Below are 144,179 nucleotides of genomic sequence, written 5' to 3' on the forward strand. Positions count from 1 at the left end.
ATTGATTTGTCCGGTTTGTGCTAACAGAGAATAATTACATAATTTAAAAACAAAAAGAACAACAAGAAAAACATCCTTTATGTCACAGTTGACAACAAAATTAAGACAATGTCTTAAGTGAGGGAAAAAAATCACACTTTCCAGCATTTCAATGATACAGAGATAACCTAATAGAGGTGGGCAGGCTCTAAAGGGGTTTAAATACATTAACACCCAGTTTGAGATTTCAGGATGCAGAAGTGTGATGACGAACAGCACATTCACAGCAGCAAAATGCATGCATTCTGTTTTCCTGAATATTGCATTTAATGCCCCAGTGTCACTCAGCAAATTGTCTGGATGACAAAATGAAGAAACAAAATGTGCTGACATAAACAGACACATTGTTTCACCAGGATTTTTGAAAACTTGCTAGACTTAACGAGCAAGAGAAACGGGGATTAAAACATCAACAAAATGTATCTATATATGAAAAAAAAGCTGAAATTGTTCAACATTTAAACAAATATTGCTAGTTTTCAAATTAGTTTACTAAAATTCTTACAAATTTACAAAACATTTCAGCTTATTTAATAATTGTCACAGCCAAAGCTCCTGTTCCCTGATATAATTGAATTCGCTTCAGATCAATGAATAAATGATTTTATTATACTAGCTGGATTTATGATGCCAAAATGCTGGCAAGCTGGAGACAGTTTTATTGATTTCAGAGAGCACTTTTCTCCAATAAAAAAGCTACTACAAAGAATAGAAAGCACTATCATGTATGGATAATAATACAGCATTTGTAATGGTACCGCCGAGTCTCTTAAAGAAGAATATGCTAAATGAATGTAGCAACAAAGAAAAAGATATGCTGAAAGCATAATCTATACAGGAAACATGGGTCGGCACTTCAGTTGAAATTACATTAATTATAACTCATATGTTTTATGACGCGCATAGACAAAGTGTTTATGTTCCTATCTTGTTCTCTACTGTCCATGTTTTATTTCGTTCCTGTATGTTTTTTTGAAATACAATTATTTGTGAAAAAATGTGAGTGAGGAGAGGAAATGGAACATTTTTGAGTAAACAGTCTACAGCTACTTCAAAATAAGAGCATGAACATAAACGTCTAACTACTTGAAGAATTCTTTACAATCGACAACCAAAACTTCATCACAGACGCCAAACTTTATTCAGAGCAAAGTTTGAGATACAGCTAACAAAATTTGTGTTTTAGAACTTATCTGGAAAAATTAAATTGCAACAAGTGACTTCTGGATGGTAACGGAACTCTGTTGGGGTTGCTAGGCAACGGGCATGGTTTGGCTGGGATTGCTAGGCGACGGGTAGTAGCTGTTGATTTGTGGCTTTACATTCAGAAAGTTTTTTGAAACAGTCCATTTTCCAGACAAAAGAATAAAAAATAACAGCTCTGTTTTTTTCGGAACCAAATGGAAGCACAAAAACATGCAAAATGTGAACTTTGTATACTACATGCCCTTTAATAATAATTTATTATTCCAAGAAGAACTAAACTGATAGGCATGAAAATAAAAATAATCTCTGACCTGGAAAAGGTTCAGTAGAAATAAAACGCATTGTCAGGAGGTTACTCAGATATCATCACACAGTCCTTATTTAATTTTGGAGAGTAACCCTGTTATACTTTCTAATGAGGGAACAGTACCCATAACACATGGTGATGGCGAGGCCTGTCTGGCACCTTGTGTTCCTGACATTTCTGTCCAACCTCGGGCTTCAAGGAGAGGGACAAGGACTGCAGAGGAGGGCAGTGGAAAGAGAAAACATGCAGGGGAAATCTCACCTGATCCACCTTCCTGCTCTGCTTGTTTCCCGCTGGAGAAACAGCCGACTGAGAGAACGAGCAGGCTGCTAATGAGGGCAAAGCTGGCCTGGCATGATGCTTTTATTCACTCCAGCCGCTGCTGTCATTACCAAAATAAGTGAAAAAATCTGCTTTAAATGAAAGAAAACTTCTCAGACTCAAAAGTGCAATTGTGAAACTACATATTTTCCAAACATGTATCTCTCTAATTCACTTGGGATAATGCTTTTTACAAGTATCCAAATCATCACATGGTTTCATGACTCAGCCTTCTCCATTTATAAGGTATTTACTCTGTAGTGGTTGAAGAGTTTTCCATTATATGTATGAGATAAAAGGTAACAAGGTTCCACCAGCAGTGAGTAAGCACTTTTCTGGACCATTTCATTGTGCTTCAGTGTATGAAAGAGTTGAATGGCTTGTTTTGTCCTTCTGTCTAATGTATGCCATTAAAGCTGAGCTGAAGAGTCGAAGAGACTAGACTGAATAAAACATTAAAATAAGAAAACCGAAAAACTCAGAAAAAGAAAGAAAAGGACTGGAGAGATTTTAAGTCTTGTGTGCAACAGAAGGAGATATTGAAAATACAACAGAAACATGAACAAATATTGTAATACACAGGATGGATGGATGGATGGATGGATGGATGGATGGATGGATGGATGGATGGATGGATGGATGGATGGATGGATGGATGGATGGATGGATGGATGGATGGATGGATGGATGGAAACATCATCATCATCATCATCATCATCATCATCATCATCATCATCATCATCATCATCATCATCATCATCATCATCATCATCATCATCATCATCATCATCATCATCACACATCCAAAAAGACGTTAGACTTTCAAAATGATGTAAAATAACATAAAATAAATTCAAAATGGAGCCTTATTACCTGGTTGAAATCTTCTTGCTGTGAGTAAAAAGTCTTTTGCTGCATAATTAGAATTAAGAAAATAAATTTGCTTCATGGAAACATGGCAATTAAACAAACAAAAAAACACCTTGTAATCCTTGTGCAAAACAAAGTGATTTTTTTCCTCAGTGTCAAAATTTGTGTATTTCGCAAAACTGCATTGGAAAAGATTTTTTCGCATCACGAGTCATGTGATCAACAACCAGGTGTTACTACTGGCTCAAACGACAAAGACAACGACAAGAAGTGGTAGAAGGATGATTTTAATTGTATTTCTTATTAGATGGAAACACTGCTATTGCAAAATTGTATTTTTTTTAATAAGCAATTGATAATATGGACAATAATGACATGTTATATTCAAATAGTTTAACAAACTAAATACTAAACTATTTAGTCTTTTCTCCCACAACTTGAGCCTAAAGAAAGTTAATGCTTTAGGTTCATTCCAAGTTCACTGAGATACTTTCTGACATTCTTGTTGATGTTTCAAACATCTTCTGAAGGAAATACTGGAGGGAGTTAAGCTCAAACTGACAGAACACAGGGAATAAAAAATAAAATATTAATAATGACTTTAAAAAAATGTGAAAACACTTAAATGTAAAAATTTGAGGGAAAATGTGCAGATTATGTTATGAAAACTGGATATCTGTGGTTCAGATTGGTGGTAATTAAATGACAGACGAAGGTTATTTTACTTAAATTTACGGCTTCATCCCACTTTATGTTCTTCAGATGCCATGACTGGGATAAACTGCTACTGCTGGGAGGTAAATGTGAACATTTACAATCAATTAAGTTCATTTAAATTAAAATAATAAACTTTATGTATATCAATATGGTTTTATATGTAAAAGTACAAAATAATATATATTTTTTCTTGTAGGCTAACTTTTACTGTGCCAAAAAGAAGAGAGTTTTTCTGGTGGCTCTCCTGAAGCAGACTGTTGATTTTAAAAATGCAAAAAGGCAATCAGCCCTGGGATCAAAGCTCTGAGGAGGTTTCATGTTCTGGGTTTTATTTTTTGACTTCTTGATTGCTGGAATCCCCACAAAACGTCTAAAGTGGTCCAGTGTGTAACCAAAGAGGCTGTCACTGCGCTGCAGTTGGTCTCAGTGGGATGTGAGGCCACTGATGGTAAAAATAAATTGTTCAAGCAGAGCTGACGCATTCTGGCTGATTCCCAGAAGACAGCAGAATTAGTCCTGGCATGCATGAAAAAGGAAGCAAACAAATAAACAATGAACATAAAAGCAGGGATTTAGAAGGAAATAGAATTAAAGATGCAAAAAGACAGACTTTACACAGTTCCATCTATACTTTAATCCTGGTAAAACTGGATAAAAGTCATCTTTAGTTATTGTAAATCTTTAAATTAAAAAATTGTGTCAGTTCTTGAAACATCTTCCCTTATTACTTTGTACAACATCTTTTTGGCAGAGATCTTTCACAGATTCTCTATTTTTTTGTCTTAAAGAAACCTGGTTCATATTTTCCTCTCGTCTCAGTATTTTTGCAACACAAATTTAAATATTAAATCAGATGTTTTGAACAGTTACTCAGTACTTAAGTAGCCTCCAAATCAGATACTTTTTTACTCTTGCTTGAGTAATCAATTATAAATATGCACAACTACAGGGTTTACAGGCTTCTAGAGGAAAAGAGAAGCTGCTACGAAGTTTGAGGGATAAAATCTGGAGAATGCTCTTAAAGAGAAAGATGAATTCGAATGGCTTATTGTTCCAGAGTTGAGGGGAAGAGGAGATTCTGGGTTGTGGAGAGTGAGGTTGGCATCCAGTCAGAAAGGAGCAGATGGATTATAAGATCCAGGTCTTGAACAGAGTGTGTTGGAGGTGAAAACAGAGCTGCAGTGGAGGAGATCCAGAGATCTGTTACCGAGAGGTTTAGAGGAAGGCTGGGTTGAAACCAAAACATGACTTCAACTTGGAAGGAACAGAGAACATAAAGAGTGATCTTAAACTTAGTAGGTACGTTGGGAAACATAAATAAACTTTACACAAAGGAGGGAAAATACCAATAGTCTGGTAGACTTGGTTCGATTGAGGGTCAAAACTGGAAAAGAAATCTTTTCAGTTTTCTGCTCCATCTTCATGGAGCAAAGGATTCTGTTGTCATTAATGGATTTAAGGGGGGGGCAGGGGTATAGTTTTTTGTTTTATTTTTCTTTTCCTTTCACCTGTCTTGACAGCAGTAAAAATTATTGACAATAAGAACTGACACCAGAAGGTTCATCTCTGTTCTTCATTTACATGGACTTGAGACTCTTATGAAGCTCCTGGTGGCAAAAGTTACTCTTTAAGTTTTTCTCTCTTTTCTTAAGAGAGAAAAACTTATCCTTTTCCCCTATAGGTAATTGTGTTTTTTTCTTTGAATTATCCTGTGGTACACTGAGCACTCCATAAAGCAGTTCCATGTCTGAGAATATTGAGTGAATTGAATAGATTAGGTTTCTACTACAAATTATATTAAGATTATAATTTCTGTTGCAACAGAACAGAAAGGAAATTTGCTCTTATTTAAAAGGCTAAAGGGAGATTAATGACAACATTGTGGAAAACAAATTTATTTTTGTTCTCAATAACATGTAATTATGTTTTTAAGGTTAGATTTGACTGCTGTCAGGTAGCTCCAAGTATCCAAGTTACCTTTTCAATACTGATTTATAATTATAAATTCATTCTGTGCCGCCCAATGGATCTGCAGAAATCACATGTGTTTCCAAGGAAACCAAATATATGCAGCTGAATTTTAGAGAATATGAATACATTTCTATCCTATGCTTGTCTGTTTTGTGTTGTGAGAAAAAATACTATGCAGAAACTAAAGAAAACATCTGTCACTCTCAATAAAACACGCACAATAAATGTATATCTGGAAAAGGTTAATAGCAGTATCTTCAACTGTGATTAAAAAAGAGCAAAACAGATAAATAAACCCCTTAGAAATAATCTTCCTTATAGATCTAATTAGGCCTACTGCATTATTCTAATTTACATCAAGTTTAGCGGAATAAATTCAGGATTAGATATTCCTATAAAGACCTAACATTAAAATAAATATTAAGTATCAAAACAAGCTCCTATGTTGTGCTGAAAGATTGCAAGTTAGTTTTGTCTTATTTCAAGTATAGTAACGTATTTGCACTATAAAATAGACCAAAAATATTTGGTAATATTTTGTGTTTTTGCAGTGTTTTGATATGGGCTTTTTATTCATTTACAGTTCCTACCTGAAGAAAAAGTTTCTTGTTTTTCCACTACTTTACATTTTGAATTAGTAAAATCTTGAAATGCATTCAAATACTCAACATGTTAGGAGCATCTTGAAATAATTTTTATACCAATAAAAAATAAGAGAAGAACATATTACTGCAATATATGAGTGTTCATACTACTATGTATGAGTATATGAGTGTATTACTCTGTTAGGAGTGCAATAAAAAATGTCAAAGCCAGAGGGTGAATCTGGTATCTAACATGTCATGAAAGTCTGTGACAATGAGTGTTTGTTTCAGCTCTTTCATTCTGTTCTCACAACCTCAACACACTTAGCAAAAGATGAGGTCCTGGTATTGTTGCTGCTTTAACAACTGGAGTTTCCACAGTTATTATTGTAGGTCAGTTTTGAGGTGCAAGTGTGAACTAATGACAGAACTTGGACAGATGAGTCACTTCATCTTAAAACATTTGCAAGAAACTGCAAAGAAAGTATTGCTCTTTGTGACCAGAGGTAGAATTTAGACAAGAAATATATCAAGAAACCTCATATTAGAATAAATATTTTTAAAAATGTTTTATATAGTGGGTGATTACGGAAGAGCATGGAAGAGGATGAGACAATGACATGTCAATATTAAACTATTTGAATCAATAAATTCAAAAGAAAATGCTTTTCAGCTTCTTACTCAGAAGTTAACATGATTCCAAATTCACCCTGTCTGTATTTAGATAATAAACTTCTTCTGTCTTCCCATGATAATCTTCGTCTTTGTTCCTCAGGTGAACTGGGTGAGTCTTGGGATTGTGAGCACCTGGGCCAGTGTTCCCATTCTATTTATACCTGGTTGTTTTCCTCACACCAGTGGCTGCTGGTTCTTTACCCAGAAAACAGTTCTAGTATTTTTGTCTGGTTTGTTGTTTTGTTATGTTCAGCTGGTTTTGCTTTCTTTGAATTTGTTTGGCGTTCTGTTGGTTTTCTTTTGGCTAGTTTTGGTTTGATGTCCTGCCTAATGCTAAATCAGTTTGTTTTTTTTCTTTTTTAAAACTTATGCTAATTTCATTTTATAGAAGCAAAAACATAAATTTGCCTTAAAATTGGCAAGTCTCTCATTTTTGTCACAGTCTCATATTTGAAGCCTTATGTTTAAAGGGGCAGTCTTATGAAAAACTGACTATTTTTTTTAACTTTATGCCATGTTACAATACTCCCTCATCAAACACTTACATGTTGGACAAATTATTTAATCTCCATAGCAACCACTCATCTGTGCAAACCATCTGGTTGGACTTAATGCCACCATCGAGACACACCTCCCCCTCAGAGCTGCTTTTTCTAACTTTCCAAGCTTCTGACTCCCAGTGCAGCCCTCCCAAAACTTGCTCCTTTAGACTAGCCAACAATAATTAGCCAACATCTGCTGAGCTACTTTTCAGTGCTGAAATCTTTTTAAAGGAGTAATAGAGGAGCGTCATTGTGATGACTTCCTGAAGGTGGAGTTTCAGGAAGATGAGGGTCTTTTTCAAGTGATAGGGGGCCAATTTAAAGGCCTTAAATTACAAAGTCAGATTTATTTTAAAAGTAACATAGTTATGTGATTTTTCAATAAAATTTCATAACACATAATTCTGACTGTGAATTACAGAAAAGTAATTGAAGTTGTATGCCACATACTGGAAAGAAACAATAATAATGGTGTCCTTGCCGATGAAGTGTGCATTTAAAAATAGGAATGGAAGAAATGCATCTTGTTGGGCCTTGGTTAGCTCTAATGTAGGACCTATAAAAGGTTGACCTAAGACTGGGGTCACCTCTCCAGAAAACATTAGAGACCCGACTTATTTAGAGTATTTTTTCTTATATCCCTACATGCTTGTTTTTAGCTGTGACTATACTCATGTACAAAGTACAGAGGCTTATCTAGATATAATGGTGTTTGAATAATGAGGCCTAAATGATGACTTCTTTATTAGTGGTTAATGTTTAAAATCCAAGTCCTCCTTGTTCCTTTTTGTGTCAGAGGGTTGGAGTCCTGAATGCCTCTTTTAGGTGAATCTGAAAAGGTTCCTTTTTTCCAGTCTTGCCCGAGTATGGCACCATGGGATGTAATCTGAATTTAACACCGAATGGTATAAAACAGCACCAACACAGCAGATCTCTTCATTGCAACATTAAAGACACCCAACTGGAACATTGTGTATTTTTTCTTTAGCAGCTCCAGCTGGGAGCGAAACGAATAGACGCACTGAAAAAGCAAGAGACGCCAACATGTTCTCCCACAGTCTGCATTTTAAAGGTGGCCTATAAACCGATTTCATCTTCTCGGTGCAGAAATGAAGCAGGCAGCCTGCCTCCGGGCTGAATAATTGATCTCTCTGTGTCGGTCAGGAGGACGATGGTGGGACGCTTCTCTCTGCATGTGATACGGTCCCATCACGGTGTAAACGGCTGCAAACCACCACCCCCTCCACTCCACTTCACTTCTTCCTCCTCCTCTCCTCTCTCTCTTCCTACGTGTGTTTTTGTGAGTGTGTGTGCAGACGAATCGGAGAGCAGGAGGAAGCACCAAGGACGTCCTTTTTTCTTTTTTTCTTTTTTTTTTTTTTCCCTGAGCCCCTGGAGCCGGAGATGCGAGGGACGAGCAGTCATTAGCCCGCGCCGCTGCCGCCTGCTGCAGGAGAACTTCGCTGGTGTTGCAGCCTGATCCCCGCTCTGTGATCCCCGCTCGCTGAGGTGGACCGTAACCTGCCGGACGGAGGTAAACCGATGTTTGATCCGGCTGCTTCAGCGCTGATAGGCGGCTTTGCATGTGGAGCTATCCGGGTAGCGCTGGTGCTGAAACCACTCTGATCGTACAAGGAAGTGCATGTGTGCTTTTACGCCATCTGTGTGTCTTGCAATGTTGATTTTGTGAGCAAATTTGCAGGATATTTTCTGAATGAATGCATGCACCAGGTAGGATTTTTTAAAAATATATATTTTGCCTGATTAACGTGGTTTAGGAGCAGCTTTTCTTCCCGGAGTGGGATGGCTGTGTCCAGGGTCCCTCCAATGGAAGATGGAAAGTTTTACCACATGATCTTGATAAATACACAGGAGTGGTTTAGTCCACATGCGTGACAACGAACCGTCCTGTGGAGCCTCATTAAAACTCGATTAATTGGGAGTGATAACCCGAACGAAACTTCAACTACATTTTAAATAAGATTAACAATTAGGCCACGATAAGAGCTGATTCAGGATGTTGTTGAATAATTGACCTTTGTGTCCTTCATTTTGCGCAACGAACCAACGCTCACGAAAGCCCAGTTACAATTTTGTTTTTCACTATCCGAGGTCAGAAATATCAATTATGTATTTTTGAAAGGAAAAAAAGTTTCCATCAACTGATAATAAGCATAATTGTTATTTTGTTGTTGCTTTTAGATCTGAAAACACAGGATTCTACTTTTGTGCAACAATTGAATGTAACATCGATCGGACAAGGAAGGCAAGGAAACCAAAGCCATCATCATGAATTTCGTTATGAAACAAGCGTTGGGAGGTAAGTTACAACCTTCTCAAAAGGCATTCATTTCATACATATATGTTGTTTTTGTATATATATATATTATTTTGCCAGTTCTGCTTGATGCATAAGACATTTTTGGCCCCTGAGGCCCCTGAGCTTTCTCCATTGTGCTTGCCGATCCGTTGTGGCCATTCTGTGTTTCATGAAGCAGCTTTATACAGTCGCATCATTACTGCTGTGTGGCGCGTCTGGACTGGACGCCGCAGTGACTCTCGTCCCTCTATGCTGAGTGAACACTTTCCCTCTGAAGGAGGAGGAGGAGACGGGGGGCGTTAATCGAGACAGAATCTAATCTTCAATAATTTCATTCCAGCATTCAGGAATGTGAATGAGTTCCTAATTGCTTGTGCTGCAGCGAGTCCCCGGACGCGAGATTCTCATAACAGATTAATGGATTTTGAAGGAATATAAGCCGCCTGTCCTGTGTGAATATGCGGATGACGCAGTGGAAAGTGAACGGACTTTAAGTGGTTTTCACAAAGGAGCAAAAGTCTCAGCAGGGTGACTGTTTGTTTGGAGAAAATGCAACCCACTTGTCTTCTGAGAAGCCAATCTTCTTTGCTGTTTACCAGGAGTTTAGGCAAAAAAGACTGTAGAAACCTGTTTTTGTTGCATATTACTAATACAAATATTCATACCAAACACGTCAATGTGGTTTGAGCTTTTGTGACAGAACAACAGAAAATGATGCATAAGTTGATTTAAGTAATAAATCTGACAGGGTTGATACTTTTCAGTGAGTGTTTTTGTGGTATGCCCCTGCCAGCTTTTTGCATTTAGAACATTTTATCCATTTTTTTCTGTGACAAATAACTAAAGTTCAGTCAAATTGGATGAAGAGTGTCTGTGAAGATCAATTTTCAAGTCTGTCCACAAGAGTCTTAATTGGCTTTAGGTCAAGACATTGACTGAGTCATTCTAATGAAAATGCTCTTGGATGTAAATCCTATTGTAGCTCTTTCTGTGTTCAAGTTGTATTTCTGCAGAAAGCAAAACATCTCTACCAGGATTGCCTGTATTTCACTCAATTGATACGACCTAGTTCAAGTTCAAGTTTGTTTTTTGCTTTTTAATGGGACAATATGAATGCATGAGAATATAGCTAAGTAGCTAATTTTCACCTCTAGACCCAGTGTCCATCTTCCCGGTCCCTGTTGAAGTAAAGCAGCCCCACAGCATTATACTGCCACTACCATGAAGCACAAAAGCACAATATGATGTGCTTTTTTCCTTTTCTGTAGTGTCTGTAGTGTCTTTTCTGTAGACCAAAAGCTTTTCGTTTCATCTCACAAAAAATAATCTTTGACATGCTTGTGGTAATGTAACAAACTGCACTCAGTGATTTTTATGGTTTTCTTTCATCATTGTCTTTCTTTTTGCTACTTCCCCATAAAACCCAGATTTGTGGAGTTCACAGCTATATGTAGGCATGTCGACAGGTTCACATACCTGAGCTTTAGATCTTTACATCTCCTCCAGAGTTGCTCCTGCTGCTACACACCTGGATTGAATCTATGAGTGATTAACAGGCTTCTGCAGTACTTGATGCCTGCAGAACAGGTAACATTTGGATCAGCTGCTCTGAAATAGGGGCACATCTAAAACATGCAGAGCAGGGGGGCCTGAGGACTGGAATTGAGAAGCACTGGGTTAATCCATCACATAAAATCCCAATGAAATGGGATACAGTTTGTGAAAAATTGGAAAAACAATGAATGTCCTAGAATACTTTTGCAAGGCACTGCAACTGCACCATATTCCAAACTGAAGCCCTTTTCTGTTATTACTCAAAAATAGCTCAAATAACTTGAAATTTTTCTTGTCATGAAAAATTCAGAAAGGGTAAAGCAGCTGTTTTTTGAAACCACAGTTTGATATGGCTTATACACAGGGGCATTTGACGGAGTTTCCCACTGGGCTCTGGAACAGCTAAGAAGCTCCTCAGACTTCTTCTCTGCAGATATGTATTAAATCACAAAAAAATTCACTTCCTTTAGAGCTTAAAAGCTGGTCGTGTATCATACTGGATTAGAAAGAAACTGCATGCACTTGTAATGTCCATACTTTCAACAAGATGCTAAAATAAATCTGGTATTGAAAAGAAATAGCAGTTTTATCCTGTTGTTTGCTTTCAAAAAGATATAACAACCTAATTTTCACAATTACATGACAATTTGAAAAGCCTTTTTTACTGAAATATCTCCTGAATGTTAAGGTTTTCCTTCCTGTTTTCCATTAGTGAATGGTATGCTATTCTCTTGCTTATCTCCAAGGGTTTACACAGCTGTTGTTGACAGGTTTGTGTTAGTGACTCGCAGATAATTATAAAAAAAAAATGTTGTCACCGGCTACAGTGAAAGGAGCTGAAGCTCAATTCAGCTAAGTTGAAGTTGCTGCTGTCTTTGCTTGGCATGCATCATGTTGTTTAACTGCTTGTTGGTTCCTTAGTGGGTTTCCCAGCAGCAGCAGGTGCCCCCCACCAGCCAGATTTCCATCATTAAAGACGAGTCAAAGTCGCTGACTTGTGCACAAAAGAAATTTCACACGTGGGGAAAATCATGCAGCTTTTGTCGAGGTCTTCACCTTCAGAACGATAATTCTTTCCAACCTGGGAAGCAAGTTTTTATGCTACCTTCTTAAGCAGTAATGAGTTTTCGGTGTGTAGTGGATTAGCTGTGGGCTATCATCTAAATTCTTTCTCTCTGTGCACGGCGAGGAGATACTCACACTCCATCTGCTCCAATTTAGACATCTAAATTTTTTTTCTGCATTTTTCATTCAGTGATGATGAGAAAGGTCGACTCAGTACGCATCAAAGAAGCACTCATCTGTTGCCATGACCCCTTCACCTTTGTAGACCAGATGTTTTTGGGCTGTTTACGCTGCATATTTTGCACAAACTTTGTTAGTTAGAGTAAGTTAACTATTTACCATGAAAATCACATCTTTTTCAATTTGGTGCTGCAATCAAGGTGAATGTATCTTCTAATGCATTGGTTCAGTACCTATTATGTTAAAGGCTATGTCTATAATATGAGTCTGGCTATGTTAAAGAATGGTGGTGTTTCTGTTCTTGAGGATTTACATCCTGCAAAACACTTTAAAGATACTTGGACCCTAATTTTACTGTGAATTTAGTTTTACTACAGTAGAGTGATCGGGCCATACTATAATAATAATAATAATAATAATAATAATAATAATAATAATAATAATAATAATAATAATAATAATAATAATAATAACATTTTATTATAGTCATAAAATTACTAGAATAAAGTTGTATGAAAATAAAATCATATTACAAGAAAAAAGTCAGTGTTACAAGAATTAAATTATAACATCAGTCTAATTTTACTGTGATGTTTTTTCCTTTACAACAAATTAACAGAGCTTACTACCATGGAGCATTAGGGCCACACAAAAATGTAAAAAAAAATCACAAATTTACAGGAATAAAGTTAGAAAATTAATAAAGTTATATGAGAATAAAGTCATGTTGCTAGAAAAAAGTCATAATATGAAAAAAATCATAATATTGCAACTGTATTTTCATAATATTATGACTAATATCACATTTTTATTACTTTTTTCTTGAATTATTGCAACTTTATTCTTGTAATTTTGTGACTTTTTTTTGTTAATCAGTATTGTCGTAACACGGTGTCATAAGTTTACACAGTTTGCTGCACCTAAATAAAAATCACAACTATGTTAATGTGAAATAACTGCAGATGCATGACTAAAAATGAGAAGACCTTATTGGCTGCATCGCTCGTGTTAGGAGTTGCTCTTAATGATTGCATCTTGATAAGGAAGGTGCAGTGAAAGGACAGCGGTGTAACTATCAGGGATAATTCCTGCCAGTCAAAGTCATTGAAGTAGTCAGTCTGGTCCAGCTGTCACAGGAGAAAGTAATCTCATTATTAAAAACTCACAGACCCATGATTAATGTAGTTCCTTGTCAGGTTTAATGAATCTTTTCCTCGGTAAAACCTGGGTACAATCTGATCTCGATAAACATCTCAAGCACTTAAACATTACCGGTTTGCACCTGTTTCAAACGAGCAAATCTTGTTTCACTATGAGTAAGTCAATTATTTCTGCTCCAGTTTTTGTCAGAATAAAAACAATCATTAGAAATGTTGTTTTCATAGGAACAACTTTGCAGAGATCCACTGCCTCAAATTCAAACACTTTGCAGTCCTGATCCACCCAGATATTGTTCCCACTTAAGCTCTGGTTTGCTTGAAAACCTTTTATGTGCCAGGAGTTAAAAAAAAGCATTGAATAAAAATGTAAAAAAATTCTATTTAATGTTGTAAATCTATTTATAGCTGAGGCATCTCACCAAAAACATGCAGCAGCATTGTAGAGAAGCTTCAATAATTATTGATTAAGGAGGAATCAATACAATTTCACACTATACTAGCTGTAAAAGTCATCATTTTGCTTCCACTTTAGAAATGTAATGCTTTGTAATGTAACGTTTTGGCTTTGTATGAAAAAAACTGTGAAAAAGTACAACTGATGCGACCCCAAAAGTAGAAAAATTAGATTATTATCTTGAGCAACTACGGCTTTAGGGCAGAAGAAAACTGATATAGAGCCTTTCGTAAATTGGTTTAGGACTTCCTGGACTTTGATCGTAGCTCATCAGTGACATTTAGGGGAATTGCCTCCATGACTACAAACTTAGAAAGGATTATTTATCGATGCAGAGTATGTCTGTGTTTGTTTGAGGACTTCAGAGAATGAGAAAGAAATGGTCGCGCATTAGATTTACAACAAATGACTTCATCCAAAATGATGGTAAATAGTGAGCCACCATCCAGTCCTGTCTTCCCTGTAGTGGAGGACGGAGGAAAATGAGGTGTAGGAGGAGATGAAAAGTGACAAATTGATCTTTAAAATGGGTGTTATATCATCAGCGGTTGAATGCTGAGGTTGTAAAGTCTGGACCAGCAGAGGCTGTAATCGCATTTTAATGGGAGATATTTTCTTTGAGTTTCTCCTTTTCTAACACTCTTTCCACCAAACTCTCTGCCGTTTTTTTCCTCACCTTTCCTCTCCCCTGGGTTGCCACCTCTGTCACTCTTCCTCCTTCCCTCTTACCACACTTCCTTAACTCTGTCTTCTTTCACTTCATCATTCTCCCTCTCTTCCCCTTTGTTTTTCTATCCTTCAGTTTAGCTTTCATTCCCTTTCTTCCCTACCTTGCTCGTTCTACTATTACAGTAAATTTAAAGGTTGAGGCGAGAAGACCTCAATCAGGCAGCCACAGGGGAGGATGCAGTTGTGCGTGCGGTTGTGATTTGGTGTCTGCTTGTGTGTGACAAGAGAAGGATGGAGAGTTGGAAAGAGAGCTGTGTGACAGGATGAGGGACTGCATGGACCTTAGTAGTTGAGTTTACCTGGCATTAGATGATTAATTGTTAGGGTGTGTGTGTGTTGTTTGAGTGATGCAAACACAAATACAGCAAAGCACATATCTCTGGCAGGCTACACACACACACACACACACACAAACTCACAGTACAAAGGCATAAAATTTCAAACTTTCTGACATACAGATAAACAAACCCAAACACACAGACACACGCTGGGAATCACAATCAGTAGGATGCGACAGACCTCCTGCCCAGCTGAAAAGCATCACAACAGTGCAGATATAGCAGCCTGCAGCTGAGCCATGTACACACAACCACTGGGCAAACATATAAACAATCCCTGAAGGAAAGACACTTCACTCTGGGAAATACAAAACACTATTTACTGTAGAAAATATCCAATATCCAAGTTAGGAAAGATGTGAACATACACACTTTCTTTATATGTGAACAAAAAAACTGTTTATTGGGGCTGCATTTAACATTTTATGGATTGTACTACAAGGATCCAGACTTTTTTAGACATATTTACAGTCTTTAAAGCCTAGAATGTTTTATTTCAAGCAATTGTGATTGCAGTCTGAAGAAGCAGGAAATAAAGCTTCTGAGTTTGCATCTGTGACCAAAAAAACAAAGAACCAAATGGAGCAAAGATGGAGAACCATACACTGCAAAAACACAAAACATTACCAAGTATGTTTGTCTAGTTTGTAGTACATATATCTTAGTACACTTGAAATAAGACAAAACTAGCTGACAAGTAACTTTTCAGCAAGAAATATGAGCTTGTTTTAAATCAATAATTTATTAGTATTGTTGGAAAAGTACTAGTTTCACACTTATAATATGGGGAAAATGTTTTGTTCCACTGGCAGATTACTTTGGTTATGATTAGTATTTATTCATATTAGGGAATTACTGAAAAAAATAGGAAAAAACAAGTGTTGCTTGAGTTAAGATGTAATGACTTGTGTGCTTTGATCATTTTCACCTTAATGTATCTTCTGAGCTCATAAGCTAGGAAAATTTAAAACTAATATCATAGTGAATAATTTACAGTTAATTGAAAGACAAATAAATTCATTGTGATTTACTGTGTAACTGAACAGAAATCATAAAAACTGGGGCCCAAGTGACCTTTTGTTTAGATTACAATTTTGACCCAACTGCTTAGAAAGCACAGAGGTGTGATCCACTAGAGTCGAATGTTTGTTTAACTGTGGTGGTGAATGTTTGGCCTGAATTGGGATTTTGATGTCTCTTTTAGAAACAACAAATATTATCTATACCCCAGAATCCATTACTTTCCTCTGATGGATTTCCTGTGAATGGAAAACATGTAGACCATCCAATATCTTGCTGGCCCAGCATGTATTTAGCATTGATTTGTACTCCAGCAATAACCATGCAATCAACAGAAACAGATATTAAACTTTAAGTGGTGTAGGTGCCTGTAAAGGTCACAGAAATCAATCCATATCCATCTCCTATCGGCTCTGCAGTGCAGGGCTCGTTGTTGTATCTTCAGAAAAAATTGAATTCATTAGTTTATACTAACAGCTTTTCAGGCATGAGCTCTAAACCAACTTCAATAAATTTGATTTTGAAACTAAACTAGACCCACAACATATTTGCAATATTTACAACTAATTGCTTCCATCCAAAATGTCTCAGGTCATTAATAAAAAGAATGACTTCTAATTTTAAAACCGTCCATTCTGCAGGAAAATAATCACACTGGAGGACTTTACGACAAGATTTGCTGCTCAACAGCAAAACCGTCTCTTCTGATGAAAAGTTTTTGCATGTTTAATTTTGTTGTAATGTCTGTTTATGAACAAGCCCGGTGGCTTCTGCGAAGGGATTCACGAGCTCATTTGGTGACAAAATGGAGCCTGTCGAACATAAAAGGCCTGGTAGCAGTTTCAGTAGCTGCTGGCACAATTAGTCACACAAATACACATTTGTTAAAGCGCTGTGGGTGTAATGGGTCATGTTTGTGTGTAATAACAAGAGACAGTGTGATGTTAGATCCATGCATTAATTGTGAAGTGCCATGACTAATATTGATAGTGTAACCGTGAAAAAGCAGAGCAGAACTCCCTGTGCTGTGGTTGTGTGGTCACTTAGGAGATAGCACATTATTATCCTCAAGGATTAATTAGGATTAGCTGAAGAACCCTGGAGGATACGTGGCTATATGGAGAGACACAACTCTTGTTTGACCTTTCTAGCAGCCCTGGTGAATGGGGTTGTTTACTTCCTCATTACCAGAATATACAGCTTTTTTATCCATCAAAATCTTGAGCTACTCTTCCAATTTTTTAAATACATTTACGATATGTAAAGAGTAAAACAGAACTGAAAACAAAAAGAATTCTGACTTTATTCTGAAGATTCTGAGTTCAGAAAGTCATAATTTGTTTGTTTATTGCTTCAGTTCATTGTTCTTTGGCTGTTTGCTCACCTGCACTCCGGCAAATCAATATAAAATCAAGACTTAACTCAAATCCCAACCAGTTATGTCTTCAGAATATGTTTTTTGGAGCAGAATTTATGCAAAGGTTTTTCTGCTGCTATCTGCACATGTTGCAAGTAGACCAGCAACATGTGGCAAATCTTATGAGCTTTTACTGTTTAACCAGAAGTTTACATAAAAACAAACTGTAATTTCAGCCTAACAGACGACTCCTGCTGGATTTCATATTAAACTTTTGCACATGACTGAGTAGACAGTGAGCAATTCTGATTGGTTTCTTCACACTTAACTGGCTTGCAACTGAGTTGAAAGAAAATCATAATATTTCACGGAGAATATCATCCCACTTTGAGCCATTTTGAATAAGTGAGCCAAAGAAGAGAAAGCAATGTAATTCTGATAAACTGAGGTGCAGTGATGCCAAGCTCTCTGATTTCTTCTCATTTATTCTGGAGGAACAGATTAAGCTCATGTTGGCTCCAACTATGGCACATCATAGTTTTCACATCTTAACCATCTTTGTATGATATGTTGATCTCTTGAGAGTTTGGCTGATCTGCTACAACCTTTAGAAAGTCTGATTGTGATAAATCTGTTTTCTGACATGCAATATATTTTCAGCTAAGTGACTTAGGAAATCTGATCCATCATATTTTTATGTTTTTCTTGTTTGTGACTTCAGTTTTTAGCTGAGATTGTTAATCTTTAAGTCACGTGACCTAAATTTTAAAATAATGATTGTATTTAAAACATGGGGCATCAAGTTAATGTGTCAACTTTAAGATGAGTCCAGATGTGTCACCACAGTGCCTCCAGTGGAAGAACATAGTATTACATAAATAAAAAGAGAAACATTTGCCTCTGTGGGCAAAAAGATTTCAGACTAAATAAAAAATATATGTTTAAGATTTAAAAATTATAATGAAGCTCATGAAAAAACTGTGACTTTATTTAAAACATTCTTACAATCCCATACTGCATTCAGTCACAGAAACAATTGAGAACAGAACAGGAAGAGAAAAAATTAATCTTCAGCTCCACCTCTCACTTTGAAGACCATTTTCTCTCTTGTTTAAGATTGTATTCAAAAAGTAAAATGTCTTTTTACTTTTTTGACTATTACCCAAAAACATAAAATATAAAACTAATTCTTTTTTATCCTTATAAACAAATTGCCAAATTACACAAATCCTTTGCACAACTTTCATCTAAACTGGTTACAATTCTTTATGAGAGTAATATTTTTTAACAGATGAATACATCACTGCGTCCTCTTCAACTTCCCCTCAGACAGAAAACATCAGTAGTCATTTGGTTCTTGTCTCTTTAACGCAAAGCAGAATGGGTTGGATAAAGACACTAAATTATTCACATTTTTATAAGCTACTTTCAGATTGTGCCAACATTCATAAGATTCATATTCCTCATTTTTATAATAAGTCAATCAGATCTGAAGCTTCATGATTTTCTAATAAGATTTAGACTTGATCTATGAATAGAAGACCAGGCTCATTTTTTATCTAATTTAAATATGTACAGTGGTTTGATGGTGCAAAGCTTGATATAAACCTTAAAAGCCTTCAAATCTTCCAATACAACAAAAGTAATGATCTTAATTAGACTTTTAATAAAATAATTGGTAAAAAAAAATAAAAAAAAATGGAGTGGATGCTAAAGAGCCAACTCTTTCTCCCCTCATTCCTTTGGGAGTACTGATATTGCAGACTAAGTGTTTTAATCAATTTGGGATTCTGATAAATTGGATGAACTGAGTCACACTTTTGCTCTCAACGTTTCCCTCTGATGGTCCATCACGCCTGAATTTGACTAGAAAAGGACACATTTCAGTATTAAAACACTGATGACTTGCCAGAATTTGCAGGGAAGTGTTCTGGCATTGAAGTGATCCATCATTTTCCATTTTATTACAGTTTTAAGGACTCACAATATGAAAAAGACAAATTAAATTTGATAAAAGACAGAAGCTATGAAGTCAGATGAGATTACTGCATACATTTTCTTTAATATCTACTAAGTTATTTTAATTAAGTTAATATAAAAACACTTGAGACTGGGGTGGAGGTTCAGAACAACAACCTTAAAACCTTCAGTCAGAGCTACTATTAGATTGTTTAATTGGTCTAGTCAAAGTCTACACCTAAATCCAGCCTATGGCAAGACTTGAAAATGGCTTTTTGCATGTTTTTCATACAGACTGAGCTTGAGCTGCTTTACAAAGTAGAAAGAACAACAATTTCAGTCTGCAGCGAACAGAAGATGCATGTTTGCATCGTCATGCCTTTTAGATTTTTAATTGTAAGAAAACAAAAACTGTATGTCATTTTGCGTTCTTTTGAAGCTTTTCTTTATGCAGTTTACATAAAAATACAATTTATGTAAAACTTTTGTGCTATGATAAATAAAAGTTCAAAGGATGTGATGATTTTCACTAAGAACTATAACCAACTGCAAAATATATTTATTTTTGCTTCACTTTTGATGTTCTATTTTTGGTATTAACAAACTAATTAACAGAACATTTCATTCAGCTTCAACTAACTAAAAATGTTGCATTAAAAACCATTTAAAAAAAGAGGAATAAAGCATTGTTTTAATTTAGTAACTGTATCTCATCAGAACTGAAAAATCTAACATGGGAAATAAATTTCCCCTCTGCAGTATTTTTATGAACGAAACACGAGGATGTGAGACAGGGTTAGGAGAAAAGCTGTTGAAATGTTTCAGTTTTCAGTGAGAAGATAAACTCCATCTGTTATGCAGCATCAGCCAACTATAACATTACGACCAGAAGCCTCAATCTCACTGAAACCATTACAGACATAGAATGGCAACATTAGCAAAAACTGGTTCGAATGATACATCACTGTGGTGTGTATGTCTGTGTGTTTGAGTTGGTTTCCATGGATACCCTCAGATTTGGGTTGGTATTTGTAGAGCTCTGAGGCTTTATGGCAGAAGTGTCCAAAGGTCATTGGTGGCCCCATAAATTTGTATCATTTGTTTGCATCTTAAACAAATGATGGAACTTTGTTTATTAAACATTTTATTTCTAATCAGGGTGAAATTTTTACTTATAACTGAAATTACAACACAATATATTAATCTTTTTAAAACCAAGCTTTTATAAGTAGAACCATGTGACTTTTACTGAAAAATTAACTTTGCTGATTTTGCTTGGCTGAAGCTGATTTGCTGCACCCAATCAGCTTTTATTTACTTTGTTAAATTGTAAAGTGATATTAATTTAATGTATTTCATTAACTTGTTTAACTATTTAGCCCATGACTACTTTTGACTCAACAATTTTGGCCCACATAACAAAACTTTTGGAAACCAAACATCAGACAACAGAAAAGATGCAATAGAATATACTTTATTGTCTCTTAGGGGAAATAAAAGTATATAATAAAATATCAAATAATAAAATATTAAAGCTCTTTATAAGTACTTTCTGGCAAAAATGTTTAAGGTAGCGGCAAAATGTCAACTTTCAGGTTTTTCTTGTAATTTGTCAAAAGGAGTTGAGGAGGTTTCTCCCTTTACCTGTCGATGTTTGAAATGTTTCAACATATATTGTGTGATTGTCTATGACACTCCAATCATATTTTAAACAACATATTTTAACTCCATTACTTACTTTTTCTTTAAAAGCTACAGAAGAGAGAAGTTCAAAGCGGTTCAAATGACTCTTTGAAGACAGCTGAGGCTGATGTTTTTACTTGCCACCACAGTCCAGTAACTCAGCCCTGAAGGTCTTCAAGTCACACTCATGGTGTCATCTGTGTGGTGATCAGGTAGCAAATGACAGGGACCGACCCGGAGGATTTTGGAAAACTTAAGTTACGGTCCACAGACACAGCTTTTATAATGAAACAAGACTCAAGTCTCAACAATAAAGGTATTTTTTGCAGTAATACACTCAGCTCGCTGACTTCACATGAACAAGGCAAGACTACAGTGACATTTTCAACAAACTCAAAATCTTTTTTTTCACAGCTAGACTAAATGTTTCCTGACTGAATTTAAATAGTTTTGTAATTTTGTGGGTTATTTCAATTTATGTTTGACAAAATCCCCAAAAATAGCAATGAAAATACCCTTTGTTGTGTTTTCACACATGTATAATAAAACACTCTCTGTAATGACTTAAATAATGTGAAGAAAAGTGATGTTTTCATTTGCATATTTGATGCAAATCATTCTGCAGGTCTCTGGATTGTTAGCTGCTGTTTCTAAGAAAATAATTTTTATTGCCTCTTCCTTCATTATTGAATAAAATACTTTATAAATCTTCTTTGCATAAACTGAAATTAGATAAAGAATCTTAGATATCACTAATTTTGATTTAAGTTTATGTTATTCATTAGTTGTTTGTCTTGCAGTCGTAACAGCATCTCAACTTTTGGTTAAATTATAAATTTCGCACTTCAGATTACAGTTGAAAATGAAGCGTGAAACTACTATATACACCCTTTTAAAATGAGTTATGTACTTTGGAAATTTTTAAAAACATTTGGGGATGCAGTATGGAACAGATCTACTATATTAAAAGAGAAGGTTTAGGCAAGTAAAACACAAAATAGACTTATTAAAAAATGTCAGTAGTTGCTTGAAATCTTGTTGAAATTCACAAGTTTTGTCAAGTTATTTTCAACACCAATTTCTGAATCAACCTCTACACTCTTTTTGTGCTGTAAAGCTAAATCTTATAATGACAATAAATTGACATTTTCCTGTCTGTGGGGGTTTTTTGCCCTTCAACAGCATGCCGCAGGCAAACAGTCCAACTGCTGCCGAGGTAATCCCCATGTGGCAGAGGTGCCTGTCGATCAAATCTTTTCACCAAATGTCCCTGAGGTATTCACTGTGCAGAAGCGTTTTTGAACTGACTTGAAAGGAATGTGCAAAATAAGGTGGGACACACACCTGCTCTGGACAAAGCAAAAGCCCAAACGCTCTCTCTTTGACTGACAACTTGCTTTTGTAGTTCAGTGGTTTCCATCAGTGAGCAGACTGATTTCATAAAATGTTAAATGTTCCTGTGCTTTTTAGCATCAACCAGGTTTTCTTGTGTGATTGATGGGCAAGTCTAGTGAAGCTGATCTAAAGTTTAAACACAAGAAGCTGTAAGAGAAAAAAAGTCGAAGGTCGGCGGACCAGAAAAGCCACAACAAAGTTTAACTTTTGTGGCAATAAAGCAACTTCCAGAAGTCCACAACTCTTTGAATGTGTTCAGCACAAAGGCTGGCAATGGGTTGGAATTAAACTAAAAAAAGGCAAAACCGCTTTTTAGTTTTTGCATGAACACAAAAATATGGATTTAGTGGATGCATAGAGGACAGCCCCAAGCAAAACTGTATGCAAAGAGCAAAAACATGTTTTTTTTGTGTGTTTATTTTGTATTAATTATGACTCTAATATGTCTTGGTTTTAACATCATCACATCATAACCAGAGTGTATTAGTGATTGATGGGCCAATTTCTTTATTTTTGGATATTGGATATTGAAACTAAACAAGTGAATGAGTAAATAAGTAAATAAAAGTGCAATCAGCACCACTCAAAAGAGAACCAATTATGAAACATTTTGGATGTTTTTAAACTTCCATTTTTGTCTCAACTGCAGTTAAAAATAGCCTAAGAACTTAAAAAAATAAAAATATGTTGTGTGAACTGGTAAAATAAGAACTGATAAAAAATTAAATAAAATGTTCTTAAAGTGGAATATTTTCCCTCTGAGTTTGCTGTCAGCATGACAAATTAACATATGCAAACGTATATAAACCCACAAGCAACAAGTGAATAATAATAATAATAAATCACATTTTTATAGCACTTTTGTCAAGAGAACAAATCACCCTCTCATCCCTGCAGACAAATAAGTCTCTCTGAAGTTAAACCTGCATGCACCTTGATTTTTTTACTTCATTGTGCTAATTACTTCTCTTAATCTGCTGCCGGGACGGAGTTTGGGATTTGGAAACACCTGCATTGTCAAGAGACTCTTTCTGCATGACAGTCACTGAGGCTTACTATGATTCAGCATTTGACCTACAAAGTGGTTAATGGTTTACACTCTGGCTGCATGATGCCTTAACCACACGCTGCTGTGAGGAGGATGGCCAGAGAGCATATTAGAGCCCATTTTGATAGGGAGTTGCATGTGCAGCTCTGTTATGTGAATCACCATAATTCAAATGTCACCTGGATTTTTTTCCTTAGATGGGTTTCTTTTGAGTAAATACGCTCCCTGGCAGAGTTTGAAGTAAATTTTTTAAAGCTGGAATCGTTAGAGCATGATTTTTTTGCATTAATTCAAATGTCTTTGTTCGTTCAGTTAATTTTTTTGATGGATGGTATTGTAGTTTTGTAGTCTTGTAGTTTGCTGGCTGGCTTTAGAGAGATCAATATCAGGAATCTAACAATACCAGATGGCATGCTGCCAGGCTGCTCCGGGCAGCTGGGTGGGTGGGATTAGAGAGAACAGTGTCCATGTTAAAAAATTATTGTGTTAAAGCAATCTCATTTTTCAGATAATAGCTGAGATTTGAGCACAAAAGAACAAGAAAGATGGTGTATCTAGAATGTTAACTCCAAAATTACATGATAACAAAGAGTTTTGCTTAAAAAACACTGACTCAGTGCACAAATATTACTTTAATTTAGTGTGTGGCTGCTTTTCCTCAAGCTATTATAGTGTTCTACATAAAAAAGATTAGATTGTATTTTAAAAAAGATATTTATTATGCAGTATTTGAAGTTCAGAAGTAAATCAATGCTGGAGTGGCCCTCGCAGACCATTAGCGCTTCTCACAAAACCTTGGATAATTAATGAGATTAAAAAAGCAAGCATGCATCCCCCATTATTAGTGACCCAAGAGAAGCTAATGGATGTCATGGTTGTGGAGCCATTTGCTTTCAGGTGACATGAGTCACCATCCCAGACAAATAAAAGATGATGCTGAATTTAATGTTGCATCCTTATCTGATGTTTGGCCACTGCAAATCATGATCCCTTCAGAGTGAAAGTTCAGAGAAGAAACATCCTAATGGCATGAATATTTTAAACTTTTTAGTGTTGTCTTTTTTCACATCATCTGTAAAGAACACTGTTTTTATACATCTCAGCTTTAACACATCTGATTTAAACACCTGTTGTCTTTTTTATTCGGTACCATTCTCGTACCCCTAAAAGTTGCTGCTGTTCTTGTAGTAAAAGGTAGTTCTACAAATATTCACCAAAACTTTATGAATATGTACATGATTCCTTTATCTTCATACTGATGTATTACAAAGAGATATTCTGATAAAATACATTTTGAAGCTGTAAGTTTAAACATATGAAAAGGTTTTAGGGATATGAATCATTTTGCAAAGACAGCAATAGCTGAGTGAAGCAGTCTTGCATTGAAAAATATTGTAAATGTAGCATGCATATGGATACATCAGCCTTCTACTATTAACACAGCATGTGGTTTGCATTTGAACATTTTCAGAAAGCTCTGACTTTGCATGTAGATGAAAAGCAGGGAGACATTCTGTCAGGCAGCCCAGCAGCATGCAGGACTTTATGCAGAGGTCAGCAGCTGTTTACTTGGCAAACCCACCTGAGCTGGCAGTCACTGCGTTCTGAACAGAGGGCAGAAGGAATCAAAGGATTCAGTGATGTGTCCTGATGAGATTCCCAAAGGATCATGATGCAACCAACCTCAAACCTACTTAAAATTCATTGACTTGGTTTATAAGTTGAGTTTGTGTTAGGAACCTGAACAGTTGAAATCATGCCTATCATAACAAAATGTGTGTGTGTGTGTGTGAACTTTGACCCAGTTTCAATTTTAGAAAAAGCAAAATAATTCAAACTTGTTCACCAAATTCATGGAAGTTGTGTGCTATAAATTATTCCACCTTGTAAAATGATTGCATGCATCATTGAAACCATGAAATTACCAGGAAATGTAGACCTATGATGACGGTATGTAAACTTCTGATGAGCACTGATGCATACATAAACTAAAACTGAAAACACAAATTAGTCTAAAACACGTATGTGTACAGAGACTCAGAGAGCAGCACATTAGTGACACAAATACACCCCCCAGATGGGCTCCCTCTCCACCTCTGCAGTAACTGCGATCAGAGGAAATGAGTCATCTGTGTGGCCTGAATGTTTTCACCTACATTATGCAATATCTCTGTGCCGACTTCCACGGTCCATTTATTACCGATTTAACATCAAACGGCAATATTTAGCTTGGGTCAGAAGAATTGAGGAGAGAGAAAATGGAGCACATCTGCCATGAAATCAGAGCTCAATGAGAACACAAAGATCTAAAACACAAGTGGTAATCTGTTGAACTATTTCCAAAAGGCTCTTGTTCACTAAACAGTGTTTACAGAACAAGAGTATATTAAGTTACGCTTAGATATTAGTTTGGATTCATTTTTGTTTGGGAGATGTGTCTTTATGAGCATCACACAGATACTGTGCATATCCCTGTGCAAAGAATTTACTGTTAACCCAATCCAAAAGGCATTAAATAAATAAATAAATAAATAAATAAATAAATAAATAAATAAATAAATAAATAAATAAATAAATAAATAAATAAATAAATAAATAAATAAATGCAGTTAACCAAGCAAATGTGTCTCTGACCAAAAGCAATTTAATAAATGTATTTTTGTTTCTTTAAATTAAAATGAAAGAATTTAAAGGCAGTTGATTAATTGAGAATGAGAATCCTCCAACTCACAAAATGCATTATCAAAGATAATTTTCTTAAACAGCACAAAGTAAACTACAAAAGGACAACCTAAATCAATCGTATAAGATCATTTAAGAACAGTATAATAATTAGGTGACAGATTATTTTTAACTATAGAAAACACTTTATGTGAGACTTTTGCAAAAAGTTGTCTTTTAGGCACAAATTTTATTAAATGTACACCCAGCCCTGAACTAAAAAAAAGATATAAATGAATAAAAAATAAGCTATACACTGCAAAAACAAAATTTTACCAGAGATTTTTCTTTTTATTATCTGGTTTCTGGTTCAAATGTTTTAGTCCACTTGAAATAAGACTGAGATAATTAACAACTAACTAACTAAGAGCTTGTTTTAATTCAACAATTCCTTGAATATTGATGAAAACCTACTTGTTGCATCGGCAGATCTAAGACATTTTTTCCATGTTATAAGTTAAATATTCTGTCATTGGAACAAAAACTTTTTCATCCATATTAAGAAATTATTTACTTAAAACAAGCTCCTGTATCTTGCTGAAAAGTTTCTTGCAAGTTAGTTTTGTCTTATTTCAAATGTACTAAGATATTTGCACCAGAAACTAGATTAGAAATACTTGGTAAGAGCTTTAGTGTTTTTGAAGTGTGCTGAAAGCAAATCTTTTGTCTTGAATTATCAAATATCAATAAACAATGTACAGCTACAATCTAATATGAATATAGATAAACCTGTGCCTGTAAAAATTTTTTTCTTTCTTAATACTTTTTAATCTTATTAGGTGATTTTATAAATCTAAGTTCACTTCTGTATTTTAGCTTTTCTAATGCTGCGAATTTCATGCAAATATTGTTGCTGATTATGTAAAGGAACTTCTGTTGCCCAAAATAACCACTGTGACGTGATCTGATCTTAGATTATCACTAATCATTTTCCACTTGGCTAACCAGTCCGGCATGCTGTGTTTTCGCTGCCCAGTGAGAACAATGTGTCGCTCTCTGGCGACGACGAAAAGTAACAGCTGACCTTCACTGCACCCTCTTGAGGAGAGTCCAAACTGGCCGCCCTCTTCCGTATGTTATCTTGGCATTACATCTCTATCCGAGGCTGTCGCTATTCAATCATGAGTAAACTCATAGAAGAATATGAGTGAGTTTCCTTGAGTTCTGCTGTGAATTTATCAACATGCACACACAGAGGAACCCATGAGAAATAAACAAACAGGCCTGTCATTTATCTATGCTGCAAACTGAGCTGCTGTAGGTCCATTAAACTTTATCACCCCATTTTTTTTTTTTGAGGTCTCATAAATCCAAGCACCTCTTGGAAGAGCACAAAAAAATAGTCCCTGCAGATTTGGGTATCTTCACCTGGCATATGGGAATTTATTGGGAGATGCTTAGTGGTGCTGATGTGTATCTGAACGCGACAGAGCGCTGACTCTGTTTGATAAACAGCACAAGGTTCAGCTGAGAGCCTGCGGATCAAAGAGACACCGCCGAACGCCCACCGAGGTTTCAGTCAAGGCTGCTGCTTTCATCCGAGAAGCTGTGGTCAGATTTTCAACCTGAAAGCAGAGTTGTTATGAAGCTACTTATCTCAAGTCTCCTGATGGAACAAAATATCAATGTCAAAAAAATACTCATCAAGCTGAAAATAATGACCACATTTCAGCCACAGCAAGAGAAATCTACAGAAAAAGAGGTTTACACAAAAACAAAATCTTACCAAGCATTTTGAGCTTGTGTCTTATGCAAATGTCTTAGTACACTTAAAATAAGACAAAACTAGCTTATAGGTAATTTTTCAGCAAAATATAGGAGCTTGCTTTGAGTCAATAAATTTAAAATTGATTTTTTTACAAAGTACTAGTGCAACTATCAGATTATTACTGGAAAAACATTCTTGCTATAAGTAATTTTTTTTCAATATTAAGTAATTGTTTTACTTAATATTTGATAATTGATAAATTATTCCAAACATGAAATCCTTTTTTAAGACCATACATAAGAGTGACAATTAAATCAATAATCTTTACTTCAGGTTGAAGTTCTAAAAATCTATTCAATTATATTAGTTGTCACTTTTTTGCCATCATGTTTTTGAGTAGACAATTTTCATTTTTCTGAGTGTATACATACACTCCAGTAGATCTTTTTTTTCATCTGGTATATTTTTCTTTCTCTTACGGAGCCCCCTAGGGGACATGGAGATTTTTTTTTTTTTTGCGTTCCCTCGCAATACTTTTGCGTTACCTCGCAATACTTTTGCGTTACCTCGCAAAACTTTTGCGTTCCCTCGCAAAAACTTTTGCGTTACCTCGCAAAAGTTTTTGCGTTCCCTCATAAAAAGGCGTTCCGGAAGCAGACGACAATGGAGCAGACAGTACACTCGTGTGTGAGTTTTGTCGATTTTTATTTTGAAATTGGCCTTCAATATAAGGAAATTCAGTCTCTGCTTGCCAAAAAGCACGGGTGTCACATCAGTGTGCGACATTTAAAAAGAATACTTAGTGCAAGAGGGCACACTCGTCGCAACTATTATGCCGACTTGGCAAGTCTGGTGGAATTCGTCAGGAGAGAACTTCAGTCCTCTGGTCAGCTTCACGGATATCGTTGGATGTATGCTAAATGCAGGCAACATGGACTTCGTGTAAGAAAGGAGGATGTTCGTCTGATCATGAGGGAATTAGATCCAGCCGGAGTGTCCTCAAGGCAAGCCAGACGCCTTCAAAGAAGAAATTACTTCTCAAAAGGTCCGAACTTCATTTGGCACATTGACTCTTATGATAAACTGAAGCCATTTGGCTTTTGTATTAACGGAAGCATAGATGGATTTTCACGAAAGATTATCTGGCTCAATGCATACACCACAAATAGTGATCCCAAGTTGATAGGAGGATATTACTCTGAAGCAGTAAAGCGTTTGGGAGGGTGTCCGAGAGTTGTTAGAGGGGATCTAGGTACAGAAAATGTTTATGTCAGAGACTTCCAGAGATTCCTCATTCCCACTCAGCCCAACGACCTTCTTGAAAGTTACCTCGAAGGAGCAAGCACTGCAAATCAAAGGATTGAATATTGGTGGCGCTTTCTGCGTACGGAGTGTATGGAGTTCTGGCTGTCCTTGTTTGCTGACATCAGAGACAATGGATTCTTCGATGGGGAATTTCTGGACAAAAGCATTCTACAGTTTTGCTGCATGGGACTCATACAGGTGAGTTAATTGAATCAAATGTAATATTTATATGATGGATAAGAGATGACGTAGGGAAGGAAGTCAGAAAGGCATGAACATTAAAATCAGCATTAATGGTATCTGGGCAAGGTGCCACTGGTTATTTGTGGCATTCACTGTCTAGTATTCTGTTCGTACAAAACTTGAATGTCAGGCGCACGCTCAATTTCGTCACCTAGGTGCATACTTTCATCACATCATTAACTTTCTACTGAAAATGGAAACAATGCACGACGAGCGCACACCCATAAACAAAAGCGATCTTTTTTCTACAAAGAGGAGTAAATGTCTCTGAGTTTATCTGTAGTAAATTATGATATGAAATAAAGCGGTTCTCTAGCTGTTCTATCGTGGTCGCTGTTCACGCATCTGTGGTGCTGAAAATGCACTGGTTACTTTTTCTACCTTAATGTCATAACATGAAAGAGCAGGTAGAACCGTGAGATTTTACACTATAACTGCAACAAAGAATCATTTTGACAGTTGCTTTTAAACCTCTAATATAATTAAGATACAATAAATTGGCTATTTTTTTTAAACCAAAAGTGAACTATTTTTGACTCAGTAGTAGGCGTTTAAATAGGCATCAAGTTTCTAACTGTATCAAGTCAAACTATAAGATGCCAAAGTCATTTTTACAATTAATACGTCTAAAAAACGTATCTCTATAACAACCAACTGTATGAATGACAGTTCTAAACAGAAAGTCTGAAATTACGCAAATAAACATTAAATAGCAATTATGATGTATATATATATAAAAAAAAGTCAGTAATATTTGCAATGTTTATAAGAAAATTTCTAATTTGTGGCCAACACAGTTCACCTCTCTTCTCCTGGTGCAAGTCCTGCACAAAGCTTTGAGGACAGGGTAGCTGTCTCATTGAGAGATTGTGAGCCTTCACCATAAATCAAATTACTTAAAATATTGCTCCAATTACAATTAAATTTACCTCCAAAATGCAATAATCTTCCTCCACATTACTTCATTGCTACATTAACAAAAAATACACCAAATAAGGACCAACTATTAAGGACAATGACTATGCCAAATCCTTTTTTCCAGCTTAGGTTACCAAAAGTGAACTCAATTTTTCTGTTTTATTTGTTGCAGGATGAGCTGGATGACACAGCACAAGTATGGAACACACACGGCATCAGGCCATCCAAAAACTTGCAGGTTCCCAGCGGTCGGCCCAATGTTATGTAAGCTCTACCTGAACTGTACAGTACTATAGACTTCCTCACTCCTGTTCAAGTTGAACATATTCAACTGTGTAGAGATGCATGCACCTTTCGGCAGACCATACCATGTGATTCATCTGTGTATGACATTTGCAATATTTTAATGGCAGAGTATGGTCTGATGACACCATCAGATCCATATGATTCTGTGAAACTGTACATGTTACTGAGAGATGCCATTAGAGCATTACTATGAGTATTAACTGGAAAGAGCCTGCTATGTTAATAGGGTTCCAAATGTCTTAAAGTAAGCTGGTTGTGTTCCATCATCAGATATCAACATGCATTCTAATTGTTAAACTTAAAAATCAGACACTTTTGTCTTTCTAATTTATTGAAGCAGAAAACTAAATTGTCCTGAGAACATTTCTCCATTTAAGAAGTCCTGATGTGTTGGATTTGTTTTGCAAAATACAGAAGTAACAGTTAAATTACGTTTCACAGCTGTGGATAAATCAAATTACTAAGTCTTGAAAATACAGTTCATAATTTACATAAAGCACTGGAAACAAATTGCATCATTGTGTAAACATTTATTGTCAACATTCACTGGAAATTCAAACATGTAAAAAAAATAAAAACTTTGCAAGACAAATGTTACAAATATTTCTTCATTTGTAAGAACAGCTTAACATTTTGGCCCTTCCAATAGAGCAAAAAACAGGAAAAAAAAATCCACAGAAAGGTCACTAGAAAATCGAAGTTGGCTGATGTTACAAACCTTCTGAATTTTGTTGTGTTTTAAGTATTATTCTTTTTACTTCATTGCATTATCCAACCATCTAAATAAACTTTCTGAATTTCTAAACCTACTTCAATAAAGAGAAAAATACAGCAACTGTACTGCTCAAGTATTAGCAGGAACCTTTAGATAAAATTGTCAAAATTACAAGAAAACTGAAAATGGTTTGTTCTTCAATTTAATTCCTGAACATTGGATCTTTAACATTGGATTGCTTTAGAACATTTTAAAAGCAACACATCTTTTTAACCATTGTTAGCATCTTATGTCGTCAACATTGTGCATACCAACAGAAAAGAAAGGGTAAAGAATGAATTTATCAAACTCTGAATTTGGTTGTATTGCAACCATTTTTCTGTAAACACCTGGCCTATTAAAACATTTAAAAATTTAAGTTGAGTGTCAGAACTTTATTAAAACAAATGTGAAAGCCAACTACTGGTCTATTTGCAACAGGAGGTTATTACAATTCTGGAAATTATACAAAATTGGAAATTTACCCTTTGGTTTTCCATGCCAACAAACCTTTTGACATTGTAGAGCTTTTAAGCCTTGAAAGTAGAATACCACTAACAATCACACAGCTTCATGAACATGGTGTATGACAATACAGAATGATGGTGTTTATTTTAGCAAAGATGTCAAGTACCTTTTAAAGCTTAAATAATATCCATCAACATGAAATTGCTTGCCAAGATACTGTCAAACTCTGCTCTAAATTCCAGATAGGAACTGTAAGTGTAAGGCACATCAATGATTGCTCCACATGTGTGTGCAACAGGTCTTCTCCCAAAACCCGTTTCAGCATTAAATGTCACCTTAATTTCTTCTGTGCATAAAACAGAGGACCCTGTGCAAAATCGCAAGAATTTCTCTAGTTTGCGCTGATCTGCATTCCTAATGTACCTTTGCAGGTAAGTGAATGTTGTCTGCTCTTTCTGTGATAGGGACAAAGCCTCTGTTTGCAGCATGTCAACTACTTTTTTGTTTGTTGCTTTTTTGGACTTGTATAAATGAAGGACATCAGCTGGATGAGACAGATTTAATGCAATGTCTTTGAAAATTTCATTAAAGCAATCTATGATATACTTTGGTTCTTGTAATATGACTTTATGAGCCATGACTTGTATTGCTTGATATTTTCCGACATGGAATGCTGTGAGCCCCATCTGTGAAAAAGATCCAACAAATTGTCCTCCTCATCCTCTTCCAGTACACCATTGAGAGCATTCTCAATGGTACTTCGCTCGCTCTCCGACAAATACTTAGAAAAGGAGGACATCAAAACTTCTTCTTCTACTGCTTGAAGACCAAGTACAGAGGCAATGAATGCCTTGGACAACCTGACTGGAAATACACCATGATCAATGAGTCCTTTTGCCCAAATTGCCTAGTGCATACCACCTCTCTTTCGAAAAGTCTGGTCTGAGTTTTGGCACCCTCTCCTCCTCCCCTTCACAGAGCTCCAAGAACTGCTCCCAGAAAGCTGTATACACATCTCTTGACACTCCACTGTTGTCCACAGCCATTTCATTATTAAATTCCATTTTCAATTCTAATTCCATTACGCTTTTGTCCATGAACAAATTAAGAAGGTCATCTATGACCATGGCACGCCGGACATGTGCATACCTTGGTTCTTTGGGATGTACTACACCTCCAGTAGAAGACGGTAATGCATCATTTTCTGTTGAAGGGATCATGTGTAATACAGCTGTTTGTGGAGCCTGGAACATAACATGAACAACAGTACATTTTAGTTGTCATATTCTTCATAACATAACCAAGAGTTCTAAAAGAAATAGGATATTATAATTTTAAAAAAAATCTTTTGTTTCATTACACAAAGAACTCTAAATTTTATGGAAGGTTGTCAAAACAAAATGAAAAGCCTTATAAAACTAATTTAGGAACTTCGTGACATTACATAAGTGTAATCTTATTTTTATTAAAGCAAACAAATCATATACAGAAGCAAATGAAACCTTAACACAAAACACTTACTTCTGAAAAGTTTCCAGCTTCCATCTCAGGATGACCGTCTATCATGGGAAGCGTAGAAGCAAGCTCACCATCATCATCATCTGACCTTGACCCTATTTGAACTACTCCAGAATCCTCCGTCTCATCCAGACCATTAATGCTGTTGAAGTTAGCTATCACTGTTTCGGTTTCTTGCATTACCACTGGGTTTTCCATATTATCAATTCCATAGAAATACTCAGTTTCCTGGTTTGAAGGACCAGGTGTTGAATGCAAGGCAGGATGTAAAAGTTCCACATCGTCATCAATGACATACACAGGATCATGACCTTCAGTTCCATCTGGTAAAGCTCTGTGTTGTGGACTCAGCGATGCTTCATCTGTGATAAGGTACTGGCTTGAGTGCCCCGCTTCCCCTGATGTATAGCCTTGCAAAGACTTCATTGAAGTTAATGGCTCAGCAGAAGGGGCAGAAGTTGAGTGTTGAGCAACTCTTCCAACATTGGGAGGCTATAAGGAAAAAAAGAAGGAAAAAAAAAAAAAAAAATCAGACATAGACATCCATAAGCTTGTGATGTCAAATAATACTACATCCAGATATATACTCTACAGTCCTCAAGGGCCGCTGTCCTGCAGTTTTTAGATGCGTCACAGGTACAAAACACTGGAATGAAATGGCTTAATTACCTCCACCTTGTGTAGATCAGTTCTCCAGAGCCTTAATTATTCTATTCAGCTGTGGTGCAGCAGAGGTACATCTAGAAGATGCAGGACTGCTGGAGTTTGATACCTGTGCTCTACACCTTTTAACAGTTTTGCTTAGATATTACCTGTTCAAAGAGATCATTTTGGTCCTCAGATGAATGCTCCAAGTCCTTTGTGCACAAATAAAGCCGTACCATTTTCAATTTAAATTGTTCATATAGTTCAGAAAGAGTACTGTCTAGAGGTACAGCTTGTCTTTTAAAGTCACACATGCTAAGTGTGAAGTCCATAATGGATCCCTTTGATGATAGTCCACCAGGAAAAAACAACTCTTTTGCAGTGGTCATGACTTCTGACACAGTGGTGGTTTTCTCCATTTCAAGGTGTCTGGTTCCACCTCCACATTTAGCCCTAACTTGGTGAAAATCCCCACTTTGAAAGTGCAGCCATCCCACTTCAATTCTGCGTTTTGATTTCACCGCGTTGCTGTTTTTAGGCCTTGCCATCAAGCCAGAATTTCTTACAGATGTTTGCTGGGGTACTTCGACATGTCTTTTGCTCCTCATCCGCCTTGTTTCAATTGTTTGTCTAATTCTGTGTAAGACACCTTCCTTATCAAAATTAGCTTCCATTCGTCGACAAAATGATGCAATAGCCAATCGGTCGCCATATGAAGGGATGTATCTTGAAAATTCTTCGTCCGTCATCACACAAATGACACCTCTGTCAATCTGCAATTAGATGTGAAAATGTACAGATTACAAGTACTTTTTATACTTCATACAGTAAACTTTTAAGTAAATACTGTGCAATACTTTTATATCACATCATATACGATTGTATAATGTTTTGCAACATGCTGTATTGCAGGGGTGGGCAATCTTGATCCTCGAGGACTGGTGTCCTGCAGCTCTTAGCCGTCTCCCTGGTCCAAAACACTTCATTGAAACAGCTGAATCACTTCCCAAGTGCAGTCAGGTTCTCCATAGTCCTGCTAATGACCTCATTATTTGACTCAGGTGTGTTGAGGTAGAGATGCAGCTAAAAGTTGCAGGACATCGCCCCTCAATGTCTGGAGTATTATATAATCATTATATTTGGAAATTGGAGTAGTGGTCAGTGGAAAAGAATTTTCCTTTCAGGACAACAATCTTAAAGTTAACTTAAATTACTACCTAATGACAGAACATAGTTTTTGTACAAAAGTATCTAGACTTATAATTAAACAAGGTGTAGTCTTACTATAAACTTTAACTGAATGTGTCATCACCTTATCCACTTTCATCCGATTTATGTCATCTTCTGCAACATGTCTTGAACGAAGGAAGGCTTCAAGATCCTCCTCCATGCCTATATACAATAATTTGGAAAATGTAGGACAAGTCCATAAGTACATATTTTCAAAACAAAGCTTTCAAAATACATAACATACACAACTAATAAAACTACAAGAGTTTAAACTCATAAGTATTACACTATTTCAATGTCACTTTTCTGCCGGGCACCATAAATTACATAAGCTGCAGCGTGCGTGCGTGTGTGTGTAAGCAGCTAAAAGAGGCTAAAAGAGATAGAGAAAAAGACAGAATCTACAACAGAAAGAAACTAAAAAAATAAAATAAGCTCACCAGAGCAGCCCAGCCATCCTAGTAAAGCAGTGCCTCTCAATTCCAGTCCTCAGTCCTATTCTGCATGTTTTAGATGTGCCTCTATTCCAGAACAGCTGATCCAAATGATTGCATGACCATCAAGAAGCCTGTTAATCAACCTCAGATTCAATCCAGGTGTGTGGCAGAAGGGACACACCTAAAACATGCAGGGCAGGGGGGCCTGAGGACTGGAATTGTAGTAAAGGGGGAAACAGGAAGTGGTTAAGGGGTCCTCAGACTGTCTGGTGCCCCTAAATAATGCCTGATTTTTTTTTCATTCCTTTTACTGTCTGATGGTGTTGACAAAAACTTTGAACGCTATTTCAATTGAGTTGAAAAATATATAAAAATGATTTTTAATTCAACTTCCTGAACTTATAATTGTTTATTTGGATACTTATACTTAATTGTCATAATATATTATTTTAGTATTCCTTTAATTACTTTAGACCAGGGGTGTTCAAGTCCATTTCTTGAGAACTATCATCCTGCAACTTTTAGAAGCACCCTAACTCCAACAGACCAGGGTCAGCTCTAAACGGGCCTGGTAAGGAGCCACTCATCTGATTTAGGTATGTTGGAGCAGGGATGCATCGGAAAATTGCAGGATGGTAGATCTCAAGGACTGGACTTCAGCACCCCTGCTTTAGACTATTATAATGTACTGAGTTCTACTCCAGGTCAAGGGCTTTTACAGACACCTACTACATAGTTTAAAATAAAAAGTATTCAGCAAACACCATGAAAACATATATTGTTGTGCTGACATTGCCCAGGTTAGTTTTAGTATTTGAAGAAATTATATTTTGTCTATATTTTATTGAAATTCTGTGCTTTATCCAGAGGACATGTTTTGTCTCTCTTCTCAAGAATCACTGATATCCATCTATCCATCTATAGACCTATATATAGATATATAGATCGTGTGGTGCCGAAAAGGTAGGGTGTGTATATATACATTAATCTTCCTTGTGATTGTATCTGGTATCATATTTCCCTGGTGGCTGTAATCATATATGTCATGAATGTGCAGTTTATCAGTTGTTGTCTAAGCAACCGTGACATAACCGTGACCTGAAGGCATAACCAGTCCGTAGCAGGTCCCGCCACGAAAGTTTTGCTGGCTTTGATAATTCTCATGTTTCAGCATCATTTAACTGCCAAATAAAGAACGATTCTGTATTTTTAAAGATGGTGTCAGTCCTAGCCCTGCCATAAATCCCCGTACGTTCTATATATAACAGTGACACCGCTAAACTAGTGGCGTAGCGGAATGAAGTAAACTTTAGCTTGATTAAGTTGTATAGTCTAGTTATTGTCATTTAATAAATGGTCAGAAAATTAAAATTAACCTTGCATCCCCCGCCTCTTCACTCTTTCTTTAAGCAAGCGAACGGATGTCTGAGCTACCTTTTCTTCCAACGGACACGATTCATATTTGACATACTTATCATAAATGAAGCTAAAGATATATACATATTACCAAGCATACAGTATTTATGGTGAATTAAGATTATTTACCTGTTTCGTGGGAGTGTCGACTGCTGCTCCAAAATGAATCGCTGTCCCAATGTGAGGGAGGGAATGTAAAGGCGCGGGAATCCAAAAACTTTTTGAGTAGCAAAAACTTTTATGAGGAACGCAAAAGTTTTTTAGGAACATAAAAACTTTTTTGAGGTATAAAAGTTTTTGCGAGGGATAAAAGTTTTATGCAGGTAACGCAAAAGTATTGCGAGGTAACGCAAAAGTATTGCGAGGGAACGCAAAAAAAAAAAAATCTCCATGTCCCCTAGGGGGCTCCGTATTCTCTAAATGAATCAGCTGGGCATTATTTTTAATATGAATGTGTTATTTTTTTACTAACTAGACAGACTTGTTTTTCTTACTTTGTAAGTTTGTCCTACTATACAATCTCTTGGGCTTACATCTTTTTTCCTCTCTTCATGTGAATATTTACCTTAAATTACTGATGAGACAAATACATTTTCCCATTTTGGGACAAAAAGAAAAATTTCTAAAATTCTTTTCTAAACTATAAACAGTTTTATTGCAGAAAATTGGGACATTTTGGCAAAAGAATCCTCTTTTCATCTCCCCTTCTCAGGAACTTATGATCAGTGCTACTCATTTGATAAAACTTACAATTATAGATTTTTACAACGCTCTAGTCTAGTGCTTTAACAGTCTCAGATTATCACTTCTTTATTAGTCTGATTTCTGTTTCCTTGCCTGCAGGGTGCAAGGTCTCCTCAGCTAAATGGAGCCAGATGAATGATATAGACTAAATAAACATTGACAGGTACACTTTTTGGACTGTACAACTGGAACTTAATCAGGCTGAACTCATAAAGTCAAAGTACTAATTTACTCGGCAAATGCACAGAAAAAAAAAGATCAATGTTATCAAGTTCCAGGGCATAGATGTTCAGGGTAATGCACTTTATGAATCATAGATCAAATGTTCTCAGTCATTTTGTTGTCTTTTCCACTGCAAGGTACACATTTGCTGGTGTGATTGTTTTTATTGTAATTAAAAGGTGTTAACAGCATGACAAGGCTTCCCAAGTGTACTTCAGTCACTGATTAGCTGGCAGCAGTAAGAGCCAACAAAATCATAGGAAGTAAAGAGAAATCTTTGTGTATAGCTTTAATTTACGGTTCACGTAAAATAAAGTAAGCAAGTTTTGATATATTTATTATACTAATTGAGTGCTTCTGTTTGATTTACTTACAAATCCTTCTGGGTTTTTTAAGTTAGTTGGTTTGATCTGTACTGGACAAGCTTTTTATCCTACTGGCTGCCATATGTCAATAGCCTTAAAAACCCTCACTCTCAAAAAACCTGCCAATATTTCTGTGGTTTTGCTCCTACTGGGCCAAGCCATGCAGAAAATGTATGCACTCGCAGTTTTTTATGGTACTGTGGCGTAAAAGCTGCTGGTGGTGGTTGATCCCGTGGCTGTAAAGGGTTGGACAAGGACAGCATGGTCGAGGCAGGGATGGTGAGCACACAACACTGCCGCAGCTCTGCTGATAAGATGGAGTACACGTCATCCGCCATCTGTTGCTGGGAAATTCCTCCTCACTATAGAAACAGAATATAAGAGACAAAATGCAGCGGCAGATGTGCCTACAAGGCAAGCACTCACAGCTAAACACACATAGACAGGTTACCAAATTTCTCACTGTTATGGAGCGATTTTCAAGTTTTAATTAGATTTTAGTCTTAAAATCAAATACTTGATATTTAAATATCATAAATCTTAGTCCATATAGATTTTTCAATCAGATTTGCTGTGTGGTTTGCATGAAGAAAAATACTTCAAAGTCTGGTGGATACAGCAACAAATACTGGTGGTATTTGTTGCTGTTGGTTTTTTAGTAGGACATCCAGTTAATTTATAGTTGTCTCTTCTGAGTTGGGGGTTTGTTGCTGTTCACGATTTGTAAAACATGTATTTAAGTAAAAAACTGTTTGGTAAGATTTTAGTAAAACTAAAAGAATAAAGGACAACATAGATAAAGAAACCAGTTTAGTCCTGGTGTGGTGTATCTGGTGCAGTTCGATTTCACACTGCACTGAGTCAAATGAACCGAAACCTTTTGAAAACCTGTTCCTCTCTTCTCCTGTGGTGGCGCTGCCCCAAGAGCGACTGAAAATAATGACACAAAAGCCTCTGAAGAAGAGTGCAAAGTTCTTGTGATTGCTAAAATGTTTATTAAGCTTCATGAAGAGTTACACCTAAAGAGCAGCAGCAGGGATTTCTGAAACCAGACTGCACTTACCTGCACAGCTGGCTCCCAGGTTAAACTGACTTGGAGTCCATGTTTTCACAGCAGTGCTACTGATATTTTCTTTCTTCTATTCATTCCAACATAAAAATTGCTCTAATGAAGATTGCAAAAGAAGAATCTGAGATAGCTATAACAATATTCTCAGTTTTATGCATGCTGTGCCACTTTGTAGCATTTTCTCAGTAAAGAAGATGCTCTGACAGTGTGAAAGGCTGTAACAAACAGGAATGCTGATTCAGTGACCGCCTGTTTATAGAGCAAAGTAAATGTTTCCTTTGTAGGATCTCAGGCCAGTAAAAAAAGATGGTGCCATGAAAAACTAATTAGTTTGCAGACCTCAATTTTAGGGACAGTTAAATGTGTCGCTTGCAGGATGGAAGAAATTTGTGATATTAGTCTGCTTAGCTCATTTCGCTCTGAGCTCATTTAATAAATCAGTCGAACATCTGTGTTCATTATTGTTTGGATGTGAGCAGGAAACCCAGTTAGGTTGTTTTATTTTTTTTTTTAAAAAGGACTGATGAAGAGCAATAGTCAAGAGGACTTTTTAAATGATTGACTTCAGTGATGTCAGCAGCTGCTTTGATATAACTACTCTGATTTGGTTTTATTATTCTTGTTAAGGCTTCCTACCTTCATGGTAATTTTATGTTTGTGTGTTTTGTTTTATTCTCCATTCCTTGTCTTGTTGGACGCTTTCTGAAAGTTAGCTGCTGTGCTATCTCTGGCATATTTCCATTGATGCTTACTGCTGATATGTTGATTAACATTCCTAATTCAACCTTATTGAACTATACTGTGGCCGCACACCCCAACTCAACATTTATACTCGTATGTGAAAATGGCTGCCAACAGATACTCAATTATACAACTGTACATCTTTAAAAGTCATGCAGCGGTTTGGGCTGGAACTCTAGCAGCCCAAGCAGAGCTCCACACGTCCTGGAACTCCTCTTGGGTTGCTAGGTAACGGGGCTGGGCTTTGGTGGGGTTGCTAGGCAATGGCCTTAATTTAGCTGGGGTTACTAGGTGAGGGGTCAGTGCCTGTTGATTTATGATGTTACATTCAGAAGATTTTTGAAATAAATATTTTTCCAGATATCAAAAGAACATTAACTTATTGCCCAAAAAACTGCTAGATGTTTCTTTTTAAGTACTTGGGTTGTTTTTAGAAGCAGCAGAACTCTGAATGGAAGTTAAAAAAAAAACAAAAAAATGTACAGTTTTCGTAATTGTATGAGTTCAATCAGATTATTTGCATATTTAATAAATCCAAATGTAATGTAATGTAAAGACATGGAGGTTTTTCTGTCAGTGTATCATGCGCAATGACAGAAAACTCTGGTAATGCTTGGCCACTGGTCCAATAAGTGACTTTAGTTCCTACATGCAGCAAGTTCAAGTGAACACACCAACCCATCAGTCTCTGCAAAAAAATAGTGCAGACAAAACTTCCTCTAAAAAATGAGTCCTTCCATAGAAAAACTGTGGCTCGATATTAGCTAACAGCCTCCACAGCGTTGCTGAAATCCCGTCACCCTGCTGACTCCACAAAGGTACAAAAAGACAACATAACCTGAGTGTCATGCTGTTAGGGGGAGAATTGCTCTTTCTATTGCCAGAGTCATTATGGGAGTGAATTGGCAGCTCTGTTATCGGGGCAACGGGCAGTCCAGACATCAATGCCAATTTTTGCCCTCCGAGACAGTACAATACTATTCAATCCATATCTACTGCAGCTACAAAGGGGTTTGTCCTAACGGCAAAAAGAGCAGCATCAAAGCACAGACTGAAGCATGCTGATGGGAAACTATTGATAGAGATGGCTGTTGCTGAGAATATATCAATTCCATCATCCAATATGTTCAAAAGAACTTTTGACTTTGACAATTAATTATTTTAAAGCCCCCATTTTGTAAAGATAGAATTTCAGTTTGACAGAAAGCAGCTTTTAGTAAAAATATTGTCACTGGCAATCTCATGCTTGACTTTCAGACTGATGCAAGAGGCAGACTCCGTTTTACTCAGATGTTCCTCAAATAATGTTTAAATAAATTAAATCGAGGTTCTGACTTGCACTATGTGACATAAGTCATTCAGAGGAATAACTTTTGTTTAGGAAGTTAAGATACTTATAATAAGATTTTTTTTCTACTCAGCAAAAATATAAAATACTACCAAGTACTTCTGTTCAGTTTCATGTGCAAATGATTTAGTAAATCTAAAATAAGACAAAACTAATTTAAAGTTAACATTTCAACAAGATACGGATTTTTTCTTCAATAATCCTTGAAGATTTTAAAAACAAGACACTTTTCCTGTCGTTAGTGGAGAAATCTACCAGAATTTTTTTTTAAATCTTCCATAAATATTAAGAATTGGCATTTATCTTTCCAAAATTGCACTTTTAACTTATTTTTGTCCCATTTCAAATGAGATAGAAAAAACACCAAAAATTTGGTGTTTTTGTGATGTAAATTTGCCTGCATCCCGAGCTTTAGTCTGCATTTGTTTTTGAATGTTTATTCCTCAAATCTTATCATCTGTTGCCTTTGTTCTGTATGTTTTGAATTCGTCCCTGCATCGACGAACCTGATTCAAACTGTTTAATTTCTGCTACAGCACTAAAACGAGGAAACAGAATTTTCAACCCTTGAAACATTATTTTTGTTTTGATTGATATTGTTTCTGGGATTCTGAATCTGACTTGCACACCTTACAAAAAAGCAATTCTTTCACACATTTCTGTGCGAACAGGTTTAAAGTGTGTGACTGGTGCGTTTCCCTTTGTGCCTGTCAAACTCAGCTCAAGGCTGAGAAAGACAGAAAAAACTAATGAGAGTGTGAAGACGTGATGAGCAGCATGCAAATGAGAGAGACCAATTTTCAATGCTCTGCTGATGGTATGCAAATGGTGAGGCTGCTAATTATTGGGGATTCTAGTTGGAAGGAAAATGGAGATGATATCAAGTCATTTGACATACGAAGTTTTGATTGGCCTATTTTTCTTCTTTTTAAAGGGAAAGACTGCAAAGTTCTGATGCTTCTTCGCTTAAGAAAGACTTCAGTGTGTGTCAAAAGGTTCAAAAATATTCCTTAAACAAAAAGCTGTGGTCCTCAGCAATGGTTTGGTATTACTGTATTAAAATTAACTTCGTAGCATCACTGGGATAAATTGTTTTATGCATTTGAACCATTCTTTTTTACACTGGAGAAATTCTATAATGAATAGTTTCATTGAAATATAAAAATAGCTCATTGTGCACAAATTTGAGTTCATCATGACTTTTCTAAAATCCACACCAAAACCAAATATTTCAAGCTCAAATATTTGATTAAATATCCCATAACAACTTGACAACACATTTTTGTAGCAACATGTGGCTTATTATTTGACTTCTGTTTTCACAGAGCATTTTTCAGAATACATTTTTTGTAACTCCAAACATTTTCATAAATTTGGTCAGCATCCGGTATTACTTTCTTTTAAAATGTCTGACATTTAGCAAGTACAAATATTTTGGATATTGTAGCTAAACTGAAACAAGAAAGGTTTGGTCTGATTTCAGATAGTTAAACATGAAAATGTTTCCACTTTATGCTTAACTTTAGAAATAATATGTCAGTATGCTCAGAAAGCAATAAAGTCTTTCAGTCAGAGGCTTCCCTTAAATCCCTGAAATACAGACTGCTACAGGAGAATAACTTTCTTAAGAATTTGAATTAATATGATTTACAACATTTAATTTTACTTTGGGATCAATAAAGTATTTAGATGACCTCTTTTTGCATCTTGAGAAAGATAAATAAATTTTGTAACAAGTCTTTTTTTTACCAACTTAAACCATATTTTTTATTGAATATAGTTCTATTGGAGCTGATGTACAGCAGCCAGCTGCTCCTGTTTTGACATCATGGTGTCAGCAGGATTTAATAGTCAGCCATAAGAGTGATCTAAGCTTCTCTGACATCTGTTTATTCTCCATCTTCTGGACCTGCACCTTCCGGGTCCACTTAGCCTCCTAAACCCAGCGCACATGAGCTTCTCCTCCCAGGCTTTAACACAGTCTGCCAGCCACCAGCTCTCGGCGTTCAGCCCTGGGGAATAAAGGTTAATTTTCCGAGTGAGCTGCTCCCGTCTCTGGTCTAAACGTGCTGACTCATAAACAGCGTTACAGCTGTGCGTGGGCCCCTGCGTGACTGCAGGCGGAGAGTTTATGTGGTCATGACTCGTGCATGATTCAGGGTGACTCCCAGACATAGAGCCTGTCAGAAGAGTTCACTGAGCTCTGGTTTAGCTGCTGCTAACCAACGCTGAATGAGGGAGCGGAGAGATTGCATAGGAAAGAGGGAAGGTTGGTTTCTGCACTACAGTGTCAAAACAACACTGCCTTTAAGGACCGTAATGAAAAAAATTGGAAAATGTTCTCTCTCATCTGCCTGTTCTTTGCAGACAGAGTAATTAGAGACACATTTTTTTAACTGCTATACTGTGATTATCAGTAATGTTTCAAAGACCACCTGGTTATGATGCTTCAGTTCAATTCAAACACTCCTCTTCTCTGTACAATTTACTACATGTGTTGCTTCTGTTAATGGTTAGTTTTGTACTTTGTCCAACCACTAAAGAATCAGAATCAGAATCAGCCTTTATTGTCATCACTATGTTTCAGAACAGCCCATTCGGAGAAAATAAACAAACAACATGAGACATGGGTAGACGGGTGTCTGAGGTTGCAGCATTAGGAGGCGTTGCCTCTTCATTAGATGAGAACAACATCTAATACTGATGAAGGGGTAGATGAAGGGAAAATATCTTTTGTGGCTGCAAAAAACCCTCTGCACATGAAAAACAATATTTTGACAACATAAAACTGTTACATAACTGATCAGTAAGAAAAAGAGTGAAATAAAATTTCTGTAATTGTGTTAATATAGGCATTCTCATTTATTGATACCTCTATTAGAGATTAGTGAAACGTATTTAAACAAATCATTTATTTGAGTAGAATTATCCAACCTGTAAGACGAGGTAAGTTATTTTTTTATGGAACATTTCAGCAACCGGCAATTCAAGTTGCTCAACATGATGAAAATATAATTGTTGTGCTGTGAAACACCCTGCCTCTTTATGTGAGGGATGTACAGATTTTGTATATTTTATGCTAGTGATGCATGCAGGTCAGACTTCCAAAGTGCAACTTCTGTTTTATTTGTGTAACTATTCCCTAATCGACTTCAGCTCAGTAGTTCCCAATGAAAGGCCAAGTCATGGTTTACAAGATGCTGCTCTCCAGGTGCATTTTCAGGGTATAAATCATTAAAATTGTTTCACTGCTATCATCAAACTGGTTGGCTTTTTTAAATCTAATAAACTCAAGAGAGCAGAAGCAAAAACTTGACCTTCTTAATACTAGACATCAGAAAAATATCAGCAGGACTTCAAGCAAAGCAGCAACTCACCAATTTGCGTCAAGCTAAAAGTGGAGGGCAATTTTGGGACTCGCTCCCTTTATGCTCCTAATCAGACTGAAGTGTGTTTTATTTCTAAAGGTAACATCAACCAGCTGCTCATAGAAATGAACAAAAGCCATTTTAGGTCAAGCCGAAGGCAAAACTGGAATAATAACCGATCCATTTTGTGCCATTTGTGTAGACAAAGTTTTAGAAATTTGCATTGTTGTCTGTCATTTAGAATACTGCTGATCTGATCTGTCTTCTGAAATTTCTTTCAAAAACATTTTTGACCAATGCTTGGCAGAAAAGATAAGGAAATTTATGTTGAATAAACATTAATTTCATGTTCATGTTTGGTATCAGCAGAATGTGGAAACATTTAGGAGGAAATGACCTCTTAAATCTTTATTAAGAGACCAGAAAAAAACTGACAAAACACATTTTATTTCTTTTTTCACCTTCTTTGATGGTTACAATGTTTTATTGGTACATTGGCAATAGTATTTATTGGTTCTAAAGGGAAGAGCTACACTGTTTTCTTTCCTGCACCAAAGCACAAACTCTAGTAGTAGTATATCTAGCTAGATAAACTGGTTAGTATTTTAAAGATACTCTATAAACACTGGGATAGTGAGACATAAAATTTGTAACCTTTTACAGGATTTCACAAGAAACAGAAAAGTCAAGAAGTAAAAACATAGAGGACATAGAAAATGTCTTTAAACGTCTTTATGGGTCCATAAAAGAGGTCAATTCTAGAGGTCCATTCAAAAGGGTCATAAAAATATTAAACAAAGGACACACAACTTAAAAACACACCTGCTGAAAAACAGAGGAAGCTAACTTATATTATGATCTGGTCAAAACCTTTACACAAAAAATAGGGAAAATAAAGATATTTCTCAAATTTGACAGAAATGTGTCAGCCAAAAGAAGCAGTTTTCAATATTTTCATGTCTGAATGATGTGATGGAGTTTACAAAGAACTGAATGGATCCACTTTCATGCAACGGGGTCCTTACCTTAACATTTTATTCATACATAACGGAAAAGCAAATTGGTGCACAGAGAATAATATTTAAATTTGTTGATTTCATTTATTTATTTTTAATTTAGCTTTTACTTTACATGCACAATTTCCATAAAACTTTATTACTGCCTTTTTTTCTTACTGCTCTGTTTATTTAATTCACCAAAGTCCTTGTGAGCCACAGCCAGACTTGTCAAACACTGTTAAGAACTTGTAAAACTTGGCCCGGCTCGCTTCGCTCTACATGAGTGGAGAAAACATTGATATTCCTTTCTGTCCTCCTTCCTCTGCCAGCCAAGGTCAGCAATACAAATGAGTCAGCAGCACAAAGCCCGCCGTCATACTCTACTTCCTTGTCTTCCTCCATCACAATTACCTCCCAGCCTCTTTTCTCCACAATTTTCCACTGTTCCCCATTCGTTTCTCTTTCCGTGCAATGCTTCAGTCACTCTCACCATCTTTGATTTTCAGCATCTGATTTTTTTTTTACTCCTGTTATATGCTCTTTCCTCTCACGTGGTTGTTAAAATTCCTGAAATTCAGAGGAAAACTGCAGAAGCAGATCAGGAAGCGCCTCACCACAAATAAGACTTGCAGGGAATCTGAAGCTGACCTATATTTGCCGCTTACTTCTTACTCTTTGGGGTTTTTTCCTCTTTGCTCAAGAATTTCAAAGAGATGTTGGAAAGTCGGGTCTCCTGGTGAACATTAGAGGACATGCAGGAGTGCCCAAACCTGCTTTGAAATACAAAGTCAGACTTGAATTTTCTTCTGCAGTCAATTTTCATAAATAACCCATCATTTCATAAATAACGGTCAGACAGCAGTGAAACTAATGAAAGTCGAGGTCAAGAAGAGATTTAGAGGGAAAAAAGTATTTAATGTGAAAAAGCTACCATACCTTTGATTTCTGGTATTTGCAGCTTCATGCCTTTCTTATCATAAATAATGCAGTGACGTCTGAGAAGTGAAATCAAAGAGTGTGTGGGGAGGAAAGCTCATGATTCTGCTTCTTTTCATCTGGCTTTTTCTCAACTACACCCACTTATCGCTTACATGGATAGAGAAGAGGGAGTTGCTTTTATGGAGAGAGGTTGGAGTCAAAAAGGTTGTTTTAATCTGGAAAGTTCCTCACCACTACTTATTTTCACATTTATAACTTCAACTACATTATGCACTGTGCATTTCTGTTACTCCCTACATTCATTATAATAATAATAAAGGTTAGACAACCATAAAACTGTCCATCTTTCTAAGGTCAGTTTGCTTATGCAAAGTGCTTTCTAAATGCTTATTTCTTCACCTAAAAGTTGAAAAAGCTTAATTAAATTAAAGATTTAATTTAAAAAAAATTATACAATGTTTAGCAAAGAGTTTTTGTCAACATCCATTGAATGTGGTTTGAGAATTTTCTCTTGAGAAGACTCCAGATGGTCTGAGAAAAAAAACTCTTAGCTGTTTAGTTAAACAGTTTACTGAAAGAAAACAGATAAACTTCACTAAATAAGATCTGATTTCATCTGATTTTGTGTTTCTTTTATTGTTTCAAAATGCTGGGATGGAATTATTCCAGACTGTTGCCTTTTAACAAATATTTATTTTTATACACTTCATATGGTGTTTTCCTGTCACACCATAACATATTTCTATAGATTACATACAGACTTGCTTAAACTTCAGATTGAATCATTTAAAAGTAACTAGTGTCTAATCACAAAATTTTTATTTCAATTGCTGTTTATTCTTGTTCATGTGTTCAAAATAAATTTAGCAAGTTGCTAACAATGCTTCAGTATTACTAAAATAATAATCTGCTATTTTTCTAAGTGTATTGTAATATTTCAGTGTTTCATGCAGCTGAAGAGTCTGAGTAAGACTGAATTTATTATCTTTCTCTGTTATTAAGCTCAGTTGTGTTTTATTACCAGCTGTCACATTATTTCATGATGAGATAAAAGTGAGTTAATCAACAACATGAAAGTTTGCTGGATATTCTGCAATAATCACTGAAAGTCATTTTGCACCTTTGATTTGAAACTTTTAAAGTGTGAGTCACTTTTATTTCTCTCCCTGATCGCTTCGGGCTTTCATTAATTTAATGAAAGGCGTTTGTGATTTTTTTAAATTATTATTCAGAACACAGTAATCTGGGGTGTGCAGAGCCCTCCAGTTTTTTGCTATATGTCATATTTCCTCTGCATGGCCACTCATGTTGCAAGAAGGATTGGTATGAATTGCATTTTCATATTTCGCAGAGCTGCAGAGCGAGTGTGGCAGCATGGCAGTCAGCATGATCCCATGTTTGAATGATGGAGTTAGTTATCACTGATATCAGATCTCCCCTGTGTGATCGATGAGTAGACTCAGAGTAGCAGGGGAGGATGAGGAGGCCAGAGTGATTATGCATCGCGGGAAGCTTCAAACCCGTCAAGCTAATTTACACGCCAGGGCTCTCCGAAGTCATCAGGAGGCAAAGAAGAGCAAATCATGTCTCCTGGTATTATCACAGAGCCAGGAGGTGAAATTAGAGCTAAAAGGCATAACTTTGGGTTGAGAAGGAAGCCTTGCTCTGGGTCTTGGGAATCGATCGTTGTGCATAATGCTGCCGATGCACAGAAAACAAATCTTAGTTCCATGGAGTGAAGAAAAGCATCACAGCTCATTCTAGGGCTGGGAAATAGAACATTAACAATATAAATCACGACAAGAGATCAATACAATGTTCAATAATTTAACTGAACTCTGCTCCATGACCGCACAGCATTCTGGGGAATGTAGGCAGAGGATAGACTTTAGCAGCTCAGTTTCTTACAGTTAGACCAGTGGAATCAACTAACTAACTCACTCTTTTGTTACCTAGCAACTCACTCACTCTTTGGTTACCGAGCAACAACTGTTGAGTGACTGGTGGAGCAGCACTTTAAGGTTTCACCACTGTGCCTCATAAAAATGTTACGAGGTAACATTACAAACCAGAAATAAAACATGCAACTGTGGAGTGAAAACTATGGATAAGAAAGGAAAGGTCACAAAAACATTAAAAATGATCTATTTTTGACTGATTAGAAACTCTTATATAGTGATAGATTTTTCAGCCATATCACTGCAGTATGTAACTTTTACAAAGCTGATTTTTTACATATTTATTAATGGCATGAGACATAGTCTGTGAATAAACTAAATTCCTCCAACTCCTTCCTGTGATACTACTGGCATCCAACAAAATGAACCGCTCCCGGTCAAAAACAACCAATCAGAGCCAACGGGTGTTAGCGCTGTCTGTTAACTTTGCCTATAGCTGCTAAATATGGAGAAACAAATTACTCCATCCATCCATCCATTTTATTACACTCTAGTGGGGTCGGGAGGTGCTGGTGCCTTCCTCCAGCTAACGTTCTGGGCGAGAGGCAGAAACAATTTACTATTCCAGGAAAAATGTTTATCTGCTGTAATCTGTGACCATGCTAACTAGCTTTAGCATGCATGGCATGCTATGTTCCAGTCAGCAAGCAGAGAATGTGAACGGCAAGTACATGAGGGTGATTGACAGCACTAAGACCCTCCTCCTGGCTCTGTTTGGTTGTTTCTGATGGGGAAGTGTATTTCTAAAGTTAGCACTAGAAGTCACTGGGAGAAGGCAGGGGAGCTAAATTTTTTCAAATTATCCGTTTTATACTGTCACAACATAATAATTTTGACAAATATATTAAAAATATATATTTTTATAAAAGTTACATAGTATATGGGATACAATTGTGACTGTGTGTACATCTCAGATAAAATTTTTATAATTCAACTGAAGTTTGCTCTTTATTGAAGGTCTTACAATAGATAAAGAGATTTTCATGGCGTCCCAGTTCTTCACCCGAAAAAGTAAACAAGCCTGAAACAAAAAAGAGAGAAAAAAGAAAAAAGTTGTTGACCCACTTCAAGAACTTTTTGAGTGAATAACATCTTTTTTAGGTTTATTTTTCCTATCTTTCTACAGCTTGGCAGCACTATACTGCTTAAGGCTTATGTTCTGAAACACTTGTCTCATATTTTCTGTGCCGTATATGGCCGCATTTTAAATGAATGCCTAATCTAAAGCATTCCTCCCAGCCTTCACATGAAGCTGTCTGTTAATGTGATTGGATCATTGTTCTCTAGGAGCGTTGTTGGATTTAAGAGCCTTTCAGCTGAATAGCTGGTGGTGAATTTTATTGCAGTGCTGTATTGGTAATTTAGGAAAAACTTTAAGAAAAATGCAAATGTAGGACAAATACATTCTCTGAAACAGCTCCGACTGCAAAATTAAAGAGTAAATGCATTTATTGTTTTTCTCAAACATTAAAATTTATGTTTTAAATGGGATTTTCTGTAATAACTCCACAACAAAAGCATATAAAGTAGATCACAGCTATTCACGGGTCAGGAGTCATGAATTCACTTATTTGGGGATTTTCCTGAGGATCATCACACCAACTTACTTACTAAAATTTTGCATAGTTACATACTTTTTTTTTCTTTCTTTTTTTTTTTAGAATCTAAAACATTCGAAAGAAATGCAGCTTGGAAAATCTTGACACTCTATTGCACTAAAAAATGGAGTTCCAACTTTTTAAAATAATTATTTTTCTAGACTTAATAGAATCAAGTTTGTCAAACTTAACTAAGTTTTATGTTTGTTTCAACATGAAAACTTAATAAGCTTAATTTTGATACTTGTAACAAATTAACACTTTTTTTAAGTTGGATCACCTGTTTTCTTTTTTCAGTGTAGCTGACTTTACAAAGCAGCCAATCAAGAAGCGCCGTTAATTTTCCATTATGCAGATTGGCTGCCAGACAGTAAATGAAAACTGAAGATGTTAGCTTTTGTGGTAGTGCTGAAATGGTTTTCACTTCATTTCATTCACTCAACAATACATATTGTAATACATCATGTAATAAATAAAAGAAACCAGAAAGAAGTATAAGCTTATAATATCTACCCCCATTCACATAAAAAGAAGAAAAATTAGCTTATCAGCTCAGAAGACTATTACAGAAGTATTTCAAATACACAAAATATACACGCAGTATTCATGCATATTGATATGCATGAATACTATACTTATGGGTTTGATTCCAAATGCATTACATTAAATATTATTTGAAACAACTGGTTCTAAGTATAATTTTAAGAAGCAAAAAATGCACTTTGGTTTGAAACAGAACACAGATTTGTTATTCACAACTTTAATTGAAGGATTGGTTGATCAGTTTTGTGCTCATCTGCTTACAAAGAATAGAGAGGAATCTGTTAATTAGTTAACCTGTTAATTAGAATTCAAACGTGTCAAAAGTCACATCTCAGATATGTTGAATGTGTGAACAGGATATAAAAATAACCCAACATAAAATAACTTGCAGACACGCCAAAGCTCTCCTAATGTCAGCAGCTGGATTCAATTCAGACGTTGCACGTTATTGAATGATTCGCCACGATCAATTATGCAGTTCTGTAAATGGTTAAACCATTTTTGGTGACATCTGACATGAACATAATTGCTTGTAGGACTCCTACCTGACAGGACAAAACAAACAGCAGCAGTGCACAACAAACCAGAAATAATTAGGTTTTGAATTGGCCTAATTACTGAGAGAATGAGCCACCATGACCACCAGTGACTGACAGGTAAAGTTACACAAAGCTTCAATTAAATAACCACAGAACAGGTTTCATTAAAACATTTCTTCCCTACAGATTTTTTATGGTTAAAGGAAGCATTGTACTTAACAACAGTTTCCTTTGTCTGTCATACAACATACACTGTAAGAAAATCTTGCATTTAAGAAAAGAAAAGATGTCTGTAAATTTTACAAATGTTTCCGTCAACTCAAAAAACACATTTTTATTTCTATTTTAACGGTTTATCATGTTTAGTCCATCCAAAAGTAAATTCTTTAATGTTTTTACAGTGTAGAAATTAGCACATTGACAAACATTTCTGTTGTTTAAAAACAGAAATCTTTTGAATTTTTAAAATGTGTCTCACAAACATTGACAGGCAAAAGAATTTTTAAAGTTCTATTGGAAAGTTAATTTACACTTCCAGGGTACATTTGCATTTTTTGTGTTTGTTTTTTGCAGCGTAAACATTTCCTGTGGATGCAGAAAGCTTAGACATCCTTAAACGTCAAATGTTATCAAAACTCAGTTATCAGACAAAAGTAACTTGGGTAGCTTTAAAAAGCTGTTTTCAAATCATTTAAATGTAATTATTGGGAAAAACAAAGCTAAGCAAAAAATCTAAAAACAACCTGCCTGTTTGAAGGTATGCTTTGTCTCCTTTTACATTTTAAGTTAGCTTTAAATTGGGCTTTATATTACAAGTTATTGTGATCAGAGTCTGAAAGAGCAGTTGCTTCTTAAAGAGACAGGAGGCAATTTCAAAGCATTAAATTAGGAAGCCAAATTTCTTTTCAATCATTTTGGGTGAATAACATAGTTACTTGATTATTCTATAAAATGACTATGATCTGTAGAATGAATAAATAACTAACAGAACGTGTTATTTAAGGCTAAAGGATCTGAGGAACAGGAGGAAATAAAGAGGCTGCAGTAGAACATGCATCTATTACAGGAACAGTTTCACAGTCTTGGCTGCATCTCTCTTAATTTGAATTATTTTGGTGTGATTGATGTGACTTGTCACTGTGTCAATGCTCATCCAGGTGGCTGAGCGACCTGGACGGCTAACAGCACCTGTTTGTGTTGCATATTGAACAGACGCTATTTCAGGCTGTGCTTCACAGGCATTTATCGCCTTAAAATATCTAGTGAATAATTAAAGTCCCAATGAAACAGCATGATGTAAAATTAAGATTAAAACACACATATGATCACATTAAAAATGTTACTAAACCCTGGAATAAAATAATTAACAATTAAATAGAGGATGGGGTAACATTTTATGTTTCTTCAGAATGATGCCAAATAATTTTTAATCTTGCTCTTCTTCATATTTAACTTTTTCTGCAGAACTGGATTTTTTTTCTGCTAAAGAATCATAATTCAGAGATTTGGGCTTCATTTTTAACCAGCAACATAATGTTTAATGAGAAATATAGTTATTGTTTTACATAAACACTATAGTTTTAAATTAAATAAAGCATACAGAAAAAATATGATTCAAACTCTAAGCTCTAAGGTGATTTAGTTGTAAATCAGGGTAGAAATGATGAAATTTGCAATTCTACTTATTCTACTATTTTTTTTTGTTTTTGACAACTAGTGTAGTGTTTTTGTATTTCCTAATGAGCTGAGTTTTTAATTAAACTAAATAATGCAGCCCAACCTCTGATGACCCTTGTGTTGGATGACTGTATGTGAACGGAGAAGCTGGAGAAGAAAGAAAAGTCTTTGAATTTGTAATTATGTGAGTAATAATTAATCCAAGTATAAAAGGTCCCCTTACTAATTGCTCCTAAATTAAATACAATCAGTGATGCTTAATTGTCCCTTACTGGTTGCCTGGAGAAGAAAAGGTTATACTTTGTATAAATCGCATTCAGTGATCATCTTCTTGTTTGAAGATGATCTGCAGCTAAGAGTTAAAGGGTTTTTGGTGTAATGCTAAATCCTCATGTCAGCTGCATAAGATTACTTGGTCTTAGACTGCAGAAAAAAAAGTCTAGTACTTATTACAAACCAGAAATAAAACATGCAACTGTGAAGTTTATCTATTATACTGTCCTTTAAGTGAAAATGTAGGACACCCTACACAAAATTGTAGAATTTTTATATCATATTCAGGAATGTGGATATCAAATAGAGGATTTTTTTTGATAGCAACAAAAATTAAGATCAACATAATATAAGGAACCGCATACAGAAAACCAATCCATACAACAATCAGGAGTCGTTTACATCTAATGAAGTTTAAACGGGGGTACAAATTATGTTTTGGATGGACAGTAATTTGTTCCCTGTTTTCAGTACTTTTTGCAGAATCACTTTTTTTTTTTTTCCAAGGAGAAATAAAAAAAGAAAAGGATACCTAAACCAAAATGCCCATTTTACCATCTTTTCCAGATTTCTTTCCATTTGTAATGCTGAAGTCTCATTGAGAAAGTGATTCTTTTCATCACAAATATATTATAGATCATATCCAAATGTAAAGTACCCCTAAATGCATCCAAATCCAGTTATAAATTAGTAGGGATAGCTTGTCTTTTACAATAATGAAGGAGAAGAAGCTAAAAAAAAATTATTTCACATTATTGCTGCATGAAAATTAAGAGTTTTTGAAATGTGTAAACTGGTGAAATATCTTTTTTAACGCTTCTCTAAAGCCTGCAAAGATTTTCCTGACAGTATTTGCTCAACTTGTTGTAAATGTAAAGAAACACTTGAGGAGTGACACTGTTTGTTTCTGTGGATGAATGGCTGAGCCTGTCCTTGGTGGTGACCTCAGACCTGATGAATGTGATAAATGAGGTCAGACTCTGAGCTTCTCCTCCTTTGATAAAGGTGATATACACCAAACAAAAGACGAGTCTAACAACCTGTTCCCACGTGTCACAGAGATATGCTGAACTCTGCAGCATGGAGGCGTTGTAAACTGTTTTTAAAACTAATTAAATCTGTATAGTTTACATGTGATGAATAAAGAAATCATCTCACTGTTTCTGAATTTGTGTAATTAAGCTATTGATTATTTTTTTAATCTCTGCAGTCTGATCATGCTGAGTAGTATTTTACCAAATATATTTACTTTTTAAATATCTTATGCCATGTATTGATGCATGCACAAATGTTAGCCACGCAAAGTGATGAAAATACGTTTGCACTTGCATGTGTATGTCAGAGTTTCTGCAGTAATCTACTCTACAGCATAAATAACATTTCTCAGAGATATCATGCATGCATTCAGGGGGAAATATGACAATATCTATCTATCAATCTATCTATCTATCTATCAATCTATCTATCTATCTATCTATCTATCTATCTATCTATCTATCTATCTATCTATCTATCTATCTATCTATCTATCTATCTATCTATCTATCTATCTATCTATCTATCTATCTATCTATCTATCTATCTATCTATCTATCTATCTATCTATCTATCTATCTATCTATCTATCTATCTATCTATCTATCTATCTATCTATATATATATATATATATATATATATATATATATATATATATATTTATATATATATATATATATTTATTTGTATTTTTTTTTTTATTTTTTTTTTTTTTATAAATCAGCCAAATGGCTAAATATATATATATATATATATATATATATATATATATATATATATATATATGTATATCACTTACTGATTCAGAAACAACATTTTGAACAACATTCTTGTTTCTCTAAGCTTCCTGTGAGTAATTATTTTTCTCCATCTGTTTGAACATTTCTGTCCCTGCTGTGTTTGTGGCTAAAGTGGCAAAAGTATGGATATATTATCTGCTGGACTTCATGCATGGTTTGAATCTGCATGTAGAGTTATTAGTGCAAAATGAAAGCAAATAGACAATGCAAAATTTGCAAAAGTGGAGCAAAATGCATTGCTGCTTGAATATCGCCGTCAATATACAACTATTGAGTTTGCTCTTCATTCTCTATTATTGTACAGTTTATATGAATTCAAATTAAATAAAAAGCTGGTTGTTTTAATGCAAGTTCTTGTCTATAGGTTAATACATAGATAAAAAGTAACATGTCTTACATAATGGCTCACTGGAGATTTACCTGAGTAAACATCTATAAAAACTAATCCTTTCATGATCAAACGCTGTCTCTTGAGCTCTCTAAGGATAGCTGAGTTCCAGAAACCCGACCAGTAAATAGTCAGGGTGAGCATGAACAGCTCAGTGTGAAGAGTGAGTCAGTGCTGCTTCAACAAAAGATCTTTTTAAGGTGTGCCACTGAGGAAACCTCGTGTAGGAGTTAAAAACATGCACAATTCTTTCAAGACATCACATTGTGTGCAAGACTTCTTCTCCAACTTTAATAAGTTGTCAAGGTTTTTGTGGTTTTCACTTTATCAACTCCTACATTTGAGCAAACCTCAGCACAATATACACATTTTGAAACAAACATGAGGTGATAAAGTTCAGGGGGAAATACAGGAACTCTTGTGGACTGACACCGATTTTTCTTTTCCACCAGTGAAAAGCAGAAAATATTTATAGATAAGCATTGTGTTGATAAGGTGGGTAAGAGCAGCACCATTCATTATTTGCAGAAACATATTTATTATTGTGTTATTAGGAGAAATGGGTAGATTAGTCAAATGCTGCACTCAAGTAAAAGTAGCTCTACTGCCACATATTTTTACTCAAGGAAGAATATAAAAGTATTTGGTAAAAATGGTACCGATCATAACATCTGATTTAATGTTTTAAAATATCATCAAACAGACAAAATATGAAGTTATGTGCAAATTCTGGCACTTTAAGAGCTAAAAACAATATTACAAATAAATCTAAAATAATATTTGGGCAGAAGAAACATTTTCAAATCTTTTTTTTTCTCCCAATATTTAACTTTACATAGAAATAATACTTAAGGCAGATAATGTGTACATATAATCCCTGGGTAATGTACTTCAAGAGGCAATATGTATTCTAAAAAGAAGCCCAAATTCTGAGATTAATGTCAGAATTCTGAGGAAAATGGTGTGAAAACATAAACATTCTGAGATTACAGTCCAAATTCCAGAATTCTGGGATATGAAGTCGGAATTCTGACATCATAATTCTGAAATAAAAGTCCAAATTCTGAAATAAAAGTTTTTTTATTTTTTTTTATTTTGTGGATTTAGTTTCCTTCTGTATGATTTAGAGAACATTTATGACAGTAAAAGATGTGACGTTTAATTTGTGGGAAGCAGTAAAACGAGCTTCAGCTCCTGCTGAGTGGAGCAGCGCCGCCTGCCTGGTTCCTTCGGCGGTCTCTCCATCAGGGTTCAGTCCACCTTTCTGCCGGGCCTGGAGCAGGAGGTCACTGTTGATGGCTGCTGTGGGCATGAGGGCCTGAAGCCGGGGCCCGCCGCTCTGCAGTCGTGTTCCTGCCGAGAACTGGTGACAGATGGGAGAGCAGGAACACAGAGTCATTGAGCTGATCCCGTTGTTTCCTGTCTCTTACTATCACTTGTTTTATTTTTTCTGCTCTGTCTTCTGCTACCTCTCGTATTTAATGGCTGCCTTTTCTTCTTCTCTTCCTTCTTTTTTGTTGTTTTGGTCTCTTGATTTGCTTCCTTCCTCACTTTCTCAGGCAGAATTGTTCAATTTTTTGTTAATTTACTGGGTTTCTGATTCTGTTTATTTCCGCATTTCAATTTTCAGAGGCATTTTTGTTTTTTATTTGCATTTTTTCATCAGTTTTTCACTCTTTCCCTCTGCTCATCCTCACTGCAAAAACACAAAATATGTTTCATTTAGTTTCTAGCACAAATATTTTAGTACACTTGCATTAAGACAAAACTAACTTACAAATAACTTCTCAGCAAGACATGCAATGTGAAAATTAATTTGATTTGACGATGATTTATTTCAGACAGACATTTTACCAACAAAACATAATAATAATAATAATAATAATAATAATAATAATAATAATAATAATAATAATAATAATAATAATAATAATAATAATAATAATAATATTTCCTGAACCAGACGAAAGTATTACATATACCTATATTTATGCATACGTATCTAGCCACATATATACATAAATAATATTTACCTAATTTACACAACCACATATATTTGCACACATACACAAACCTGCACCCAGTTGCCCAAGTCATCCACAGTGCTGTAATTCCCAGCCAAATTCATCAGCCCAGTTCATCCTCACACTTTTGAATAGAAACCATTTTGAGTCTTTTTGGACTTTGCTTCAGCTCTTTAGTGAGTTTGTTCCAGATCTTCACTTCAGTGACAGAAATGCACATTCTCTTCATTGTTGTTTGAACATTCGCATTTACATAAAAACTATGTAAAATCACAGTAGAAAAATTATGCAAACTGGAAAGCATAAAATGTTTTAATTCACAGCTATTTTATATAATAATATGTGAGTATAATCAAATGTATTTGTTAAAACTACCCATGATGGTTTAAAAAAAAACAACAACACATATATAACAAAACAATTCAGTTAACATTCAAATACTGGAAAAACTATAGTTTTTGAAAATACAAAACATATAATATGATCTCATGCTGTACGTTTTACATGATTGACGGAAGAATTGAAATTTTTTTTAGAATAAATTTTGATCAGTAATATTGCATTGTGAATCTGGGATGCTGTATTTATTTATGTAAAAATATAAAATCATAAAAACATTTATGCATTAGATTTACAATGTTAAACTTAGCATTGAAGCTTTTTCAAAACAGTAATTCCTTAATATTGAAGAGGAAATATTTGTTTTATTGACAGATTAAAACAAATATTTTAATATTTGTTTTGCTTGAAGCAGAACACTTTTCACAACTTGTAAGTGAAATAAACTCCCAATGAAACTAATACTTTCTCATCAATATTGTGGAATTATTGACTTAAAATAAGTTCATATTTCTTACTAGTCCTATTTGAAGCATACTAAAATATTTGCAATAGAAACTTGATCAAAAATATTTGGTAATGTTTTTGTATTTTTGCTGATGTCTGTGTGGTTTCAGCCTTAAAGTTTGCACCTATATATGCCATATAAATGGAAACACAGATATCCACATGCAGCACCAGCTGCACCTGGAGCTCCTGGAGGAGCTGGTGCTGCTCTTGGAGGAAATTCACTCAATCATGCATTAATAGCAGAGGAACAAGATGGTAGCAAAGCCATCCATGCACAGAAGCATGCAGGGATTTAGCAGCTTGTTCTCGTTTCTGCTCTGGCTTATTCACACACATTTAATGCTATCTTTTCATGTTTTTCCATGCTCTCTAAATTAAAACCCAGCCTTTATGTAAATGCTCACACTCTAATCCACTTCTTGATCCAACCATCCATAACTTCTGAGAGTGTTTCTTTTAGTTTCTACACTTCTTACAGCTAAGCCTCTTCCAACTTTAAAATTAGTCCCGAGGCCTCCGCTGACCTAGAAAGCTGCTTCAAAGCTGAAGTGAGTTATTGCTAGTTCAGTGTGTATGCTGCTTTGACATTGAAATAGGTTTGATACAGTGATCCAAGCCAGTAAAAAGACTTTCATTTTTAGACCAAACCCCTTTCAAAAAAACACAACAATACTGCTGACATTTTTGGTGTTTATTTAGAAACTGTCTTGGAATGAACTCGGATCTCTAGAAGTCATTTAGATTAGCAACATACAAATATTTTTTAAACACTTCAGTTTGAGATCTAAATTAATTAAGAGTTAGACGTTTTTTTCAGTGCTCCATCTGCCAACCCAATGAGCAATTTTTGTTTCTTAAACAATAAATAAACCCAAATCAATGTATTTTTTATGCAGATAAACTGTCTAACGTAATACTCTAGAGGGTGTCTCCATGTTTCTTAGTAGATTTTGACTGTTTTTGTGTACAATTTGTTTAACCTACTATATTTTTGCCTAAGGTTGTCTTAGTGCTGCCCTCTGTGGGTGGAATAGGGGTTACTGCAGGCAGATTTTCCTATTGGTTACAGCAGTACAGCTCGGTTGATGTCTTAAGCAGACACATGACCCCCGTGGTGAAACGAGTATTAATTGTTGGCATTTTTCAGGTTTGCATGTGTGATTTATTTGCAATGTGGAGAGGAAGTGGAAAGTGACTCCTCTCCTCTTTCTGCTCTGGCTGCTGGCATTTTGTTCCAAGACGACCTTATGATTCTGACTGCAGGGTTTATGAAGTACTGTGTCAAATTACATGGAAAGTTCAGTGGAAGAAAAGTGTGGCCCAAGGCTTCACCTCGAATATTTTATGAAAATAAACTCTTGAGATCTATATGTTGCGTCAGCTTTATATCTTGAGCTACAATACGGAAATAAATTAACTCTATGATGACGTTCTGATTTATTAAGTTGCACTTGTGTGAAATTTATCTTTGCATCCAAGTCATACTGAATAACAAAGAAAGATGGTAATCATCTGCTCCATCAGCAATTGTATGTCTGATCTTCTTGAGAACAAACAGAAGTCAATTTATACATATTCATATGTAAGTATAATAAATCACCTTGTTTTAGATTTTAAAATATAGTCGTAAATTACTGTGACCACAAGAAGAACAAAATGTCACTTGTTGGTACTTTTGTTATGTTCAGATTTTCTTTCTGTGTCCCATTTTCATCTTATTTTTTGAAGACTACCATGCTTTTTGCGAGTTTGGCTTTTGCTTTGCTTCATTTTGGTATTTTATGTGCATTTATATTCTGTTCTCTTGTTTGGTGTGATTTTTATCAACCATCTCTCCAATTTCATTAGTCCAGCTTCAATTATAGCTGTGCCCTGTTTCTAATCAACCACTGGCTCCTTATTCAAAACTCACCTCTCTATCTTAAATATGTGTCATTTTAGATGCCATTCTGTTATTCCTATCAGCATTTTTTTTACGAAAAATTGTTTCCTTGGGCCTTTCTCTTTACCATTACATGACAGTAACTCTCTTTTCTGCTATTTGAATTTCTGATTTAGAGGATAAGGTTTTGTAGTTTTTATCAGGAAAATATTTTAATCAATTTTGAGGAATAATTTCCAACTTCCACATGCATGTTAGCTCTTGCATTTCAGATTAATAGTGCCCAATTATATTAGACCATTACTTAGCCATCTATTACCATTTAAAGGAAAGACGGCAATTCACAATAAAACACAGAGTTGCTCATTATCTCCTCTAATTAAGCCCCTTAAATCCTGTTTCTTTGGGGGGTATTTTGTTCTTGCTGAAGCCGACGCTCTCATCTCTTACTCTGGAGCTCTCCCAACATACAGACTCCACCACAGGAAGCTTCTGATGACTCCAAGGCTTTTGGGAATGACGCCTGTCACAGATTTCCACACAGCAAGTTTGTCGCAATCAGACGAGCTAATTAGCCTTGAGTTTCAAGACTGCACATGTGGAGGTTTGAGAGAAAAGTTAAAATAAACATCAACATATGGGACAGACAGGGGAAAAAATAAAAGGAGCAATAACCAACAAGTACATTCATAAGCAGAAACAACATATAGAGGTTTTACATCTAAAATATATATTTATGAATGCCCCAACTTTAGCTAAAACTTTTTTAACCTCATGATTTGTCTTTAAGTCGGCGATGATTTTATTTCGCCTTCATGTTCTTGTCTATATTAGGGAGAGAAAATACTACACAATATCTGCAGTGTAATCCAATTTAAATTCCTGTGTGTAATATAAATTCAGCATCATGCTTATTGGAAGGACAGAAAAGATATGAGCTCCAATAATGTCATTTTGTGTGTCACGCCTTATTTTAAAGTGTTGGTGCAGAGAAGACTAGTTTTCATTTGAAAACTTTCTGTCATACCTGAGGTCATGCAAAATATTATCCCTCAGTCTTTTGCTTTGTGAAGCTTGCTACTCATGCAATATTTGGTAAATCTTCTCAAGCTGCAAGGAACAAAGACAGAAAAAGTTTAACTTTCCTTTGTCTTCCAGCAAAGCACAGAGCAGCAGAATGTTTAAGAATAAACTCCTGTGGGTGTTATCTCCAAGCTGAGAGTCACTGTTGTTTTTGTGATTGCTCAGAAACACGTTAATAATGTAACTTGGTGTTTGCATGCAAAGTGTGTGATTAACCAGAATAATGAGATTGAGACAACGGCAGAAAACGAAGACAGAATCTACTGAGTTTAACAAAACAACAGGAGCAACTTTACCACACATTTCTAGAAACTAAGTAATTAAATGGCAGTTTCTGACAGAAATGAATCCTTTCAGTGGCTCAAGTAACGTTTTTTTTATCATCCATTGTTTCATCATGTTTATCATTTTAGCTAAAAATATAGGAAGTTTTGTTCTAATGGCTTAACCCAATTCTGCTGCTGTTCATGTTTGACTTACTTTTATTTATTTTAGAGCAGCTATTGAAGGTTTTATATAAACTATGTATTGATTCATTTTACATATATGTGATTTTTCTCTTATGAAATAATAAACAGGAACTCTTAAAGTCATCCTCAACATTTTTGAAGATTTTTGTGATCAACATTTATTAGGAATGCCTGCTAAGTCTAAGATAAAGGCAAATAAGTACATTAATATAATGTTGGAAAGTGATTGAAATATCCTATTATTAAAACTGAAGAATGTAACTTTTATTTTAAAAAAAGTTGCTTATTTATTAAAGTTGTCATTATGTTGTGACAGTATAATAAAAAAATATATATAATCTGTGAAAAGACTAATCTCCTCCACCTCCTCCCTGAGCTGGTATTGCCACGCCCAGTCAAAACCAACCAATCAGAGCCAGGAGGAGGGTCTTAGCGTAGTCAATCAACTTGTGAACCTGCTGCAAAATGTGCTAATGGCAGAGAAACGACTCATCATCATAAAAATACTGTTTATCCACTGGACATGCTAACTTGCCTCAGCATTTACACCGTGATCTGCCAACCACAGGAACCTGCAAGGACACAGGCATGATTGACAGCACTGAGATTCGTCTCCTGGCTCTGGTTGGTTGATACTAGTTAGCAGAGGGGCTCAATTGTTTCACAAATTATCTGTCTCATATTGAAAAAGTGCTAATTTCAAAATATATCTTTTTTTATATAATGCTGCTTTAATAGCAGATAGGATTTTATGTGTCATATCTGTGAAACCTAGAACTGAAAACCTCCATTTAAAATCCATTTTTCACTGTTTTAAACTCTTCAAATTGTTCCATGGTATACATTATTATCAGGCTATGATATGCTGGTTCAGACTCATGGAAGAATATATTTTTTATATAAAAATTAATTAGCAGTCCCCTCATGAATGACTGGGGCTTGTCCTGGTACAATATGGCAAGCTCAAGACGTCAGCAGGGAACCTCAAGGTTAGAACTCATCAATTTTCATGCATAGCCAGATGGCCCTGCCTTTGAGTTCTTCCTCCAGAGACTTTACAAGTCTCTACACCAGAGACATGCAGAGACCAAGGAGAAGACACAATCCCTATTTAAGACAAGAAGAGTGCCGAACTGAGGTCATTACGGGAGTGGGATGGATTTCAAATTTGCCCAGCATACTCAAGCCCAGGCCCAGTTTTCATTATAATCTCTTTTTTTTCTGAGTTGGAATTGTTCAGGATTCGTCTGACCACTCTTAAAGCACTGCCTTGTTTCCAGCCATTGAGCCGGAAAGAAGAGCCAATATCTCAAGAGTAAGAGCGCACAGACGGAGTCCCAAGAGAAGGCAGTGAGCTCAGCCGGCAGACTGACTCTTCAAATAAGTCTATGTAGCTGTCGGACTGGATACTTCCAGTTTAAAACTTTGCCAGTCGACCCAGTGAGACCACAGAACCAAAAATAACAAACTCAGAAAAAGTAATAACATATTATTTTTCCGATTTTACTTTACCGCAAGCTTGATAAGAGCTTAACATAAAATATTAATTATATTTGATGTTAAAAATGAAATATTTGATATATATACAGCTCTGGCAAAAATGTAAGAGACCACCTTAAATGATTTCTTTCTCTGATTTAAATTTTTATAGGTATATTTTTGAGTAAAATGAGAATTATTATTTTATTCTATGAACTGCAAACAACATGCCTCCGAAATTGGAAGCAAAGTTTTTATTTGCAGAAAATGAGAAATGGTCAAAATAACAAAAAAGATGCAGCACTTTCAGACCTTCTTACTGTGATACCTCTGGCAAAGCAGAAGAAAACAAGTTCATAGTCATTTAGAAACGACACTAATGTTATAACCCAGGAAGAGTTCAGAAATCAATATTTGGTGGAATATGTATATATATGTATATATATATAGAACTTTTATTTTGTGCTCTTCAAATAAATTTGATTGTTGATCAAAAAGTGAGAGATATTTAAGATGTTCCCATAAAACATATATATATTGTTTCTTGACATCTACATAAGAGATATGGCTTCTTCTTGTAAGTGTAAATAAATAATATTCTTACTGTGATACCTCTGGCAGGGCACCAAAGCCAAATATTTTTCTGTATTTCATAAAAATTCAAATGTCCTCTTATCACAAACAATCTTGTGCTCCCATCTTCACATCTCATCTTTACATAAAAAACATAAAAATTTATTTTCATCGATCAAGCATGAAAATAATCCATAAAAAATACACACAGATCAGATGTGTCAGCTGGTGCCTGTAGCAAACAGAAGACGTTTTCTTAGTGAGGATAGATTGGTTCATGGCACAGCTTTAAAACTGCCTGTGGATGTTTTTGCAAGCCTAAACTCACTGAGTAATGACTTCATTTGCTCAGCTCTCTGGTATCTCTTTAATCTGAGAAATGATTGCATCGTCAACCATAAACTTGGATTGATGTGACAAGATAGCACTTCATTAAAAAATATCCTAATGATTTCAAGACAGCTGAAACACTTCCTTGCAAAAGTATTTAGAAGATTTTTAATATTTTATCATATTACAACAACAAACTTGATGTTAGCACATACTTTAGTGTGTATTATATTCATGAATTAGCAACAAGTTGAGTTGCAATGGGCCCTTGTTATTGTGTTTCAACAGTCTTTTGTTCAGGCCTTGATCCAAGGTCAAAGTGTACACTTTGCATGAGAATATAAATTTCTGTTGGAGATGACAAAGGACAACAGAGCAATCAAGAGAATTGTTAGTGAAATTACAGCGTCTCTTATCTCTGGGTCGTGATTGTGGCACGTGTTCCAACTATTGCTGCAGCTTTCTGTCAAAGGGAGGTAGTGCTGCTGTTTTACCGGCTTGAAATTTGAAATGCAAAATAATTTCTATTCAATTATCCAACTATTAAATGTACCACTGCTCCTATAAGTTGTGCAGCAACAAAAATAAGAATTGTTTATGTCTTTCATTGAAGTAACCGTCTCTTTTCTGCTACTTCTGTCAACAGGGGCCACTAAAGACATGGGCAAAATGCTTGGTGGAGAGGAGGAGAAGGACCCTGATGCTCAGAAGAAAGAGGAGGAGAGGCAAGAAGCACTAAGGCAACAAGAAGAGGAGAGGAAGGCGAAATATGCAAGAATGGAGGCAGAGAGAGAAAACCTCCGACAGGGCATCAGGGACAAGGTCAGGAATTTAGATCAAAGAATATTCAAATGTCCAGTAGAAAAATTGCAAAAAGAATTGAAAACTGAAATTTATTCTTTCTTTTTCCATCCAGTAATATTGAGCCTTTTTTATTTTATTTTTGCAAAGAATGAAAAGCAAATATTTTCTCATTTAAAATCTAAATTAATTTAATTTAATTTTATTTTTTTATTCAATTCACTCAATAGAAATAGTTGATGTCACAACTAAAAAAAGTAGTGAATGAAAAGGAGCAGAAAGAAGAATACACTTACATCTCCTAATCATGTAAAAACAAAATTAGCTGATTAGCATAGGACACATTTCGAATACACAAAAATTAAACAAGAAATACACAACAAAACATCGGCTTATTCAACTCCATCAAAATTTCCAATTTTTTTTTTTTTTTTATTCAAATTTTTCTTGAAAGAAACTGCTTCGTAGCAAGATTATTTGTTCAAATTTTCTTATCTATTCATAAAACCGAAGTTAGAACCTTAAAGGCTTTAAAAACCCCTAAAATGATTTGTTTACTGATATTTCAAACTGCAAAGATTTATGATTAATATTTAATTACGCTCTACAGGTGTTTCACGCTTCTGGTAAAATATTACTCTTAACACTGCTAATAACGAATTAAATGTTTGACAGAAAGACTCTTTGAAGAGTTGGAGAATCTCCTCTCAACTCCACAGCGTAGACAGGGGGAAACAAGATGAGAGATAAAGAGTGGTTTGACAGCGAGTCTTCGGGAAGTGTTTGACTTTATTCTGTGGAGAGGAGCTGACTAAGCGTGACGGTCTTCACTTTTAACTGATGCAAGCCTTTTGTTGCTTTGGAATAAGCCTCAGAGCGAGAGACGAACAAGACAGATTGGAGGAGGGCGAGTTAAAGCAGCATGAGGGAGAAGTAAAGAGAAGATCTCCAGCAAATATATCAATAAACAATTGCTTCAGTGGCCTTTTGCTGTTAGAACCACTTCCCAAGTTATATGTTGAATCTCGTTCTCAAAACTTTTTTGGTCAAAGCACTTGGGCAGAAGGAATGACTACCATTAGTTTTAGCTGTCATGTTGTCAACATAATATAAGTCTTAAATGTACGTGTGCTATATCAAAGAAAAAGGGAAGCAGTACTTTGCTACACTACAACTATAACAAGGTCAGGAAAAGCTTTTAGAAACAGAAAAAATAGTGAGGAAGAGGGTATGTTATGCTTGCATGACTTTAACCACCACCGTAACACGTACCAACGCTGACATCGTCAGTAGAGCACCTGTTTAAATGAGCTAATCAACCACCGCAGTGTTAGCTTAGCTACTAGCTGCGGTAGCTCATCTACCAAAACGAGCACTTATTAATAATCGCAAAATAGATATTAAGCCTAAAAACATAAAAGTTTAACGGAGTGAATGTTCTGTTCTTTGTGTGGGAAATGTTTGAATTAATTTTTGGTGTTGAATCGTGAAACATAAAGTGGCGTTGTTGTCAGTTGCTACGGCAACGAGTTTGCTAGTGCAGCCGAAACAGAGAGCAAGAAAAAAGAGTTGGTTTTTAACTGTTTTTCTGCGCTATTGTTACCTCTGCTGTGCCGCAATGTTCTGAATCAACAAAACGTACATCTACAGGTTTCATTTAGTTAACGTCATTGTTCTCCCGGGGCAGCGCGGCTATGGAGGACCTGGAGAATAGCCCTCCAGCTTTGTGCGCATGCGCAAAATTTCCGGATGTAAACAATAGCGTGCAAAGGGTTCATAGCCTCCATGTGTTAACTTTAAATGTTGCTGCTACTGACTGCTAAGTACAGATTTATTTTCCTCAATCCTATATCCACAGCTCATGATTTGGTTATTTATATTATACCTAACATTTTATCTTTAATTAGGCATATTTAAAAGAAAATAAAGAGTTAAAAAGTTAAAAACAAAGTCTGCTGGAAGTAACCATCGGAAAACAAATATACTAGTTGGAAACAGTATCTAGACTCTAGGGCAGGGGTTTTCAAAGTATGAAAGGGTGAGCCCCCCTCCAAGGAGCACAATGCCTGCCGCGCCTCCCCCCCCCTTTGAAAAAGTAACTTTAATCGGACTACTGATTACTCCTTGAAAAAGTAACTTAGTTAGATTACTGACTACTTGACTTGCAAGTAACTAAGTTACATTAAAAGTAAGCTTTTAGTTACTTTCAGCAGCTGCTAACAACAACAACGCTCCACCTCCTGTGAAAATCACATTGAGCTTTGTCAATACTTAATTATCAGCTATTTTATAATGGTAACATCAACAATGTGTCTCCACTGATAAGGTTGAACTGAAGAGGAGATTGTACAAAAAACAAAAAACGTGAGTAATTTGTGTGGTCTACTGTTGTCTGGAAAACTCTAAGTAGGATTTTAAAGCCCCCCCTCCCCCCAGCCTCCAGATTCTGCGTTACGGCCCTGAGTTTGATGTCGCAGCGCACAGAGCTCCTCCTGCAGCTCCACAGCTCAGATGGTTGCACATATTTGTGACACTTACAGTAATATTAATAATTATAGTGGCGTTAAGTTGACATTATAATTATTGCCAACTCCGGACACGTTTATTCGTGGCTGTTTTCACGTTTATTGCGCTGTTCATATTGGTCTCGATGTTTGCAGTTTTCTGGAGCGCAACGCGAAGCTCGACGTCATTCAGAGGTAATACATTAACTTGACATTAACAAAGACACAGCGGGACGGATCATCCGGGAAATGATGAACAGGGAGAGACGGAGTAAGACTACGTTAATGACGGACAAATTCTGGGATTTATTATGAGTCTCTGTTTATTTCCAAGCCCAAATGAGTAACTTCGCGTTCAAAAACGAGCCCAAAAAGGCGCAACCAGCAACTCATTAAATCTGCAAGCGACTTTAAAAAAATGAAGCCCAAAGCCGCTTATAATAATCGGACTTGTCGACAGAAACTCAAAATAGTTCCAGTTTTTCCACCGACAAAATGCGCATCTCCCTCCATTGTTTACATTTCTGTCGCATAGAGACGTCGGTCACTCGACAAGACGAGTAGAGGAAATAAGATTCAATAACAAAAGAAGATAGTAACGCAGTAACGCAAAAATGATTTTGATAAGTAACTGTAGTCTGACTACTGGATTTGAAATAGCAACGCGTTAGATTACTGGTTACTGAAAAAAGTGGTCTGACGTCAGTAACGTTACTGACATCACTGGCCAAAACATCCTCTAAGGGGGGAAACATTTCCACTGATCCCCGCTCCACACGCGCACCCCACAGTACCAAATTTTCCTAAATCCACAGAGTTGATCGTGTGCGTGAAAGACGTTTCTCTCACATCAGTAGACAGCAAGCAGATAGCTTTTCCGGTTTATTTTTTCCCTCGCACCGCGCCTCCCCTAAAGTGCTCTGGCGCCCCCCAGGGGAGGCGCGCCTCACACTTTGAAAACCGCCGCTCTAGGGCATTAAATGAGCCTAACAAAGAGTAGATGGAATGACAAAAACTACTTCAGTTATTCAATACCACATAGGCTCCAACTGGACATAGCTGATAGTTGTTTTTGTTTGTTTGAGTAATGGTTATAATCCCTGATATTTTCATAAACTGTCTAGCAAATAAAAATCACAATGGAAACAAGGTGTAAAAATGCCATTTTCAGACAATAAAAAACATAGATAAATCAATATGTGACATTCAACCTCTTTCATGAGTATTCTTTAAAATATGTAGCAATGCAAAGTGGTTAACTACACATTTTCAATTACATGGGTTTCATAGAAACCAAAAGATATGAACAAAAGTCAGTTCTTTGAAGACAAATGGCAAAATGTTATTAAAATCTGGCCTGCTGTGTCATTTTTCCTTTTTTGTTTCTGCAGTATGGCATCAAGAAGAAGGAGGAGAAGGAAGCTGAGGCGGCCGCTGCCATGGAGCAGGCCTCAGAGGGCAGCCTTACCCGCCCTAAAAAGGCCGTCCCCACTGGCTGCGGCGATGAGGAGGAAGAGGAGAGCATCGTGGATACTGTCATGAAATTCATCCCAGCCCCTCTGATGGATATGTTCAATAAAAAGTAACAGGGTTTTGCTTGGAAATATGGTTAACTTCTTACAAAATCCTTCTAATTAATGCTGTACCCGCCTGTCCCACTCCAACCTGCCGTCACACTATTCTTCACACTTGTCCAATCCCATCAAACCAAATACTAAGTGTCCTGGAATTACGCAGTGTGCCATGATTTTGTTTCTGAGCTGAACTAGCCAATCTCAAACAGTGATTCATACTTTTAATATCATGACAAGAGAATCAGTTATCCTGTTTAAAGATTACAAAAACACCTACATATATCGCTTTATTTACCAACTTTTCAATCCATTTCTCAGAATAAGTCTAAACATTGCCGACAGCCACTTTTTTGTTTGTAAATAGCCTAAATAATATAAGAGTACTATATGAGTGAAATATGATATATAACAAGATTACTAAGAGTATAAGCCATATTTTTAACTTTTAGGGAATTATCCAAATCATATAAAATTTAATTAAAATTTTCATTTTCCTTTTACCTTCCTGCTAATTTTTGATACATAGTGTACAGAGATACATGCATTTTTTTATTGGTTCTTCGTTGTGGCCATTCATCCTTAAATTGATCATTACGTGAATGTGAAATATGAACATGACATGTTAAATGTGCAAAAACAAAGTCAAGTAAGTTTGTGAAGTGAAGGAATTTATTTCTACTGAGAGAAATTTGTTTATTTTGTATGCATGCATTTAATACCTACGAGGCGATGTGCATATACTGATTTCATTTGTAGTCATTAAAGAGAAGATGTTGGTATTTCAGGCAATAAATTATTTAATTAAAACATTTCATTCAACTTCACTGTACATTAGGAGATAACTGATTGTTCAAAAGGTTCTTCCATGGAGAAACATTTTCTCTATAAGTAAAACTTGTTTTAAAACAGGAGGGTAAAATTATATAAATTCAAAAAGTTCACTGGTTATATTATATTTGATTGTGGCTTAGAAAACTCTGTTTTGCCAGTGTTATTTAGTCTTCTTTTGAAACAAGATGTGTAAAAATTTTACCTGGCTGGTTAATTTGAAGCTACTTGTAATATCTTTGTGTTTTCTTATTTTATTATAATGTAAAAACAAAAAAAAGAATAGAAACTTCATAAACACAACTATGTTGTGTACACACTATATGTGAACAGACAGTGACAATAGTGCAATATATTGTTCAAAATGAAGTTGTCCTGTGTTGGTTTAACAAACGGGAGTGAAGTCCCAAATCAGCAATAATGGACAATCTTCATTGTTTTGTGTTTCAAAGTTACTCCTAAATGTGTTAGTCGATGTTAACGGCACAGACGTGTCAACGTACTGTAACAGTGAAAGTTTTGTAGGTCAGACACATTTATCTTAAGAGGGAAGGTGGGACAATTTGCTTCATGTCATAAAAGTGTTTTAATCACATGAGCGTTCATCAACTGGAATTCACAAACCGTTCACTGTAATGAGGAAGGCTAACACAATGAGAAATGATTCACAAAACTTCATGGCCGAACAAGGCAAAATATTTAACATTATGACAGTTACTGGTCTGTTGTGCTAGGAAATAGCTGCACAAATTCAAATACCTGTACAAATTATTTTCTATGTCTTTGTTTTTAATTTTACTTAATTCCAGAGTGTCTTGTCGAACATTCCAGATATTTCTGACATTCCACCAGATTTATGCTGGTAATCCACCTACTTAATTACAGATAATTGCAGTAGGCCTCAGTCAACTCCTTCTTTGCCTTTCAGACTACTACATCACAATGTAAACCTTAAACTATTTGTGCTTTTATAAGTCAAAAATTGAGGATTGACTCCAATCTACAGTTAAACAGATGAGATGTGTGCCAATGCCATTTGAAGGGTAATTTTAGCTGCCATGTACAGAAAAGTCCAAAATCAAATCTCTGTAATCATCAATGTGCTTTTGAAAACAGTAACTTAGATATTGTGGTAGATTTTTTTACTGAATGTTTTGTGATCCACTTGGGCACAGTAGGTGTAGTTGTAGCTGAGGTTTTAAAAACCACACATTTTGCCTCGATGTTGCAGAACCTGTGTATTCCTGTTTCTTCTATAAGGGATTTAGTTTTTGTTTTGTGTTTTATAAACTGTGTAATTATTTAAAATTTAGTAGAACACACAGTACTGGTGCAACGCCACCCACAGAGCAAATTTCTTTAAAGTCTTGTGAGTTCACTGCATTTGTAAACTGCCAGCCGCTGTGGCAACATTACGTTAGCAGTCAACCATTTGATAGTTGTTGCCATGTTAGGGAGCAGTTATTTAATTATACCAAAGAATAGTGATGTTGATAGCAGATTTAGTAAAAGAGCTTTCATTTTTGTTTTAGTAAATTCTCAGGTATTATAGCTTGATGTTTGGTTAGTAGGCGTTAACTACAGCTGTTGTTGAATTACCGTCAATATAAAGACATATTAGTTTCATTGCTAACAACTTAGCTTGTCAACAGCTACTATTAGTTTTGAATACATTCAGCTAAATAGAAGTTGGGCTACCTAAAATACTACTAAGCAGAGACATAAAAGTTAACAAATGGAAGTCATATTTAATATGTTTGTGTTTAAACCTGATGGATTTTAATGGCATAAACTCCAGTTTCACGGCTAGCTAGAAACTAGGTTTAGCTAGCTAGACAGCTTGTTAAGCGAGCTAGGTTTTGCTAGTTGGTCAAACCTAGGTTTAGCTAAGCTTATCTAAATTGGGTCTAGCTAGTTTAGCTAGCAAAACCTAGCTTTATTTAAAGTAAGCAAGTTGCTCTATTATAACATTTGATATCTAAAAAAAATGTTTTAAAAGCTACAATTCCTGCCTTGAATAAGTTCCCAAGCAACAAAACTTAAACTGCTGAGCTAGCAACCTAGCTTTGTTGTTCACAACAAAACTTTTTGTTTTGTTGTGAATAAGTTTTTATTGTTGGTCTACTGGTATTTTTATTAACATAAATTCATGTCTTTACTAGGGTAGTTTCATTTCTGGCATCCTACTTTATTGATGGCAAGCCAGTGAGCGCATAGTATTTAATAAAATCCTTAGCCTGGGAATATCTTAGAAATTTTATTTACTCCCTTAAATCAAGCAGTCCTATCGCTTGTAACATTTTGATTGATGGAAAGTAAGTACATAGGCAGTAAACTATGATTTTTGAATCTTTAGCACAGCTAGATAGCTACAAATTCTGCCCTTGATAAAGCCCTTGCTAATAGTGAGAAACTGTCTGGTCTATAAAAGAAAGTTACAAGTATTGTCTTTAAGTTCTTTGTTAGCTAGTTTAGCTAGATGCTACATCAGCATCTAATTGAACTAGTAAAGATATGTTGTCATATCTTCTAAAAGGTCAGAAAATATACTAACTTTTATTTTAGAATATCTTCAATCCCAGATTTGTTAGAAACTTCAATTACTGCCTTAAAATAAAAAGTCTGATCGCTAGTGAGCTGGTTTTCTTACTGCTAGGAATTTAGGCCACGGTGACATTTAATTTGATCATGTTTGGTCTTAAAATATTTTTGAAAGCTACAATTACTGCCCTTGTGAATGATGCCAAGCAACAACATCTTAGCAAAAATCATGTGTATTCAAAAGTATTTTTTCAAATTAATAAAACCCAATCACTGTCTGCATCTAATATTCCACCAAATACAGTCACAAACATTTTTATTATTATCTTTTAAATAGAAAACTGATTGTTCTCCTGCTGCCCAAACAAACTGCCCAAGCCCTGGAGGAACTCAGTATGTTGCCATTTTGTAAATGTTGAGTCAAAGCCCACACCAGTTGAAAGTCACCTATTTATGTCACTCATACACTCATTAGCAGGTTTTAAAAACTGCCTGAATATGAATAACATGGCTTCTAGAAGAATAATCCTTTGATGTGACTTGAATGTAACTGTCTGACGTTTCTCTCTTCTTGCATCTGTCTTTTCTCTGTTCTGTATGTGCTGAGGAGATGCTATTTCTGGTGCCGTTTTTTCTCCCTGTCCGTTGTCAGTCCTGTTTTCTGTCCTCTGGTGGCTGGTATTCTGAGTAAAAGAAAAAATAAGAAATATGTTTATTTGCTGCATTATTTTGTACTGCAAAAATCTCCCCACCTTTCTCCCAGCCCCTTCCTCTCTGTATCCTCCTTATGTGTTGACAAAAGTGTATGCATGCTTTTGGTGTGCGATGTAGGCAAGGTTGTGGATATAAACGTTTCGTGTCCTCTGTGTTTCAAAGCTCCACCTGTTAGCCTCACTGCATGCTATTTTAGGCAAATATTTCAATATGTAACTTTCCTGCAAAAGTGGAATCACCGCACACTGAGAATAAAGTGATTTCATATAATTTTTTTTAGTCTTGTGTTTCTGCATTCAAACTGTTAAAAAGCACACTGCAAAAACACAAAATCTTACCACATAATTTTGGTCTACAAATATTTTTGTATACTTGAAATAAGAGAAAACTAAGCAATTTTTCAGCAAAATATGAGAGGTTGTTTTAGGTGAATAATTTCTTAATATTGATGAAAATGCATTAGTTCTATTGGTAGACATTTTCCCCATAATTTTCCAATAGAACAAATACTTTTTCAGTATTAAGGAGTTATGGACTTTGAGGAAAAGTACATTTTCTCTTATTTCAACTCAACCAAAATTTGTCAGTAAGACGTTGTGATTTTGCAGTTTATGTGTTTGGTTTTGGAACCACTGGTATTTCTGCTTTCTGGTCAAAATCACTCTATATTTCTGAGACTAGGACTTAGCCTTACAGTTGTGGTCCATCCCATTGCATGACGATCAGTACAACCTTTAGTGTAAACCACATGTAAATGTGTCTGTCAGTAAATACTGTTTTTCATTCTCGGCATGGCTTTCTTTTAACTGGGATTTTAACATCAATAAAAGTGAAAAGGGCTGTAAACAGAATGCAATGTGTCGTTCAAATCATGGCTGAAGAGAGACCTGACTTGTGATTGTCTCACGGTGACTACACGGACATCAAACAGATAAAATTAGCATCTCTGCCATATAAGCTTTTTGTTCTAAGTGGGTCTTTGATATGAGAATATCCAAAATTCAAATGCCAGGCAAGGATTATGGATTACTCTTTAAATATGGTTTATTTCTGCTCAGAAAATTAATCGATTGTTATGCCAGTGGTTGGGTAATCAGGTTTAATTTTTAAATTATTTTTTTATTATTTGTGAGATTTTTGTTATTTCTAAGATCCCTTAAATTGTTCATAAAATTGCAATTTTAGCCCAGATTGGAAGTTATTTATTTCTACCATGAAAATTGCCTTTCAATCTTGTGTTGCAAACAAGTCAACCCAGTAAATCATATAAACAGTAGAATTAAAAGCACTTTCTCATGCATGATGAATTAGGCTCCACATGTTGTTCCTTGAACTGGATTAAACTAAATATTTCTTACTGTCTGATGCAACAGATGTTGAAAAATTATACAGCTCCCCATATGCAAAATAGATTTGTCAAATGGGAAGGTTGTTATTTGCACTTATGCAAAATTAAACCGAAATATGTCTGTCAAATTAATATGAGTTTTAATATTTGTGAAAATAAACCATGAGAAGTTTTAATTTGAGGTATAACCTTGCAAATTATTCTTCTTTATCTTATTAATCAAGCTATTTTTAGAGGTGTTATGCTAACTCTATTCATCTTATCAACTTAAAATGAAAATTACTGAACCATTATAGACCACAGATTGTAAGTAACTGTTTAATTGACTGTTTAGTTCGGTTACATTTTCTTGTTATTAATCAAAAAATAAGGATGGAAATTAGCTACTTTGCTATAATGTCATGTATTTGTAGGTAAACATTAATATGTATCTAATTTCAAACAATGAACAAAGGTTTTTAATAATGGTTGTGAAACAACAAAAAGAGCATTTTTGTCATCTTCTGACAGATAAAACATTAAACTATGATCTGATTTGCAACCAGTTTTCTCTCATACATTTTACATTTTGACACCAGTCGACGCAGCAATATTTCCTGTTCAACAATTCTCCATCTGATTGCCCTGACTTTCACCTAATCCAGCTCCACTGAACACTGTTAATGGCTCAGGAACTGGCTGCTCGTTCTGCAGTAGGACTGCGAAATATCTGGTGGTTTTACTGTGCCGCTGCCTTTCCACCACTTCAGGCTGTTGAACACACACGAGAGCGCCGCCTCCTCAAGTCTCCCAGCAGGAAATGGAGGTATAAATCAATTCCATTAGTATTCATGCTTTGAGGTAGCCTTTTCAGACCAAGCTGCCTTTGTGCTCTCTGAACAGCACTCTGGCTGCAGGAAAGTCACAGCTCTATTGCTGTCCTGTAGACATGAAACAGTCACTGTCAATTAATCACTCTCCACTGGGCACTGGCTCCCAGTCATATACCCCAGCTGGTATGAAACATCCAGACATTAATTTATCTTTAGAGCTGAGAAAGTTGATTACTATCACAATCGTTAATTTAGACTTTTCTGTTAATATCTTAATTTGCTCTTTATGTGTTGATATAACAGGATTTGGTGATCAGATTTTGGCAGTAAAATCTTACTTATTAGATTTTGATCACTTTGAAGCCTCAGTTTTGGGTTTTCGCTTTAAATAGTCACAATGTCTTCAGCCAGAACTATCCGTTCAAGGAACTGAGGCAATAACCCTAAATAGAGCTTGCGTGTTAGCTGCCTTTTCCATTGACTACTGGTGGAAACGACAAAGAAGACAACAGGATGTAGAGGACGATGGCTCAGCATGTTTTTTTAATGACTTGTAGCATGATTAAACTTATTTAGATGTGATTTTAGTCCAGTGTCTTACTCAATGAAAACATAGCAATTAAGAAATGTTGTTTTTCGACATTAGTGACAAAAGTTTTTGCACATTTGTAATGGATACATCTCAGTCTGGAGACCTGAATCCTACTAAAAATCAGAAGAGTAAGCCGAAGCTTTGATAGGTCCAAAAGCAAAACAGAAATATTTGTATGTTTATGAAATGTTACAAGTAACAAGTAAATCTTTTTTGCAATATTTATGTAGTCTTTTTTATCTTTTTAATTTTTGGTTCAAGATTCATGGGCAAAATCACACAAAAAAAAACAAAACAAAAAAAACGATGTGCATAATAACTCCACCAGTGCTGCCATATATCTTTATTAGAAAATTGATACACAAATGCTAACGCCACAATATGTAATAACATAGTAGAATCAGCCTTCAAAATGTAATAAACCATTAATGTCACATTATGTAATGATGAAAAATGCAATAAAATCCTTGAACATATTTTGCAATAGTTTCTGCCGAATATGTAATAACATTATTAAATTTAGCACTGATTATTTTGACGTTCTAGAAATGATAATTTAATAATGTGGAGATAAACAATGACTAACTTTACATGTTCATCCTAATTATTATATTTCTAATAAAGATAATGTTGTAGATAACATTTTGGTCATTAAATGACAAACTTTTAGTCCTTTAGTTTCTTTTTCAGACAATGCAAAATGATTCAAAATGTGTTCAAGTATTTTATTTTTAAAGCCAGTTTTATTGCATTATTACATATTGCTGCATTACATGTGCTTTTCTATGAATGCTGATTCTGCTCTTATTTGCATATGTTGTTATTCAAATGAAGTTTTGTGAGATATTCTGAGTCACGTCAACTCCATCAGACAGCTGCTTGACTGCTGTGACTCTTGAAATGCTTCTTCCTCCGCCCTCCAGCTCCGAATCTATGGGACCTGAATAGCTATCGCCGCATCCCAGAGAGACTCTGATTGACAAGTCCATTGCCTTGAAATCTCAGCAGCCGCAGCAGCTCAGATGAAGCTATTATAGGTCTATTTAATGAATAAAGTAGCGCTGAGACGTTCCTCACCCACATCAGCAATTGGCATGGGAGCTGTTTCTCCATCCACCTTGGTGACAAGAGGTTTGACGTAATGTACTAAAGGCATTTAATTTAAACACAGCTCTCCAAGGGGACAGTCCTCCATTTCGCCGTGTTAGAAAGTGCAGACAAAATGAGCTGAAAACAGATTTTAAATGTCCGGTAAGGAAAACTCCTGACCTCAATTAGTGAGCATTCCTCCCCTGGGTCTTAGCTGCTAGCTGCTGCATGATGATGCCAAGAATTTGACTTTATCTGTCTGCAAGTGAATCCTCACAGACTGAAGGTATGAATATTGTAAGTGAAGCTCATGAAGATGTAAACAGAACGTTCTGTTCAGTCTATAAATACTTATCTGCGTTTAACACTCTTTGTTGTGTGAAGCTGTCAGCCATGCACTGCTATGCTTGTCACCTGGAAACTAGGTGTAAAGTAGATCTGAATAAAAAGCATTAAAACAGTTGAAACTGTTGTTTTTCATATTTATGCTGAGAAATAATAGGAAATACCTCAACACTGTGACAGCTCATCATGTTTTAGGCATCAAATGATTAAATAATGTGTGCAGAAAAAAATTATGCACAAGTCATCTCCAAACCATAAACTACTTTATTGAACAGTTCTTTGAAAAATTATTTGTGCTTGTTGGATTTTTGACATTTTGTCACAGTGAAACAACAGTGTTTGATCAGTCCCTCCAGGATTTTGTGATTGTTTCTGTGATTTGTTGCGATCAAAAATCATCAGTTGTGGAGCAACGGTAGAAATATTTGAAAGGAGGTTTTCCTTTCTCTTCTCTTCCTTCTTGTAAAATGTGCAAAATAATTTCCCAGACTCTCATGAAGAACAGTGAGTTCACGTTTGCTCTGTCCTGTCATGTATGAAAGTGACTTTTCGATACTCAACATTTCGATAACAAATCATAGCAAATCAAGTGAGGCAGAGGCAGCAGTGAAGCAGAAGTTAGAAATACTGCCACTTTCTGGTCAGAGTTAGCAGTCATTTAAACCTAACGGTTTGGGCTACTTTTGCAGAAACTCAGTAATAAACTCACAATTATGCATTACCGTAAAAACCTTAACTTTAGTATTGGTTGACTGCCTTAGTATTGGTCGACTGCCTTTCCGAAAACTTTTGCTCGGTGTTGTATGTTTAACAAACGCTCCTGGTTTGACGTTACAGATTTGTTTTTCCCCCTTCAAACATGATATGTTGCATGTAAAAGGAGTTCATTCAGCTTAATCTAAGTTCTACTTCCCTAGAAGGTGCTCCTTCTGCATTAAGCTCTGCTGAGCTGCAAAATTGAACTGGCACCAAATTTGATATAACAGACAGTAGCGCTCCAAGCCTGATGTCTGAATTTTGATTCTGAAGCTGCTTTGGCACTGAGTGGTATAAACTAAATCAACTTATGGATGAAAAGGTTTACAATGCAGCAAAAGCAGGCTCGAAAAATGTAATAAAACATGTTATTAAAATTGCACTGGCTCTTATTGAGCCTGTAGGCTGAAACATATGGGACTCCTTAGCCCATCTCTGCAGCTGCAGCCCTTAATCCACCCACATGCCCTTTTATCCTGGCTTGAGATTTAGTTTTTGGATCCATTTGAAAAACAATTGTGTGACTTTCATGATGTGTAATCCCAATACAGTGGTGAATATTTGATGATATAGTGATTACATTTCTTTAAAAAATGCAAACATACATTTAGAAAAACAGGTATTTACGTAAATTTATATATTGACAAAATACGTCTATTTTCACTGTCCAGGATTAAACCTGTTCTGGTTTCCAGCCAGTAAGAATTACAAATCTTTTTATATTGCTTAGACGCCAAAAACAAAGAAGAAGTGATTATTTTAGATGTATTTAAAAGTTCCTTCTTATTCAGACATTTGCAAGCATTAATAATGATATGCTTTGTGGCTTTAACCATGGTGATCACCATCATCACAATCATTACCCAGATGGTGATGACGATGATGTGATTTTCAGAACCTGCTCATATCTTAATTTGCGTGGGGAAAAACAAAATCAGTGCAGAGTTCAAAGCTTTGGATGTTGCTTTATAAATCAACAATGCTTTAAACATTTTTCACAACTTTAAATTATCTCAGTTTTGTTACGATTCATAATATATCTGTTGACTGTGTCCCTAAAACAATGCTGGAGGTAAGGAATTTAACTTCTAAATCATCAATATAGACTTGAATTTGTTACCAAATTAAGTGTAAAGAAATCAGAAGGTAAATGTGAAGTTTTTGAATTTTAATGTTTCTATGCTGTGTTTATCTCAGTCAAAAGGTAATTGTAAGCATTTGAGTGAATTTTGTCTTAAATCTTTCACACAGATTATGACCAATAGCAAATGGCAGAACTACTTATACACCAGTAGATTGTATTTTTGTGCACGTTGTTTCGTTTTGTAGCAAACCCCTAACATTCCTGAGGCCAGCTGTTATTTTCAGTAAGTTTTAGTGTCACTCTGGCACAAAGCCTAAAGTGGCTGCACATCCATATTTAAGGTCATAAGGGGAACTGTAGTGAAGGTTTAAATTGCTCTCCGCTCACAACAACAGACCATATAAAACAGAAACACTCTTAGTCCATAGCATCTCTCTGTTACACTTACCTTTTTCCTGCTCCCTCCAGAGAAAGAAAACAGCCAAATATGACCTGAGAAAAACAAACTAAGCACATAAACAAAGAGTCTTTGTACCGAGGGAGAGATCCATATTTCCTCCACACAAAAGAGACTCCTGGCTTTGATAATAGCAGCTGCAAATGGCCCTTATTTCCCCTGGTGCCACAGTGAGAAAACACGATATAGTTTTTATTGTACCGAGAAGGTGTAGCATAGGATATTTCCATCTCTCGTTAGTCTCTTTAGTGGCTGCGCTTAATTGGATTTCTTCTAAAGTTCAGATTAAACTCTAGAGGTCTCAGGCTCTGGTTGTGACCCAGCGTCTAGCTTCCTATCTGTGAAGCTGATTAAATTGCATCTTGTTTCTGGGAGCTGCTGGTCGTCATGTCTAGACCTGCGCTGATTGATTCCAGTTTTGCAAACAAGTGTTGTGAAGTCACAAGGGATTTGGCAAAGAATCTGGAAATTAAAGGACTTCTTTGTTTGATGATACCAAAACAGAGACATTTGTTGTTTTAGGCCCTTTAATTTCATTATAGTGGAAACTAAAAGTAAATAATGTAATGGCAGTGAAGCAGATCTCTCAGCACAGCATAAATACTTTGAGAAAAAAGATTTTTTCAGTTCTTGGGGCATTTCTTGCCCTCATGCAGAAGTTCTCATATATTTAATTAGTGTGCTCATTTAAATTTCATTTGGTACTTGCATAATTTCATATTACCTGTCCTTGGGCTTCATAAATATTCAGTTTATTCTTCATTATCCTGATTAATCTTGAGCGTTTACACATCAGCCGTAATTAAATGACAGGAGAGTCGTCAAATCTTTTCTGTTTTAATACAGTTCAGAAAGTTATCAACAAATGTTACCAACTTGAAGTACAATAGTTTAATGAGTGTTAAATGTCATACATTTTTAATCCATCCATCCAGCCATCCATCCATTCATTTTCTGTTCACCCTTGTCCCTAATGGGGTCGGGAGGGTTGCTGGTTCCTCTCCGGCTACGTTCCGGGCGAGAGGCGGGTTCACCCTGGACAGGTCGCCAGTCTGTCGCAGGGCAACACAGAGACAGACAGGACACACAACCATTCACACACACACTCACACCTAGGGAGAATTTAGAGAGACCAGTTAACCTGACAGTCATGTTTTTGGACTGTGGGAGGAAGCCGGAGAACCTGGAAAGAACCCACCATGCACAGGGAGAACATGCAAACTCCATGCAGAAAGACCCCAAGCCGGGAATCGAACCCAAGGCATCAGCTCTACCAACTGCGCCACTGTGCAGCCTACATCTTTAATAATAATTATTATTATATTTATGAAAATGCTTGTCATATTTTTGATAATATACTGAAGAGAAGAAAATAAGACACTTTAATCCTGTTAAAGACGATTTCATCCATCTTTTTAGTGCCAGGTTTTTCTCTAGAAGAATACATAGCCATGCCAATGTTTTTTTTTTTTTTTCTTATTTTTAATTAACTGATATGCAGAACAAGGGTATAAAAATACAGTTAGTATAGATCCATGTTCACTTGGTTAGTTGAGCTGGTCTGCAATAAATCATTCCATTGAAATAGATTAAAGTTTGTGGATGGACAGATTTATAGTTCTGCACTCAGGGAAATAACAAAAAATGTCCCAAAAACTGACATAGAAGCTCAACTTTTAACACTTTCCTGGGCTCTCTTTTTGCTGAAATTAGGACCTTAGATAATGAATATCCATCTTTATGTTTTGTTTTCCTTCATTAATTCATGAGTTCATTGCTAAAAGACCATTTGTAGTACAAATCAGTTTACAGAAAACCACATTTAGTTCACCTCCAGAGCTGTTGATCTGTTTGCTGGCGGCCTGAAGCGAAATCAGAAGTGCTCTGGTCTCTGTGGGGAGCAGCGCAGTGAACAGATCCTGAAACATTGATGCAGAAGGCATCCGCGTTCTCGTCCCTTAGCTGGAAAGGCAGGCACCTCCAGCAAAGACTTTCATGGTGGAGTTCACTGCAGGGAGGATCTGTCATGCTGAATAAGACTGAGCTTTTTATGATTCACTATCACTCCTCATAGGACAACAGTGAAATATTTGGATTATTACAGTTTTTGCAAGAGTTTTGCTTGAATTCCTCTCTATTAAACAAAGCATATGGTTAATCTCAGTAGCGTGGTGTGCCATAGTTATCCACAAATGCACAAATAACTTTTATGGAGTCGGATCCCCAGTGAGAGCACTGAAGCAGTCCGAGTCCAGCTGTGACAAAACTGGAAAGATCTCATTAATTTTTCTAACACGGACCCTTAAGATCTTTCTGTTCTCTGTCCCTGATGATGTGCAAAAGCTGCTAAATATATTTGATTCTGTCACACAGATTGAATAATAATCAAACCATAACAGAGAAGACACGTTGTGTCATTAAGTGTGAGGCTGTCACAGAAGCATGGAGGAAAAAGACAAAATTTAAACCACATTGTTGCAACTTAAAAATGTAATATAAAACAGAAAACATACAGAAACACAAAGGAAGCTTAACTAGATAAAAAAATAATAATCAATCTACCTTAATGTAGGAGAAAAAACCAAAACAGAACACAATAAATAATCTCAACACAAGGAATCAGCTGAATATGGCAAGACATTACTAACATATATATAAACTCAGAAACATTCAGTAAACAAACGCAATCACCCGTGGATTATGATATACAAACTATTTTCATAATATCGTCTTAGACAAGCAGGAAAATAACAGTTTAAGTTAATTTACGGCATAATTATCAAAATCTGATATTTTCTTGATTCAGCACAACAAAACAAAGTTTATTTAGCTGCTTTCCAAATAATTCTTATTAATGCTTCATAATACTTATTGGCTAAAATTTCAAACACAAATTAAATTAATTTTATGACAAGTTTTTATAATAAGCAGAACCACATTTATCCAGACACTTTTCCTGTAAAACTAAATCTAGTTTTAACAAAAATGTTAAAACTATATGCCTTTACTAAAGCAAATGTCAAAATACCTTTTACATTTTTAATCTATGATGAATAATGTCACTTTCCAACAAAAAAACCCCCCAAAAAAAACCAATGTTAAATAAACAGATAAATAGATCCGACTACTTGACATGTTTGGTTTTTATTTTTCTTTGCTCACCAAAGCTTTTGACTTGAATCGTTTGGCGTATATGATGAAGTTTGGACACTAATCTCAACCTATACATTTCTACAGTCAGAGCAATTATTTTTAAGGATTATGATCTTGCTACTAGCTGGGCTTTATTAAGGAGGTAAAACATTTTTCAAAGCTAACTAATGGAAAACAGCAACATGTTTTTGGATCTTGGTGTCACCAAGTCTCATCAACATCAGGTACGGAACCAAAACAAATAGATAAACATTCACCCTTTTTGTTATCGTTAAAGCTTGTGAGGTTTATGCACTTCATTACCACAGTGAAACACAGGGACGGTTCTCTTGATGCTGGCAGACATGTTGACCTACATATAGCTGCGCTCTCACAGGAAAGACGGTAAATAAATTATTTACAAGACCAGTGGAGTGGTACTAAGAATGCCCCTTGCTGTCTGTGAAGTAAAAATCCATGCATTTTACTCTGAATCAAACATCCTGAGAGCCTTGTGACCATGTTAGCATCGGTTGTGTCAATATGCAGTGGGTGTGGTAAAGACTGGAAACCTAAATTGATGGAGTGAAGCAGTGAAGCTTGCTACTTCCTCCCTGATGAACGCCCTCTGCTTTTTTCTTTGCAGATATGCCGCACACCAGATCATTGAAAACAACTGAACCAGCTCCAGAAAAGATGAAAACATTTTGGTTTTTTTGCTTATATTATGACCAGTCCTCATAAATAATCACATAATTACATTCATGTAAACAAGCATAGCAATAACCGAGATTTGTGTGTACACAACTTAATCAATTACTAAACTATTTGAAATTATCCAGCCTGCTTATGTTGCTGGTTTGTGATAGAGATGATTTCTAAATCCAACTTTCTTTTGAGTATTTTTATTATAGCAGGTAAAGTAAAAGGGCTGACAGTGTGTGTATAGAAGCATTTTTGGTTCAAGTTACACTATAGACCTTTCAATTATTCATTTGAATCATAACAAGCTAATGAAGAGCAGAGGAATTAATGACAAGGACCACCTTTAGCTCAGAGTATCAATTTGTTCCCATGCATAATTTAATCGATTCCCCGTGAAGCACAGTCGCTCCAAACACACACACTGAGATGTGATTGAAAATGGGAAATTAATGTCGCAGGTCTCTTAAAATGCATCTTTCATTGTTGTAGTGTCCCCCAGGCTGCTGGGTGAGGTTTTATCCCTCTAACAAAAAGAAAAAAGAGATTATAAAATGTCTTTGTTTATTAAACGAAAAAGGAAACATTTAATAAAAAATTGAGAAATCAGCTTAATTTGTCAGTAGATCAGTTAGTTTTTCTTGAAAACAAAAGACGTGTTTTGTTTTCAATTCAGTAATTACAAACTTTGTTTAATGAAGCATCGGCAGCAGCTGTTGTAAGCTGTGAGTCTCTGTTGATTTGTTCATGAAAGTGATGTCATGTTTTGATTATTTTCAGAGCTGTTCTATAAAGTGCATTGATGCCTCTTCAAGACTTTTGAAAAAAGCATAAAAATGGGACCAGACAGCCATGTGTTACTTCATCAGACTAACTGAAGTTGTTGGCATCAAAATCTTAGCAACAGATGAATTGTGTCCAATCATAAAATCAGGGATTCGTTCTCCAGCTCTGCTTTTAATGAGATGATCAGACTTGTGAGGGAGGGAATCGTGTAAAGAGTGAAAACACAGTGGGAGCACACGAATAATTATTGTGCCATTTCTCAAGAACCTTAAAAGTTTCAAACTTTTCTGACATTCAACTCCTGACCTTCTCAGAAAGTGAGACAAATCGAAAACTGTTGGCAAATGCTCACACTTCCTGCTCCACTGTTAACAAATGACACCAAAAGGTCACAGAAAAAGTTCATGGTCCTCATCTGTTGAGTTGATAAAGGTTAATAAAAATACCAGAAAAACATTCAGGTGGAGATTGCCCCCAGGGGGTTACTGTTTTGCATTTCAATAACGTCGCGACAGCTTTCACCTAACAGTGTCTGTTCATTGCCTTTAAGGTACCCAATTAGTTGTGCAATGCTTGATGTGGAAGTGCAGAGGTGTTTTGATTACAAATTCATTTATGGCTGATCTTCTCCTTTGATGACCCCAGTCTCCTGAAAATGTAAATGATATGATCAGAAGAGAGGATCCATTCAAAAGTGACACTTTATTTCAAGATGTAGACATTCTCCAAAATCCAAACACATAACACCTTATATTGTTGAAAAGTTCAGAGAAAATGTATCACATACCCATCAATTTATAATCTTCCATAAAGCTGGGATCATCTTGCGAGGGCTCAACTTGTGTTGCTAGGTGACGGACTGGGCTTGGCCGCTGTTGCTAGGTGACGGGCAGTGCCTTCTGATTTGTGACGTTACATTCCAAAAGTTTTTGAGACAAGTCAAAAACCTTAGTGATTCTTTAAGTGCTTGAGCTGCTTTACATATCCAGTCACAAAGCATTTTATCATGTGTTTTATCAACGTGTATTTGTTTCCATTATAATCCCAAATTCCAGAACCCAACTTTTAATGGTTTGAACATGTCATGAGATTTCCTTTTTCGTCCCAAACAACATCCACCAAATACAACCACCTTCTGATAATTTATCACTTTTAAATTTGGGTCATTTCTGTAACCAAACAGTTTCTTCTCATGGTTTTTCTAAATGAAGATATCTTTGAATCTAATGCTTAACTTAACCATTGTGGACACTGGCCTTTAGGGAACATTTCATAAAACTTCAGATAAGCTTCTGATAAAAATGCTGATTAAGTATCCGAATTTACAGACATACTGCAGACTTGTTTTGCAGCATTTTATCATGTGTTTTATCAACGTGTATTTGTTTCCATTATAATCCCAAATTCCACAACCCAACTTTTAATGGTTTGAACATGTCATGAGATTTCTTTTTTCGTCCCAAACAACATCCACCAAACACAACCACAAGTCTGGGATTTAACAGACTTTGGATGTAGTTTATTAAATCCTAGAGCGATACCATCATGGGAAATTTCAGGCTTCCTGTATGTTGGCATCGATCTGTAAAAAAGGCTCCTAATGATCTGTAAAGATTCATAAGGTTTAAAATTAGAATTAGCCTCCTCTGGGTTCAAATAAAAACCAGGCACAGAATTTCCCAAAGCAACAGTTAGAGACAAGCTCTACTTTTTTCTTTTTTTTCGTGGCCCTTAAAAGATGGAGTGGAGGGCTACATACATCAGTGGTCACATTGCCGCTGACTGTCATGTCAAAACCTGAAGGGAGAAAAGCTTTGTGAGGTCATTAGCTGGAAAGAATCAAATGGACCTCCACTGACTTATTTTTAACCTAAATTTACAGCTGCACCTGGCAAGATTAAGTCCACTAGAGCACTCTTACAGGGTTATTACTGCCAGTCGCTATGAGTGCAGCTGGATCAGGCAGCACCCCATCTGTGTCCAAACATTTCGCTCCCACCAGACTCACCAATGGGTTCAGCTTTGCTTTTATGTGACTGAAACTTCAGATGTGTAACAACATTTTCCTTGAGTCAAACCTTAGTTATGCATAAAATAAGTACAAACCTAAAGCAACGTTTAATAACTGTTTAATAAGTTTAATGGCAAATTTCTACGATCTTCTGTGGCAGTTTATGTGATGCAAATTCTGGAAAATGTCTGCGAGGAACATCCAAAGCTTTTCTTGTAACAGTGTCTGATTTTAAAACTAAAGTGGTGTCAAAAATTTATATATGAAAGTGGTTAAGACTCATTTTTGTGGTGTAAAATCTTAAATTCTACCTAGTGAGGTGGGTTTGTAAAGGTACGACATCCCAGATTTCGTTTTATACAGTTTCCAGCAGTATTTTATAACACTAGTATGTTTTTTAATCTTTAAGAACCGGTTCTTTCCTCATTCACATCTACTGAGTCTTTCTAACCAGGGACTCAGATGGGAATAGTCTTTTGCCCCAAGACTTAGGTAGAATGATAAGACAAACAACGTTTTCATGATAAGTCATGGCAAGAAACACATTTTTCGGTCTGGTGCACACTGTAATAGTCTGCTGTTTTTGCACGCTCTATCTACTGAAAGTGTACTGCTCTCATTTTATGATTACAGAGAAAGTGTGCAGACAGACATGGACATGAAATACTTCATTTACAGCTCTATGCTTTTAAAAAAGACATTTAAAATCTTTCCCCTCATTCCACAGAGGCAGAAATGCATATTGTATCGTGTAGAGTCAATCCCCCAAAGAATCAGCAGTGCTTCGTTTTCAACCCTAAAAGGAGGAGATTTAAATGATACTACAAGAGGTAATTGAGGATTTTTATGCACCAATTTATGTTGGGTTTAAAATGCTATTTTACAGTTTTATTCATCTTTGTGACATGAAGATGTACATCTTAATAAATTAACATAAGCATTCTAATGAGGCTCATTTTTTTAGAGTGAAATTATTTTGAAAATGACAATAACAGAAAGATATTTGGAGATATTTCATATTGTAACATCAATATTTGATTTTACTAATGAACATTTCCTGTTAAGAGATTTAAAAGATTTTTGTTGTTGTTAGTCTGATTTCATATTCTTACCTCAGAAAACAAATATCACGTTTTCATTAACTTTAATCAATTAACAGAAATAAAAGGCTTGGAAACATCAGTTAGTGAAATGAGTGAATTGAGATGCTGAAGTCATGAAAGATTTCCCCCCCCAACATAAAAATAGTATCTTTGTGTTCAACTACTACATGAAATCCAAACTGAATGCATGTTATATTGTGGTTAGTGTGTAACAAAACCTAAAAAAGTTCAAAGAGTGTGAATACTTTTTCCAATGCACAAGAAACACTGTAAGTTTACTACTTTTAATAAGAAAACATTTGCACCTTTTGTTCCCTTGTAATACTTTTGATGCTTACAAGACGCACAAAATAAGAATTGATCTACATCTGGATGTTATGCTCTCCAATATCCTGTGACTGCAGTAAATTTCCGTTCCTGGCCACCAGAACAGTCTGTTATTGAATTAATTAGTTGCTTTTGCTTTCCAAGAACATGCCTCTTGGGAAAGAACATGAAGCAGCTTCCAGCTTCCACGCTTTTTTCTTGTGGCTCAACAAGATGTAGTTAAATGTTCAAGATCTTTTTATTTGGACAGGACTGCCAGTTTACTCACTGCACAATGACAGAAAGGAGTTTTATTCGGCACAGGCATGTGTCCCTGTCACTGCTTGAGACTCCAGGCTTCCTGAAAAGTATTGAATCTTATGTCTTTGTCCTTATCCAACCAATTTAGCACTTTCAGTGCGCCCTGAAAGCATTGTCTTGAGGCCCAGTCCCGGTGGATTGATTTATGGCTCTCTGCCTCTCAGTTCTTACCCAGCCATCAGGAGGAGAAAAAGAAATTACAGTCAATGATGGAAATTAGCTTCTCTTCATATCACTTTGCGTCTTTCAGAAGCAATTTTCTCTCATTGGGTGACAAGCAGTTCATTTAAGTGTCAACTTCAGAGCTTTTTAAGACATTTTGCCTTATGAGTCTATTTATATGTTTCAGTACTTCTGTGTTCATTTGGGAGAATTAAAATGATTAAGGGTTGCAGGTTAGTGCTAATAACTGTAAACTTTGTCAGTTTTTGGTACTACTTTTCTACTTCAAATATCATAGTACATTTGAAATAAGACAAAACTAACTTACAAGTAACTTTTCAGCAAGATAAGAGCTTGTTTTAGGTTAATAATTTCTTCATATTGGTGGAAAAAGTATTGGTTCCACTGGCATCATTTAACTCATGTTTGTTATAGGTCTTATAACATGGGAAAAAATTTATTGGTACATTAAAATAATCTGCCAATGTACTTTTTTTAATCTGTATTAAGGAATAATTTATTTAAAATGCTGTAATATCTTGCTGAAAAGTTATTATAATTTAGTTTTGTCTTTTTTCAGGTGGACTAAACTACACTAAAGACACATGGTACCTGTTTGTCTTTTTGCAGTGTTGGTTTGCAATAAGAAGTAAATACACAATGATCTGTGAGATTTTCTAATCTGCTTTAATTTTATGTGGCATTCTTTGATATTTTAGTCTTTCATAAACTTAAAAAGATCCTATAAACTTCACTTTTTTAAGTATTCATAACCATAATAATTATACAAAACTGTGATGTGAAAGTTTGGAAAATGTTTTTGACCGATAATATAACAGAGAAATTCCTTGTGTTGTTATTATAATAATAATAAAAATATCAATTATTTACAGGTTACCACACAGAATACTGTTCTGGCTCTGCAAGTTTGCACAGATGTGTTTGTGTTTGATCCTAAAAAAAAGACAAACAATCCACATTTGCATGAGGGTTCAGGCGATGAATTATTCATTGCATGTGCTTTTGACCTTCCTGCTTAGTTCAGTCCACCTTCAAACCAGAGCAATAAAAAACAAGCTTTTAAATGGGTTTTCACTTTATATAAATTTCCAAAAACTTGTACAAATGTCCTGTTTACAATACTTTTTCAACCAAGTTACTACACTTGAAATTGCAATAAATCTTATGTCCATATCGCCCACCCTTACTGTAAAACCTCAATCACAAGCTGCATTTGTGATAGGAGTATGGCACGGGACATTTTTCAACTTATGACATGAAGGAACTTTTTTATGCGTAATTTTAATCATGTTTCTTACATAATGAAAACACAAAATTGCCAAATTGTGGCGGGTTTTTTATATTAGTGGGTTATCAGCAAAGTTTTGCACACATTTGTAATGGAAATGTAGCCACAGAAAGTGACTTAACAGAGAAAGGATGCCTTCCAACAGACCAAAGCCTTGTAATTTATTAATTTATTAAGCATTTTGGTTTTATTTCATTGGTCATGGAAAAGAAACGTTTGTGTAAAGTGATGAGTTGATCACAGTCAGAGCTGCAGAGATAAATGTGCTTATCCACATGTGTTTCAATCCCCATCTTTACATCTAATTCACAGTATTTCAACAAAAAAAAAAAAATGTTTTTAAAGGACCACCGGAGAGGAACACAAAGAAAATAATCACGCTTCCTATGCTTTGGTCTTTGCAGGTGATACACCTGGTCCGGGGTTCTCTGTGATGACAAAAAAAACCTTTGAAGTCTAATCCCGATCTGATGTTTTAGCCCCTCAAAGCCTGAAATGTGCTCTGTCCTAGGCCTGCCAGGTACACTCCCTCATCACGCCAGCACCAGATGAACAGCAATGGAGCAGTAATTGAGGCAAAAATAGGTCTCTCCCTCTAAGCTGTATCTCCCCCCTCATTTTCCCCTGCCAAAATACAAAAAAGAAGAACACTCAGTGCAGAGGCAGCAGAGTAACCCAATCAGCTCTTCTCCACAGTTTTCATTTGCTGTTAACTGTCTCCCCTGCTCTTAGAGGTCACACACCACATTACAGAGGTGGCCAGCGGAGCTGCCGGCTACATCTTCATAATGGCTCCAATTCCCAAGGGATTTCCACCAGTGGTTCCTCCGAATCTGTTAGCTGCTAAAGCCATTACCCTCAATCGACCAACCGATTCCTGCAGCGTGTCAAATGATGTTCATGCGACGTGATTGAGCCACCGGCAGCACATGTGCATGTATTTTGGTGTCTGAGGTCAGATATACAAATGCATTTAGAATATTAGCTGCATTACAAATGGATGCAAGACGTTGGCAATATTCTGCTAATGTCAAAAAAACACCATTTACAATTTGAAACACAATTAAAATCACGCTTGAATATTTTTTTTCATGCAGCAAGTCATTAAACATGTGGTGCCATCATCCTCCTACTACGTCCTGACGTTGTCTTTGTCTTTTCCGTCAGTAGTAACACCTGATTGTTGATCACAGGACTTCTATAATGCAAAAAAATGTTTCCATTGCAGTTTTGTGAAGTACACAAGAGGTGGGGCGATCGCAGTTTTCTGGCCATTCGCTGATTACAATCTTTTAAAAGACTTTAAAAAGACTGACCTGTGGACTGTGGTTGATTTTTTTAGACCTTTACTGAAATAGATAAGATCAGGGGATAAGATTGGCTTCATATGTAAGTATTGGTAAGTATCGATACCCGTTTATTGAACAAATACTAAAGTCAACAATTCCAATATTATGGACAGTTTTTTAAAAAAACATTATTAAATGTAATTTATCATGACAGAAATAAATAAAAATTCTTATCAGGATAAGAAATTCATCACAGTAATACAGTAAATGCCCGTTCCTATGCTGCAGTTTCTGTCTGTATTTTGTTTTCGAAGCTTGAAAGTACCTTTCATTTTTACATTATCAATATTTGCAAATGAAAACAAATGATTTCAGATGTTTTTTTCCATCACAAGGTTTTACTTTGTTAGTATTTTTAATTAAAACGTGAATTAAAAGAATTCTCAGGATGTACCAGTTGAAGGTTGATGGATGCTTTCTCAATTCAATTTGCAGACTTGAGGGCTTTTATTACTTTACATATTTGAAGCAGCAGCTGCTCATAAGAGATTTAACTAAGCTGAAATAAGGAACAACTACAGGAGAGGGAATTGCATTTAGATCAACTTTGATGTTTTTGCTGTGCTGAGATAAAAGTGATTGTTCTGTAGGAAAACATTTATGAAAAAACTGAATGAAAATTAGCTGAACAAAGAGGAAATAAGCAAAGCATGCTTCAGAGAAGCTGTATTTAATCAACTTGCAGATGTAGAATAACTAGAGTTGTTCTTTAATGTATATGCTGTGTTTAATGTATGTACCTTTCATTAAGTATATGTCTTTAAATCTATGGTGTTTAGGGAATACTTGAAAATGGTTTACATTATGAATCAAAAAATGCAGATGATTACAGGAACTCTGGCACTTCTCTGCTTTGTTCTACATGAGGACACTTAGTCGTTTAGAAAGTGGTAATCAAAGAGCATTTAAATAGCTAAAATATTGCAAACTATGAATTATTGATGTAATATATTTTCTTTGAATAGAATAAAAAACTGTTGGGAAACTTTATGTCACAGCTGAAATGTCACCAAACATGACAGATGTTAGGAAAATGACCAGAATTTTCATTAAAACCAAGAAATTGAAAAACAGCTTTTCTACCAACCTCAACTTCAAATATGGCTGCCCAATCCATAACATTAATTGTTGTCTCTAGTTTCTTTTATCTTCCTTAAAAAAAAACACATTTATCCTTCATATTATTGACTGGTTAGTTTAATCCACCACAGCGTTACCATGGCTATAATGAAACCAGGTATTGGTACTGTTGGTCGGATGGGTCAACACCGAGTCCTGCTGGAAAATGAAATCTGTCATGATCAATACGTGTTCAGACTTTGTTTCATTTGTGTTTCTGGTTTTGCTCACTTCTAATTTCCTTAAATCAGTTATTTTCTAGTTTATTCCTCTGCTAGTTCTTTTAATTTGTACATTTAGATTAATGTTTTTTAGTGTTTTGTTGTTCACTGTTTATTCTAACTAGCGTTTTTTTTTTTCCCTGTTCCATTTTATGTTCTTCTTTTCTCAGCTTCTAAGAAAATGTCATTAGAAATGACGCTATTTAAATTTGGAAATTAAAATGAATTTACATTTAATTAAATTAAATGTAAATTAATTTACATTTAAATGTAACAGCTGAATTAAAATCACACAAGGATTTTCAGGTGTTGAATTGAAAGCTAAAGATTTATTCCTCTGAAACATTTTCATTTCATCTTACGTTAAGTGCCCTCTATATCCTGTCATAATGCCCTGTTCATAAAAGTGCTGGATTTTTCAGTGCCTGGACTGCTTGACAGTGATGTGGAAATAAACTGCCTCACCCAGTGTGGTGTGCATTGAGGAAAAAGACTGAAAGAAAGCCTTTCCTCTTGTTCCAGACAACTGAAGGCTCCTGGTAACGGAGCAAAATGAAGCTCACCCAGAGGTGTTCTGTTCTTACAAACGGCTCCCTGCCTATCTGCCACCTCCGTGCTGAGAGCGCCAAGCTTCCTGTTTCTGCCCACAACCACCTCCATGACGGTACCACTGTGGTTTGGTGGAAAAGTTATAAATATAGAGACTTGTAGCCAAAAAACCGACTTAAAGGAGACGTATCATGCAAAATTCACATTTTGCACATTTTAGTTCTTCCATTTTGGTTTCTTCTGCTTCTAAGACATCCCAAGCACTTAAAAAAGAAAAACCACTCAGCTCTTTTCTGGCGATAAGTTAATGTTTTTTGGTATCTGGTAAATGAGTTGTTTCAAAAACCTCTGGAATGTCCCTCACTTAGCAACCCTAGCGAAGCCCCGTCCGTTACCTAGCAACACCAACCCATCACCTAGCAGCCCAAGCAGAGTTCCAGCACATTTGGTCAGCTGCTCTTACCACTTTATGCGCTATACAATGGCTGCTGAAAAAGACGTGCTTTATTGTTGCCTATCCAGAAATCACTTGCTGCACTCTGGTTGGTTGTGCAGCAGGTTCCACTTCTGTTTTTCAAAGATGCACGATTGTACAATTGCACGTTTGCAGACACCCAAAATTAGCTGTAAAATCCCATTATCTAAGAACGGTATTGTGAAAAAGATGTAATGAGCATGCTCACCCTCAAAGGTATTCTCAGATGCTAAAAACATTTATTTGGGTAAATATTTTCCAAATATAGCAGAATAATTTCTGAGAGTCTATTAAACAGAACAAGACACTTTCTGATATATTAATTTTAGATTAACTATCATGACATTATAGCCAGGTCCTGGAAATCTGTAACCAGACCCCAGCTAAAACTTGGATGTCTACATTATCAAGCTCTCTTGCCTTGGAGAAACTCACCTTTATGATTAAAGGTAAATACTATGTGTTCCAAAAGATATGGAAAAAGTTTTTGCTATTCTTGGAAAATTCAAATACTCATAATGAGGATGTTCTCTAGCTAATTTTGATTATGTATTCATTCTTATAGTGGCTGTAAGTATGTTATTTTCATGTTAATTCCAAATGTACTCACTTGCTCAAAATTGTATAAAACTTAAACACTGACGTCAGGATGCATAGAACTAGGGAGGACATTGCCTTCACCTCATACCTAGCCTGTGGACTGTGATTAAATCCCTTGGACTAAGTCTCAACATACTCCCCTGAGATATCAATCTTAAAATATTTTGTCTCACTGTAATCATCTAATGCTGGTCACCTTGAATGTTTAAATTGTTAATGTGTTTTCTTTTTCTTTTTTTTTTTTATTAGGTGTTTTGTGCACGTGTGAGTTATTTGTCTGTATGTCTCTTTGAATTGTAAAAGACAATAAACAGATTTTTGAAAAAAAAAAAAACAACTATCATGACATTACCTCTAAAACTGCCTGATGTTTTTAATTAAAAGCTTACAAATCAGTGGGTACTGCTGTCTGTTTCTGACGAAAACAAACCCACAGATGAATTATTAGGTAAGAGGCAGAGCTGATGGATGGATGAAGGGGGGGAACAAACCCACGGAAAACAAAACGGCTCATTACCGTAGACAAAAGATTGAGAACAATGAGATATTATACAAAGACACAGACTCAGAAACACACACTGTGGATGAAAATATATTCTCTTTGGATTGGAGCACACACGTTTAGATTTAGAGAATGTTGTTGTTTTTCCAAGGAAATGCAACAACCACAGATTCAGAGGATAAGGCTGCTCTAAGATGAGGGATCAACTGCAAAGCTACATTTTTCACAGGAGAATTAATCTGAGTGGAGGACAAGATGGATAGCTCATATCCATGGATTCACTGAGAAAAGTAGCTGATGATGAATAGGAACAGTGGGAGTGGGTGAGCCAACACTTTATTTATCACGGTATGTGGGAAATAAATTGTCTCCACTTTTACAGTGACAATGTGTTTCTTAAAGAGGATAGAAAGCTACTGATGGCTGGAAGCTTGAGTCTATATTGATGGCATTTCCTGGGTTTGCCATGATTCAAATAGATTCCCACATCACCAATCAGCCTGGAAACTTGGAGAAAAAAGAAAATGAGGTGGATTAGCTCACCTATACGCTCTGTTGGAGGCGTATAGTTTACTCTTCATTCATATTGTAGAGTACAAATAACAGAAAAGGAAGGAAATTCTAAAAGTAAACATCTTAACTGTGAAAAACTCATGTTTTGATGATAGGACATGAAGGTAACGTGGTTTTCTATAAACATGTCCAATGTTTTTAAGTGGTAAACCTAACGAACATTCCTATAATTCAGAATTGCTAAAAAGAAATTGTAGGATTTGGCTTTATTTCATTTCATGTCCTTAAATATGCTCTCATGTTATTGATCAAAGCCTTAACAGGTCTCTTTGGGCCATATTTTGTTTTTTTGTTTATGGTTCAACTTTTATCTCTCTGGTCTCTTCCTCTGATGTCTCTCAGATGGAACAGAGAAAAAAATTTACAAAGGCATCCCTGGCTTTCTTCTGGCTATTCAAACAGAAAAAGCTCACTCTCTGCACTTCAATGGTGAAGCAAGATGACAGAGGAAGAGATAAAGAAGACGTGGATCTTAACGTCTATCTTAACAGCAATAAAAAGTAATTGCGGAAGAAAGAAACTGTTGTCACATTTGGGCGGTTGGTTCTGCTTCCCCAAAGACCTCAGGGGGAAAAAAACAAAACAAAGATTACCTGAATGTTTTAAGAATAATGATACTGTATAACAACCTTCTGAGAGATGCATTTCTCTCAGAAGTATTCAGTTTTCAAGCACAGGAACTAAATAAAAACTAGATTATCTGCTTCTTTGGGGCTGGTTTATTGTATAAAATCCCATTAAAATACATTAAATTTGTGGTTGTTATATATTGTAACCACAGGCACTGATGAAGCAGCCATGGGGTCATGCAGTCATGTGAGCATGTTGAGCTGCATGGATATAATTTAATGGATGAGACATTGCCAATTAGCTGGTATAGCTAGTGACACTCCTGCAGGCGCTTTTACTGTGCATTCAGTCATGTCAACAAACTATACTGTTACAAAGCAGAAAGTCCATAAAAATTATACTGTTACAAAGAGCAGGATGTGCATGAATCTGTCACAAAAATGCTCATGGTGCCTTTTTTTCTGTGACTTAAAGCTGAGAAAATTTTACGTTTTTATAAGTAAACTATGCATTCTTTGTACATTTAAAACAATAAACTGTTTGGTTTCTATCAGTTCTTTCAAATGCAAAAGAGGACTAATGTATTTATTTATTTCAGGCAATTAATTTAATTTTACATATTTGCCACTGTCAGAGATAATTTGTTAAATACTTTATGAATCTTTCTTTTTTTTTGATATGGCTACCAAGAAGGCACTTAGTTTAGTTTTTATTAAACTTCTTCAGTGTTTTTATTCACTGAAAAACAGGTATACAGCAACTCAAAATGGCTGAAATTCTTAATTTTTCCTCCTTCTCCGTGTCGGCACGCATACTTGTTGTCATGGCAACTGCCTGGCAACAGCTAATCCGATAGATAAGAGATTATATACAGAACATTCAGTCCATTATAGGTTTATGTTTTTAGGCTTGATATTTATTTTGTGATTATTAATAAGGGATCGTCTGGACACAAGCGGTGGTTGATTAGCTAGTGAGCAGCCGCTAGCTAAAAGGTCACCGTTTATGACATAATAGGTCAAAAGCACCAATAATGTGGGAAACAATGTGGGAAACTTCAAAAGGTATGAATGTTTTTGTAAAAAACTACATGAATCAATTCCATACAGTTAGTTCAGCAACCTAAACTCTGAACTAAATTAATTAACATGTCACCTCGACACAAAACCTCCTCAGGCTTTTGGTGTGAATGTTTTGTGATACTGCACACAGTGCAGGGTGTGTAAAATACATGCCCATCAATGTCCATCACTTTGGTTTCCTCTGCAGCAACAAAGTGGCCCAGATTATAAAATACTAAATAGATACCAAACTGAAAAGACAAAAAGATTGTTTTTTTGACAGCCTGCTCATTTTCTGATTCTGAATTTCTTAATAATGTTAATCTCTGCCTCCCATTAGAAGAATCATCTCCGTCTATGTTTGTCTACGCTCTGTAATTGGTTGGGCCTGTAATTGTTCCACATATAGTCAAATACCGATGATCAGAGTCACCAATTTTATCACTTCACAGTCGAAATAAATGAAATCCAATGGGACTAGGTAGAGGTTGCTGCTGTGAAAATTGTTAAAAGGATTTCAGTTCTTTAACTCCTGAGTTTCAGCGTCTGTGGAAATATTCAAACTGAAAGTTTGCAAGAGACAAAAACATCTTTTAAACGTGCAAAGTTTTACTACCTGAGAGGAATTGAAATGGTGCTTTTCTTAAACTGTTTGGAAACTCCTGCAACATTTTAATTAGAGGTGACGACTGAAAGCCAATTCTTCAGCCTGTCAAAAAGGAGAAATAAATTAAATGTATTCTAAACATTTCTCCATTTGGGTCATTGTTGTTCCAGCCTACAAAGGATTTTTTTTTATCATAAGGAATCCCAAATAAGAAAATGTTTCCAACAAGTGTGAAGAAGAAGCTGGATAAGATCTTTCACTAATTGAAAGGTCTTAACATCTAGTATTTCTCCCAAAAAAAAAAAAGCTTTAGGAAAAACAAGCGTCTGTATAAAAACAGGTTTACTTCATCAGAAGAAAGTGTCGTTTATTGAGCAAAAAGTAAACACTAGTTGTTAGCTATTGATAAGTTTGATTGTGGACTAAAGCAGAATCACACACAGATTGGAACATTCTGGGTTAATTTATTTCAGTAATTCAGTTTTAAATAAATTAAACACACTTGGATTAATTTCACACAATTGGTGTTTATTTGTGGTAATTGGGGCCTGCCCCATAGCAATGCATAAGGAGAGCAGTGACTGACTTGCGAAGCAAGTCAGTCACTGCCTCCATGCATTGCATGGGCAGGAACCTATTGTTCTACACCCAATAGAATGTCTCTTTATTGGGGCCTGCCCCATAGCAATGCATAAGGAGAGCAGTGACTGACTTGCGAAGCAAGTCAGTCACTGCCTCCATGCATTGCATGGCAGGCACCTATTGTTCTACACCCAATAGAACGCCTCTTTATTGGGGCCTGCCCATAGCAATGCATAAGGAGAGCAGTGACTGACTTGCGAAGCAAGTCAGTCACTGCCTCCATGCATTGCATGGCAGGCACCTATTGTTCTACACCCAATAGAATGTCTCTTTAAGTATTATTGGGGCCTGCCCATAGCAATGCATAAGGAGAGCAGTGGCTGACTTGAAGCAAGTCAGTCACTGCCTCCTTGCTTTGCATGGCAGGCACCTATTGTTCTACACCCAATAGAATGTCTCTTTATTATTGGGGCCTGCCCATAGCAATGCATAAGGAGAGCAGTGACTGACTTGCGAAGCAAGTCAGTCACTGCCTCCATGCATTGCATGGCAGGCACCTATTGTTCTACACCCAATAGAATGTCTCTTTAAGTATTATTGGGGCCTGCCCATAGCAATGCATAAGGAGAGCAGTGACTGACTTGCGAAGCAAGTCAGTCACTGCCTCCATGCATTGCATGGCAGGCACCTATTGTTCTACACCCAATAGAACGCCTCTTTATTCTTAACTTCTTCTTCCGCGGACATTAATGCGGCTCGTACTGCCATGTAGCCCACCCACAAAAGTGGTATCAAACCGTGCGGCTCGTTCCCGGGAAGGGAGCTATTACTTTTGGTGGGATTTGGAGTTACCATGGCGACGTAAAAAGCAAAAAACGACCCCAAAATCACTAACGAGCTCACCAGGTGCAAGTCTCGTCGTCAAGGGGACGAGGCAACCAGTAAATCCTGAAAATACCCTATTTTTGAGGATTTTCTGTGTCGTCATAACCTTATGTAGAAACGCCATTCAAACTTCATTTTGTAGATACGTCCGTGATCTCTTTTAAAGTGAAGACAGCACGTCAATATGTATTATGGTTTGTCCACAACTTCTTTCTAAGCGACCCAAAGTTTTTGATTTTTGGAAAAATCAGAGTGTGAAGGCCGCTCCGCTAGAGTGAGAGTCAGAGCGACATTTTGACCCCAAATCATTTTTTAACTCGCCCTCACGCTCACAAATATTGCATGATTGGTATCAAACTTGGTCATGACATTGATACGCGTGCCTGCTCCGGTCAAATGTTTTCAAAAATTATCTAGCGCTTACAGTTTTCTCTCCAGGTGCTTCAGAGCAAAGTCATGCGCCAGGGTAGCAGACAGATCTCACTGATTCACTTCCATGTATTTCTGAAAAATTACAGACCTTGGCACACACTTTTTTTATCTCATCGCTGTTAATACTGTGAGTGAGGTAGAGATATGAATGGCGGGACTATGTGAGACGACAAATAGCCCTCTCATATGCTTCAAACGGTTTTCGAATATGTATTACGGTTCCCGAACGGGAAACAGTTTTTTGCAATGCTTTTTTTAGTCAAACTGGCTGGCTCAAACAGAGAATTGTCTCCCCCTGGATGTCTCACTCACAGCTGGCAGAGAGGATTATTTACCATGGCAACGGAACCCAGAGCAGGGAGAGCTGCTGAGGACTACAATTACGCATCACTGTAGTTCGAACTACTAGTTCAGTTAAAACAGAGGAGGACTGAGCTGGCCTTTAGAAAAACTTGCTGCTATGGGCTGTATATAACTAATTTAACCCTGTCACTGTTACACATGGGATGAGTCTAGCCCTTTGAAATGAAGCTTACTGAAAATTTCAAAATAAAAGCCCTTGAAAATTTTTACATCAGGTCATTGCTTTTTTGAGCGTTATATGACTGATTTAATCCAATGACTGTTACACATGGGATGACTTTGACCCTTTCAAATGAAGCTAAAAAATTTCAAAATAAAAGCCTTGGGAATTTTTACATCATGTAATTGCTCTTTTTGGCTTTATGTGACTGGTTTATCCAAAGCACTCTTACACATTGGATTAGTGTGGGCATTTAATATGAAGCTTACTGCAAATTTCAAAATAAAAGCCTCAAAATGCCCCTTCTGATAGTGCATCACCGAGAGGCGTGCAGTGATATCATTCTGCATTATCTGTTTATCCGAGGTTAGGGAACTGCCTTGCGCAGCAAGGCAGTTCATTAGCATTAGCCTTTTAGCTTAAATAAGCTATTTTCTATTTTTCAGACTTATTAGCCATGTTTAGTATACTTAATGGAGTAAGTAAATGACAGTAAACATTCTAATGATACCCCACATGCTACTGAAAGTATTTATGCTTACATTAGCATATTTGCTCATTTTAGCTAATACACTTACTTTATCATACTGAATGTTGCATGTCCAGCTTACTTAACATTCTTGTGATTCTCCACATGCTATTGATTACATTGCAGCTTTCTTTAGCATTGATGCTAATTCTTAGCATCACAACGCTGGGTCCAAACCGACGGGCACACTTTGGCAGGCCCCAGTTAAATTTCTTCAGGAATTTTCTAGTTATTTATTATTCTTCCGTCACCCGGAATGCGGCTCGTACCGCTGCGAGCCCACCCACAAAAGTGGTATCAAAACGAGCGGCTCGATCCCGGAGGTGTGCTATTATTTTTGGTGGGATTTGGAGTTACCATGGCGTAAAAGCAAAAACGACCCCAAAATCACTAACGAGCTCACCAGGTGAAATCTCGTCGTCAAGGGGACGAAGCAACCTCTAAATCTTAAAAATACCCTATTTTTGAGGATTTTCTGTGTCGTCATAACTTCATGTAGAAACGCCATTCAAACTTCATTTTGTAGATACGTCCGTGATCTCTTTTAAAGTGAAGACAGCACGTCAATATGTATTATGGTTTGTCCACAACTTCTTTCTAAGCGACCCAAAGTTTTTGATTTTTGGAAAAATCAGAGTGAAGGCTCCGCTAGAGTGAGAGTCAGAGCGACATTTTGACCCCAAATCATTTTTAACTCGCCCTCACGCCACAAATATTGCATGATTGGTATCAAACTTGGTCATGACATTGATACGCCTGCCCGGTCAAATGTTTTCAAAAATTATCTAGCGCTTACAGTTTTCTCTCCAGGTGCTTCAGAGCAAAGTCATGCGCCAGGGTAGCAGACAGATCTCACTGATTCACTTCCATGTATTTCTGAAAAATTACAGACCTTGGCACACACTTTTTTTATCTCATCGCTGTTAATACTGTGAGTGAGGTAGAGATATGAATGGCGGGACTATGTGAGACGACAAATAGCCCTCTCATATGCTTCAAACGGTTTTCGAATATGTATTACGGTTCCCGAGCAGAAACAGTTTTTTGCAATGCTTTTTTTAGTCAAACTGGCTGGCTCAAACAGAGAATTGTCTCCCCCTGGATGTCTCACTCACAGCTGGCAGAGAGGATTATTTACCATGGCAACGGAACCCAGAGCAGGGAGAGCTGCTAAGGACTACAAATACGCATCACTGTAGTTCTAACTAGTAGTTCAGTTAAAACAGAGGAGGACTGAGCTGGCCTTTAGAACAACTTGCTGCTATGGGCTGTATATAACTAATTTAACCCTGTCACTGTTACACATGGGATGAGTTTGGCCCTTTGAAATGAAGCTTACTGAAAATTTCAAAATAAAAGCCCTTGAAAATTTTTACATCAGGTAATTGCTTTTTTGAGCGTTATATGACTGATTTAATCCAATGACTGTTACACATGGGATGACTTTGACCCTTTCAAATGAAGCTTAACAAAAATTTCAAAATAAAAGCCTTGGGAATTTTTACATCATGTAATTGCTCTTTTTGGCTTTATGTGATTGGTTTATCCAAAGCACTCTTACACATTGGATTAGTGTGGGCATTTAATATGAAGCTTACTGAAAATTTCAAAATAAAAGCCCTTGAAAATTTTTACATCAGGTCATTGCTTTTTTGAGCGTTATATGACTGATTTAATCCAATGACTGTTACACATGGGATGACTTTGACCCTTTCAAATGAAGCTAAATAAAAATTTCAAAATAAAAGCTTTGGCAATTTTTACATCATGTAATTGCTCTTTTTGGCTTTATGTGACTGGTTTATCCAAAGCACTCTTACACATTGGATTAGTGTGGGCATTTAATATGAAGCTTACTGCAAATTTCAAAATAAAAGCCTCAATATGCCCCTCTGGACAGTGCATCAATAGGCGTGCAATGATATCATTCTGCATTATCTGTTTATCCGAGGTTAGGGAACTGCCTCGCAAGGCAGTTCATTAGCATTAGCCTTTTAGCTTAAATAAGCTATTTTCTATTTTTCAGACTTATTAGCCATGTTTAGTATACTTAATGGAGTAAGTAAATGACAGTAAACATTCTAATGATACCCCACATGCTACTGAAAGTATTTATGTTTACATTAGCATATCTGCTCATTTTAGCTAATGCACTTGCTTTATCATACTGAATGTTGCATGTCCAGCTTACTTAACATTCTTGTGATTCTCCACATGCTATTGATTACATTGCAGCTTTCTTTAGCATTGATGCAAATTCTTAGCATCAGAACGCTGGGTCCAAACCGACGGGCACACTTTGGCAGGCCCCAGTTAAATTTCTTCAGGAATTTTCTAGTTCTTAACTTATTCTTCCGTCACCGTGAATGCTCGTACTGCTCATGAGCCCACCCACAAATGTTGTATCAAAACGTGGGGCTCGATCCCGTGAGGTGTGCTATTACTTTTGGTGGGATTTGGAGTTACCATGGCGACGTAAAAGCAAAAAACGACTTAAAAATCACTAACGAGCTCACCAGGTGCATCTCGTCGTCAAGGGGATGAGGCAACCAGTAAATCCTGAAAATACCCTATTTTTGAGGATTTTCTGTGTCGTCATAACTTTATGTAGAAACGCCATTCAAACTTCATTTTGTAGATACGTCCGTGATCTCTTTTAAAGTGAAGACAGCACGTCAATATGTATTATGGTTTGTCCACAACTTCTTTCTAAGCGACCCAAAGTTTTTGATTTTTGGAAAAATCAGAGTGTGAAGGCCGCTCCGCTAGAGTGAGAGTCAGAGCGACATTTTGACCCCAAATCATTTTTTAACTCGCCCTCACGCTCACAAATATTGCATGATTGGTATCAAACTTGGTCATGACATTGATACGCGTGCCTGCTCCGGTCAAATGTTTTCAAAAATTATCTAGCGCTTACAGTTTTCTCTCCAGGTGCTTCAGAGCAAAGTCATGCGCCAGGGTAGCAGACAGATCTCACTGATTCACTTCCATGTATTTCTGAAAATTACAGACCACACACTTTTTTATCTCATCGCTGTTAATACTGTGAGTGAGGTAGAGATATGAATGGCGGGACTATGTGAGACGACAAATAGCCCTCTCATATGCTTCAAACGGTTTTCGAATATGTATTACGGTTCGAACGGAAACAGTTTTTTGCAATGCTTTTTTAGTCAAACTGGCTGGCTCAAACAGAGAATTGTCTCCCCTGGATGTCTCACTCACAGCTGGCAGAGAGGATTATTTACCATGGCAACGGAACCCAGAGCAGGAGAGCTGCTGAGGACTACAACACGCATCACTGTAGTTCGAACTACTAGTTCAGTTAAAACAGAGGAGGACTGAGCTGGCCTTTAGAAAAACTTGCTGCTATGGGCTGTATATAACTAATTTAACCCTGTCACTGTTACACATGGGATGAGTCTAGCCCTTTGAAATGAAGCTTACTGAAAATTTCAAAATAAAAGCCCTTGAAAATTTTTACATCAGGTCATTGCTTTTTTGAGCGTTATATGACTGATTTAATCCAATGACTGTTACACATGGGATGACTTTGACCCTTTCAAATGAAGCTTAACAAACATTTCAAAATAAAAGCCTTGGGAATTTTTACATCATGTAATTGCTCTTTTTGGCTTTATGTGACTGGTTTATCCAAAGCACTCTTACACATTGGATTAGTGTGGGCATTTAATATGAAGCTTACTGCAAATTTCAAAATAAAAGCCTCAAAATGCCCCTCTGGACAGTGCACCGCCGGAGGCGGTGCAGTGATATCATTCTGCATTATCTGTTTATCCGAGGTTAGGGAACTGCCTTGCTGTGCATTAGCATTAGCCTTTTAGCTTAAATAAGCTATTTTCTATTTTTCAGACTTATTAGCCATGTTTAGTATACTTAATGGAGTAAGTAAATGACAGTAAACATTCTAATGATACCCCACATGCTACTGAAAGTATTTATGCTTATATTAGCATATTTGCTCATTTTAGCTAATACACTTACTTTATCATACTGAATGTTGCATGTCCAGCTTACTTAACATTCTTGTGATTCTCCACATGCTATTGATTACATTGCAGCTTTCTTTAGCATTGATGCTAATTCTTAGCATCACAACGCTGGGTCCAAACCGACGGGCACACTTTGGCAGGCCCCAGTTAAATTTCTTCAGGAATTTTCTAGTTGGGGCCTGCCCCATAGCAATGCATAAGGAGAGCAGTGACTGACTTGCGAAGCAAGTCAGTCACTGCCTCCATGCATTGCATGGCAGGCACCTATTGTTCTACACCCAATAGAATGTCTCTTTATATATTATTTATTATTCTTCCGTCAACCGGAATGCGGCTCGCACCGCTGCGAGCCCACCCACAAAAGTGGTATCAAAACGTGCGGCCCGATCCCGGCAGGTGTGCTATTATTTTTATAAGGAATCGGACTTACGATGGCGACGTAAAAAGCGAAAAACGAGCAAAATTTCCAACTGCCGAAACGCAGAGCATAACTGAAACCAACTGCCGCTTTTTTAGAGTGAGAATTTAAGCAGATTTTTGACCCCAAAGCGATTTTGAAATCGCCGTCACGCCCACAAATATCGCCCGATTGGTATCAAACTCGGTCATGACATTGATACGCATGCCTGCTCCGGTAAAATGTGTTCGATATTTCTCTAGCATTTACAGTTTTCTGTCAAGGTGCTTCAGAGTGAAATCATGGGACAGGGTAACTGACGCTCTCCCAGATTCACTTCCATGTATTTCTGAAAATTTTCTGAGCCCTGCACACACTATTTTTTGTCTCATCACTGCAATTACTGTGAATGAGGTAAAAATATGAATTGCGGTACTATCGGAGACGACAAATAGCCCTCTCATACGCTTCAAACGGTTTTCAAATATGTATTACGGTTCCTGAACGGCAAAGGTTTGTTAGTGCTTTTTCCATATTAATTGGCTGGGTGTCTCATAGATAGAATTTTTTTCCCCCCTTTCTGTCTCACACAGACATGACAGTTAGCAGCTGATCCATTACCATAGCAACGGAACACATGAGGCCAGAGCAGCTGATTTATGGGAGGACACTCTGGAATGAGCTGGCCTTTAGAACTACTTGTGTTTTGGGCATTTTATAATTGATTTTAACAAACCATTGTTACACAAAGGATTAGTGTGTAATTTTTAAATAAAGCTTAATGGAAATTTCCCAATAAAAGCCCCAATATCCCTGTTAGGTGAGTGCAGCGCCGTAAGGCGCTGCAAAAATCTCTGCCTATATTATCTTTTCCTCTCAGGTTATGGCACTGGCTTGCGCAGCAAGCCAGTGCAATGGCATTAACCTTTGACCTAATGATAATAAATAGGACTATCAGAACACCATATCTGTAGTTCTAACTAACACTCAGTTAAAACAGAGCTTCCATTTAGAACTACTGGCTTCCATTTAGAACTACTGGCTGTTTAGGCCAGTAAATAAGTAATTTAACCCAAACACTGTTAGGCATTGGATTAGTGTGGGCATTTAATATGAAGCTTATGTCTATTTTTCAAAATAAAAGCCTTCATATTGCCCTCAGATTAATGCATCGCCGTAAGGCGATGCAATAATATTAGAATGCTTTATATTCTTCTCTCAGGTTAGGGAACTGCCTTGCTGCGCAAGGCAGTTCATTAGCATTAGCCTTTTAGCATTAATAAGCTATTACAAGTTATTGCTTTAGCACATTAGCATTTTACTGCCCCCACTAGTGGACATAGGCGGTTCAATAAGATCAGCTTGCATAGTTTTTTCTCTCTCAGGTTACGGCACTGTCTTGCGCAGCAAGACAGTCAGTGCTAATGCTAAAGTGCATTACCTTTAGCACTGACATTAGCATTGCACTGTGGGCTAATATTATTGCACCATCTATGGCGATGCAATAATATTATTCTGCAATATCTTTTCCTGCTAGGTTACTGAACTGCCTTGCGAAAGGCAGTTAATTTGCATTAACCATTTAGCTTAAATAAGCTATTAGCTATTTCTCTTACTTACATATAGTAAAAATAAACCTTTTTTTTTTTAAATAAAAATTTTCTATACATATAATTTTTTTTGTTTTTTCAAAGCTGACACGTCAGCTGAAGCATACACGCTGGAAAATGTCAATATCTGATTGGTTGACACATAACATCTTGTATCTAAGCCTGTGATGTATGGTGCAGAAGTTGCCAGCCAGCTGCTATGATAGGTGGGTTTGTGTTCCCTCCATTAAAAAAAAATTATAATATTAAATATTATAATTAAACAGAATTAAATTAATTAAATTTAAATTTAAATTAAATTAAATTAAACAGAAGCCCGCATCAGCTTGCACTGTGGAAGCTGACACTCAGCTGAAGCATGTCATACACATGGAAAATGTCAATCACTGATTGGTTGACACATACCATCTTGTCTCTATGCCTGTGACGTAAGGTGAAGAATTTGCCAGGCAGCTGTGATGTTTGCATTTTTTAAAATCGTTGCTATGCGAAGCTGACTGGTCAGCAGCAGGTTACGTCATAGAAGCGGGAAAAGCACCATCTCTGATTGGCTGCCACGTACTACCAAGTCGTCGAAGCTTCTGGAACTTTCTGCTTCCGAGTCTGCTTCGGTCAAGGTAAGACGTGTTTGCGTTCTCTCCATGAAATATACTATTTCAATATTTCATTTGATTACAGTATTATTATAACTGCTTAGACATAATGTGTTCTTTGAGAAATGTGCTCAATTTTAAAAGTTTGACTGCTGTGGAATATTTTGTTGTGGCTCTGATAGCATACCTGATAGCTTGATGGAACAGGAGTTTTGTAGATTTAGCCAATTTATTCCTAGCCCTCATGATATATGATATAGATCCGCAAGTGCATCTTATGTCACTTACCAGTCGCAAGTTGCTCTCTATAACAGGTTCATGTGTTATTCAGTTCGGTTCGAGTGTAGTACGGTCTGAAGCGCAGCACCTGCAGTCATTTATCTGTTGATTTTTAGCGTGACTCAGCAACGGAGAACATCGCGGTTCTGGTTCTGATGGACTAATCAAACTTAGCCATTTTATTTTAGCTTGAATTTAATAAAATAAGTTCATGATCTGAGATTGTATCATTATGTTTGGCCCAGGAATGACAAAATAAAATATCTAGGTTTATTTTGTGTAAGACCTTGATTTAAAAGCCGGTTAGCGAGTTGCTAACATGTAAACAAATGATGGTTCCGGTTTGCTGCGGAAGTCGCACCCATAAATCACACAAAGGGAATTTGTAAAGGTGAAGATAAATGTTTTAGACCCACAGGAAGCTAAATAATTAAATGTTGCAGTGTTTTTAAGTCTCGTAAGTTTTTTTCGTATTTCTCTATGTGATATACAGTCATACATTGGGATTGGATGAGTTGGATGATTATATAGTAAATGACTTGGTTAATTTGGTTAAAGTTTATTTTTTCAATTTGCATAAGACAAACCTGTTAGATTTATTTGTTTAATCTGTTTTTTTAATTACATTTTTGACCAAGTTGTAAAATGCACGGATGTTTACACCAGTTGTGAAAAGTATATTGGTCCTGTTTAGAAGCCTCAGAATATTTTGAACTTTGTCCTTATATTAAGAAAAAAAACAACCTATTTTTTAAAAATATATATTTTTACGATCCTTTATTAATTGAAATTTATTTTTCTTGTATTTACAGCTTTTCTCTTGTGCGAGACTTGGCGATTTGGAAGTTTTCCACTGCTGCCTGCTGCGATTCTCACCTCTGCATCACCACATCATCTCAGACCTCTTTATCCTACAGACACATATTTTATCTACATATTCAGACAAGTTCTTTTGCACATAGTAACATTCAGTTACACACACGCACACACACACACACACATTTAAATAACCGCCTTTCCCCCCCCAGGTGTCTTCTTTTTTTCTACTGTGGTCTTACAGGATGCCCCGTAGGGGACGGCGCTCCGAGGCGGCCAAGGTGAGATGGAGGAAGCTGGAGAGTGTGCCGGTCGTCGCCAAGGTATATCAATTACAAATTGCAGTAATTGTTTTTGTCTAACAGTAGTTTTTACTGTACTTTGGACTTTAAGCATGATTATAATCATTTCTGTGTTTATAGCCTGGGACACCAACGCTCGCACCCAGCGCTTGGAACCCGACTCGGTCTCCGCCGACGAAGGTAAGGCTGTCATTTTATATTTTAGTAACTTATTGTTGGATGATAACAGTCATTTGGTTTACTCATTTTATTTATGTCTTTAGACGTCCCGACTGCTGGAGGGTGGCCTGCCCTACCAGGTATGTTCATGACAAGTTCAGTTTCTTTTATGTAGAATAGCCCAATCCAGTTATGTTTGTACTTAATCTAAACATTTTTTAAATAATTCTTTTGCAGATGTCGCCCGTGGTTCGTCAGGACGAGGAGCCCCGTGGGCAGTCGACTTCTCCGGAGTCGCGTATGTATATCAGATCTTTGTTGTTTTCTTGTTAAATTTTCAAAGCCATTAAATCCTAATCTTGATAAATGCACATCTCTAAACAGGCCGTGGGACGGGGCGTCGCCATCGCGTGGAGACGTGGCCAGCTTCCCGGGTGACCAGACGGAGCTGCAAGTTGGTTCTGCCTACTGCCGAGGCTCTGGAGAAGAAGGTACTTTTTTTATCGATTTCATACACAAATCTTGGTTTGAATGATAAAACTCTATAAGCAAAACCTTAATGTTTGTTTTTATTTTTCAGTTTGCTCTTTTGGTTGGTGATTCCCATCTGCGTGCTATTGTGGATGGGTATTCTACCATGCCAAAGGGCGACTTCTCCTTAGGGATGCTTGCATCTCCCGGAGCTTCTGCGGAAGAGTTGCGGCTTGAGGTGCTGGATGCAGTTCTGCCTCGGCCCCCCGAGGTGATCTGTCTTCTGGCCCCAAGTAACAACTTGACCGCCAGCAGGACCTTCGTGGAGGCCGGAGCGGCGTTTGACGCTTTGTTGCGTACCGTCTGCAACCTCTCTGCTAATGTAAGTATAATATCCACTGCATTTATCCATAATCAAATATATCAGAAAACCTGGCATATGTTAATTTGTTCATTTATTTGTCTCAATTTTTACAGGTGGTTGCTAGGATTTTCCCCACGCCTTGGCGTGAAGGAAAGTGTGCAACAGCTGCTGCGGCAGGAGTTTCAACGTGTGGCTGCTCAGAGAGGTAAGTGACTTACACAATTTGTGTTTAGAGTAAAACTTCAGCAAATTAATGTTTTATAGTTTTCAGGGTTCAGATGTATGAAAAAATTATTTATTTTTCCTTTTGTATCTACTTTTCTCAAATTACGACATTGTTAGTGTGATTGACATTAAGAATGACATTTTTCTTTTTTTCTGTCTAGGTGTTCGGTACTTGCCTGTCACTGAACACTTCCCGTTGAGCAGCCTAGCCTTGTGGAGCAGGGACGGCGTAAGTTGAATTAATTTTTAGAATTGTATTTTAAAAATGTTACTTAGGCGTACTGTATTTTATAAAATGTGTTTATATCTTCAGGTTCATTTGAGCGATCGTCCTGGGATGGAGGTCCTTTCTCAGTTGCTTGAGGCGGCGGTCTCTTCGCAACTTGAGTTAAGTGCACCGAAATCTCCAGCTCCTGTGATGTTGGCTCCTCCCCCTCCTGGGACGGCATCCCCCCCCGCGGTGAGACGTCCCCTGCCCCGGCTGGTTGTGGTTGGTGAGGTGGCTGCTCCTCGTCGTTCTGACCCCTTCGCCTGGACTGTGGTTGGTGGTCGTAAGGTACTGGATACATGCTTAGTTGATTTAAGCAAAATCTTGCATGTTTAATTTTTTAAGAATCCATGAATGTGTATATTTGACTTTTTAACATGTCTGTTTTGTGTCTGCCTACCTGAGTGTCCATTTCAACTTTTCCTTAAAGTACAGATCATAAACTAGATAGCAGTTTTTTTATTGTGTTGAGGGCAAGTAAAACTTTTCAGAAGATCATGTAAATGTCAAAAACCACCTATTTTGAGAATGTGAAAGGGAATTAGTTTTCAAACATAAAATGCAACATGACATCCTTTTGTTATTTGAAATTTCATCTTCAAACAATAAGTATGGGCTGTATTTTCTTGCTAAGAAATGGGGGAAACTTGTGCAAGTAATGGTGAAAAGAGCAACTGTGACAAGAGGGACCAGAATAATGGCAAAAACAGTGAGATGGTGATATTGATTGGTGTCACACACACTTCATAATTTATATGTAGTTTGTAGAATCTAATATACTTTATTGATGTCGAAGGGGAAATTGCTTATTTGCTGAAAAGGTGGATCATCCAAGGTGTAAATATTAGTTAATACAAATGAAACCATAAGCAATATAAAATTTATGAAAATGTATAATAACTGTGATGTTGTAAGTAGTTTAAAAATGTGACAAAATATAAAATAGACAAAATAACAAGCGCACACTTATGTTAATCTATAAATGAGTCCAGGAAAAACTTGGAGTAAAGACACTCACAGTCTGGTCATTGTATATGAAAAATTGTGTAACTAATAAATGTGCAGCAGGCAGGTTTGCTATTTTTTTAACTGTAAGTCAAAGAGGGAAACTTGGAGCCGTATTGTGAGGCACAGTGAAGATTAAAATGATGTTGTTGGCAGTTTTATTAGAAATGTAGATAATCTGAGGCATAAGGGGTAAAATGAGGTAATCATAGAGTCAGAGGCAGGTACTCAGAGGTCCAAGCAGAGGAATGGCGGCGCTGTACAGCTGTAAGGAGTCGATCACCAGGGGTAGAGGAAGAGCTACTCCCCCACCAGCTAGTAAGCAGCTTCCAGCCATGGTAAACTCCAGGAGTTAAGGTAGAAACCCTTTGTGAGTTTCACAGTGAAAAAATAAACATTTTCCAACTTGAAATTTTTGTAACTCCTGTATGTATAGTAACAGTTTATCCAAAAGAGAAAAAAGTGACAATTTAGGTTGTGCTGGAGGAAATGCCACACAAAATACTAAGATAATTTCTTTTGAGGAAATGCAAAGGTAAAATCAAAGTTTGTTAAAAATGACTATATATATATATACCTTGGCTTCCACTGAATATAATTTTTCATTGTTTACAGTCGCTCGCTGGGGCCAGGGTTGGTGATGGCTATCCACAGGCCACTGGGAGGATGGTTGACCAACAGGTATGATTTTCTTTACCTCAAAGCAAAACATGTTGTGACCTCAGTGTACAAATGAATCTATTTTAAGCTATTTTTTTGATTTTACAGGGAGACCTGCTGGATTCTTCCATCCCCCCGAATCCTGTGTGGTTCAGCCCAACGTTGCTGGAGGAGATGGATCGGATCGCTCCTGCCTGGCCTTGACGCCTGCTACCTACATGTTCTCGACGAGGAAGAAGGTATTTTATTTTATTTAAAAAAAATAAATAATCATTTGAATTTGATGTCCACAGTTTGTTTTAACAATTATGTAATTTCTTCTATTTTTTATCAGAAGACGAGTCCGGCGCCGCCCAATTTCCGATCCCTCCAAGCTGAATCTGTGGAGCGGCAGGTGTGACACTGTTTCATAAAAATATATCACAGTCTTTAAGATAATAAAATATATATTTTCAGTTTGCACCAAGTTGATAGCTTCTGTTGATTTATAGATGGAGAGAGAGACCACCACGCCAGCTCGCCGCCAGGCACGGAGTCCGTCCCCCGATGGACGCCGAGGCCCCTGCCGAGTCCTCTTCCGTGCCGCTGGAGGACCATGTCCGATGGGAGCTGCCAGGTAACTCCATCCTACCATCTCAGTCACAACAAATGGGTGGAAGAGGGCAATGTGTTGTGGAGAAAGTTGACATATGTTGTTCTGTGTATGACGAAGATGTCAAAGATTGTCATGCACAAAAGCTACAAATGAGCACTGTGCAAAGTGATTTTATATATATTAAAAAGTGTATTTTCCGGTTTTTAACTTTGTGGGTGTGCTGCTTTATTATTTGTGCCTTTTTTATTCTTATTAAATTGAATATAATTTCAAAATTTTTGTTTTTTCAGATTGGCTAAAAAAGTGAGCTAATATTGTTAACAGATTAATTTCTGAAGTACAGAAAAACAAATTTTAGATGCACAAATATGAACATATGTATTTATATTGAAAACTGATCCAATACTGTTGTAATAATAGTATTTACCATTATGTTTATCAAAATTGTATTTCAATTAATTTATTTATCACCTGAATAATTGATTACTCAATTACAAAATACTTGTGTACAACTGGCCTAATTGGTGGTAGATAGTCATCAGGTGAACATTTGTATAAATACTGACTTTTTTTCTTTTAATGTTAAAGGCTTCTGCGCTGGAACCCGGGATCAGCGGTCCACCTGTCCTGTCGGTAAGTGCTTCACATTCTCAAGCCGACAAAAGGTATGCTGCATTTTCCCGCAATCACCAGTGCACATGCATGGCACTCACATTTTTAGCTTACCACAATGAGGGGTTGCAGTTTGACACAGTGTTGCTTGACAGAGTGATTGAAAAAGGAGACCAACTTTATGTCGGCGTTAAACAGCAACTGATCAGTGATGGAACGTTTCGTGACAATCACTTGACCTTTGAAGAGATGCCTGACCATGTGTTGACTGACAGGAACATCTATGCAGTACACACAACTGGTTTAAGGGTAGGTCATGTTTTTGCTGGTAGCGGGAGCCCTCAAGGATCTCGACAATTGGGTTTGCCTCTTGCCCTGCAACTGGAATGTCTGTCGGAAAATGTCACCCATGCATTTCTTTTGGTGACTCCAGAGTGCATTGCAGTTTTCAGGGACAGAAGCGGTCGGTTTGGAGTTTTTGATTCCCACTCAAGAAATTCAGCAGGCCTGCCCCATCCCAGTGGAACTGCAGTAATGATGACTTTCTGCAAACTGTCTGACATGGTCAACCATCTGCTGAAGCTCTTTCGAAACCGCGGCCCCAATGCCACCTATGAGTTTGTTCCAGTAGGTTTTGTGAGGGAGAATGACGACCCTTCTGAAAGGCCAAATCCTGAGAAGAATTTGGCCTTTCAGAAGGGTCACGGAGGCAGACACATTTCACCTGGAGCCACAAAAGTAAGTCCAACTGTTTTCAAACCCAAGAGCACCTCTGAAGAGGAAATGCCTCCTTGGCTTAGGGAAGTCGCAAATGTATTAGAGGAAACGGCTCCAACCATTCCAAATGTGTCAAAAGTTCCAAAAGCCAATAGAAGAAAAATTAAGAACAGGGTCCAAACTCAACAGAGACAGAATATGCTAAATAAAATTAAACAAAGTTCATCTGAAAAAGAAAGATATCTCAAATCTCCAACATTTAGGACCAAAAAGCTACAGGCCTTAAAAGAAACATACATTCTTCATCAAGCACAGAGGAAGGATCAGATCAAAAATAGATATAGGACAGATGCATCATTCCGGACGAGACAAATAAATTACGTTAAGTACAGATTCAACTTTGTCCACAGCTTCAGAGCCAATCATAAAGCTTACATGGCTGAGTATATAAGGAAACGGTTCAGAGATGATCCTGTCTTCAGAAGCAGACAAAATCAATCATTAGAATCGATTCAGAAATGATCCAGTCTTCAGAACCCAACACAAAAAGACAATGCGTGAATACATAAGAATCGATTCAGAAAACAATCCGATTTCAGAAACCACAAAAAAAAACAATGCGTGGATATATGAAGGCAAAAGTATCATAGTGAGCCTGGCTATCGAGTCAAACATAATAAAATGTGTTACCAACAGAAGAGTCAGACTATCAAGAAAAGCACTGGCCAAAAATTTAACACTAGAACATGCTTTGCGAATCAGAAGAAAGTACAAAAGAAATGTAGGCTTCCACTTTGAAACCCCACGCCCTCTGATGAGTGACAAAATGAAAGCTGCGATACAAAACTTTTATAAGAACATACAAAACGGACCCACATACGTTTGCACTGTGTGTCACAGAGCTCTTTTCCCCAATCAAGTAAAGCACTGTAAACGAGGTAAATATACTAAGAATATGCGTAGCTGATTGTCTAACAGGTATGTATGTTCATGTGTGTGGATCTGCATGCTCTACCCCATGTTCTGTACCTGAAGAGAGGATGGGGAGTGGATCTACACATGTGACAGCCATCTAACTAGAGGAAAGATGCCATCGATTGCTGCTGCCAATAACCTTCACCTGGCTTCGGTTCCCACAGAGCTTGGATGAATTGAATGTACTTGAAAGGCAATTAATTGCAAAGATTTTACCTTTTGCAAAAATTGTTTCCTTGCCAAAAGGACAGCAAAGGGCAATACATGGAGCTGTTGTTTGTGTTCCTTCTGACATGGAAACAGTTGTAAATAGTCTTCCGAGGCCCCGTGAGGAAGCCCAGCTTTACAGGTGAAGCTTAAGAGGAAAAACCAAATACAAAGGGTACCAATACTTTTTACACGGTCAACATGAAAATGTCTTAGCTGCACTGATAAAGCTTAAAGAGAGTCATCCAGATTACAAAGACATTAGTATAAATGAAAGTGCAACATTTGAGGGTTTCCAAGATGACCAGCCAGTTGAGGACTCTGATCTACAGGCAGAGGAGGCTGAAATGGATGCAGCAACAGACCAGCAGCCTGACCACATAGGGGCAGAGCATCAGGCACCTGGTCTGATCTTGGACACCTGCATGCAGCCTCCTGACATAGCACAGGAAGTATTATCATATGGAGAAGGGATTTTCAGCATTGCGCCGCTCAGGGAACAAGCCCATCTCCTTCTTCAGTGTTCCAAGACTTGAAGCCAAGGCATACCCTGTGCATTTCCCAACTGGGATAAATACATTAGATGAATCCCGCCGTGTTGCACTTTCACCGAGTATGTATTTCAATGTACGGCTTTTCTCAATAGATACTCGGTTTGCCAAAGACCAGAGTTACCTTTTCTTTGCTCAGTTTGTGACAGAAACTCATATTGCCAATGATAGTATGTCCATTCAGACAAGAAAAGGTAAACCAAGCACCAAAGATGGGAAAAATATTTCCAGCAAAATGCTCCAGAACAAAGAGGAGTTGGAAAAACTGATCCAAAATAAAGAGGCCACTCGTTTCATGCAACCCTTGAGAGGAACTCCTGCTTATTGGGAGAAAGGATTACGGGATTTGCACGCCATGGTGAGGCAACTTGGAAAGCCCACTTTCTTTTGCACATTCTCCGCTGCTGAAATGAGATGGCCAGAAGTCATTGAGGCCATCAAAGGTCAACATGGGGAGCAGGTAAGTTTTTCTGAGCTTGACTGGAATGCAAAGTGTGACATTCTTAGAAGTAACCCTGTCACCGTCATGCATGTTTGAAAAGAGAGTGGATGCACTTTTCAGAGACCTCATTCTTTCCCCGCGCAGCCCATTGGACCAGTTGAGGATTACTTTTATCGTGGAATTTCAGGCAAGGTTCACCCCATATCCATGCTGTGATATGGATAAAGGATGCACCTGAAATGGAAGACCCTCATTTTATGTGAAGTCATAAAGTTCATCGATCGTTATATATCCTGTCAGTTGCCTGATGAAATCAGAGATCCAGAGCTTCACAAAATTGTATCAGAGGTTCAAATGCACAGCAAAAACCACTCAAAATCATGCAAAAAAGGTAATGTTGAATGCCGATTTGGATTCCCCAAACTACCAATGGACCGCACCAGAATCACGGTCCCAGTAATTGACTTTGATTTTGAAAATGATGCCGAAAAACCAAAGCAAAGTAAGCAAAAAGGTAGGAGAAAGTCCAGAAAATCTAGATCACCATTTGTCTCAAACCTACAAAGAGAGGCAAAGAGAAAACTGAAACCAATTAGGGATTTACTGAAAGATGACAAATCATCTTTCAGGGATTTGTCAGAGTTACTCCAGGCTTGTAATATGACCAAAGTAGAGTACAATGGCCATGTTGATGCTCTCACTTCTGGAATGGTGGTAATGATGAAACGCGATCCTAAAGATAGCTGGGTTAACGCGTACAACCCCGATCTCCTGCGTGCATGGAACGCCAACATGGACATTCAGTATGTGCTTGACGAGTACAGCTGCATTGAGTACATGATGTCCTACATAGCCAAGCCAGAGCATGAAATGGCGCAGTTCCTCAAGTCTGTTGTAGATGATTTAAAGACGGCCAATGTTAGCCAACGCGATGAGATGAAAAAGATCATGCAGGCTTATTCAAAACAGAGAGAGGTCAGTGCTCAAGAATCCGTTGCGCGCACTTGTAGCCTACCTCTCAAAAAGTCCTCACGCAGCGTTCTTTTTCTTCAAACAGATGAAGACGGTGTAAAAATGAGCCTTCCGATGAGTAAACTCATGAACCTGTCCCCAGATGAGGAAAATGTGGATGACAGGATTGCCGGAAAAATATCTCAACAGACCAGAAACGTTAGAATTCGAACACATGTGCCTGGCAGAATTTGCGTCAGAATACCGGGTTCTATATGGCAGACAAATTGAAGGGCCAAACGCAATTCCCCTCCTTAATGATGCAGGATACATCCAGAAAAGAACTATGGGCAAACCTGCAGTTATTAGATTTACTCGTTTCTCGGAGAAAAAAACCCCCGAAAAGTTTTACAGGCGGCTTCTGAAGTTGTATTTTCCTCATAGACGAGATGAGGACCTTAAAAATGAGGAACACACAACCTACGAAGCCTTTTACAACAACGGGTTCCGTGGTAGATATCGGGCTAAACATTATGTGGATTTCAATCGCAAAAGGTATGAAGGGCAAGGTAAAAAAATTGACAAAATTATGGAAGAACTAAAAAAGCAGGGACCGGTTCGAAATGCGTGGAACACTTTTGCACCCGAGGTTGAGGTAGACCGCTTTAGAATGCGCTGCTGAACGACCACCATTGCAAGAAGATGAAGAGCAAGACCCTATTCCAGATTATGAAATTGATGTCAGCACTGTAGACATGCCGAAAATTGAAGCTCCTAAATTGAGCCCTGATTTCATCAGACAAATGTACAGGAGTTTAAATGAGACTCAAGCGTCTGTGTTTTATGCCATTCGCGATTGGTGTTTGAAGCGCTGCCTGGGGTGACGACCCAGAACCGTTTCTGTTATTTCTTGACGGAGGAGCTGGTTGTGGTAAATCTCATGTCATCAAATGTGTTTACCAGGAGGCAACCAAGCTCTTCAGCTTCCTAGACTTCTTGAAATTGGTGACATGTCCAAGCCTACCGTGCTCCTCACAGCTTTTACTGGCACTGCAGCGTACAACATATCGGGAAGTCTTTACATTCCATCTTGAAACTACCCAAGAGTTTAAAACCACCATACAAGGGTCTTGGAAATTCATTAGATGACGTGAGGGCAGTTCTTTCTAATGTAGAAATCTTAATCATCGATGAAATCTCCATGGTCTCCAAAGACCTGCTGGCATATGTTCACTGGAGATTTCAACTAATCAAGGAACAACAGGTTCATGGGTGGGGTCTCTGTTTTGGCTGTGGGGACTTCTTCCAACTTCCACCTCTTGGACGAGCTAAACCTCTTTGTGTCACCGAGGATGGCATGCTTGATATCTGAATGAGAATTTCCAGATGATCACCTTAACGGAAATCATGCGGAAAGATGACCGAGCGTTTGCAGAGCTACTGAACCGAGTTAGAGTTAAAGGTAAAGCGGATTTGCTTTGTGAGGATGACAGGACTCTTTTGATCCAAGCTGTTACTGACCCCAAAGAATGTCCAATGGATGTCCTACACATTTTTGCAACAAACAAACAGGTGGACACCCATAATGCAGCAGTTGTGGCATCTTTAGGTGCAGTAACAGTTGATATTGAGGCAGAGGACTACAAAAGAGTTACAAAGACAGGAAACATGATTTACTTGGGCTGTTGCATAGCGGGCAACAAACGAGACTTGTGTAACAACATACAGGCTGGTTTGGGTTTTAGGGTAATGATTATAAGAAACTTGGATGTAGAGGATGGTCTTGTGAATGGAACGTTTGGCACCATTTCTGATATTGTCACTAGTACCAAAGATGGAAAGACTAGTGTAAAATTAATTGGACTCAAATTGGACAACCCCCTTGCTGGACATACAAAAAAAATTCAGGGTAAACCAGACGGCTTCGTTTACATTGAGAGATTTGAGGAACAGAGTAGCGTAAAGGGAGTGGTACGACGGCAATTTCCAATCAGGTTAGCCTTTGGTTGTACGGCACACAAGGTTCAAGGGATGACCATGAAGTCTGCGGTCATTTCCTTGAAACGTATTTTTGAACCTGGAATGGCATATGTCGCCCTCAGTCGCACAACTTCCCTGGAAGGACTTAAAATCATTGATTTCGATGAAAGTAAGATCTACGCTAAAACATCAGAGCAGCTATGGAATCAATGAGACCAGCATCGTTTTTGCACACCAGACCGCTCTTGCATTTTCAGTCTGGTCATCAGGGTGCAACATTAACAATTGTCCACCACAATGTCGAAGGTCTTGTCTGTCACTCTGAGGACATGAAACAACATCATGAACTCATGTTGGCAGATGTCTTATGCCTAACGGAGACTCATTTGTTTGGATCTTCTGTTCCAGCTTCTTGCCAAATAGAGGGCTATTCTTTCTTTTCACGGAACAGACATGTCTCCTACTCGAACAGAGTCGACATTGCTACCAAAGAGGGAGGGGGAGTAGCGACTTACTGCCGGAGTCTTCTCCAACCGCAGGAACGTAGATTCTTTAACCAGGTTACCGATCTTGAATTTAACGTCGTCAAAGTGGACACCCCAATCAAAACCCTCATCGCGACAGTTTACAGGCCTCCAAGTTATGATCTTAGAACATTTTTAAGAAATCTGACAAACCTCTTGGATGGCCTGAATTCAATGGATATTCAGCCCATTGTCGTGTTAGGAGACTTCAATGAGGACCTTATTCCTCCAGGGAAAAAAGCCATCAGTGAGTTGTTTAGAGCCAAAGGCTTTATGCAACTCATCTCTCATCCAACCACAGAAAAACGATTCTTCTTGACCACTTGTACATCTCCAATCCAGAATACTGTGTCCAGTCGGGTGTCTTGCAGGCTTACTACAGCTACCACAATCCCATATACTGTGTGTTGGCTTTAGTATAAGCTGCATCTACAGTGGATTGCAAAAATAGTCATGTTCTTTGAAATTTTCCATATTTCATCACATTACAACCACAAATGTGGAAATACAGTGGAGAGATCAAGTATATAATATACACTGTTGATTTTTCCAGGTATATACTAAGTAATACACACTTTTCAGTTTATTTGCAAAAAATTCATTCAATCATGTATATTTGTAAGCCTCCCTAGTAGAGTCTATTCTGGGGTCCTGGAAAAGATGGTCCGTAAGGCCCTGGAGAATGCATAGGAGTTCATCCAAACAATCTACATGTGTTTGACAGTCTCCTCTGGGAAGTATGGTGTCCATGGTCTTTTGATATGGGCTGTAAGGTTTCTTTGTGACCAATGTCAGAGTCTAGTCTGCATTGCTAGCAGTAAATTGGACTCTTTTCTGCTGAGAGTTGGACTCCGCCAAGGAAACGAGCCTGACTCTGCTGGCAATGCACACCAGACTCTGACATCAGTCATAAAGGGACCTAACAGCCCCTATCACAGGGCCTGATACCCCATACTCCTGGAGAACCCCAGCATGGTTCCCAGAGGGACACAGTCGAATTCCTTCTCCAAGTCCACAAAACACATGTAGAGAGGTTGGGTGAACTCCCATGAACCCTCCAGGACTCTGCTGAGGTTATAGAGCTGGTCCAGTGTTTCATGACCATGGTGAAAAATCACACTGCTCTTCTTGAGTCCAACTTTTGACTATTTGACAGACCCTCCTCTCCAGGACCCCCAAATAGACCTTGTTAGGGAGGCATTACTCCCCACAAATATATTTGTGGTTGTAATGTGACAATATGGAACAGTTCAAGGGTATGATTACTTTGTTAGCACTGTACATCTTAATCCCGAATTCATGACAGGAAATTCTTGTTGGAGAAAATGTTAAGATCTCATGTCATTCTTAATATCACTTTATCTAACTGCGGTCTCTTTCATACATGCAGCAATCAGAAAGCAGTGTGGATTATATTTTTTTATCATTGTTACAGAGGGTTTGATATGTATTTAATCATTGTACACATTTGTGAATCATGGTGTAGCTTGTGGATTTTGTTGTAGGCATAAAAATATTTTTGTACAGTTTGTGAATCATTTCGATACTTATTTAGCTCCGTAGAAAGGAGAATTTATAATCAGGTTTTGTATGTATGCATGAAGGTTTGAGCTTTGAGAATACGAAAGTGGCTGATCTTGAAACACTTATCGGTTCTCTGTAAGAGTAGTTGCTGGAAATATTGGACCAGGAAGCAGCAGATAAAACAATCAGTTACTACACGAATATTCAGTTCATTTTGAAATCAAAATTAATTCAAATAGATCTTCAATCTGGCCCAGAGCATTTTCCTTATTTTTCTAATCCGGTTACAGTAACTGTTATCCTTCGAATGAATCTAAATTGTTTTGTAAACTCGCTTCTTTATTTTGTAGCATTCAATTAAAGCTCTCCTTGTTTTATCTCTCTCCAATCAACACTGTAGTTTTTACTGCTGCAGCCCCCTAGTGGTTACTTCACTACAAAGACAAAAGTTCAACTCACTTTTGTCCTGTTGACTCCCTCCACATAGTCAGAATTTGTCCTGTTTTGGTGGAATTAACCTTTTTTTCTTCCAGTTTTAGTCTGTTTTTGCAGGTTATTTTGCAGGTTGTTCCACACAGAAGCTATCCTTGGAGGCTGCCAAGAAAAGAGAGAGAGGAAACGAGAACTGGAAGTTCAGCCCATGAAAGGTAGCAAATGTATCTAAATTGTAGCAGCCTTAAAAGCAGTTACTTTTTGTTGTTGATAATATCTGTTTATTGACGGAATGACTTTGTGTATTTTAGTCCAGAACACTCTGGCCTACCTCATGGACTTGGACCCACACCCAATGAGAAGATGGAGTTCTTGTTTCTTTTAGAAAAGTACGTAACAAATTAAGCAAATTTTGTTCATTTTAACTTGAAATATATGATGTTGTATATAGGTTTGATAGGAGGTATCCAGTGCATATATGCCCTTTTTTCTTGGGTCACATTGGTGTTTATATCTATGTTAATCATTCTTAAACTTTAGTTTAAACAAAGTTTAATTTTTACTTTATTCATTCATAAATCAAATAGATGTTTAAAAATGTCATGTATATTAATTTGGTTTTTGTCTGTTTTTACTACAGTGTGTATACATTGGATGCCAAGAAGTTGGCCAAAGACCTTGAAGAAGCAATTCTTTTTGTCATTGTTTATAATTGTAAATAGTTTTTCTTGTATGTATGTATATATTTAAAATACTTTTATTTATACTATAGAGACTGTAATATGTCATGTTAGATTATAGTTTCAGTTCCTGTATGTGTATATAGTTATAGTTCCTGTATGTGTATAGTTATATAAGTTTTATATTTATAACAAATGAAACATCATGGCAAAGCCATGATGTTTCACTTGTGAGAGTAAATCTGTCGGGCCTCACCTTGACACTCAGGCAACAACCCTGAGTGCCACATGGCCAGACAGGACACATGTAAAATAAAAAACAGCAAAATTTTTTATTTTATTTATATTCTTTAAATGTTGTAATTTTAGTTCATTGTAAACTTTAGCTGCAAAAACCTTGTAGAAATCTTTAACATTGTTCAATATATATTTAAACTGTGATCTGTTGTGTGTGGGGTTATTTAATTAAATTTTTCTTTGTCACTATTAAGTAAATGTTAATGAACTGCCTTCTTGCAGTTCATTAACATTGAACAGTTCAATGCAGGGCTCATTAGAACTAATGAGTAAGCCAGTGCAATAGTATTAACCTTTGACCTAATGATAATAAATAGGACTACAAAAACGCCATATCTGTAGTTCTAACTAACCCTAATATGATTCTGCATTATCTGTTTCTCTCAAGTTAAGTTCATTAGCATTAGCATTTTAGCTTAAATAAGCTATTACATTTTTTCTTTAGTTTTAACCATGTTTAGTATACTGAATGGTGTAAGTCAAGTATAGACAACATGCTAGTGATGCCCCACATGCTACTGACAGCATTCATGCTAACATTAGCATTTTGTCTAATTTTAGCTGATTCACTTAGGTCATGCTGAATGTTATAACTCCATGTTAGTCAACATTCTTGTGATTCTCCACATGCTTCTTGAATTTTGAGCTAAGCTTAGCATTGATGCAAATTCTTAGCATCAGAACGCTGGGTCCAAACCGACGGGCACACTTTGGCAGGCCCCAGTTAAATTTCTTCAGGAATTTTCTAGTATATTATATATTATTCTTCCGTTACCGTTAATGCGGCTCGTACCGCTGCGAGCCCACCCATAAAAGTGGTATCAAAACGTGCGGCTCGATCCCGGCATTGGAGCTATTATTTTTATAAGGAATCGGACTTACGATGGCGAAGTAAAAAGTGAAAAACGAGCAAAATTTCCAACTGCGTCAAACGCAGAGCATAACTGACACCAACTCACTCGAGAGTGAGAATTTAAGCAGATTTTTGACCCCAAAGCGATTTTGAAATCGCTGTCACGCCCACAAATATCGCCCGATTGGTATCAAACTCGGTCATGACATTGATACGCATGCCTGCTCCGGTAAAATGTGTTCGATATTTCTCTAGCATTTACGGTTTTCTGTCAAGGTGCTTCAGAGCGAAATCATGGGACAGGGTAACTGACGCTCTCCCTGATTCACTTCCATGTATTTCTGAAAAGTTTCTGCACAACTTTTTGTCTCATCACTGCAATTACTGTGAATGAGGTAAAAATATGAATTGCGGTACAATCGGAGACGACAAATAGCCCTCTTAAACGCTTCAAACGGTTTTCAAATATGTATTACGGTTCCTGAACGGCAAAGGTTTGTTCGGAGTGCTTTTTCCATATTAATTGGCTGGGTGTCTCACAAAGATAGAATTTTTTTCCCCCCTTTCTGTCTCAAACACATATGACAGTAAGCAGCTGATCCATTACCATAGCAACGGAACACATGAGGCCAGAGCAGCTGATTTATGGGAGGACACTCTGGAATGACCTGGCCTTTAGAACTACTTGTGTTTTGGGCATTTTATAACTGGTTTTAACAAACCATTGTTACACACAGGATTATGTGTAATTTTTAAATAAAGCTTAATGGAAATTTCCCAATAAAAGCCCCGATATCTCTGTCAGGTGAGTTCAGCGCGAAGGCGCTGCAAAATCTCTGCCTATATTATCTTTTCCTCTCAGGTTATGGCACTGGCTTGCAGCAAGCCAGTGCAATGGCATTAACCTTTGACCTAAAGATATTAAATAGGACTATCAGAACACCATATCTGTAGTTCTAACTAACACTCAGTTAAAACAGAGCTTCCATTTAGAACTACTGGCTGTTTAGGCCAGTAAATAAGGAATTTAACCCAAACACTGTTAGGCATTGGATTAGTGTGAGCATTTAATATGAAGCTTATGTTTATTTTTCAAAATAAAAGCCTTCATATTGCCCTCAGGTTAATGCATCGCCGTAAGGCGATGCAATAATATTAGAATGCTTTATATTCTTCTCTCAGGTTAGGGATCTGCCTTGCAAGGCAGATCATTAAGATAAGACTTTTACCTTAAATAAACTATTAGCTATTTTACTTACTTATTAGTCATTTTAAATATACTGAATTGAGTAAGTCAATTACAGAAAACATTCTAATGATACCCCACATGCTATTGGCAACACTTAGGTAAAGATATGTTTGGCCTGCTTTGATCAGAAAAACTAACTGCTTAAAACTATTAGGATTCCATCTCTCCCTGTGTGTTTCATTCTCATGACAGTTGAGCTGCTCTTTAGAACTACAAAGACTGAAGGTTAGAACTACAACATGGTGGAACTGTCAGTTACTACAGAGGAGGACTGAGCTGGCCTTTAGAACTACTTGTGTTTTGAGCATTATAGAAACGATTTAACACATTCACTGTTACACATGGGATTAGTTTGACCATTTCTTATGATGCTTACTGAAAATTTCAAAATAAAAGCCTTGGAAATTTTTACATCATATATTTGCTCATTTTTGCTTGACTAGATTGGTTTATCCAAAGCACTCTTACACACTGGATTAGTGTGGGCATTTATAAAGAAGCTTTCTGCAAATTTCAAAATAAAAGCCTCAATATGACCCTCAGGTTAATGCATCGCCGTAAGGCGATGCAATAATATTAGAATGCTTTATATTCTTCTCTCAGGTTAGGGAACTGCCTTTAATTAGCCTTTTAGCTTAAATAATCTATTAGCTATTTTTCTGACTTATTAGCCATGTTTAGTATACTTAATGGTGTAAGTCAAGTATAGACAACATGCAAGTGAGCTGATTATCATGCTGAATCGTGCATGTCCATGTTAGTCAACATTCTTGTGATTCTCCACATGGTTCTTTGGAAGTTTTTAAGCTTAGCATTGATGCTAATTCTTAGCATCAGAACGCTGGGTCCAAACCGACGGGCACACTTTGGCAGGCCCCAGTTAAATTTCTTCAGGAATTTTCTAGTTGGGGCCTGCCCATAGCAATGCATAAGGAGAGCAGTGACTGACTTGCGAAGCAAGTCAGTCACTGCCTCCATGCATTGCATGGCAGGCACCTATTGTTCTACACCCAATAGAATGTCTCTTTAAGTATTATTTATTATTCTTCCGTCACCCGGAATGCGGCTCGCACCGCTGCGAGCCCACCCACAAAAGTGGTATCAAAACGTGCGGCTCGGTCCCGGCAGGTGTGCTATTATTTTTATAAGGAATCGGACTTACGATGGCGACGTAAAAAGCGAAAAACGAGCAAAATTTCCAACTGCCGAAACGCAGAGCATAACTGAAACCAACTGCCACTTTTTTAGAGTGAGAATTTAAGCAGATTTTTGAACCCAAAGCGATTTTGAAATCGCCGTCACGCCCACAAATATCGCCCGATTGGTATCAAACTCGGTCATGACATTGATACGCGTGCCTGCTCCGGTAAAATGTGTTCGATATTTCTCTAGCATTTACGGTTTTCTGTCAAGGTGCTTCAGAGTGAAATTATGGGACAGGGTAACTGACGCTCTCCCTGATTCACTTCCATGTATTTCTGAAAAGTTTCTGCACAATTTTTTGTCTCATCACTGCAATTACTGTGAATGAGGTAAAAATATGAATTGCGGTACTATCGGAGACGACAAATAGCCCTCTTATACGCTTCAAACGGTTTTTGAATATGTATTACGGTTCCTGAACGGCAAAGGTTTGTTCGGAGTGCTTTTTCCATATTAATTGGCTGGGTGTCTCACAAAGATAGAATTTTTTTCTCCCCCTTTCTGTCTCAAACACACATGACAGTTAGCAGCTGATCCATTACCATAGCAACGGAACACATGAGGCCAGAGCAGCTGATTTATGGGAGGACACTCTGGAATGAGCTGGCCTTTAGAAAAACTTGCTGCTATGGGCTGTATATAGCTGGCCTTTAGAACTACTTGTGTTTTGGGCATTTTATAACTGATTTTAACAAACCATTCTTACACATAGGATTAGTGTGTAATTTTTAAATAAAGCTTAATGGAAATTTCCCAATAAAAGCCCCAATATCTCTGTCAGGTGAGTGCAGCGCCGTAAGGCGCTGCAAAAATCTCTGCCTATATTATCTTTTCCTCTCAGGTTATGGCACTGGCTTGCTGCGCAAGCCAGTGCAATGGCATTAACCTTTGACCTAATGATAATAAATAGGACTATCAGAACACCATATCTGTAGTTCTAACTAACACTCAGTTAAAACAGAGCTTCCATTTAGAACTACTGGCTGTTTAGGCCAGTAAATAAGGAATTTAACCCAAACACTGTTAGGCATTGGATTAGTGTGAGCATTTAATATGAAGCTTATGTTTATTTTTCAAAATAAAAGCCTTCATATTGCCCTCAGGTTAATGCATCGCCGTAAGGCGATGCAATAATATTAGAATGCTTTATATTCTTCTCTCAGGTTAGGGATCTGCCTTGCGCAGCAAGGCAGTTCATTAAGATAAGACTTTTACCTTGAATAAACTATTAGCTATTTTTCTTACTTAGTCATTTTAAATATACTGAATGGAGTAAATCAATTACAGAAAACATTCAAATGATACCCCAAATGCTATTGGCAACAATTAGGTAAAGATATGTTTGGCCTGCTTTGATCAGAAAAACTAACTGCTTAAAACTATTAGGATTCCATCTCTCCCTGTATTTCATTCTCATGACAGTTGAGCTGCTCTTTAGAACTACAAAGACTGAAGGTTAGAACTACAACATGGTGGAACTGTCAGTTACTACAGAGGAGGACTGAGCTGGCCTTTAGAACTACTTGTGTTTTGAGCATTATAGAACCGATTTAACACATTCACTGTTACACATGGGATTAGTTTGGCCATTCCAATGAAGCTTAACACAAGTTTCAAAATAAAAGCCTTGGCAATTTTTACATCATGTATTTGCTCTTTTTGGCTTTATGTGACTGGTTTATCCAAAGCACTCTTACACATTGTATTAGTGTGGGCATTTATAATGAATTTTTCTGCAAATTTCAACAAAAATATGATTCTGCATTATCTGTTTCTCTCAGGTTAGGGAACTGCCTTATTAGCCTTTTAGCCTAAATAAGCTATTAGCTATTTTTGGACTTAGTACCCATGTTTAGTATACTTAATGGTGTAAGTCAAGTATAGACAACATGCTAGTGAGCTGATTATCATGCTTAATCATGTCCATGCATGTTAGTCAACATTCTTGTGATTCTCCACATGGTTCTTTGGAAGTTTTTAAGCTTAGCATTGATGCAAATTCTTAGCATCAGAACGCTGGGTCCAAACCGGCAGACACACTTTGGCAGGCCCCAGTTAAATTTCTTCAGGAATTTTCTAGTTGGGGCCTGCCCATAGCATCATAAGGAGAGCAGTGACTGACTTGCGACAAGTCAAGTCATTGATGCTCCTCATTGCATGGGCAGGAACCTATTGTTCTACACCTAATAGAACGTCTCTTTATTATTATTATTATAATTACTTCTTCCGTTACCGTTAATGCGGCTCGTACCGCTGCGAGCCCAGCCACAAAAGTGGTATCAAAACGTGCGGCTCGGTCCCGGCATTGGAGCTATTATTTTTATAAGGAATCGGACTTACGATGGCGGCGTAAAAAGCTAAAAAACGAGCAAAATTTCCAACTGTCAAACGCAGAGCATAACTGACACCAACTGCCGCTTTTTAGAGTGAGAATTTAAGCAGATTTTTGACCCCAAAGCGATTTTGAAATCGCACACGCCCACAAATATCGCCCGATTGGTATCAAACTCGGTCATGACATTGATACGCGCGTGCCTGCTCGGTAAAATGTGTTCGATATTTCTCTAGCATTTACGGTTTTCTGTCAAGGTGCTTCAGAGTGAAATTATGGGACAGGGTAACTGACGCTCTCCCTGATTCACTTCCATGTATTTCTGAAAAGTTTCTGCACAATTTTTTGTCTCATCACTGCAATTACTGTGAATGAGGTAAAAATATGAATTGCGGTACTATCGGAGAAGACAAATAGCCCTCTCATACGCTTCAAACGGTTTTCAAATATGTATTACGGTTCCTGAACGGCAAAGGTTTGTTCGGAGTGCTTTTTCCATATTAATTGGCTGGGTGTCTCACAAAGATAGAATTTTTTTCCCCCCTTTCTGTCTCACACAGACATGACAGTTGGCAGCTGATCCATTACCATAGCAACGGAACACATGAGGCCAGAGCAGCTGATTCATGGGAGAACTCTCTGGAATGAGCTGGCCTTTAGAACTACTTGTGTTTTGGGCATTTTATAATTGATTTTAACAAACCATTGTTACACACAGGATTATGTGTAATTTTTAAATAAAGCTTAATGGAAATTTCCCAATAAAAGCCCCAATATCTCTGTCAGGTGAGTGCAGCGCAAAAATCTCTGCCTATATTATCTTTTCCTCTCAGGTTATGGCACTGGCTTGCGCAGCAAGCCAGTGCAATGGCATTAACCTTTGACCTAATGATATTAAATAGGACTATTAGAACACCATATCTGTAGTTCTAACTAACACTCAGTTAAAACAGAGCTTCCATTTAGAACTACTGGCTGTTTAGGCCAGTAAATAAGGAATTTAACCCAAACACTGTTAGGCATTGGATTAGTGTGAGCATTTAATATGAAGCTTATGTTTATTTTTCAAAATAAAAGCCTTCATATTTCCCTCAGGTTAATGCATCGCCGTAAGGCGATGCAATAATATTAGAATGCTTTATATTCTTCTCTCAGGTTAGGGATCTGCCTTGCGCAGCAAGGCAGATCATTAAGATAAGACTTTTACCTTAAATAAACTATTAGCTATTTTACTTACTTATTAGTCATTTTAAATATACTGAATTGAGTAAGTCAATTACAGAAAACATTCAAATGATACCCCACATGCTATTGGCAACACTTAGGTAAAGATATGTTTGGCCTGCTTTGATCAGAAAAACTAACTGCTTAAAACTATTAGGATTCCATCTCTCCCTGTGTGTTTCACTCTCATGACAGTTGAGCTGCTCTTTAGAACTACAAAGACTGAAGGTTAGAACTACAACATGGTGGAACTGTCAGTTACTACAGAGGAGGACTGAGCTGGCCTTTAGAACTACTTGTGTTTTGAGCATTATAGAAACGATTTAACACATTCACTGTTACACATGGGATTAGTTTGGCCATTCGAATGAAGCTAAACAAAAATTTCAAAATAAAAGCCTTGGCAATTTTTACATCATATATTTGCTCATTTTTGCTTGACATGATTGGTTTATCCAAAGCACTCTTAGACACTGGATTAGTGTGGGCATTTAATATGAAGCTTACTGCAAATTTCAAAATAAAAGCCTCAATATGCCCCTCTGAATAGTGCACCGCCTTGGCGGTGCAATGATATCATTCTGCATTATCTGGTTCTCTCAGGTTAGGGAGCTGCCTATGAAAGGCAGTTCATTAGCATTAGCCATTTAGCTTAAATAAGCTATTACCTATTTTTCTTACTTATCTGCCATGTTTAGTATTCTGAAGGAATTAAGTAAATTACAGAGAACATTCTAATAATATCCCACATGCTACAGAGAGCATTCACGCTAACATTAGCATATTTGCTCATTTTAGCTAATACACTTACTTTATCATACTGAATGGTGCATGTCCAGTTTACTTAACATTCTTGTGATTCTATTGATTCTATTGATTACATTGCAGCTTTCTTTAGCATTGATGCTAATTCTTAGCATCACAACGCTGGGTCCAAACCGACGGGCACACTTTGGCAGGCCCCAGTTAAATTTCTTCAGGAATTTTCTAGTTGTTTGCCCAATGAGCAGGAGAGCAGTGACTGACTTGGCAAGTCAGTCACTGCCTCCATGCATTGCATGGCAGGCACCTATTGTTCTACACCCAATAGCGCCTCTTTATTCTTAACTTCTCTTCTGGACATTAATGCGCTCGTCAGCCCACCCACAAAAGTGGTATCAAACGCGTGCTGCTTCCCGGAAGGAGCTATTACTTTGGTGGGATTTGGAGTTACCATGACGAAAAGCAAAAAACGACCCCAAAATCACTAACGAGCTCACCAGGTGCAAGTCTCATTAAGGGGACGAGGCAACCAGTAAATCCTGAAAATACCCTATTTTTGAGGATTTTCTGTAAATCATAACCTTATGTAGAAACGCCCATTCAAACTTCATTTTGTAGATCCGTGATCTCTTTTAAAGTGAAGACAGCACGTCAATATGTATTATGGTTTGTCCACAACTTCTTTCTAAGCGACCCAAAGTTTTTGATTTTTGGAAAAATCAGAGTGTGAAGGCTGCTCCTCTAGAGTGAGAGTCAGAGCGACATTTTGACCCAAATCATTTTTTAACTCGCCCTCACGCTCCACAAATATTGCATGATTGGTATCAAACTTGGTCATGACATTGATGGCGTGCCTGCTCCGGTCAAATGTTTTCAAAAATTATCTAGCGCTTACAGTTTTCGTTTTCTCCAGGTGCTGCTTCAAGTCATGCGCCAGGGTAGCAGACAGATCTCACTGATTCACTTCCATGTATTTCTGAAAAATTACAGACCTTGGCACACACTTTTTTTATCTCATCGCTGTTAATACTGTGAGTGAGTGAGATATGATATGATATTGAGCGACAAATAGCTCATATGCTTCAAAGCGGTTTTCGAATATGTATTACGGTTCCTAACGGAAACAGTTTTTACAATGCTTTTTTTAGTCAAACTGGCTGGCTCAAACAGAGAAGAATTGTCTCCCCTGGATGTCTCCCCTGGATGTCTCACTCACAGCTGGCAGAGAGGATTATTTACCATGGCAACGGAACCCAGAGAGCTGCTGAGGACTACACGCATCAAAGTTGCATCTACTAGTTCAGTTAAAACAGAGGAGGACTGAGCTGGCCTTTAGAAAAACTTGCTGCTATGGGCTGTATATAACTAATTTAACCCTGTCACTGTTACACATGGGATGAGTCTAGCCCTTTGAAATGAAGCTTACTGAAAATTTCAAAATAAAAGCCCTTGAAAATTTTTACATCAGGTCATTGCTTTTTTGAGCGTTATATGACTGATTTAATCCAATGACTGTTACACATGGGATGACTTTGACCCTTTCAAATGAAGCTTAACAAACATTTCAAAATAAAAGCCTTGGGAATTTTTACATCATGTAATTGCTCTTTTTGGCTTTATGTGACTGGTTTATCCAAAGCACTCTTACACATTGGATTAGTGTGGGCATTTAATATGAAGCTTACTGCAAATTTCAAAATAAAAGCCTCAAAATGCCCCTCTGGACAGTGCACCGCCGGAGGCGGTGCAGTGATATCATTCTGCATTATCTGTTTATCCGAGGTTAGGGAACTGCCTTGCTGTGCATTAGCATTAGCCTTTTAGCTTAAATAAGCTATTTTCTATTTTTCAGACTTATTAGCCATGTTTAGTATACTTAATGGAGTAAGTAAATGACAGTAAACATTCTAATGATACCCCACATGCTACTGAAAGTATTTATGCTTATATTAGCATATTTGCTCATTTTAGCTAATACACTTACTTTATCATACTGAATGTTGCATGTCCAGCTTACTTAACATTCTTGTGATTCTCCACATGCTATTGATTACATTGCAGCTTTCTTTAGCATTGATGCTAATTCTTAGCATCACAACGCTGGGTCCAAACCGACGGGCACACTTTGGCAGGCCCCAGTTAAATTTCTTCAGGAATTTTCTAGTTGGGGCCTGTTCTATAGCATATACAGGAGAGCAGTGACTGACTTGCGAAGCAAGTCAGTCACTGCCTCCATGCATTGCATGGCAGGCACCTATTGTTCTACACCTAATAGAATGTCTCTTTATTATTCTTAACTTATTCTTCCGTCACCGTTAATGCGGCTCGCATCTGAGCCCACCCATAAAAGTGGTATCAAATCGTATGCGTTTTCGCAGCAGGTGTGCTATTATTTTTATAAGGAATCGGACTTATGACGAAAAAGCGAATAAAGAGCAAAATTTCCAACTGCGAAACGCAGAGCATAACTGACACCAACTGCCGCGAATTTAAGCAGATTTTTGACCCCAAAGCGATTTTGAAATCGCCGTCACGCCCACAAATATCGCCCGATTGGTATCAAACTCGGTCATGACATTGACACGCATGCCTGCTCCGGTAAAATGTGTTCGATATTTCTCTAGCATTTACGGTTTTCTGTCAAGGCGCTTCAGAGTGAAATCATGGGACAGGGTAACTGACGCTCTCCCAGGTTGACTTCCATGTATTTCTGAAAAGTTTCTGCACAATTTTTTGTCTCATCACTGCAATTACTGTGAATGAGGTAAAAATATGAATTGCGGTACAATCGGAGAAGACAAATAGCCCTCTCATACGCTTCAAACGGTTTTCAAATATGTATTACGGTTCCTGAACGGCAAAGGTTTGTTCGGAGTGCTTTTTCCATATTAATTGGCTGGGTGTCTCACAAAGATAGAATTTTTTCCCCCCCTTTCTGTCTCAAACACACTGACAGTTAGCAGCTGATCCATTACCATAGCAACGGAACACATGAGGCCAGAGCAGCTGATTTATGGGAGGACACTCTGGAATGAGCTGGCCTTTAGAACTACTTGTGTTTTGGGCATTTTATAACAGATTTTAACAAACCATTGTTACACATAGGATTGATGTGTCAATTTTAAATAAAGCTTAATGGAAATTTCCCAATAAAAGCCCCAATATCTCTGTCAGGTGAGTTCAGCGCCGTAAGGCGCTGCAGAAATCTCTGCCTATATTATCTTTTCCTCTCAGGTTATGGCACTGGCTTGCGCAGCAAGCCAGTGCAATGGCATTAACCTTTGACCTAATGATAATAAATAGGACTATCAGAACACCATATCTGTAGTTCTAACTAACACGCAGTTAAAACAGAGCTTCCATTTAGAACTACTGGCTGTTTAGGCCAGTAAATAAGAAATTTAACCCAAACACTGTTAGGCATTGGATTAGTGTGAGCATTTAATATGAAGCTTATGTTTATTTTTCAAAATAAAAGCCTTCATATTGTCCTCAGGTTAATGCATCGCCGTAAGGCGATGCAATAATATTAGAATGCTTTATATTCTTCTCTCAAGTTAGGGATCTGCCTTGCGCAGCAAGGCAGATCATTAAGATAAAACTTTTACCTTAAATAAACTATTAGCTATTTTACTTACTTATTAGTCATTTTAAATATACTGAATTGAGTAAGTCAATTACAGAAAACATTCTGATACCCCACATGCTATTGGCAACACTTGGGTAAAGATATGTTTGGCCTGCTTTGATCAGAAAAAGTAACTGCTTAAAACTATTAGGATTCCATCTCTCCCTGTGTGTTTCATTCTCATGACAGTTGAGCTGCTCTTTAGAACTACAAAGACTGAAGGTTAGAACTACAACATGGTGGAACTGTCAGTTACTACAGAGGAGGACTGAGCTGGCCTTTAGAACTACTTGTGTTTTGAGCATTATAGAAACGATTTAACACATTCACTGTTACACATGGGATGAGTTTGACCATTTCTTATGATGCTTACTGAAAATTTCAAAATAAAAGCCTTGGCAATTTTTACATCATATATTTGCTCATTTTTGCTTGACGTGATTGGTTTATCCAAAGCACTCTTAGACACTGGATTAGTGTGGGCATTTAATATGAAGCTTACTGCAAATTTCAAAATAAAAGCCTCAATATGCCCCTCTGGACAGTGCACCGCCTTGGCGGTGCAATGATATCATTCTGCATTATCTGGTTCTCTCAGGTGAGGGAGCTGCCTTGCGTAGCAAGGCAGTTCATTAGCATTAGCCTTTTAGCTTAAATAAGCTATTACCTATTTTTCTTACTTATCTGCCATGTTTAGTATTCTGAAGGAATTAAGTAAATTACAGAGAACATTCTAATAATATCCCACATGCTACTGAGAGCATTCACGCTAACATTAGCATTTTTGCTCAATTTAGCTAATACACTTACTTTATCATACTGAATGGTGCATGTCCAGTTTACTGAACATTCTACTGATTCTATTGATTACATTGCAGCTTTCTTTAGCATTGATGCAAATTCTTAGCATCAGAACGCTGGGTCCAAACCGACGGGCACACTTTGGCAGGCCCCAGTTAAATTTCTTCAGGAATTTTCTAGTATATTATTTATTATTCTTCCGCCAACCGGAATGCGGCTCGTACCGCTGCGAGCCCACCCACAAAAGTGGTATCAAAACGTGCGGCCCGATCCCGGCAGGTGTGCTATTATTTTTATAAGGAATCGGACTTACGATGGCGAAGTAAAAAGCGAAAAACGAGCAAAATTTCCAACTGCCGAAACGCAGAGCATAACTGACACCAACTGCCACTTTTTTAGAGTGAGAATTTAAGCAGATTTCTGACCCCAAAGCAATTTTTAAATCGCCGTCACTTCCACAAATATCGCCCGATTGGTATCAAACTTGGTCATGACATTGATACGCGTGCCTGCTCCGGTAAAATGTGTTCAATATTTCTCTAGCATTTACGGTTTTCTGTCAAGGTGCTTCAGAGTGAAATTATGGGACAGGGTAACTGACGCTCTCCCTGATTGACTTCCATGTATTTCTGAAAAGTTTCTGCACAATTTTTTGTCTCATCACTGCAATTACTGTGAATGAGGTAAAAATATGAATTGCGGTACTATCGGAGAAGACAAATAGCCCTCTTATACGCTTCAAACGGTTTTTGAATATGTATTACGGTTCCTGAACGGCAAAGGTTTGTTCGGAATGCTTTTTCCATATTAATTGGCTGGGTGTCTCACAAAGATAGAATTTTTTTCCCCCCTTTCTGTCTCACACACAAATGACAGTTAGCAGCTGATCCATTACCATAGCAACGGAACACATGAGGTCAGAGCAGCTGATTCATGGGAGGACACTCTGGAAGGAGCTGGCCTTCAGAACTACTTGTGTTTTGGGCATTTTATAACTGATTTTAACAAACCATTCTTACACACAGGATTATTGTGTAATTTTTAAATAAAGCTTAATTGAAATTTCCCAATAAAAGCCCCAATATCTCTGTCAGGTGAGTGCAGCGCCGTAAGGCGCTGAAAAAATCACTGCCTATATTATCTTTTCCTCTCAGGTTATGGCACTGGCTTGCGCAGCAAGCCAGTGCAATGGCATTAACCTTTGACCTAATGATATTAAATAGGACTATCAGAACACCATATCTGTAGTTCTAACTAACACTCAGTTAAAACAGAGCTTCCATTTAGAACTACTGGCTGTTTAGGCCAGTAAATAAGAGATTTAACCCAAACACTGTTGGATTAGTGTGGGCATTTAATATGAAGCTTATGTTTATTTTTCAAAATAAAAGCCTTCATATTGCCCTCAGGTTAATGCATCGCCGTAAGGCGATGCAATAATATTAGAATGCTTTATATTCTTCTCTCAGGTTATGGCACTGGCTTGCTGCGCAAGCCAGTGCAATGGCATTAACCTTTGACCTAATGATATTAAATAGGACTATCAGAACAATAATGCATCGCCGTCAGGCGATGCAATAATATTAGAATGCTTTATTAGTCTTATCTTAAATAAACTATTAGCTATTTTTCTTACTTATTAATCAGAAAAACTAACTGCTTAAAACTATTAGGATTCCATCTCTCCCTGTGTTTTTCATTCTCATGACAGTTGAGCTGCTCTTTAGAACTACAAAGACTGAAGGTTAGAACTACAACATGGTGGAACTGTCAGTTACTACAGAGGAGGTCTGCGCTGGCCTTTAGAACTACTTGTGTTTTGAGCATTATAGAACCGATTCAACACAATCACTGTTACACATGGGATGAGTTTGACCATTTCTTATGACGCTTACTGAAAATTTCAAAATAAAAGCCTTGGCAATTTTTACATCATATATTTGCTCATTTTTGCTTGACGTGATTGGTTTATCCAAAGCACTCTTAGACACTGGATTAGTGTGGGCATTTAATATGAAGCTTACTGCAAATTTCAAAATAAAAGCCTCAATATGCCCCTCTGAATAGTGCAATAGCCTTTTAGCTTAAATAAGCTATTACCTATTTTTCTTACTTATCTGCCATGTTTAGTATTCTGAAGGAATTAAGTAAATTACAGAGAACATTCTAATAATATCCCACATGCTACTGAGAGCATTCACGCTAACATTAGCATTTTTGCTCATTTTAGCTAATACACTTACTTTATCATACTGAATGGTGCATGTCCAGTTTACTTAACATTCTTGTGATTCTATTGATTACATTGCAGCTTTCTTTAGCATTGATGCAAATTCTTAGCATCAGAACGCTGGGTCCAAACCGACGGGCACACTTTGGCAGGCCCCAGTTAAATTTCTTCAGGAATTTTCTAGTTATTTATTATTCTTCCGTCACCGTTAATGCGGCTCGCACCGCTGCGAGCCCACCCACAAAAGTGGTATCAAAACGTGCGGCTCGGTCCCGGGAGGGGTGCTATTATTTTTATAAGGAATGGCGACGTAAAAAGCGAAAACGAGCAAAATTTCCAACTGTCAAACGCAGAGCATAACTGAAACCAACTGACGCTCCAGTAGAGTGAATTTAAGCAGATTTTTGACCCCAAAGCGATTTTGAAATCGCCACACGCCCACAAATATCGCCCGATTGGTATCAAACTCGGTCATGACATTGATACGCATGCCTGCTCCGCAAAATGTGTTCGATATTTCTCTAGCATTTACGGTTTTCTGTCAAGGTGCTTCAGAGTGAAATCATGGGACAGGGTAACTGACGCCTCCTGATTCACTTCCATGTATTTCTGAAAAGTTTCTGCACAATTTTTTGTCTCATCACTGCAATTACTGTGAATGAGGTAAAAATATGAATTGCGGTACTATCGGAGAAGACAAATAGCCCTCTCATACGCTTCAAACGGTTTTCAAATATGTATTACGGTTCCTGAACGGCAAAGGTTTGTTGGTGCTTTTTCCATATTAATTGGCTGGGTGTCTCACAAAGATAGAATTTTTTTCCCCCCTTTCTGTCTCACACACAAATGACAGTTAGCAGCTGATCCATTACCATAGCAACGGAACACATGAGGCCAGAGCAGCTGATTTATGGGAGGACACTCTGGAATGAGCTGGCCTTTAGAACTACTTGTGTTTTGGGCATTTTATAACTGATTTTAACAAACCATTGTTACACACAGGATTAATGTGTAATAAATAAAGCTTAATGGAAATTTCCCAATAAAAGCCCCAATATCTCTGTCAGGCCAAAAATCTCTGCCTATATTATCTTTTCCTCTCAGGTTATGGCACTGGCTTGCGCAGCAAGCCAGTGCAATGGCATTAACCTTTGACCTAATGATAATAAATAGGACTATCAGAACACCATATCTGTAGTTCTAACTAACACTCAGTTAAAACAGAGCTTCCATTTAGAACTACTGGCTGTTTAGGCCAGTAAATAAGGAATTTAACCCAAACACTGTTAGGCATTGGATTAGTGTGAGCATTTAATATGAAGCTTATGTTTATTTTTCAAAATAAAAGCCTTCATATTGCCCTCAGGTTAATGCATCGCCGTAAGGCGATGCAATAATATTAGAATGCTTTATATTCTTCTCTCAGGTTAGGGATCTGCCTTGCGCAGCAAGGCAGATCATTAAGATAAGACTTTTACCTTAAATAAACTATTAGCTATTTTACTTACTTATTAGTCATTTTAAATATACTGAATTGAGTAAGTCAATTACAGAAAACATTCTAATGATACCCCACATGCTATTGGCAACACTTAGGTAAAGATATGTTTGGCCTGCTTTGATCAGAAAAACTAACTGCTTCAAACTATTAGGATTCCATCTCTCCCTGTGTGTTTCATTCTCATGACAGTTGAGCTGCTCTTTAGAACTACAAAGACTGAAGGTTAGAACTACAACATGGTGGAACTGTCAGTTACTACAGAGGAGGACTGAGCTGGCCTTTAGAACTACTTGTGTTTTGAGCATTATAGAAACGATTTAACACATTCACTGTTACACATGGGATGAGTTTGGCACTTCCAAATGAAGATTAACACTAATTTCAAAATAAAAGCCTTGGCAATTTTTACATCATGTATTTGCTCTTTTTGGCTTTATGTGACTGGTTTATCCAAAGCACTCTTACACACTGGATTAGTGTGGGCATTTATAAAGAAGCTTTCTGCAAATTTCAAAATAAAAGCCTCAATATGACCCTCAGGTTAATGCATCGCCGTAAGGCGATGCAATAATATTAGAATGCTTTATATTCTTCTCTCAGGTTAGGGAACTGCCTTGCATTAGCCTTTTAGCTTAAATAAGCTATTAGCTATTTTTCTGACTTATTAGCCATGTTTAGTATACTTAATGGTGTAAGTCAAGTATAGACAACATGCTAGTGAGCTGATTATCATGCTGAATCGTGCATGTCCATGTTAGTCAACATTCTTGTGATTCTCCACATGGTTCTTTGGAAGTTTTTAAGCTTAGCATTGATGCAAATTGTTAGCATCAGAACGCTGGGTCCAAACCGACGGGCACACTTTGGCAGGCCCCAGTTAAATTTCTTCAGGAATTTTCTAGTTTAGGTGATTATGCTGCACAGGTGATAAAACTCCAAATTAAGTTTATTAGGAAAGTTTAATAATACCAGACAATGAAGAATGAAAAAAACGGAGGTACAGAAACATATGAGATCTATTATGTAAAATTCACATTTTGTATGTTTTTGTACTTTCATATAGATTTCTACTGCTTCTAAAAACAGTCCAATCACTTAAAAAAACAATGTTTTTTTTGGAAATAAGTTTTTGAAAAGCCTCCCAAATGTAACGTCAGGGACAAATCAGGGACTGTCCCTCATCCAGCAACCCAGGTAGAGCTCCAGCATATTTCGTCACCTGGTTTTATCACGTAACATATGGATTCTATATAAATAAATAAAAAAAAACATTTTGTTTATATTTTGTAATTATAACGTCTGAGATGTAAAACTCACTAAACCAGACTGATGTAAGAAGGCTGGCAATAAATTTCATTAAAATGTGCACAAAACTTTGTCTATACTCAGCTAATGTAATGAAAAGTAAAATTTTTGTGGTGTTTCCATTAAATATGAAACTCAAAATCACATAAGTATGTTTGTTCATGCAATAAATCATTAGAAAACATGAGGCACCATCATCCTTTGACCACCACCTGCTGTCTTTGTCTTTTCGGCCAGTAGTGACATCCAGAATCTAGATGGTTGATTATTTGGCTCATGATGTGCAAAATACTTGTTTCTAGTGCAGTTTTGTGAAATACACTAATTATAAGACAATTTGTTATCAAGAAATTTGAGGGGTTTTTTGATTGACATGGTCTATTAAGCAAATGCATTTTAATGTCAAGGGAAACAGAGCTAATAAGATACTCCAATCCAAAATTACTTTATTGAATATTCATGTACAAACTAAGAATTTTCTCCTATTTCAAATACAGGAGAAAAGCATACATTTTCCAGATAGATCAAAGTAACATCGAAACAGGATGTGATCAGAGAGATTTGGACTCTACTGTTTGAAGTTGAAGCTGCCAAGCTTTGTTCAGGGCAGACATTTGGTACCGTGTTTATGCAAATATCTGCTGTTGTTCTGCTGCAGGACACATGAATGCCAGAAGAACACAGAAGCCTGGCATTTCAGCTTCATCCCTGACATTTACAAAGGAACCACTAAACACAGCCGCTTCGTGGACCATGAGAGGCTTGTTTCCAAAAATGTGTTCCGATTAGATTGTCACAGCGCCACAATAAACCTTGTTTCTTTTTTGTGTGATTCCACTGTCTCTCCTCTGCTGCCTCGCTTTCTGGCACCCAACTATTGGATCTACTGCGAGCGACTGAGAAGAGAGCGATATCGCTGCCATGATGCACCTGCATTTCTCATGACAGGACCAAGAACCAGAGACAATACAGCTTCTTTGGTTCATGTATTTGTAATGTCAGCAAGCTACGTTTAACTAAAATAATGTACCAAGAATTTTTCAGGCACTTTACACAAAAACACAAAATCTTAGTATTTTTGGTCCAGTACACTTGAAGAGAAAACTAACTTACAAGTAGCTTTTCAGGAGGCTATAGGAGTTTGTTTAAGTCAATAATTCCTTAATATTGATTTTAAAAAGTAGTTGTGCCATTGGTCGATCATTTCACTTATAGTAAGAGATTTTTGTCATTTTAGTCACATGTGAAATAATCTGCCAATGGAACTAGCACTTTATCATCAATATTAAGGAATTATTGACTTAAAGCAAGCTCCTATTGTAATACTCTGTGTTGTAAGGTGTTTTCACACCTGATAGTCTGGTAAATTCAGTTCTGTTGGGCACAAAAATTGCAACAATTTTCTGCTGTTGTGGTTCACTTTCACACTGCATTGTGTCAAACAATCTAAACTAATAAAAAAAATGTGTTGAGTGAAAAAATGGTTTTGAGAAAAAGGAAGGAAAAATGGGGGAAATCTAAGGTATTTGCAAGCACTACACATTTAAACTTTTACATTTTAGCGCAAAAAATGCTACATTTTTATAATTTTGTCACGTGGAAGTCTGATTTCTTATCTGCTTCGTTTTAGTACTGGATGTACAGAACATGCCTCTCTTAATGTTCTATAGAGTTAAAGTCACTACTTTCTGTTCGGTAAAATCAGAAATGATTCATGAACTTATCTGCATAAAAAGCGAGTAACTATAGTCTAATTGCTCAGGAGGGATATTAGTGGGATGTCTAAAAATGTCCTAACGCTGCTCGCTTTGTTCTTTTGCCAACGTTTGACTGAATGTCATTTCATGCAGAAAGAGCTGTAGTAGCAGAGAAAAAGTGCATACAGCACATAGTGTGTTCCTTGGTATTATTTGCATTGAAATCAACTAAAGGTATAAGCTGACACATTGGTAAATGACCTTTCTGTTTATCAGAACAGAAAGGCTCTTCAGGACAACATCCAGCTCATGTTTTCCTGAAGAAAGCTACAGAAAGCTCTATGTTTAATATTGGCCTCAGTGTTATTACATATCCTCTTTTTGGGTCAGTATGTGAAGAACAACTTTCTCTTGTGTTAGTAGTTTAGTAATCATTCCTTCCCAAAGCTGAACTGCAGCAGACAGCTCCTCCTGTCCACCACATAAGGAGCTTAGAGAAACAGCAGCGAAGGCAGAAATGGAAAACGACGGGTCAGAGCATCTTTTTGTGCTAAAGAAAAAGACAGATTATTTCCACTTGGAAAGACATAATATTTCATCAGAAAAGGCAACTATGTGCAGATTGGTGTGTGTGAGACTCGCTTTAAGTAGTAAGTGCTAGATTCTGCCAAGAGGCGTTAAATAAACAGGCTTGTATTTCACTGTCAGTAGGAAAGAGTTTCAGGCTTTATCTTTAAGAAAAAATAACACTATGTGCAACAGGGAGAAATAATTTTACTTTCACATTTACAACAAAACTTAAAATTAGCATTTTGCAGGGGTTTTTTACTTTGAGTTGGGTTTCTACTGACTCTAAAAACAGTTCAAGTACTTAAATAACCATCCAGCCACCTTTTGGCGATAAATTAATGTTTCTTCGTTTCTTAAAAACACAAAGCCATTTCAAAAACCTCCAGAATGTATCGGCAAAAATAAGAAGTTACTGCCCTTCACCTAATGTCAGGGAACCCATTGCATTAGCTAGCAAAGCCAGTGAAGCTCAGCCAGTTACCCAGTAACCCAAGTGGAGCTCCAGCACGTTTGGTCAGATGGTGACACGTTTGGTCACCGAGGCTTGGCTGTATGTGCTGTACAATGGCAGCTGGAAAAGACAAGAGTTTTGTTGATGACTTACTATTCAGAACCCACTGGCTGCATTCATGTTGGTTGTGCAGGAGACTCTACATTTGCTTTTCAAAGATGTACAGTTGTATAATTGTGCATTTGTTTGCAGCCATTTTCACATGCAAGTGTAAACGTTGAGTTGGGGGGAGAGGGGAGCGCTGTAATTTCACAAAACAATTTCAAAAGTTAGATTTGGGTTCAAATCATCATGAACTGTTTAACTGAAACACAAAGATATCATCTTTGATTACAATGGAAAAAATAATCCACGTAATAAGCCAAGCTTTTATTCGCACAGATTTCAATCAATTTAGATTTGAGAAACATACATAATGAACTTGGACGGAAGTTTTGTCCTGATCTGCTGCCTGCAATCACATGAAAGAATGGGGTTGTTTCAGGTTACAGGCATATCTGGACGAGAAGAATGAATCCATTCCTGAGGGAAATGCATAGAGGAGTCATCCGACTGTCGCTGATGAACATCAAAGCAAATCGTCCTCTTTAATGATTCATGCGCGTTGTGGGTGCTGCAGAATGGCACCAGCGGGAACTCCAGTGTGTCCCAAATCTCAGAAGCAGACAGAACAGATTTGTAAAATTTTACAGGTTGCTAAAGCAGACAAACCCTTCATTCAAAGTGCTTAAATATTCAAAATTGAATGAGCAATGACGTAGTGCTGTTGCAGTTTGAGGCAATTCATACACGTGGAGATGAAGCGTGTAGTCGTCACACCAGCCAGCCTTGTTTAGTCCACTTTTATCAAAATCCAGTTGGTTTGTGAAGGCACAATCAGACCAAAAAAGAAAACTCTGGTCCACCTGCAAACCCAGGTCTTGGTTCAATTAAAGTGACCTCTGGTGCGGCTCGAATGCACGTGGATTCAAGTCAACTGGAGCAGGGAGGAGAGTATGGCACAGGGCATTCTGGGTAAATGCAACCAAAACAAACGCAAAAGTCTAGCACTATTGGGAGAAATAGCTTATGGTCTCATCATCTATCATCCATCAGTTGTGGCAGACTGAAGGAGAGGAGACATCAGCGCCTTACTCAGGCGTTGGAGTGACTAACCTCTGGTACAGGGGAGCAGCTATAGAGCTATGGATTCAACGTGTTCGAATGACACCCTACTTTTTATGAACTGTGCGATGCTGAGAGGGCTCTGGTGGAGCCAGCTGCGCATTGTCTGAAAAACAAAACAAAAACAAAATATCATCCTCCTCCTACTTCTTGTCATAGTCTTTATTTACATCAGTTGTAACATCCGGCTGTTGATCATCCAACTCCTGTGATGTGGACAAAGAGTTTCAGTGGCAGTTTTGGAAAATATATCCATGAAAAATCCTCTCATCCTAGCTCAAAAATCTTTCATCAAAAAATGTGAGTTTAATGGAAAATGGTCTGTTTCTAATCAGAATTTCAATTTTCGCAATTTTGTGGTTAATGAAACACAGCCAGCGTCTTCTTCAGAGGTTTTGGTGTTTGTTTCTTCCAGGGGTTCTTGGAGGAACACCACAGGGGAGAGGGAGGACATGTTTCTTCAATTAGTTTGGATCATTTGACACAGTGCCATGTGAAAGCAAACCACACCAGCTGAAAATGTAACAAGTGTTGCAGTTTTGGTCTGCAATCAAACTTGATGTGAAAACAACTTAAATGGTTCAGAACAGACCTGGGTTGTAAAAGCAGAAGGTAGAGAAGTGTCTGTGTGTTTAATGGAAATCTGGGGTCTCCAAGAGGGCAGACACTGCTTCCTCCATGTCTAGTCTACCTCTGAAGCCTTTCTCCATGATGAAACCAGATAAAAATATTTGATAAGAGTACAGTCCAGGCATTGCCACTGCTTTGTTACACAGAACTTCAGTTTGAATCAGGTCTTTTGTGAAGTGTCTTACACTTAAAAGGCCTGGGGATGTAAAAAAAGAAAACTGCTCAGTGTCAAGAGCTTAAAGTATCGTGGAAAAGTTTCAGAAGATGTGCTGTCTGAGCCGTTGGAGCCAGAATGCCTGACGCGTTAAAGTGCTTCCGAACTGTGGCTCCAAATGTTTGCATCCTTTCACCTCTGCAGCAACTGAAGTACAACAGCATGAAAGGATAGTTATACAAATATATTGTAAATGTACCAATTGGATTATAAAATGTTATCCTTTATACTGTAATCAGCATGTGTACAAAACAATAACCCTTTTTGACTTTTAGGAGGATTTTCTGTTAGGGCTTTTAGAATTAAAAAAAGATCTGAAAATTGCTAAGTAGAAGGAGAA

At 37.0% G+C, this 144,179-nt stretch overlaps 2 protein-coding genes, 1 long non-coding RNA gene and 1 pseudogene across 3 annotated transcripts; 3 read left to right on the forward strand and 1 right to left on the reverse strand.

Moving 5' to 3' along the window:
* The first annotated feature begins 8,495 nt into the window (after window positions 1-8,495).
* Window positions 8,496-73,691, forward strand: cplx2 (complexin 2). Its single transcript, XM_044127116.1, has 4 exons — window positions 8,496-8,766; window positions 9,435-9,552; window positions 65,106-65,281; window positions 69,156-73,691. Exons 2-4 carry the CDS (start codon window positions 9,522-9,524, stop codon window positions 69,348-69,350), a joined length of 402 nt encoding a protein of 133 aa, XP_043983051.1. The 5' UTR covers window positions 8,496-8,766; window positions 9,435-9,521; the 3' UTR covers window positions 69,351-73,691.
* LOC122837048 lies at window positions 28,406-31,287 on the forward strand. Its single transcript, XM_044127115.1, has 2 exons — window positions 28,406-29,426; window positions 30,562-31,287. The coding sequence occupies exons 1-2, from the start codon at window positions 28,587-28,589 to the stop codon at window positions 30,655-30,657; spliced, it is 936 nt and encodes a 311-aa protein (XP_043983050.1). The 5' UTR covers window positions 28,406-28,586; the 3' UTR covers window positions 30,658-31,287.
* Window positions 60,979-66,930, reverse strand: LOC122837050. The gene is made up of 3 exons (XR_006371681.1): window positions 66,864-66,930; window positions 61,552-61,634; window positions 60,979-61,114 (listed from the first exon to the last, which is right to left on the reverse strand). It is a non-coding gene; the product is annotated as an uncharacterized LOC122837050 (long non-coding RNA).
* A 32,995-nt stretch (window positions 73,692-106,686) lies between the features above and the next one.
* Window positions 106,687-115,120, forward strand: LOC122837471 (annotated as a pseudogene).
* The last annotated feature ends 29,059 nt before the right edge of the window (window positions 115,121-144,179 follow it).

The sequence above is a fragment of the Gambusia affinis genome, linkage group LG09 (genome assembly GCF_019740435.1).
Source record: "Gambusia affinis linkage group LG09, SWU_Gaff_1.0, whole genome shotgun sequence".
NCBI classification, from domain to species: Eukaryota; Metazoa; Chordata; class Actinopteri; order Cyprinodontiformes; family Poeciliidae; genus Gambusia; species Gambusia affinis.

Bases quoted from the DNA above. Each gene is read 5' to 3' on its own strand.
- cplx2 (XM_044127116.1), top strand. From the start codon at position 9,522: ATGAATTTCGTTATGAAACAAGCGTTGGGAG. The intron at 9,553-65,105 runs GTAAGTTACAAC...TTCTGTCAACAG, and splicing joins TATGAAACAAGCGTTGGGAG to GGGCCACTAAAGACATGGGC. The intron at 65,282-69,155 runs GTCAGGAATTTA...TTGTTTCTGCAG, and splicing joins GACAGGGCATCAGGGACAAG to TATGGCATCAAGAAGAAGGA.
- LOC122837048 (XM_044127115.1), top strand. From the start codon at position 28,587: ATGGAGCAGACAGTACACTCGTGTGTGAGTTTTGTCGATTTTTATTTT. The intron at 29,427-30,561 runs GTGAGTTAATTG...TATTTGTTGCAG, and splicing joins GCTGCATGGGACTCATACAG to GATGAGCTGGATGACACAGC.